This window comes from Candoia aspera, chromosome 2, assembly GCF_035149785.1.
Source record: "Candoia aspera isolate rCanAsp1 chromosome 2, rCanAsp1.hap2, whole genome shotgun sequence".
In the NCBI taxonomy this organism is placed as follows: domain Eukaryota; kingdom Metazoa; phylum Chordata; class Lepidosauria; order Squamata; family Boidae; genus Candoia; species Candoia aspera.
The window spans coordinates 213,342,131-213,486,309 of record NC_086154.1 but is presented as its reverse complement, the minus strand read 5'-3'; the positions used below and the strand labels follow the sequence as shown (position 1 = coordinate 213,486,309).

General features: G+C 38.4%; 1 protein-coding gene across 1 annotated transcript; it reads right to left on the bottom strand.

Moving 5' to 3' along the window:
• Positions 1 to 45,589: 45,589 nt before the first annotated feature.
• DTWD2 (DTW domain containing 2) lies at positions 45,590 to 143,758 on the bottom strand. Its single transcript, XM_063295309.1, has 6 exons — positions 143,378 to 143,758; positions 96,908 to 96,998; positions 88,841 to 88,935; positions 78,292 to 78,481; positions 54,898 to 55,026; positions 45,590 to 46,807 (listed from the first exon to the last, which is right to left on the bottom strand). Exons 1-6 carry the CDS (start codon positions 143,545 to 143,547, stop codon positions 46,637 to 46,639), a joined length of 846 nt encoding a protein of 281 aa, XP_063151379.1. The 5' UTR covers positions 143,548 to 143,758; the 3' UTR covers positions 45,590 to 46,636.
• Between the last annotated feature and the right edge of the window lie 421 nt (positions 143,759 to 144,179).

Here is a 144,179-nt window from a genome sequence, read left to right as displayed (position 1 = left end):
ACGGGCACTCCCACTCCAAAATAGCTTGAATTTTTGCAGGGTCCATTTCAATGCCCTTGTCGGAAATTCTGTACCCCAAATAGTCAAGCTGAGTCTTATGAAATTCACACTTAGATAGTTTAGCATAAAGCTCAGCCTTTCTCAGTTTGCTAAGCACCTGTTTCACCAAACGCTCATGTTCCTCCATCATTTCAGTATAAATCAAAACATCATCCAAATAGACCAGTACCCCCTTTGAACAAATGTTCATGTAACACTTCATTGATCAATTGCATAAACACCCCAGGTGCCCCCGCCAAACCAAACGGCAAAACCTTGTACTGGAAAGAACCCAGAGGACAATTGAAAGCAGTCTTCCACTCATCCCCCTCCCATATACGGATACGGAAATATGCTTCCCTCAAATCCAGCTTAGAGAAGATTTTCCCCTTGGCCAGATGTGCTAACATGTCCTTTATTATTGGCAGAGGATATTTGTTCAATATTGATACCGCATTTAATCCACGGTAATCTGTACAAAGTCTCAATGTCCCATCCTTCTTCACTCGGAACAAAACGGGGGCACCCACTGGTGAATTCGCTGGTTCAATAAAACCCCTGGCCAAGTTTTTGTCCACAAACTCCCGCAGCCCACCAGTTCCTTTTGTGTCATGGCATAGATTTTTGGCTTGGGTAGTTGTGCATCTGGGACCAACTCTATGGCACAGTCAGTTTTCTGATGAGGTGGGAGTTGGTCCGCCTCCTTCTCACTAAACACATCTGCAAAACTCTGGTATTGCTCCGGCAAGCCTTCCAGTGGGCTGGCAGCGAAATGCGGGGTTGCTGCCGCCGCCCTCCCCACTGCAGCCTGCGGAGCGTCATCCTCTCCAGGGGCTTGATAGAAACCATCCCCAAAAGTCAAAGTCCTGTGCACCCAATTTATATATGGGTTTTGCTGGACCAACCAAGGAATCCCCAGAATGACCAAAGGACCCCCCACAGGCGCCACTACAAATGGCAGCCCCTCACGGTGGCTGCCCATTTGCAACGCCACCATGCCCGTGGAATGGGTGACTGGCTTCCCCCCCGCCGTAGAACCATCCAGCTGGGTAAAAATCATGGGATGTTTTAATGGAAACCTGGGTAACTCCAAAGCAGCCACCACGTCAGGATGCATCAAGCAACGTGAACACCCTGAATTGATCAAAGCCCACACTTCAACAGTTCTTGTGCGGGAGCCTAGCTTCACTTTCACCCTCAGTGTGGGATAGTTGCCACTCACCAAAATGTGGTCACGCCCTTCCTCTACCACCTGCCCAGTGGCGCCCTTTAAAGCAGGTGGCTGGCGTTTCCCGCCGGCTGGAGCAGATCGGGCTCCCCCTCGTCCCCGAAATAAGAGACTTCCTCTGCCTCGGTCTCAGCCAAAGCCACCTTCATCTTCCTGGGTAAAGAGGGAGATTTCCCTGACGACTTTCCCGGACGTTCCTCGGTCTTTCCTTTTGGGTACGCCGCGGCTCGGTGACCTTCCTTCCCACATCGGAGGCATTGTCCCTTCGCGTAGCGGCGCTCTCTCTCCTCTTCCCATGCACGTTGCCCGGACTTTCCAGTGGGTGCAGCGGTGCGGGAACCCTTGCTGAGCTTAGCATATTTCGTCACCCTTCAGTGAGCAAAAGTTTCTTGGGCATGCTCAGCCTTCCCTGCCAGCTGTATCCACTCATCTCGCCCAAGTGACCACCTTAGGACCTCTGTATTCAGACCGTCCTTAAAAAGTTCTATTAAGGTGGATTGGGACCAATCCTCAACTTTCCCAGCCAAAGCCTTAAATTCCAGAGCGTAGTCTGCCACCGATTGTGGCCCCTGGCACAGCTCCTTCAATGCCTGTTTTGCTCTTTCCTTAGCTAACGTGTCTTCAAAGTGTAGTTTTAACGCCCACAAGGATTCTTCAAACTCCTCTAACTCAGGGGCCTCCGATTGACACAACTGCACGTACCAATCGGCCGCCCGCCCCTTGAGCTTAGTGGCAATGGCATTAATCTTGGCCCTTTCTGAACAGAAGCACTGTTCCCAGTCGTCCATATAACTTCTTGCATTGGTAAGGAAGAACGACAGCTTGGTTGGATCTCCATCAAACGTAACGGTAAAGTCCTTTATCCCCGCTCCGGGCGGCCCCCTCGTCACAGCTGGACGATTGGGCTTCCTCGTAGCCCCCAAGGATCTCTGCTCTCAGGGAGGGGACCTTGAAATTCTCACCCTCGGCGCTCTTACTTCCTCTCGGTGTTGGGTCCTACTCCATTCCTCTGGGGAAGGTGGGGGCGAAGAAGGAGTTGAATACCTATGACTGGACTCCTCTCTCCTCCTCTCTCGCGGACCCCAGTCCATGGACATTTTTTGGAACATAAATTCTAAGGACTCCAATTTAGCCTCCAGCAGTTTTATACGATCAGGGGTTTGGGATCCCTCCTGTCTCTCTTGCCTCACCATGGTTGGGGACAACGGGTACTGCTGCTTCCAAGACGTTCTTGACGTCCTGGGTAGGGGTCCCTGTGTCTCATCCCAGGTGATCAACTCGCCTGGTGACTCGCCGGTCGGTTCAGGGGCTCCCTTGGGTCCAGCCTGCTCGTCCCCTAGGCTGAAGCTCGACCCCTCCCGAACTTCTGAAGTCTCTCTAAGGGGGACTCTCTCCATCCTTACCACTGTAGAATCGGGTTCCCCCTCACTCAACTCCTCGCTTTCCATGGCTTGTGGATTTGGTTTGCTCATCGTTAGCACTTCCCCTCACAAAATAAATCTGGAAAGGGGCTAATGGAAAAAGTTTTTAGATTCTCAGCTTTATGTAATGATTACCTATCCTAACAGAGTCAGACTAACAAGCAGGTACTTAATGATATCTGATTTATTGTAAGAATAGTATGCAAATACAGAGAAAGCTGAGAATGAGTAAAAGCGCGCCAAATACAAACTAAAAACCCTTGGCTCAAAACGTAATCCCTCCCCTCGCCCGGCCGTAGCAAACTCCCCCCCCCCCCAGGTGCTGGTAACCGTTTTCTACTGATCCTGGGAAAGTAACCTTGAACACAATGAGATAACCCAAACACATTCCAAACAGCAGCCAACAGATAACGATTCCCCGAGATGGAATCCTCCTCCCTTCCCAGATCAAACACATATCAGGTAAATGATATGCGAAACGTTACGATGTACCAGGAACATTGGAACGATGAGCATGACAAGGAAGGACAAGAGACCTCTTCCAGAAAATTAGAAACATTGGAGGTAAATTCCAGGCAAAAATGGGTATGATCAAAAACAAAGATGGCAAGGACCTAACAGAAGAAGAAGAGATCAAGAAAAGGTGGCAAGAATATACAGAAGACCTGTATAGGAAGGATAACAATATCGGGGATAGCTTTGACGGTGTGGTCAGTGAGCTAGAGCCAGACATCCTGAAGAGTGAGGTTGAGTGGGCCTTAAGAAGCGTTGCTAATAAAAAGGCAGCAGGAGATGACGGCATCCCAGCTGAACTGTTCAAAATCTTGCGAGATGATGCTGTCAAGGTAATGCATGCTATATGCCAGCAAATTTGGAAAACACAAGAATGGCCATCAGATTGGAAATAATCAATTTATATCCCCATACCAAAAAAGGGAAACACTAAAGAATGTTCAAACTATCGAACAGTGGCACTCCTTTCACATGCCAGTAAGGTAATGCTCAAGATCCTGCAAGGTAGACTTCAGCAATTCATGGAGCGAGAATTGCCAGATGTACAAGCTGGGTTTAGAAAAGGCAGAGGAACTAGGGACCAAATTGCCAATATCCGCTGGATAATGGAAAAAGCCAGGGAGTTTCAGAAAAACATCCATTTCTGTTTTCTTGACTATGCTAAAGCCTTTGACTGTGTGGACCATAACAAATTGTGGCAAGTTCTTAGTGGTATGGGGATACCAAGTCATCTTGTATGCCTCCTGAAGAATCTGTATAACGACCAAGTAGCAACAGTAAGAGCAGACCACGGAACAACAGACTGGTTTAAGATTGGGAAAGGAGTACGGCAGGGCTGTATACTCTCACCCTACCTATTCAACTTGTATGCAGAACACATCATGCGACAAGCTGGCCTTGAGGAATCCAAGGCTGGAGTTAAAATCGCTGGAAGAAACATTGACAATCTCAGATACGCAGATGATACCACTTTGATGGCTGAAAGCGAAGAGGAACTGAGGAGCCTTATGATGAAGGTGAAAGAAGAAAGTGCAAAAGCTGGCTTGCAGCTAAACCTCAAAAAAACCAAGATTATGGCAACCAGCTTGATTGATAACTGGCAAATAGAGGGAGAAAATGTAGAGGCAGTGAAAGACTTTGTATTTCTAGGTGCAAAGATTACTGCAGATGCTGACTGCAGTCAGGAAATCAGAAGACGCTTAATCCTTGGGAGAAGAGCAATGACAAATCTCAATAAAATAGTTAAGAGCAGAGACATCACACTGACAACAAAGGTCTGCATAGTTAAAGCAATGGTGTTCCCCGTAGTAACATATGGCTGTGAGAGCTGGACCATAAGGAAGGCTGAGAGAAGGAAGACAGATGCTTTGGAACTGTGGTGTTGGAGGAAAATCCTGAGAGTGCCTTGGACTGCAAGAAGATCAAACCAGTCCATCCTCCAGGAAATAAAGCCAGACTGCTCACTTGAGGGAATGATATTAAAGGCAAAACTGAAATACTTTGGCCACATAATGAGAAGACAGGACACCCTGGAGAAGATGCTGATGCTAGGGAGAGTGGAGGGCAAAAGGAAGAGGAGCCGACCAAGGGCAAGGTGGATGGATGATATTCTAGATGTGACAGACTCGTCCCTGGGGGAGCTGGGGGTGCTGATGACCAACAGGAAGCTCTGGCATGGGCTGGTCCATGAGGTCACAAAGAGTCGGAAGCGACTAAACGGATAAACAACAAAGTCTTCATTTAGTGACCAGAATTGGAAACAGCAACTCAGTTGTTAAGCGAGGCAGTTGCTAAGTGGAACTGCAACTGTGCTTATGATCTTACTTCAGCTTTCCTTTGCTTTACAGAACTGCAAAGGTCATAAATGCAAGGATTGGTCATAAAGTTACTTTTTCATCACTGTTGTAACTATGAATGGTTGCTAAATGAGGCAGTCACTAAATGAGGACTACCTGTATGACATTCCAGAAGAGCTGCAATATAATTAAAGAAGTAGGAAGCTCTTTAATGTGCTTCATAAGTTCTTGTTAATGTACTTCATACACTAACATACCGTACAATGCTACAAATGTATGAAGAATAACAATGAAATATGCATTAAATATGAAGTCAAATTTAAAAGAAAATATTATTCATTTTTATGAGAATTACAGATTACAGAACCTAAATCCATTTTAGTTATCAGTTAAGGAAGCAAGTTAATCATGTGCAGTTTTATAAAGGAGGAAGTCACATGCTGAGACCTTTTATGACTACCTAGGAGTTTTCTGGTGGAACTCCAAGTTGTTTTTATGAATGAAACAAAACAAGACTCTGTTGATATGAAAGGAGAACCACTAGCAAACAGATCAACTGCAAATCTGTTGGCATAGACAATATTTTTTGAAGCAGATGTCACTTGTTCCTTTTCTTTTTGAAGCTATTTGAACTTCACCTGTCCCAGTTTTAAAATAGCATGAAATTGTCCTTCTTTTTCAGACAAAGGCCCATCTGGTAGCAACTGTTCCCAAAGCCAGCCAAACTTCTTAGAGGCCTTCAGTGTGTCATTCATTGTTGAACAGATGTCCTGCTATTGCTGATCAAATGAGCAGAAGCTTCTACATGAACTAAGAGTTGTTTCTTGTTTTATTTCTTCTGATTAATTGGCATTCCTAAGATGGTGCCTATCTTTAAGTAACATTTCATTTCCATCACCATCACTGTCACCAAGCACTTACACTTTTTACTTAAAAACATACACATGGAGGAATGCCTCTTTACATCTCAAAAGCTAAACAAAGTATATTATAAACATCTATTGAGCTCAAAAAAGGCATAGTTTTACTGGAGGTAGAGAAATATAACAATTGAGGTAGATACATTTTTCCACCTCAGTAATTAATAATGAATCCATGTGGGAGTTTTAAAACTGTTTCTGACAAGAACTGAAGTTCCAAATAGATTCTCAATTGCATGGCAACATCACTAAATTTCATTTTAAAAGAAAATAAATTTATTTTTTTTAAAAGTAAAATATGGTCTCTAAAATTTTAGGTTAGATTTATTTTTATATATGGTCCCAGAACCAACAAAACACAAATATAGAATTTAAAATACAGAAATATCAATAAAACACAAATATAAAATTTAAAATGCATGGGGGGAAAAACTAAACCTGAAACAAGTAATAACAAGAAGATACCACCCATCTTCTGCAGACCATAGGCTATTGCAAGAGATGTGGCGATCTTTGTAATCGTTGTCCAAGTTAGGTCTTGTAGAAGAAAGATTGCAATTGCTTGATCATAAAGATAAAGTTCCTGATAATCAGGTTAGGGTAAGTGTAGCAATAAGAGGATGACTGATTCTACCTCTGTATCTGAGCAGAAACACATATGATTTTTGTGCAGGAGATTAGTATATTTGCCTATAGTCTCCACAATAGTTAGTGCACCAATCTGAGCCAAAGTAATGCATTTCCTGTGAGAAATATTCAGGATGTTATAAAGGTAGCTAGGAATCATCCATGAAAACCTGCAATTGCAACATGATAAAGATGGATGATTTTCACCCTCTCATTTTGTGAATCTAAATCCCAAATCCTTGGTTTCAGTTCAATTAAGGCTTTGTCTAGCCCAAGAGACAATATTGCCTGGAGTGAAATGCCACAAGATGCTACATTAAAATCAATTTGCCTCCTCAGGGATGAGGAAAACCTATCCAGTAGGGTGAAGTGAACCATATACACACCCCACAGGATTTGTTTCAGCCAAAGCTTGAGACAGCTATAGGCTGAAATTACCATAGCCTTGGCTTGAACACAATCATTATCGAGGTTTAGAGAGCTTTTTAGAATGATAATGGGTCGTCCTGTGGAGTTTCAAGAAATTGGACTGTAGCAGCTAACATTTTGCTAGACCATACTGGCCAAAGGTATCTGTGATGGTTGCCCTTATTCCAATAAAACCACAGACTCACTAGCCAGGGCTAAGGATTTCTGGTTTATTAGGAATACAATGCATACACTGAGAAAGACGGGAATGAGCACATGGCATGCGAGGTAGCCAGTAAATACCCGCGGTGCGGACCTGATCCTTCCCCACCCCCCATTGTCCCGAGTCCTGCCCGATGGTGAACCCGGAGTCTCGATGGGAGATCAGGGGGTGATTCCGGAGTCTCGATGGGCGATCAGGGGGCGATTCCGGAGTCTCGATGGGAGATCAGGGGGTGATTCCGGAGTCTCGATGGGCGATCAGGGGGCGATTCCGGAGTCTCGATGGGAGATCAGGGGGCGATTCCGGAGTCTCGATGGGAGATCAGGGGGCGATTCCGGAGTCTCGATGGGAGATCAGGGGGCGATTCCGGAGTCTCGATGGGCGATCAGGGGGCGATTCCGGAGTCTTGATGGGAGATCAGGGGGTGATCCCGGAGTCTCGATGGGAGATCAGGGGGCGATTCCGGAGTCTCGATGGGCGATCAGGGGGTGATTCCGGAGTCTCGATGGGCGATCAGGGGGCGATTCCGGAGACTCGATGGGCAATCAGGGGGATTAGCGCTGATTGCCTCTGTCCTCTTCCTGTGTCCGAAGCAGGTGTGTCCCCCGTGGTAATGCAGAGATGTCAGGGAGATAGGATGATGGCTTCCCGGGTCAGGGCAAAGGTATGTTCCTTTGTCCTTTATTTGTTTTTGTCTTTCAGTGCTTATAGGATTAGCACTGATTCCTTCCTTCCCCTTCCCCTTCATCGGAAAGGCATGTTCCCCGTTGTGATGTATGTATACATCACAACGGGGGACATGACAGTATCTATCAGATAAAAGATCAACCTTAATCTGGGGAGGTGGACTTCGCTTGGTAGAGTTGAATGAAAAGGAACCTACTAATGGTAAGTGATCACTGTCAAGGTGGAAGCTAATACTAAAATTTAAATAATTTTAGGGATTAGGGTTTTCTAATTTATAAGTTTTTCCTGAAAAAGCATCAGAGAGGTTTAAAATACGTTTAATGACAGTAGATGTGGGAAAAGCAAGTTTACATGATGAAAATGGGTCAAAGACACATATTTTTACCTTCCTCATTAAATAGTGACTCTAGCCACAAGCCAGTATTATGGGTTTTGTTTCATTTCATTTTGTTTTGTTTTGTTTTGTTTTGTGTTTTGCTTTGTTTTGTTTTGTTTTGTTTTGTTTTGTTTTACTTGAAAACAAACTTTGTTTTAAAGTTCCCTCTGTGGTTTATGTCAGCTCATGAGAAACCGTCCAAAGTTAGATTACTTCTTGTTTTGTTCACACAAATATATACTATAATTTAAACAATCTCAATGACCCAGGGCAGTCTGTCAAGTGGAGACCTTCTGCATGAATACCTGAAGCTGCATGTGCCCCATACTGCAACTAGCTGGAAATGAAGCCTGCTTAAGAAAGCTGAGTCTGGATTTCAGTCAATTCCTCTACTACAGCAGTGATGCCAGCCAGGCATTCTGTCCAGACAGCAGTCACAATTGTTAGAGTCCCCTGCCTGTGCACCCCTCCCACCAGTACTGGGGAGGCAAGTATCAATTGCTTTCCTATTTGTGGGTAGGTGATTTTTCCCAGATGTGTGCAAAAACTTTTAAAAATTCATTTTCCCTGTGCTACCTCCACTCCCGCCACCCAGGGAAAGAACCTTGGAATAGCAGTTTCCTTTAAACAGCAACAACACCCCCGCACCCCCAAATTCTTCCAAGAAATTATAGCTCAGCTTTTGTTTGCATAAGAAAAAGAATTGTAATAAGTTTTGATACTATGTCTTACAACTTTTCAATCAGCAGAGCAGTTTAAACATTATTATCGTAATCCTAGCCACTCACATAAAGAGAAGTCGAGATGACTCCTACCAAGTTTCACAAACATTGCTCTCCATAATCTTACATAGGACTGCACTCTATTTTGGGTCAGAAGAATCAAATTCAAAGTTGTGTTATCTTAGTGTAGAATCTTAAGTAAGGTCAGTCTAGTAAAATTGCTTTAAAGTGCCTGTTTTAGATTGTAAACTGATTTTTAAGTTGTTGAGGTGTCCAAATAATATTCTTGCTAGACACAACATTTTAAAAAGGCAGCCACACCAATCCCTGAAAAGCTTCGTTATACCTGGGCTTTGTTCCCCGCAGTTCCACCCTCTGAGAGATGACACAGCAGCCATTGCAGAGCTGGCAGCCCCACAGTTGCTCTGGATCATCCTCCATTGCCAGAGTGATTCTTCCACCATTTCACTGGTGGCCAGCCAGCAGTTCAACTGGTCAGGCACAAGACAAGGAAAAGATCTCCCTGGCAACAGAGAATGTCCTGGAACAACCACAGATCCACTAGTTGTTGAAGTGGCGGCTGCTGCTCCTCTCCTTTCAAGCCAGCTGTTGTGGCTTGCTCTGCCATTCATAAAACCTAGCCATATTTGAGGAGAGAGGATGATAATTCTATCATGCGACAGTCAGGTTTTTATTTTTATTATATTTTTCCACCAAAATACAGTTAACAGAGGAAATAATAATGCAATGATAATACAATAAAAAGAAATTAATATGTAATAATGATTAAAATATACTAATATTAAAGAGAAAAAAATCTATATCATTTTATTTTTTATGAAAAACTCTGGCTCTATTGACCATGTGCTTTGGCTAAGCGACTAATTTTACATAGATAGAAAGGAATTTATATCTCTAATGTTAAAGAGTGACTTAAGGGATATGTTCCTTATCACGTTTTGAACTACATATTGTAAAAAAAAATGGAGCAATATTTTTCTATTATATTATATATCTAATTCAATATAGTATTGTTAAATACCATAGATTTAATAATAGATTAAAGGAATGAGCTAGTTCACTTAATATTATAGAGCACCCTGTTTCTTCTTCCTTTCTTTTTCTTCAGTTTCAGTTCATTTTAATTACTATTACGTATTAATGTCTTTGTCACCTATATTACCACTGTTGTTTTAGCTTTTCTCCTATTATATTTTGGTTGCTATATTTCACAAATGTGTGTGTGTGTGTGTGTATAGATAGATAGTGTTTACTAAAATCTCTGGAATGGAGCAAAACCCATGTTTAACACTGTAGCCTTATGTACATTTATTTGGATATGGAATGGATAGCCATTTTAGGAAAGTCAGTGTGGCATAGTGGTTAGGATGTTAGTCTTGGAACCAGTGAGACCCAAGTTCAAATCCACACTTGGTAGTGGAAGGCCAATAGATGACTCTGGGCCAGCCACTCTCCCTCACCTCAACCTACCTCTTAGGACTGATTGGATAACACTGCTCCAAAGCCTTGGCAGGTTGTATGTAAATGAACCTTGAACAACATGCAGTAAGAATCTGCTGAAGTTCATTATAGAAATGCATGGTTTGACATACCCTGCTGCTGTGGCTACAGTTCTACTCTATAAGACTGAAAGAAAAAAACAACTGGATTACACTAAAGCCCTACCTATTCAATCCAATGCATCTGGAAAGTTCATAAGCCCAATACAAGGACAGTAGCCTGCTTCTGTAGTTGCCTCCGTTTACCTTTGTATTCTTTATTTATTTTGTGACCCACATTGTTTGACAATTATATTAAATTAATCACATTAAAATAAAATTGAGATAATGGCCAGATGTTGTTGGCAAGACCACTAATAAAACACAGCCTGTATAATGAGTTCCATGCCTAGTTCACTGGGAAATAATTATTATAACATTAGCTTTACACTGTTTAAACAACCATTTCATTATATTTCTTTCCTACACTGATCACATTTTCCCAGACTTTATAATGCATCATTACATCTCTTTTTTGAATGGATACTGCACAACATAACTATTTATTTAAAATGTTCAGCAATCATTCACCATTTTAATCATTCTAATTCTACAATTGCATAATATCTTCAAAAGCACATGTGGCCCTTTTATTAGTACAGAGGTCTGAGCCCCTCCTAAGACAAAAACTCTTGTTATCTTGTGCTCCCCTGGGAATGGAGGTGTGTGCTGCGGATAATTAAATGAAAATATTTGCTATAAGCACTTGTATGCAAAATCCTCGCATTCCACTCTAATAAGAACACTTGGCAAGAACTAAAACCATCTGGTTTCCAATTGTTAGGTTAACCTGCCCAGTTCAAGGAAAGGGGAAGGTACCTTGGGTCCAATTAGCATGATTAGACATCCTCAAGCACATGTTGGATATTTAGAAAATATGTTCTAAGTGGTTGGACAGTACCTAAAGACCAGAGGTTTCTGGGCAATTCCTTCTCAGACTACTGTACGTATATATTTGCTGAAGAACGAGACAAATAAAAGGAGGTTAAATAAACAGCAGCAAATCATGCTTCAGTGGGGAATGATCTTTTTGAGTACTCCCCTGTAGTGTTTTTAGGGAAATAAAAAATCTTCCTGCTCATAATATGCTGGGCTCCAAGTTTTCCTGATGACCTGTTAGGCTTTGTTTTGTTTGTTTTTTGGTTTCTTTACTTGAAGTAATATTCTATACAAGGAAAGTTTTAAGCCTGGACAACCAGATCTGTGCTTCAAAAATCCAGACAATTCGTAATTATCATCCTGATAGTAACAGCCCAGGTCTGGTAGCCCTACTTAAATGTATGTTCCCCATATGACTTTTAAGTGGTACCATGGCTGGTAAATGGAGAGCATCTTGAGACAGGGACTGTACCTTGCCTTCCAAGAGACAATGGGATCCAGCCAAAAATTGGCTAACACCTGCTGCCTTACTTTGTGCCTTACTTATCATGATGCTCATATGCGTTGGGTCCAAGCCAGGACCCACTGGCAAAAATGCTGATGTTACTGCAGCAGAAGCAGGGAGCATACACACTCGTGCAAAAAATTATTTCCAAAATAAGAGGGGCTATCACAGAATTAGGAGGAACCTACCAAAATATTCTTTGGAAAGGCTTCCTTATGCCTGAACTAGCTTGAGGAATGCATTCTGCATTTCTACCTCAGAATTCTTGCAACTCACATCATTGGATATTTCAACAAAGTTTTATTCCACTGCCCAGAGTGTTATAGTTTAATCACAAATTTCCTTTTGCTTTTGCATTATTGTGTTTTCCTTGTGTTTCTTGGTGGTTATATGGATGTCCTATGGAAGCTGATATTAATTGAATAAGATGGGTATTGACAAAGCTTACTAGGAATAATTCTATGGTGAGTATTCCTTATTTGTGACTGCCTGAATAGGGTTCCCTTATCTTAAAATAGCAAGGATACATCAGTGGTTGCTGAAGTACAGCTGCTGGCCTTCCCAAACAACCTGATCAATGCTGAAAGTTGTTGGAAGTTGTAGATTAGATCTGGAGGAACACAGCTTCCCCCGCTCCTGTTTTCAAACAATACAGTGGGATCATGTCCCTAAGTTTGCCATCAATCCCACTGAAATTTATTTTGGGTGGGTTTTTTTGCAGTTGTTGCATTACAAACTTCCCAGGGTCTGAGAAATTAGATAATGATTGCAAAGCATAGCTAGCCTGGCATATGTATACATTTCTCAACTTTCAGAAAAATGGTCAGTCACCTCCCCATCCATCAAATGGTAGTTAGCAAGAGACTTACAGGTTCCTGCCCTTCTGAATTTAGAATAAATCTGAGTGCTAAAGTTTTCTTAAAACTGTTGGCCTTGATGAAAATCCACCTAGTGCTTCCTGTGGTATCTTGAACACCCTCCACACTTGCCTATTCCAGACACAGAAGAAGATATTAGAATACTTGATTACTGGAAAAGGTATCCTGACTCTTACAGGTTTTGAAAAGCTGCAGTTGATATTCATTCACTCTGGTTTCTCCACTGATTTTATTTACAATATCTTCTTAAGCTTAAAACTTCACCTATGAACTTATTTGACTCAGAGGGGGAAAGAGATGAAGTAGAACTCAAAGAGAATTAATTATCTGTTATCCCATTCTCTCCTCCACTCCACTGTGCAGCTCTGGAACTTGATTCTGAAGCCATTAGTGGACAGCTAGGACCACTGAATGGAGCAGAGTTTAACACAGCAGAGAAGCTGTGCACAGAAAAAGAATATTATCTTAGATAGCTTTAATGAGCATGTCAGAGAAACACAGGTTATTGATCTTACACACTCAGCCCTCCCAAGCATAAAGAATTACATGCTTAGACATAGCAGGTTTAAAAGTAAAGTAAAAAGAGTCTTACTGACTTTTATTCTTGGTTCTGTTACATCCATCTCTGGTGGAAAATGAATTTCCTCGTATCTTCTGTTCTTTATAAACTTAATTCACCCTAAACTCTCAGCCCTATAGCTGCCAAGAGCTGCATGGAAGAAAAGTGGGAATTCCAGGCCCATCGCATGGTGCCCAGAGAGATGGAGCAGTACACAGTAGTGTGCTTCACTCCCGGTGAAGAAGAAAGCAAGAGAAAGAGGAAGTGGGAGTGGCAACAAAGAGCTTCCTCAATAGCATGGAAAAGTTGCATCCTGGGACAAACTCAATTTACATGCTAAAGAGGCATCCTGGATTTGCCAGGACTTCCAACAGATTCTGCTCAGAAGGACCTTCATCGCCCCCTCTTCTCTCCCTTTGGCTCTTCACTTCTCTTCTCCCAGGGAAGCTTCCACCTGACATCTTCACCCTCTTCTCGCTCTGGAGCGAGGAACTGGTAACTATACAATCCAACACCTCAACACACTCACAGTCATCATCTTTCCACACAGTCCCTCCAAAAGAACTGTCTGCCTTGATGCCTCAGAGCAGCACAGGCTCAAACATGGCAACAGGTCTGTCTGTCTTCTCTCTCTCCTTTTATGCTTCAAACCAGCAGCATTTCCTCCAACAACTGAGAGGGTGTGTTCCCCCAGGGCTTTAGACTTGGATGTTCCTCTTTGGATCCCTGCAGTTTCCTGGAACTGTCAGGTGACCAAACAACATGTTAAGAAAGGCCAGAGAAGAAGCTTCAACACTACAAAGAGCCCACCAATACTCTGAGAATGTGAGACCTCTTAAATGGTAAAGGAAGAGATTGTTTAGCCACTTCATACATTTTTAAAGTACAACTCCACCACTCCCCAGGTGTGACTTGTCAATTTTTAAAATAGATGTTTAATTAAAAATTGGCTGGAGGAGAAAACTGCCCCCCAAGGTTGACATTTTGTTGGAACAGATTTGCTAACCCTTATTCCTGACCACTGTTCTCTCAATTGCATCATCAGGCTACATCACCCCAAGGCTGGAATCTTAAGTAGGGTATTTGTGGAAGGATCCAGGTAAGTCAGAGGCAAAGTCTTCTGATGGTGAAGTTTTTTTTTGGGGGGGGGGCATTGAAATTCCACATACATTTTTTCCACGAAGCCTCTTTCTTAAGCTGGTATTCCACATCTCCAGAGAAATGAAAAGGAGCTACGGGAATCTATTGTTGCTTGCCTCTATTCTCTAGTTAACCTTAGCCTTTTTCTTTCCTGCCTGCCCATCTCTGCAGTGCTGAAATACAGATAGATGCATTTCCTCTTTAGCTAAGCTTAGCTGATGCATTTTTCAGCAAATTTAGAAAGTGGTTCTGTCTGCCCCTTTCTCTCCTGCCGTCTCTCATATAAAAGATATAAATTACAGAAAAACAAAATCTAGGGCAGGCACAGCTGTGCTTGCTTGCAGCAAGGATATTCATTTCTTTCTGAAGGATAAGTGTAATCTTTCAAGATCTCCTCACAAGGGCATATGTGTCGTCCCTGTACTTTCTTGTATTTAAGTGGAAAGGATCAGAGGGAGATTTGTAGAGGCCTACAAGCTAGCCGTGACTTCTCTATTTTAGTTTTCATGAGAATAATAATAAAAGAAAAAGTTTAACAAGCTTTAGAGACAAAAAGAGAAAGAAAAAACAGTCTGCAGATTAAAAAAAAAGAACCTTGAAACTTGGCAAGAGATGTTTGTAGCTCTAAGGCATAGATGCACCCTTTGTGCAGGGACAGTGAAGAAGGCAGAATTATATAGATGTATATAATGAGGTATATTCACAATTATACATTTTTGTGGATGTAAATAAGGCAACAAAAACAGAAAGCAGCAGAGATAACTAGTAGTTATAAGAGTGCTTTAAGTTTAAAGTTATTTAAAGTTAGACATTCCAAGTAATCTTATATTGCTTGTAAATGGTAAAAGATACTCTCCACACATCTTGAAGTCCACACATCTTAAAGCTGCCTAAGCTGAGAAACTCTGATGTAGAGAACAGTGATGTAACCTAACCTAGATTCCACTAGGTTAGGCTACATTTCCACCAGGAAGGAATTCTTGCAGCCTTATATACTGTCATTTATTGTATATTGGATGCTTACTTCTTCAGTTCATTTTAATCACCTGAGGACACCAGTCCAAAAGGTCATGAATCACACAGTCTTAATCTCCCCTTTCCTGTCAGTCAACAGAGACCACAGTTTTGTAACAAATGATTGCAGTCTTGTTAGCTAGGAGGAAGGAACTAGTGGTAGCCCATGACAGATAACCAATCCTGCTACAGATTATCAACTGCAGATAAATGAGTATGCTAATGTAATGAACCTTAGGAAGATTTCTTGTAAGAATGTCTTTATAGTATGTCTCTCTTATGCATGAGCATTCCATAGACACAAGTGTACGTGGAGAGAAATTCACTGTGAAATAGTCTCTATGTAAATGAATGAAAACCGGGCAATCTGTAGCTGTTTATATGTTCCTGATCTTCAGTTCCCAGAACTCCCAACCAGCAGCATGCCCTACAGCGAGGGACTCTAAAATAAGGATTTTCAAAGGTTTTCAGGTTGCAGAACCAGTTAAGTTAAAAAAAAAATTCTAGAAGCCCTGATGAAAACACAAAGCTTTAGTGTAAAGAAAAATGGCTGGATATAAGTTAAATTTCTTTTGTTTTTTGCCCTTAGTCTCCCACAGAACCCTATCAAATTCTTATGGATTCCATAGAACACTTTTGGAAAAATCCTGTTCTAGGAGATGAAAATCAGCACATCTGAAGGATCATAAAGTGAACACTGTGAATTTTATAATGATAAGATTGCGCTATTGTGAAAAATGCATTTTACATCTACAAACAACCCAAATTTCACTGACTGACTTTCACATGATAATTGATGCACATGATCATATTAGAGGGGGGGGAAAACAAGTCTTTATATTTATCCATTTATTAATATCAAGTGGCTTTAGTACATTCCTCTAGTAGGACGTAAGCAGCAGAGGACCAGCCATTTGTGGAAGTAAGCCCCTGGAAATGTACTGAGGTTCAGTAGCACTCAGTTGTTCAAACTGATTAGGTGCTAAATTTACATCAATCCAGTTAACTGGTTGCTAGAACTTTAATTACCTGACAGTCTTAATTATAAGATAAGAATACAGAGAGAAAGAGAAAGAAAAGGAGAATTCTCAGAAGTATTCTATTATGTGTGGAACTCCATATGGAAATGTCAGCTAACTTCATAAAAGTGCAAGTGATACAGTGCCATAGGGTTCCAGAGAAGGGGGGCAAATCTTTGCAAATCTCTTAATAGCTATGAACTATCCATATGGCACTTTCAGAGACAGTGAAATATATGTGAGTAAATGTTCACATGTGGCCATGGAGCAGGGAAAAGCGACACTGCAAGCCAGTGCATTCCATCTTTCCTTTTTATTCGAAGAACTTTGTTTATGAAATGCAAAACTGTTACTCTTGGCAAAGCATTCAGGAGATCCCTAAGAGACTCATTTTGATCAAGTTGATGTGTTGCCTATAGAGTTACAATGGTTCATTCTTCTGACAAAGCCTATGTTGTGTGTGTATGTATGTATGTATGTATGTATGTGTGTGTGTGTGTGTATATATATATATATATATATATATATATATATATAAAATATATATATATATTTTCATTCACATAGCACACATTCCTGGGGAAACAAAAGAAAAGAAAGGAATCATCTAGTGCAAAAGAATTAATTCAGGTTGATTAATTAATTATACTCACTAATATTTCTGAATCCAGTTTTTGGTTTAGAATACATCCAAACACATACATCCAAAGACAATGCCTTCAGAAAAATTAGTTTATTCAATCTTAATCTTAATCTTAATCTTATTAATTACTTAAAACACATTATTAATTGTATTATTAATTATTAATTATTTTATTGTATAAGTAATTGTTAGAGGTAAAGGCCAAGTTAGCTAAATGAAAATGGTAAAGTATTTTAGTATCCAAATGTTACTAACAGTGTGAAGGGTGGCAAACTGAAACACATACCAGATATTAAACTGGCACTTGACCCAAGTCAACTAACCACATCTTTATGAGAGGGCCAAGTATATATACACGAAAAAGGAGAAATAATACATGACATAAAATGATAGGTATCTGAATAGTTGCAATAGACTATTGCAAAAGGATAAAGGCATTACATTATCCCATTGATTTTGTTGCATTCTCTTTTTATTACAGATAATTTTGATATTCCATGTGACTGAGGCTATCATTGGTGTAGAGGTAAGATATATTCACTCCTTGAGGGAAAACATATGCTCTTGAATTTGTGTCAATCAGCACATCTCTTCTTGGGCAAAGTGGTTACAGATGTTAGATGGGAAAAAAGTTTAGACATTTTTAAAGATAACAGCTGGAACACATTATAATTCACTAATATTTTATACAACACTTTATTATATATAACAATAACAAAATGTTATTTAAAATAATAAAATAAAATATTTTGGTTTAGCTTAGTACATATTTGGATCTAATTCTAAATCCCTGATATAAGCAGTATCATGGATATTTCTTCCTGCACATCAAAAAATATAAATGTCTGTGCTGGGCAAGTGTATTCAGAAAGGTATTTCTGAATGGAAGGATGCTATATTTATAAAGTTATTCCCTGTAGAAGATTCTGGGGGCATCCTTGGCACGTAAACCTGTTCTGCTGAAGTTTGTGGAACGCTTGCTGTTGTTACCTTCAGCTTCACTATTCCAAGGTAAGAACATAGACCAGGTTGTGATCAATCTATTCCTGAGGATTCAGAGAGAAATCCTTGCATTGGTTTGCTGGTAAATGATGTTTTTGTGACTGCCTAGGTCAATATTGGTAAACAATGTTCAGCTGTTTTGATAATCTGTAAGCTTTAATGGTAGTTTTTTAAAATTATTATTATTCAAGTAGAATCATAGAATCATGGAAGGAGCCACTGGGACAATTAAGTCAAACTCCTTGCTCAGTGAATAAATCCAAATAAAAGCATCCTGATAGATAACTGTCTAGCCTCTGCTTGAACACATCTAATGGAGCATGATCTATCAGTGGTTCTTCACGCATTACTTACTCTACTGGGCTAAATTTTCAGTAATAATTGCAAAACTATTCTCAAGTTGGAGACAACTTTTTTTACCCAGAATGTTGAAGAGTATATAATGAGAGTATAATTGGATGAGGTATTGAGGCTCATCCCATTATTCTAATTTATATAGGTTTTTCTAATACTTCAAAATGAGAAATATAGGATTCTGCACTTAGGCAGGAAAAATCAGATGTACATGTACAAGATAGGTGGAACTTCACTCAGCAATTGCACTTGTGAGAAGGTCTAGGTTTCCTGGTAGATCATCAATTAAGCATGTGCCTTCATTGTGGGTAGGTCATCAGCTGGTCTTGGTTTAAAGGACAGAGTTTCCACTGTCAGGAGTTCAGAGCATAAATGGACAGTTTCTGGCACACAAAGTTCCTAATGAGGGATTGCTTGCAGTTGCTGGCTCTAAAATAAAACCTCCACTGGGTGCAAGCACTCAAAAGTGGGATTGCCTTGCCTCATGAGGAGCCAAGCATCTCTCTTCTGTTCTGCCCTTCACTCAGTTCCTTCCATGAGGTCATCTGAAGCAGCCTCCTCCTCAAATTTCTTGGAGTTGGAGCTGGCCCTGACCCAAAGAGGGTGAAGGGCTTGGAAGCTAAATCCCATGAAGAAGTTAAAAGAACTGGGTATGTCTGACTTAAAGATATTCCAATACTTGAGAGGCTGTCACAGGGAAGAGGGTGTGAATTTATTCTCCATAACTCCTGAATGTAGGAGAATAAGCACTGGGTAGAAACTTTACAGAAAGAGATTCAAACTCAAAATAAGGAGGAATTTACTGAGTGTGAGAGCTATTAAACAGTGGAACAGCCTGCCTTGTGAGTGCTGGAGGTTTTCCAATGAAGGCTAGGCAGCTATTTGTCTGGAATGGTCTGAGGATTCCTACTCTTGGCAGGGGGTTAGACTAGAAATCCTGCAAGTACCCTTCCAACTTTATGAGTCTGTGATTCTAAAATTGTGACTATAAGAGGCAATGGGATAAAAAGAAATGAACACATACACTATTAGGAAACCATGTCTGAATTATTCAAGGGTGGGGATGCTGTTTCTCTATCATCAACATCATCAGCAGTTGACTGATGGTGATCTTGTCATTGCTGAAGGTGTTCAAGTGGTGCTCCAGATGTTTTGGAATTGCACCCAAGACACCTATTACTATTGGTATGATTGGGATGATGATGATGATGATGATGATGATGATGATGATGATGATGATGATGATTAAAACTTGTATGCTGCTGGATTCTTAGTTAATAGTTGGGTGTATATAACACTTCAGTCTACAGCCTTAGAACACTTATTTGGACATAGTGGGACCAACCGAAGCTGGTAGGGCTCCATGATATTATAAGATGTCATGACTGTTTTTTGTTCTTTATACTGTATAAAGTATAATCAATCTTTTATGTATCTTTTATCTACAGCTTGTTTCTGGGCACAACCCCCACACAGCATTAGGTTTTTTAATTGTTTAACTGATCCAAAATGAGTGTATGTTGTGGGGGAGAGTTCAATCAATGAAGAAAAGAGTGACCATCTATATAGCAAATCCCATTTAAATCCACAGAGGATGTCCATAATAGTAAACACATCTAGAAAAAGAAATGATGGGATTTCAGCTTGCTTTGAAGGACAAAGGGAGTGAAATATTTGCTTTGGCAGCACTGATTGGGAAACTGTAAGGGTTGTGTGGAATTGCAACCAGAATTTTAAAAGAATTGGCTCACGCATCAAAAGGAGATTACTTTAAACAGGAAGCAACCCAGGAAGCAAAGCTTGCTTTATTAACTTCCTTTTGTGGCTTTCCACTCAGTCACACAGATCATTAAAGGATAAGTAGAATCAGAGCAGTACAGGGAAGTCATGATAAACTGCCTTGGTAGGGCAGGGGGCAAACAGACAACTTCCACAGAAATAGAATCTCCAGTGATAAATCTTCAAAAACAAATAGAATTAATCCTGCGTAAATGGCTACAACACAGTGTCCAAATGATGGAAGAGCATTCTGGGTGTCACATCGCTCATGGGGGGTGGGGGCGGGGTGGAGAGTCTCTTCTATCACAGCCTGTAGGAGTTTGGCAGAAAAGGAGCTTAACCTGGTGCATAGGGAGAGCTTGTTTTACGTGAGTCAGTTTGAATTATATTTGGAAGATAAATTAGTCTGAAATTATGCAGATCAGAATAATTGGCCAACCTAAAACTGGCACACAAGAGCATATCAGTACATCAAGACCAAAGTTTTCAGAATTTCATGATGCAGTTCCTGTGTATATTTAGGGAAAGGTAAGACAAAAAAGATAGATGCTTTCGAACTGTGGTGTTGGAGGAAAATTCTGAGAGTGCCTTGGACTGCAAGAAGATCAAACCAGTCCATCCTCCAGGAAATAAAGCCAGACTGCTCACTTGAGGGAACGATATTAAAGGCAAAACTGAAGTACTTTGGCCACATAATGAGAAGACAGGTCACCTGGAGAAGGTGCTGATGCTAGGGAGAGTGGAAGGCAAAAGGAAGAGGGGCCGACCAAGGGCAAGGTGGATGGATGATATTCTAGAGGTGACGGACTCGTCCCTGGGGGAGCTGGGGGTGCTGATGACCGACAGGAAGCTCTGGCGTGGGCTGGTCCATGAAGTCATGAAGAGTGGGAAGTGACTAAACGAATAAACAACAACAAGACAAAAAAGGCAAGAAATGAAGGAGAAAAATAGCTCTAAGGCCTTATCTGCTACCAGATGGCAGTTAAATCTAATGCCAGGCCTGGGTATAAGGCTTGGGTATAAGCTCAAATGTGTCTATGTGTGTGTCTATGTGTGTGTTTGTGAGGTGGGGAAGGAAGAGAGATTTCTTTTCATCAGCTGCATGAATTTTAGAAGTGGAAAGCTACCGTCCAAGATGTATATTACTTGTATCACATCTCTCTCTCTCTCTCTCTCTTCCCCCCTCTTTTTTTTTTAAGGTACAAGGTGCTAGAACTGCACATAAGAAGTAATAAATCACACTTAAGCACTTGGTCAGAAAGTGAATTGCCAGTGTTTGCATTACCTTAACTGATGCTCCAGTGGAAAAAAAGCGAACCATTTAAACTAATTAAAAAGAGAGGGAGAGGACAAGCCTGGAAGAATGAAGAAACTGTCTACAGGTGTCCATCTTTTCTATATTCTCTAATAAATACTGTAAATTTTGTGTTTTAAATGACAGTGAGTCTATGAACTTATCTGCACTGCCCTGTCACCAGAACAGTGGGCGACTGTTTTTGGAGGGCAGAAATGGATGATATTGCCCTTTATTAATCTCCACCTCACCTTCCAAGCAAACCAAGGGCACTCTTTTTTCCTGCTGCTTTCCCTGTTAGGTCATGTCAAGTGCCCCAAGCTGTTCTTGACAGAGCGCTTTAGCTGGTTTCAGGCTGACCTTGCAATTCATTGGCTATATCAACTGAACCAGCGCTTGCTGTGCACCACTAAATAGCAAGGCTATTTGGAGCTCGGGGTGAATCCTTTCTCCCTCAGGTGACTGGAAAAATGGAGAAATGATGTTCTCTAGACAGTTTTTATAACAAATAAAACCCAGAAAGAAAACTAGATACTCAGAAAAAGAACATTTGTAATAATTAAAAAGACCACACAGTTTTGCTGGGTTTTGACCAATATCCTCCTCCCCTATGCTGTCTGCTAAGCAAAAGGAATATTCAGCTCTGCTGAAAAATGGGAGGCATAGAGCCTATTAGCATGGAACAGGGTGAAAAAAGATTTTTTTTTCTTTTACATCTGCTTGTTGTGCCTGCATATTTAGGCCTGTTGATGTTTCAAACCTTGTATATACCAATTTCACTTCACTTTGTATATATGTATACAAAGATACACCTACTATATAAAATTGTGCATGTCCAGGAAGACCTGCCCACAAAAAGGAACATGTTTGGCTATTGCTTTCCTGGAGCAGAAAGGTGGGAGGACCCAGCAGCAGGGAATTGTCCAATCAGTGGACAATCGCCTGCAGTCTGAAGATTTTTCAAGCTGTGGCCAAAGATTCTGAGTCTACACAGGATTTTCTTAACTGCCAAACCAGCATAAGCATGGGGCAGGAGCAGCTTGAATGATATAACCTATGTTTGCTTTCGCCAGAGATAGAAAGACCAATATGATTTGCACAGGTTTTATAACATTAAATCAACGATGTAGCTCAATGAATAAATAAATGTTCCTTTCCAGACTAGATGCAGTCTCAGTTGTCATCTGCTCTGCTAATGTATGACTCTGGGAATATTTTGAATGTTCTTAGCATAAAGCATTGTCTGACAACATACCTGTGTATTTCATTGCAGGACAAACCATGTTGCTGTTATAAAGATGAATTTGTGTAGTTAAATAGCAAACAGTATTTATAATGTTGTTTTCTTCTTCTTTTCAGCTTTATCTCTTTCCTGGACTATGAGAATCCAACAATCAGTAATGTTTCCCAATGAAAGTAGATAAAACAGGAGATTAAAAACATAACCAAAGAACTACATGATGTATTTTCTCTCTACACCTTTTTCCTTAATAAAAAGGCATATTAGGGAAATATATTCTGGATGGATTCTTCCTTTTCATCCATGATGGTTGGCAACTTCTCTACCAAAATTATGAATCCCAAAGAAAGAGATCCCTGCATTTAAGATGACCCTTTTCTCCACAAAGGAAGATTAGTCGGGGGGGGGGGGGGACAAGACACCTCCCTCCATTACCATTCTTACTGAAGGACCCACCCATTTTAAAGGTGTATTATTTAGGAAACATCTGATGTTCCTTTCAGGAAGATACACTGTGTGCTTATTTGCTGTCACCAAGAATAAATGGAAACTGCATTGACATCGAACAAAAGCAGCTCATAAAGAAATACTGTAGCCAGTAACCCCAGTAGGCTCTCAAAAGACAAAGCTGAATATTTGGGCTTAATAAATAAACTGCATGGTTAAAAAAAATGAAGCAAAAAAAGATAAATGTGGCAGCAGGTATGCTCTTCCCCAAGATATTGTAACCGTTATTCTTCAGAGCCTTAAGAGAAAGCAGCTATAAAGCAGGCACCACATTTCAAACAAGGGAAACTGGCCCACCTTTAAATTAATTATGGATAGCATAACCGCATTATAGGGCCAGATGTTTCTAGTTGCTTGAGTAAAAGCGTGACTCCATTAAGTCATATACTCTCAGCCACTTAACAAGACATCACATTTTCACTTCTGTTAACAAGTCAGAAATGAGAAAAAGCTGCAGCAGAGGTAATAGTTGCAGGTTTTTCTGATGCCGTAGAATTTGCTTTAATCAGGAATGGATATGTGCAGATCCATCTAAATCTAGCCTGCATCATTTTTGCATGTTTCACATATTGTTCCAGTTGGAATTATGGGTGTTGTAGTAAAAAAAATATGCAACTCAGTTTAATCAGAAAATCAAGCCCAAATCACACAGCAGGTGCTTAATTATTATAAAAGGTTTCTATGCTTCAAATTAAAATATACAGGGAGGCTACAATATTTAGAAATGTTAGAGTGAAATACAGGATTATGAGATTGGATTGAGATTTACCCCTCCTTTCCTTCACTCTGCAATGTCCACTTCCCAAAATCATCTCTTTAGGATCCTCCAATCTTCAGAAAAGATTTTAGAAAAGGGAGATCCAAGACAAGGGTAAATAACTTTACCTCCATACTCATAATTAATCTCACACACTCTTCTCACCCAGCTGAAAACAACAGGATGGTTGGTTTCATTTAATATCCTTATAATATGGAAATTGTACCGGGAGTTTCAGAATATTACTGTAGCTTTTCAAATAGACATACAATTATCATTCTAAACTCACTTTGAACTAAAAGTTCTCCGTCTTGCTGGCCTCAGCCAGTTTTTCATTCTATTAGCTGCTTGTGCTGGGCCTTCACTATCATAGGTGGCAACCATGAATTGCTTTATCATTTTAGACTTATTAGTTACAGCTTACAGATCTGGGTTGTAGCCTTGATAAGAAAAGGTGGAAAAAGGTTCAGGAATAAAATGTAACAACACAGTTGGAAGGTTATATATGGATACCTATTTAAGTATCTTTCCTGGCTCCATCTTTCAATTAAGACTTTTGGGAATTTATCTCTCATCACCTGGAAGAATTCAATTTCAGGCAGCATCAAAGTTCTGAAGCTGAAAGGATATCTTCACAAATGCAGTTCCTGAACTTGAAAATTTATCTGACCGAAGTTCACTACTCATCAAAATGCACAGGGGGGAAAAAATCCACAAACTTTCCAGTTTTCCATGTTTTTTGAAGATTTCCATTTTGTTATTTTTGCCTACCAAGGTCAAGGCAGAGGATGAATTAGGTTATATACTATAATTAAGTAGCATTCCACTGGAATTTATGTATCAAGGGGGAAACTGTTTTTGTTCATTAATTCCATATAGCATCTCTTCTTAAATTACCATAGGTAGGGCAAATGAAAAGATGGGATTAGTAAGATTTTTTTCCTCTTCAACATATTTTTAGAATAATACCAATGTACTTTCCCCCCCCCCCTTTTAATGAGATAGTACAAATTATAGAATTAATCCTTTATTTCCATTAACATTCTGAAAAAAGAACTACCTGAAGTATTAATTAAATGTGGTGATGCTGCATTAAAAGATAAAAATGTCTTCAAGTTGAGAACCTCTCCTGCAATTTTCTTGGCAATGTTATGGAAGTACCATGATATTATCTTTTTCTGGAATGTTTACATATGTTTATAAAGTAGAGAAAAGGGGGAAAATTCTATGCTTCAAAAAGACAAAAAGTATTAGGATACCACAGGAAAAGCTGTTACCAGTAATCCATCTTTGATTATGGTTATCATGAGAACAGTGGAATGCAGCTGTAAAATGTGTAAAAATGTCACTTTCAAAACTTGAATTTAAAATATTTATAAAATTGTCAGGCTTCCATGCATTAAATGTAGAAGCAGCAAACAAAAAGTGATCAAGCTCACTCTGTATTTGCTGAATGGAAACCCAGTTATTTAAATGGCATATTTGCATTTAGTTCGCTTAGCTAATAAAATTGCAAACCCTTTTATTATAACAGAACTCCACCAAAAAGAGATCACCCAGGAAAGATCCAATTATCCTAGTACCTCTAGTTTGTAGTTCTGCTATTTGAGGAAAGCCTGATAGGGAAATGCAAACTCTTCCCATCTCCTGAAATCAGCATAGCACACAAAATAATTTCTGCTGGAATGTTATCCCTTCAATCCACTTAATATCCACTTAAGAGTGAGCAGCTTTGGATGGTGCAAGAAGAAGGCAGAGGTGCTTGCCCCCTTCCATCATTTCACTGCTTTATATCCACAGCCTCTTAGTTCTTGGCTTTTATCCCACAAGGGCCTTCCTTTCCAAATGACAGAACAGGTATAATTAACCTCAAATCCTACAATTTTTCTTGCCATGACCGTAGCGGGTGAGTGAGTACAGCGTTGGTCCTTTGGGTCTTCAGTTAACAAATTCTCTAAAACCAAAGCCAGAAAAGATATTTAAGACTATAGAGAATTCTTTTCCAACTGGATCTATTTACATAAAGGCATGCTAGCTTACTTAAGTCCAATTAAAATAATTCAGGGGAAGGGCAAACACACATCTTCTTATCAGGGTAATTAATAAGGATGTCTCCTATTTCTTGCCTCGGCCTATTTGCTCTTATTTGCAGGACATAAACAAGCCTTTCTACTCCTTGATTAGGATTACCTTGCCTGGCAGTGTAATATGGATGCAGGAGGTCCTACAAAATGACCTTGCTCCAAGCTATTTACATTATAGTTAGGAAACCAGGGATTCACAAGAAGTTGCTAACAAGGCTAGTTGGGTCTACTGATAGTTGTGCGGAAATACAGGTTCTCCATACCAAGTCTATGTCAGCCAAATTATCAAACAGCATGTAGTAGCTTCATATGAGATTATGTGTGTTTGAAAGACATACAAAACAAAAAAAGAAAAGTATGATAAATGTATGCACATGCCACTTGTTTTTTTCCTCCTGTACACTTATGTATCTTAGGCTTGCAGGTTTTTTTTTAATCTGAAATGTTCACCAGGATTTGTAAATAAACCTTATCATAAATTTAAACTCCAAAAGATTATATTTCTGGATTCAAACAATGCAGTAAGTTTAAGAGTCAGACATGAACAGGAGTAAAATGAAGACATGGCCCTTCAGGAAGGCAATTGGAGGTGAATGCCAAACATGCAATCCCAAAATAGTGATGAATCAGGTAGACTGAATTTATCATTCATGGTTCTGTTTTTAAACCTCTCATACTGATAAGCTGCTTGGAGTCTTTGAAAAGGTAGCAGTGTGTAAGTTGAAACAATGAGGATCATCATCTTGTTAATAAAGCTTTATTATCCTGAAAACACAGCCCTTAGTGGTCGTGCAATATTAACTCTAAGACAGCACTTTCTTATTGTTCACCACTTCTCTATTATTTATATAGGAAATTTATTTTATTTTTTAATGTGTTTGGTCTGGAGGTTTAAGAAACCGATAGAGGATTGGCAATCAAGACTATTAGAAACATGTTCATTTGAGCTACACATTTCTAAACAGCCTAAAAACAAAAACTTATTCGGATATTATGAGAAGCAATCTTCTGGAACAAGGAAACCAGTAAATCAATTGCAGCTAATTCGTTCTGTAGAGCACTTTTGCAGCTCAGTACTTTTGGTCTGAATTCTAGTATCTGTTATATTTTTTCTAAAATAATGATGTTCCTTGGCTAGAAATGGTAGGTTATAAAAGTTTTGAAAACAAAAACAAGGTCTTTGACTTTCTTCTGAATTTTGTAATTTGAATTGGCTCTTGTAATTAGTACACAGGAAAAAAAATCACCAGGAATTGCTTCTGCATGAACTCAGCTGTTACATGTGCCCATTTTGGAAACTACATACAATAAAAGTTACAGCATGTCTCACACCAGCCTGGCATGTGCCTTCCATCTTGTGAATACACTATAAACATTATGTCATGTTCACTGATTCAATGTAGTTTATACATCGTAACGTTTCACATGCCATGGCGCTGACGCGCGTTTTTGTTTGGGAGGGAGCTGCTGTGAGACCTTGTACCAAGCTCTGTATGTGAAATCAGTACAATGGAATGTGTTTGGGTTATGTTCTCTGCTCAAGGACTTTTCCCGCAGACTATCAGAAACCGTTAGGAGCACCTGGGATTGTGGACTTGAGAAAATTCTATGGGGGGAGGGATTACATTTGTACTGAGGGTTTTTAGTTTGAATTTGGTGCGCTTTCATCATTCTCAGCTTTCTCTGTGATCCTGCATACTATTCTTTAATAAATCAGATATCTTTGAATTCCTACTTATGAGTCTGATGGTGTTTTAGAATAGGCAACCGTTACATAAAGCTGAGAATCCCCAAAGTTGTACCGTTAGCTCCTACCAAGATCAGTTTCTTGTGAGGGAAAATAGTTAACGATGGCTGAGTTGAAATCCACAACCGGGGGACTCGAGGAGACGGCTAGCTTGATGCCCGAGTCGACGGTCAAGAGCGGAGAACTGAACCTCACCACAGAACCTTCAGAATCCCGAGACCTGTCAAGGGATGAACCGAATTCCAATTCTGATTCAGAGGAAGAGCCAAAGCAACTGGCACCCAGCGAATTGCTCACAGAGTTGATCACCTTGGATGAAGTGGGGGAACCCCAACCAGGGATGTCGGGGACGTCCTGGAAGTATCGGTTCCCACTAACCCCAGACAAAGAATCTACTATGGTATCAACTGAGAGGAAACTGGGCACGCAAAGGAGAGGGGATTCTTGAACCCCTGAGAGACTAAGAGTGGTGGAAGCCAAAATAGAATCGATGGAGTACATGTTGAAAAACCTGTCTTTGTCACTGGAGGGGCAGGAGAGACGTGGAGGAGGTCCCAGCTTCCCGCAACCATCCCCCATCCTCCCATCTAGACCGCCGGCGGAACAGGGCCAGAGACGGCTCCGGGACGAATCTCCACCCCACAGAGCCCAGCCATCAGTATCCCCACCCCGTAAAGGGAAAGCTACTGTAACCTGGGGCCAAACCACTCAAGCGCATGCTGGTTCCACTCCAACCGGAGGCCGAGTGAGAGACTTTTCTGTCAAATTTGATGGGGATCCAACAAAGTTATCTTTCTTTTTAACTAATGCTAAGAGTTATATGAGACAGTTTGGGGCATGCTTCCCTTCCAAAGAGGCTAAAATAACTGCCATTGCCACCAAGTTGAAGGGTCGAGCAGCTGACCCTTCAAGGTATGTTCAATTAAGTGATGCTGACTCCCCTGCACTTGATTATTTCGATGATTTCATCTGGGCATTAAAGCTGCATTTTGAAGATCCTCTGGCCAAGGCAAGAGCTAAGAAGGCGCTGAAGGATCTTACCCAGGGCCAAATGTCAGTAGCTGATTACGCCCTAGAGTTTAAAGCTCTGGCTGGGAAAATCACTGACTGGTCTCAGTCAACTCTAATAGAGCGTTTTAAAGAGGGATTCAACCGAGACATCCTGTATTGGGCGTTGTGTAGAGATGACCCCGTGTCATTGTACAACTGGATCTGTCTGGCAGGCAAGGCTGAGCATGCTCAGCATACCTTCATGCAAACTAGAAAACCTGAAAAACCACCCGCCACCATGAGAGGACCCCGAAGTGCTGCGACTGCTGCCGAGCCAAGCTATAGAGCCTTGGATGAGGAGAGAGATTGGCGCTACGCGAGGGGTCAGTGTCTCCGATGTGGAAAGGAGGGCCATCAAGCAGCTGAATGCCCAAAAGCCAAGACCAGAGATCGAGCGGGGAAGCCGCCGGCCAAATCGCCCCCCCCCCCTTGCGGCGAATGACAGCAGCCAAAGGAACGGCCAACACTGAAGAAGTAATCTACTTCTTGGGAGAGGGGGAAGACGACTGTAAGGAGCCCGCAGGAAACGCCAGCCACCTTCCATGAAGGGCGCCAGTGGGCAGGTGAAAGAGGATGGGCGCAAAGATGCTATGGTGAGTGCTGACTGTCCCACTTTAGCAGTAAAAGTGAAATTGGGTTCCCGCACAAAATCTACAGAGGTATGGGCTTTAGTTGACTCTGGGTGTTCCAGGTGTTTAATTCACCCTGATCTGGTTGCTGCTTTGGAACTGCCTAGTTTGCCCCTCCAGCAGCCTTTGATCTTCACACAGTTGGATGGTTCAACAGCGGGGGTGGGGGGTGGCAACCCATTTCACTGGATTGGTGGCAATGCAAATGGGCAGCCACTGTGAGACTTTGAAATTCATTGTAGCACCTGTTGGCAATCCCTTGGTAATTCTGGGGATCCCATGGCTGACCTATCAAAGCCCCTATATAAACTGGGAGCACAGAACTGTGACTTTTAAAGATGGATTTTACCAAGCTCCTACAGCGGAGATAGTTGCATGTGCGGGGGTTGGAAGGGCAGCGATTGCCACGCTGTGCCCTGACTTGCCACATTTAGAAGGCTTGCCTGCTCAATACCAAGAATTTGCAGATGTATTTGGGGAGATGGAAGCAGATCAGTTACCCCACCACCGGAAAACTGACTGTGCAATAGAGTTGGTCGCCAATGCTCAATTGCCCAAGCCAAAAATTTATCCGATGACTCAGAAGGAGCTCGAGGCATTACGGGACTTCATTGACAAAAATCTGTCAAGGGGGTTTATTGAACCTGCTAATTCCCCAGTTGGAGCTCCTGTGTTATTCCGGGAAAAGAAAGATGGCACGCTTCGACTCTGTATGGACTATTGGGGGTTAAATTCCATCTCTATTGTCAACAAGGACCCTCTGCCCCTCATGAAGGACATGTTAGCTCACTTGTCTAAGGGCAAGATTTTCTCCAAGCTCGATCTTTGTGAAGCCTATTTCCGCATCTGCACACAAGCTGGAGATGAGTGGAAAACCGCTTTTAATTGCCCACTGGGTTCATTTCAGTACAAAGTCCTCCCTTTTGGGTTGGCAGGGGCGCCCAGAGTCTTCATGCAATTGATTAATGAAGTATTAAATGATCATTTGTTTAAAGGGGTCCTGGTTTATTTAGATGATGTTCTCATTTACACTGAAACCAAGGAGGAACACGAACGCCTCCTCAGACAGGTGTTACGGAAACTTAGAGATGCCAAACTCTATGCCAAACCTTCCAAATGTGAGTTTCACAAAATCCAACTTGACTATCTGGGCTATCAAGTGTCTGACCAGGGTACAGAAATGGACCCTGCAAAAATTCAGGCAATTCTAAGTTGGGAACGTCCTCGCACCTGGAGGCAATTACAAAGTTTTCTAGGTTTCAGTAATTTCTATCGGCAATTTATCCAGAGTTTCACTGAGATTGCTTTGCCCCTTACTGATTTACTCCATACCAAGGGTTTGGGGGAGACACGCAAAGTAAAAAACCCTGGGGCAGTGCTGAATTGGACACCTGAATGCCAGGCAGCATTTGAGAAATTAAAAACCCTTTTCACTGCTGAGCCTATTCTACAGCACCCTGATCCTGAACGCTCCTTTGTGGTCCAAGTTGATGCTTCTGACTCCTCTACTGGGGCTATTTTTTTACAAAGGGATTCAGAAGATCATTTAAAACCCTGCGCTTATCTATCCAGGAAATTTTCTGAAACAGAAAGCCGTTGGCATGTTTGGGAAAAGGAGGCGTTTGCTGTAAAAGCAGCTTTAGAAACCTGGTACCATCTCCTTGAAAGCGCTAAATGCCCTTTCGAGGTTTGGACCGATCACAGGAATTTGGAAGCCCTCCGCACCCCATGATGTCTCAGCCCTAAACAGATTCGCTGGGCTCAGTTTTTCGGTCACTTTAACTTCCAGTTAAACTTTATTCCAGGAAAGAAAAACTTTCTGGCCGATGCTTTGTCACAGTTACCTCAGGACCTTGACCAGGTGGCAGATGTGGTTGGAACTGTTCTCACTGAACCACAACTGGGCTTGGTTGCTGTCACTCGGAGCCAGACCCATGTGCAGGCACCCCCGCCCCCAGCACAGTCTGGGAAGCGGAAAATGCAAGTTCCTTGTCAGTTACAGAAGGACTTTCTCCAGGTACTGAAATCTGACACTTGGTTGCTAGCTAATAGAGACAATGTTTCTTTTGAAAACAGTCTTGCTTGGGTGGAACACCGCCTTTATGTGCCTGAATTTTTAAGAGCTGATGTTTTGCAGCATTCCCATGATGATAAACTTGCTGGACACTTTGGTTTTGTTAAAACCTTGCATTTGGTTCACCGTCAATTTTGGTGGCCAACCTTAAGACGTGATGTAAAAGACTATGTTACTTCCTGTCCTGTTTGTGCCATGTCAAAACGAAAAGGGGGGAAACCACAGGGGCTTCTACAGCCAGTGGCCAGCCCATCCCGCCCCTGGGACGAGATTTCTATGGATTTCATTGTGGACCTACCTCCCAGTCAGAAGAAAACTGTCATGTGGGTTGTAAAGGACTTTTTCTCTAAGCAAACTCATTTCATTCCATGTGCATCCATCCCATCAGCCCCACAATTAGCATGCCTATTTCTCCACCACATCTACTGCCTCTGCGGTAGCCTCTCCCACTTAATTTCTGACCTCGGCACACAGCTTACTTCCCAATTTTGGAAATCATTTTTAAAATTGGCACTAAACAAGCACTGTCCACATCATCCCATCCACAGACTGACAGTTCTACTCACATTTTAAATGCCACTCTTGAACAGTTCCTTAGAGCATACATTAACTACCATCAGGACGATTGGGTGGAGTTGTTACCTTTTGCTGAAGTTGCTTACAACAATGCTGTGCATCAAAGTACCAGACAAACCCCTTTTCGCATGGTTTCTGGTCACAACTTTGTTCCCATCCCTGAACTGCCACAGCCCCCTTCCCAAACATGTTCTGCGTCTGACTGGGCTGTTAAACTGTCTGATTCCTGGCCAGTAATTCAACAAGCTTTGGCTGATGCCCAGGCTGCTTACAAGTCTCAAGCTGATAAGCATCATTCTTTACAACATGACTTCAAAATTGGGGATCAGGTGTATCTACTAAGTTTATCAAATCACCTCAACCCTCTAAAAAACTTGCTCCCAAATTCATTGGTCCTTTTCCTGTTGTTCATATTGTCAATCCAGTTACTGTTAAATTGGAACTGCCTCACTATTTGAAGCGCTTGAACCCTGTTTTCCATTGCAGCTTGCTTAAGCCTGTGCACCACTCGCCGCGTTGGCACCTTCAACCTCCTCCTCCTGCTCCAATTATGATTGACGGCCAACAACACTTTGAAGTCAAGGACATCATTGATTCTTGCAAGCTTCGAGGCACCCTGCAGTATCTGGTCCGATGGAAACACTTTCCTCATCCTGAATGGGTGTCTGCCCACCATGTTAACACTCCTGATTTAGTTAACCATTTCCACCTTGCTTATCCTTTGAAGCCTGCTGCTTAATGTATTCTTCATTTTGGGGGGGCAGTATGTCATGTTCACTGATTCAATGTAGTTTATACATCGTAATGTTTCACATGCCATGGTGTTGACACATGTTTCTGTTTGGGAGGGAGCTGCTGTGAGACCTTGTACCAAGCTCTGTATGTGAAATCAGTACAATGGAAATCAGTACAATAAGTCTATGTGCCTAAAATGGTAAAGTGCAATAATGGCTTTAATCAGTAATTCTAACTATGTTCACTATTTAATTTAGCCAGTGACAGAGGCAATTAAAGTTCTCCTCTGACCCTAGTAACATGGACATTTAGCTAAAAACAAAAAATCCTCTGTATACAGCCCAAGATAAGAAATGACAGGCAATACAGTAAATTAATGAGGGTCAATAGAGCAGATGGCAGCAATTAAGCAATTACAAGAATTCAGCTAAACTTCTGCTAAAGTAACTAGTCCTGTTTTTTCTCAGTGTAATCAACTGAGCCTAGTAGTCTAATAACATTGATTGGATGAGGTTTTATTTTATTTTTGCCCAACTGATTGATGCTTGGATTTCCACAAACTTGAGGTGCTTCGGAATTTTAAACTTAATATCTTTCCACCAAAAGACAAGCATCTAATTAACTTGTCTCCAAACCTAATGGATATTCAGGAAAGTGAAATTCCATCCAGCCATTACACACCTTCTTGCTTTGAAGAAGGGATTTACAAGGTTTTGCAGTAACTCTGATGGGTGTGAGAAAGCCATGGAGGAGAAGCTTTCCATTTGTGAGCAAGAAGAACTAAATTACAGTATAATCCCAGAAGACTTCATTATTTATGACTCACCTTCTTCTCTCCTCCCCGATAAAAAAATAAACTCCTGGAAATTTTAATTTTTATCCTGTAGCAGGAAGATATTTCTTACTAAAGGATCTTTTAGAAGTTATTCTCTTTTTAAAAATGGAATAGAAAAATGCTCCCCATTAGTCTTTAATAGACAGTATAGGTAGGTAATTGGAGACCACAAGCATTATTCTCATTAATACTCTGCTTTAAGGCCATTTGATAGGATGAGAAGAATGCTAAAGGAAACTATATGCACTATATAGGTATGCTAAAATGTTGAAAAGGGATAATATTAAATGAGAAAAAGGCACACAATATCCTATTCCTCTAACTGGTTGTACAGTAAGCCATGTACTTGTCTGTGATTACTGTTTAGATTATTTTATTTAGTTATATTTTGAATTTCGTCACTGCCCATCTCACTCAAAGAGGGACTCTGGGCGGTTAATATACAGATATTATGATTAAATATAATAATCCCAGCTATAATGAAAAATTATACTAGTTACGACCTTTTTTAAGATTAAATGGGCTAATCAGAAAGAAAGAGAGAGAGAGAGAAGGTAAGATCATGCAACAGATACAAGATTTGTTTTTCACCACATTAGTGAGTTGAAAAGAAACTGGTTTGAAGAGCCCTCATTCAACTCTGGGCTCAACTATCAACCTTATCTTGAAAATCTTCCACTGTATCTTCCACTAACTGTAATTGGAAATCAATAAAGGGCTTTACTTTTTTTTCATTGTTTAATCATAGAATATACTATTTTTAGAAACAGCAGCTAGAGGGGGATTGAATGTATCAGATTTGAGCAAAAATATAATCAGACGTTCTTTTGTTAGGTTTCTTTATATTTAGGATTTTTTAAAAAAAGAATAGAAATTGCAGATGTTTTATTTAAACAAGAATTTTGCGACGATCAAACCTACTTGGTTTCATATGAATAGATGCAGTTTTTTTGTGTGCAAGACCTGCTTTCTAGAGGAATCTTATTTTTTCTTGTATTCTTAAAATACTTATTTCTTGTATTTTGAGGTGCAGTTGTTATAGACATGAATTGTAACACAGAAGTAGGCTTAATTAAAACAAAACAATTCTGTTAGAATTCTAGATCTAATGGTACAGTATGTTTTGTGAAGGGCAAATTGTTTCCATTTCCCCAGTTGTTGTTTATTGTCTTTCTCCACAATTTTCTCCTCCCCCTCACAGCATTTTGAAATGAATTGCATTGACACATCAGCCTCCCCAGAGTGTAGCATGTTGTCAAGTTGAGGAACCCATTAATACTGGAGACTCAGAAAGGAAAGAGATAGTGAATGACACAAAGAACAATCAGTTCCTCCAAAAGGAAAACAAAATGAATTGATTAACTAGTTAAACTCCTCCCTACTTTCCTGCACTTTATATCTTTGCATGTAAATGGGTAGAAAACCTAAGCCATTCCAGCAATTGCTGAACTAAAGCTATCAACATCCCTCGTCACTGGCTTTCCTGGCTCAGGTTCCTCTTCAGCAATATTGGAAGGGCCACAGGTTCTCCATCCCAGATATAAGCTCTGAGACCTTAGCCTGGATTCCAGAACTTACTTAAAAACAGACATGTGAACCCAAGCCAGATAAAGGACTGGTAGAGTTCACTGTTAATGTAAGTATTCTCCATTGCTATTTATTTTCGTGCATCAGTTGTAAATTATATTGGTTCTTATTTTCAATATTTATTGAACTAAACATGATTAACAATACAGTAAAATACAAAGAATAAAAGCTTTGAGTTGTTCCTTCCAAAATGGAAAATGGAGAGAAACTGAACAGTGCAACATAAGCCATAAAACAGATTCCTTGTAGCAATTGTGATAATCATTATTTTTAATATGAAGAGCTTAGGCAGATATGCTACGAAGACAAAATATGTGTTTGTAGCTGAATTTCATGATATAATTGCCATCTTTTCAAAATATATACACCTAGGATTATATTATGTGAAGCTTCTCTTCTAACCTGGAAACCGTTCAGCATTTGAAAAGCTAGCTCCCTCCAGCTTTTACCCAAGTCATTAAAGAAAAAACTGCAGCTAAATCTTCAAACAGCATTTACCTCTCAGGTGCAATTTCCCTCTTCTTCCTGGGGCATCCAATAAGAAAAAAATACTCAGTCTCTAGTTTTGAACCAACAAAAACAACTTTATTACTTGTGTTAGAAAAACAACAGACATGCAAATATACAGAAAGTATCACACGCAAGAAAATCTTAAATGACAGTAAACTATTGAACTCAAAGAAATGACTCTCCCTGCAACCTGAAGAGAAACTTGCTGAAAGCAAATACATTGTGCACAACAGACTAAGCAGTCTCAAGATACAATATATTTCAAAAGCAAAGTACATATTTAAATGAACCATTCCCCCACCCCATCCCAGCATCTCTTGCACAATGCAACAGCTGTTTTGGTAAAAGTTGCATGGAGTAGTTTATCTAACGCTCTTTCTGGCTGCTTGATCTCTCTTTCTGGACTGGATATCCTCCATCTTGGCCAGTCTGAATCCAGTTCTCTCTTGGTACTTCAAGTGACCTTCCCTCAGTCACCCCACTTCTTCAGGGATGAAACTTGCCAGCCTGTTTCTCTCTCTCCACTTTGGCTGAGCTGCCAACCATACTCCTGCACCCTCCAATCCTCTCCTCCTACTAGCTGTATGGTGGACTCCCAGCTGGGCAAAGTGCTGCAAGGAGAAAAGCCTCCTACTTTCTTCCTTGTGCCTCTCTCTTACTCACAAGTAGTCTTTCTGCCTTTCATCATTTTGCCTGTAGCACTATAAACCAAAAATGATTAATCCAAATGAACAAAGATTTTATTACAATCCAAGACCAGATCATAAAAGTTAGAACAATTAAATACAGTGTGGTTAATCCAAAGAAGAAGACTATCAGGGATCTGATTAAGGTTTATTAGGAAGAGGAGTAAAGTAACAACACAAAAATTTCAGGGAGTATTCTACTTTCAAATGAGAAACATATATAGGCAAATTAAAGGGGCAAGATTCTGGTTCTTTTATTTGTGCTTTTTCAGTGTAAAGGTAAGGAAGCTACTCTCTTTTATGTCTGTACCTAGTGATTGTTTCGGAAATGATTACAGGTTGTCCTCACTTACTGACTGCCTCATTTTACGACAGTTTGAAGTTACAACTGTATGAAGAAAATAGCTGTGTGGCCAAGCCTTGCATTTACAACCATTGCAACATCCTGCAGTCATGTGATCGCCATTGGGTGCTTCACAACCGGTGCACTTTACAACTGTTTCAGCATCCCGCAGTTACCATTTGTGGGCTTTGCAATTGGCTTGCGACAAGCAGAGTTAATAGAGAAAGTGGAAGTAAAATAATAAATCGTGGTCATGTGATGTTTTGCCTAATGACCAAAGGGGAAGTGAGGTTGTAAGCCCTTTGCAGTCACCCGATGTTTTGCTTAGCAACCTCAGCATTTAGCGACAGAGTTGCCATCTCAATTGTGGTTGCTAAGTAAGGCCTACCTCTATTAGATTTATCAATCTGAAAACAGTTTCACACCTTTCTTACATTAAAGCTTTGTCTCTTTTTCCATTTATCTCTTAGGCTGCCTCTGCTTAGACTTCAGTTTTTCCTTTTCTCCTAGCTATTGTTCTCCATGCTAAACTTGCCCTCTGGTATGTGTCTTGCACTTCCAGCTCCACAGCATTGTACGTCTTTCTAACTTTTGAGCTTCATTTTTTGCCTCTCTACTATTTGGGACAGACCCCCTCCCTTGCCTCAGGTCTCCTAATTGCACTTTCCTTCAGTGACTCCAAGCTAACAAGAATCTCCTTATTACTTCATTTAATCTCTGTCTCTAATTAGCTTAGCATCTCTGAGGATCTTATTTCCTCTGTGCTGACTTCTTCCATCACAGACCTATGAAACCAAATCCTTAGCATGCAAGTTAACTATCCTACTTTTCCCCGGTAAACTCCTGTCAGTCTGTACTAACTTCAATGTCTGTACTTATTTCTCAGCTAACTGGGTTACATATGTAATGTTTCTTCTGGACAAGGCAGCTGTGGTTAACTAATGAAGACATCTTCCTGGAATTGAAGGGATTAATAATGCATTTGAGAGTCATACATTGGAAATCATTACTATTAAGAACAGGTTTCAACATCATCAGGAACTTTCAGAAAGAGTTTGCATTCTCTATTTTTGTCAACAGAAAGCTAGATGGGATTATAGTTATAATTGATAGACTTGGAGCTATGTTGTGTAGTACATAATAAAAGAGCGATGGAAGGGATAAATAGCATGGTTGTAATTACACCATAAATCACAGGCCTTGGTTTCTACTGATTCTGACTGGACCCATTTTGTCTCATAATTCAGCATCAGATGACTCTGGGTTTTAAGGGGAAAGGAAAATATCACTGTCTGCACATATATGATTTTATATATTTCAGTGATGTTATCTACTCCTTCTAAAAGTCAGATTATGGCCTTTCTCCTGAAGGAGTTGCTTTGGCCCCTGAATTACTCTAGATACTTTTTTGTACACCTTTGAAAGGTCCTTTATCTGCTGGCTGAGAAAGATTTTTTCCCAAAGATTCTCAAGACAGTTTTTTTTTTCCATTTAAGCCTACAGGCCTGTACTATGGAAAAGTCAAGCAACCCCTTAGTGCTCACCTTTCTGGCTCTTCTTTCCTACTTTTCCATTTGGCCAGCCCAAAACTATACTTGTCCTAATATAGGTAATCTATAACTACTCCTCACTATTATTTCATTGCCTGAAAATCATTTATGACCCTTCAGACTTCTGGTCAGGATGGCACTGTACAAGAGATTCAAGCATTTCTTGCAGATTTATTTATTTATTTATTTCCCGCCTGTATTATTTTTATAAATAACTCAAGACAGTAAACATACCTAATACTCCTTCCTCCTCCTATTTTCCCCACAACAGCAACCCTGTGAGGTGAGTTGGGCTGAGAAGACTGGCCAGCCCAAGGTCACCCAGCTGGCTTTCATGCCTAAGGCAGGACTAGAATGCTCAGTCTCCTGGTTTCTAGCCCCAAAATTGCTACCTGTTGCTCAGTTGCTATTACTGGAACATGGAAAAGATGACTACCTTGTCCTTGGCTATTATAGGGGGTTTGTTTGTTGATTGTTTGGATCGTAGTTAAGAAAGAATCCTACTCTCTCAACAACAAAAGTAACAGCATAGCAGAAACAAAGAAATGTCTGTTTCTCTGGAGATGAGGTGGAAGTGAAAGCCATCAAAACCACTTTGAATACTGTAAGTGTCAGATTTCTTGCAGATGAGAAGAAAATATCTCACTTGAAGGATTGTGGAAGTCAGTTGATACCTCTGTAATCAATTTAACCACTAAAGATGCTTCAGGACACAGTAATACTGGGGAAAATCTGTCTCAAGAATCTAATTTCTTGACTGAAATTCCAAAACAAATGGAAAATGACCAGCTATTCTCTTTATGGAAACACTAATACATGAAATACTAGCTTTGACAAAACTATCAAGCAGATATTGAGAAAGTTCATTGTATTACAGCCTCTCTTTTATGTATCTTATATGCCTCTGCCATTTATCGTGAAGTTTCTCAGATTTGCTGTGAAAAGTGCTTTATTGGAGAAAGTAGGCTCTATCCCTTTAATTGAACAATGGAAATGAAAAGTCTCACATTATGTTCTTTTTAGTTTACACTGCAGAAGTCCAACATTTCAGGAGTGTCTTCAGTAGCAAGAGGTATGGCCCATGAGATAAACCTTCAATATTTTATTGAATCCTTGTTTGCAGATTGGCAGACAGCATACAGATTCTTTTGTATACCTATCAAAGCTGTTTTTTTTACTGCTTCAAGTTTTAGCTAAAGACAACTAAAATGTTCATTTTTTTTGTAGCTCCTAATTATGTATTTACTTTTTGTGTTTAGTAAGTTAATTAGAACTACAATGTAAAAATTAATGAACTATAGGTTATTTTTAAATGCTATACTTTTTTCACCCTCCCTCCCTTTTTCCTTCTACAGCTGGCTTAATTTAAGATAAATTTATTGGTCAATCACATTAAAACCAATCTTACTTTCAGTCAGGAGCTGAAACATTGATCCATGTGGTCTTGTCTTGTCCTATTATTGCTATCGGGTTATTAATGTAGCTTTAGACCACTTATTGCTGGGTAAGGGTACATATGTTTGCTTGGTTATAGTATTTTGAACTTACTAAGGTTTGTGGAGGTTATACATATGGATAAGATAATTATTATAAGAAGTGAAATGATAAATCAACACCTAGGTTGTTGCAGTAGATTACTTTTGCACCCTTTAGCAAAAAACAACAATCAAATTAGAGCAATTTATTCAAATGTCTGGAGATATTTTCAAGGCATTTTAAACAAATCATGACCACTGCCACAAAAGACATTAACATTGTCATACATATGTGCATTATATACATATATTTGATGGTTATAGTAATAAGATGAACGATTAGGTGCCAGCCAGCCTAGGATTAGGTACCTCAGAAGAGTCTTTAAGGTGTACATGCAGTGGAATGGGATCAAAGCAGTCTAACATTTTCTTAAAGATTAAATTTAAGAGATGCCTCGCTGTACTGAAACATTTTTAATGATTACTACATTTCTCTTATCACCTTGAGGTTAGAATCCTTATTTCACTGTGGTATGTGGCTTACATTGATTATGTGCCATCAAGTCGGTGTCGACTCTTAGTGACCATATAGATTGGTTTTCTCCATGGATGCAAATTGATGGGGCTACAAATTATGGTAAAAGACCAAGAAAGTTACTGTTATTGGCTTGGCCTCTTCAGACTCAGCCTGCTTTCTCTTCATTCTTCTCCACAGCTCTTCACAGTAAAGCTTTGTTTGCTTCAGGCACAAAAATAGAATAGTTGTAATGTGCCTTGTTTTTGGTCTTACATGGTTTGTGAATCAAACCATTGTTTCATTAACAGTGATTAAATTATGGTTTATAGTACATAAAGGTAGGAACGAGTTTGTAAAGTACTTAAATACCTATTTTGTTACAATGTTTTATGTATTCCTAATGCACTTTAACTGCCCCAAATACTTTCCTAGTGACATCATTGCAGCCCTAAGAGGCCAAAACAGCAAAGTAGAGGTCCTTGACAGCAAAAATGTAGACTGGCCCTGGATATTTTTTAAAAAGGAAACTTAATATTTGTCAAAATTATATATAATTTCTTCCTAGTGTTTTTCCCACAGGGGCAGGATCCACTTTTTTTCCCGCGGATCAATCAAATGTTGATCCATTGGTTGCAACATTAAGCAACCTGCTTGTCATCTGAGCCTGATGTCATGGGCTGAGAGTGACTGGCCCAAAGTCACCCAGCCAGCTTTCATACCTAAAGCAGAACTAGAACTCACAAGTCTCTTGGTTTCTAGCCTGGTTGCCTTAACTGCTAGACCATACTGGCTCTCCATTTGTCAAAAATGATATATAGTTTGAAATATATGTAACAGTTATCTGTACACAAAGGGCATCATATCATATAAACTACATTATATGAACTACATTAAAAAAATTCATAAAATATGCAGGTGCCTTGCATTTAGCCTCTGGCATGATGCTGTGATTAATTTGTATAGTGCAAATGTGAGACAAATAGTCGCTAAATTTTGGATTGAGCAGAGCTGGGGTTTGATATGACCCCGTTAAATTTCCAGCTTTGTGCTGATAAAATGTAAGATGTTTTAATGAACTAAAAAGATAAGTTTCTTTGATCTGAACTCCCATATATTTATTTAATGCCAGCTTTTGACAGGCATTATATAATAGCCTGTTAAAGTCAATGGACAGAGTTTCTTCTTAAATACTCCTAAGTCCAATCATGCATCTGCATGCAGTGGTCAGAAGGCTAAGCCATTGAGGTTACAGGGTTGCTAAGGACAGGAACATTCACACATACATTTTCAGAAGACACAGGGATCAATTATCATTTTAAGGACTTTTTTTTTTCAACTGCAAACAGAATTTTGACTCCCTAATTCACAACAGGGACAATATAATCAAGTCAAAGACATATTGATGGTTCAATATGGACTAGATGTTTGGTTGCTTCCAAAGGTGCTTTCATCTCTAATGGAGTCAATGTCCAAAATTAAACCCATGTCATAACTGTTTGTCAAACTGATTTCTTTGGATTTTAAGACTAAAATTGATTCATCAAAATATTCTATTTCAAGGCTACTTGACACCCCAAAGAATGTATTTGAAATACTAGATGTCAGATTTTTGTTGTTGGGGATATAAAAAGTTTGGGGGTCATTGACTCATATGATTTGGTCTTGTGAATCATTGACATGTTTCTGAAATAGTATTTTAACATATAAAAACAGATCTACGTATGTGAATATCCTTAATGTTAAAGAAGTTACGTTAAATTATGTCCCAACATTTTAGAATCTGTTTTTGAGGAATTACAGCTATACCCGGCATGGGGTTTTGCTACGAGAATTATTTTGACAGATACCAAAAGTATTGACAAATAGCAAATACAAATACAAAGAAGTATTTGTATTCATGATATTAAGGATTGGATTCAAGAGATGTGTAATTTCTATTTTTGAAAAGGCCATTTTATCCACTAATAAAAACTCATGCAATACATTTCCCTCTGGCACAGATTTTATTACATTTTACAACAACAGAATATTATTTTTTTTAGAAACTTTAACTTATTAATATTTAATGGATACATGATATCTGTAGTTTCTAATCCACAAAGATTACAAAGAACTCTTTGTTTAGTTTATTATTGTTTTTACTTGGGATTTTTGTAAGTTTTTAAAATTTTTCATTTTTATGTACTTTTTTTTAAAAATAAAACTTGTGTATGTATGCGTGTGTGTTTTTGTGTATGTGTATGCACAGAGAGAGAGAGAGAGAGAGAGAGAAAGGGACATAGTGATCAAATAGAATGTCGGAATTTAGAGTATGTGTAACATCTTAATTTAAGGAAGCACATTAAAGATAGATGTTTCTCAAAACAGCAACTATCAAGTTGTCTTTATAGACTGGATTTTTAAAAGGCCATTGGGGGGGCAGGTACCAGTTTATTCTTTTCCCACCAAAGCATGCGGCAGGGATGGCATCAGACAGGGCAGGACTGACATTTTCATTCTTTTCTTTTATTCCAGGTTTTGGTATGTTTAGAAAGGTTGATCATCAGTGATAGATATAAACTTCCAGCCCTACTTGGATATACCAGAGACTGGACTGGTCATGTTTCTCATTCAAGCTTCTGTTCTACTATGATTGTTCCCCATAGCAAAACCATCAAATCAAATCCGTATATCTGGAGAAATAAAGAAGTAATTGGATATTTCAAGCATGAGGTAAAGAGGTTTTTCTTAAATAACACCACTGACTGCCAAATGTGAAAATCATCCTTAACTCTATAAATTAAGATTTACTTTGTTCCTCTACTCAAGTCACCACTTGCTACCACTACATGTTAAGTAAGTGCACTCCCCTTAATTCCCTTTTAGAGCAAGTTACTTAAAATAGCTCTAATAAATAGCATGCCAAAATGCTTTTTGAGAATGTACACTAACTGTACCACTGCTTGTCTTTTGAGACCAAACCAATTAAAATTTAAAATTGAGCATTAGATCTTATCATGCATTTTGCATAGTTGTTTTGGTTCCAACATAATTTTACCTTTGGAATCCCTGGGTCATTCAGCATTTGCTTCTGCCTTCTCTGAATAATGCATTAGATATTTTCATGTAAAAATCAGCAATGTTAACAAGAATTACTCTGCAGAAAAATTCTACAAACATATTTTTGTCTCTGCAAACATATTTTGTCTCCTGAACTCCTTAATCAAGCATACTTGTTCAAGGAAATGACAATTTTCTTCACTTTAAAACACACAGCCACACATATCACGGAAAAGACATTTATTTATATCCAATTGTTATTTGCCACAAATCAGAAAGGGCAGTCTCAATCAATGTGCAGAATTGTTTCTTCTTCTAAAATGCTTGACAAAACTTCTGCTAGAATGATATGCCAGTATTTTTATATGGCTCTTATTAGAAAAGTGCTTTGAACTTGATGCTTAATATTTTGAACTCTAATTCTTGTCATCCTATGTGCTTGGGGAATGCTGGAGCAGGGATTTAATAAAACAGACTGGCATGCAAGACCAGTTTTATTACAGGAAAGGTGCAAAAGATTCTTTTGAACCCTTGTAGATAAACCTCTTCACCAAATTCCTCAAACTATACAATCATTCCTTAAAATACACATAAACACATCCACATACATATATTTTAAATATTTTTCTTGAATGGGATTTAGTGTCACACATGATGATTTATCTGGATAGGGATAATATTAGTAACATCACCTCAAACTATTTTGGGCTTTAAAAGATTGAAAACAAAATGTTACACCAAGCCTAGAAATAACAAAATAACTAGTGCGATTTGTACACTTTTATCTCTACCAACATATATTCTGAATTTGCTTTTAGTGGCAGCTCAGTATAGAAAGTATCACAGCATGGTCTTCCATGTATTAACAGTATGCTACAAATACATACCTTCAATTAAAGCAGATGTATAATCTATTCTGATTAAGAATTTATTAAAAGGATCCAATAGCACTCTTTAAGAAAATCAGCCTAACTATTTTTCTGTTTCATATTGGCTTACATGAACCAAAACCTTCAGACAAAATGCATGCTTAATTACTTTTTATTTTTTTGTTATAGCTACGTTAATTAGATAAAGAGTAATTATGTTACTGATTGTTCTGTAATCATTAAACATTACAGGATTGCTTTTATATACATGAAAGCATAACAGTGCTATATCTGTTAAATTGTTTGTGACATGCTTCTAGGTCTACTGCATTCGCTCAAATCTTAGAAAAGCTAATTGACTTCAGTGAATGCATTTAAATCCTCTATTCACTTATTCTAGAAATATTAAAAGGTATGCTCAGTATCATTGGTCAGTTCCTATAGTATTAGGGCTCCTAACCTTTTGGGGCCAGGGGATACATTTGAACTTCTGAAACCATTCCATGGTTACTCTCACAAAATGGCTTGTTATACTGTAAAACATGTATCTAGCAGACAGCAAACTGGTGAGGTCATTCCATGCCATGCCCACTTTCTCCAAAAGATGCTTTCAGCATGCCTTTGCCTTTTTTTCAGGGGAGATGAGCAAATGTCCACGCACTGGACTGCGGGCATCACCATTTTTAATTTCTTGAAATGCCTACAAATCATTTATTGGACCCAGCAATATTCTTGGAAATAAAGTTGAAGCTGCAGATCAGTGCTTTGTAGCAGGTTATCTTCCCATTTAATTTTTTATGTTAAAAAAGTGTAGAACAAAACCAAGTGAAGTTAGGGCTTGACAGGTGCCAGTGGAGGTGTCTGTGAGTATGGGCACCACATTGGTAGCGTAGAGTTTCAACTCCAGAAATATCTAATAAGGCCCTGTATTTTCTGCAAGTATAAGGAATGCCTTTCCTAACCGCTTGGAGGTCTATTGTTGGTGTCAATCATTCATCTACTTTGAGAATGCTTGGGATTGGGCCTCGCAAGTCAGAAGAAGAATGTTCGCTGGCTGGAACTGACAAAGCTCTGAAGTTCCAAGATGCTTGTCTGCTGGTTCATATTTAAGGTACATTTTACTTTCTTTTTCAGAACTTAAAGATCCTTACATTAAAAAAGTAGTCTTTATGATAATGAAGATAAATGTCAGAATAAAATAACAGAATTATGCTTTACTGAGTTTGAAATAAGCAAAAAATGGCATCATTCTCATCAATACAAACAAAGCCTAATTGCTAGTAACTTCCCAAGTATAAATGTTTCATCTAGGTCTATCTACAATAGCAATATTCTCTCTCAAAATTAGCAGTTTTTACTTGCAATTTATAATCTCAGAAGTATTGATTTCATTTCTATCTAGACAAACTACATGGTTAGATATATAATATTGACTCAAGGTGTTATTTTTCATCTCTTAATATTTAATTTATAACAGTCCTCAACTTCAATAAAAATGTACTATCTATATAAAAATATAATCTTCTGACATAAACAAAACAATGCCACCAAGAAAAAATAGAATGTAATCACCATGATCTAGCAAGCTATATCTACAAAAAGTTTGTGCTTTCATGTATTCAGTTGCCATGGCCACGATGTTCACAATCTCATAGAAACACAGAATGTCCCATATTCTTTTTTTGCTTGCCGTTTTAAGATTGGAATGTCTATTTTTTGCCAGGCTTTAATGATATAGGAAAACATAGGCCCCAAAATACACTTATCTCAAAACACGTTTGTTAACTGTTATTTAAGTTAAGAAAGCAGGTATTTTGGATTCTTGTGTCTACTAGGGCTTCCAGGTACCAATATACATGGTACCAATACACAGTACCAATATACACCTGCCATATCCATATTTATATTACATATGTCCGCTTTAATAAGAAATTAAGGGGAAAACATTCAAATTATGATTTAATTATTACTCTTTAAAGTCAAAACAAAACACTTAAGAAATGTTAATGTTAAAGATTTCTTGCTGCATCTTTATCATTATTATTGTCTTGAAAAAAAGCAGGCAGAAATTCCAAAAGCTTCGCAGGCATTTTGCTTTTGTATCACACTTGAACTCTGCGCAGGGAGCCACGTGAATTTGTTTCATTTTAGGAGATGGTTATTTGGATGAAATCCATAATCAACTCTGCTTCATTAGCTAAAAGGAATAAAATATTTTAATACTAAATCTATATGGGACTCCTAAATTTTAACATTATTCACTAAAAGTTCCATTCTCCTGAGTTTGCGTTTATTTTTTGGCATTGGTTTGTCATATAAACCATTTTTAAGAAGATGCTCTTTGCTGTGATGGACTTGGGCACCATGCTGGATCTGGAAAGCACAAAGAGCTTGAAGAGGACGGAGTACAGTCTGGGAAGAAAGAAAGGAAAAAAGAAAAGTTACAGATAGGCTTAAGTTACATAGGTCTATGGTTGCATAAAGTGAGATAAATACTTTGCTTCTGAGCATATTTACTTGGAAGTTATATTAATCTCATAAATAAATTTGCTTGAGACTGTGGAATATATTCCTGGCTTTAAAAGGTCAGTGAGCAAATTTCAAGCATGATTTTAAAAGCAGGTGCAATCTCAGACTTGCATTCTTCTGTCTTGGTCTACACATTGAACTGCTTAGTAGTATGTCTAAGAATAAGCCTAGCTCAGCCTATTATTTCTTGCTAAATAAACTAGAAATAGTAAATTGAGAGAAAATATTTAAATTAGAAGTTGCTTGGGCAAAGAATGCATTATATGCAAAATGTATTCCATTACTACAAGTCCATTTTGCATAATGCTAATTATAGGAAGGACATCATTTTTTCTATTGCATATGCCATAATTATAAATCCTGAAAATACAAAAATGCCTCTGTGAAGAGTATAAGAAGAGATAAAAGAGTAAAGATTCCCTTGAGTTGAACTCGATTCCTGCTGGCACACTGTCACATCATGTAGTTTCCCTGGTAATAATATGGAAGTTATTTGCCACTGCATTTTTTTTTTTTTAAGATCAACCAAGATCACTTTGTACTCCTGTCTGCAGTGTCGTCTTTTGGCTGTGTGGTTATTAACGTGATTACCCATTTCTTTACCAAAAAATTATTGACCGACATCATTACTGAACAATGATTATAAAATATTTACTATGATTTTAGCTGAAAGGATGAAAACTGTCCTGCAGGATTTTATACATGAAGACCAGTGTAGTTTCTTACCTAAAAGAATATCAGAAATATTCTTAATATATTAGAAAACTTGGAACAACATAATGAAACACAAGCTGTGTTGATCTTTCTTGATGTGGAGAAAGCATTTGACAGTTTGAACTACACTTTTCTGTTCAATATTTTGGAAAATAAGGAATTTGGAGAAAATGCTGTTAAATGGGTGAGATCAATACTATACAAATGGCACAAATTATAGTTAATGGTGAATTGACTAAATCCTGTGACATACAAAAAAGGACAAGACAAGGCTGTTCACTTTCACCACTGCTGTTTATTTTAGTTCTTGAAGTTCTTAACAGAGACATAAGACAAGATGAAAGAATAGTTGGGATGAAGGTGAAAAAAGAGGTGTACAAATTAAGGGCATTTGCAGATGATTCAGTTTTAATTATGAATAGCCTTTGGAAGGAATAGATTAATGGAAAAACTAAATGAATTTGGTGCATTAGCTGGATTTAAAGTTATCAAGGAGAAAATGAAAAGGTTAATAAAGAATATAAAGATGGAAGATCAAAAAGAGTTGATAGTAAAAACTGGTTTCCAGATAGAGAAAAAAGTCAAATATCTGTGTATTACCATGACTAATATGAATTGTATGTTATTTCAAAATAATTATGTCAAGGTATGGAATGAAATTAAGACAGACTTGTTAAGATGGGAAAAGTTACAATTATAATTGTTTGGAAGAATTTCTGCGGTGAAAACGATGCTTTTATTTCAACATTTTATTTTATTTATATCAGCACAGGAAGCATTTTATAGAAAAGAAACAGTGGGCAAAGAGAAATGGTTAACATATCAAGATTTGTCAGTATAGGAAGATGGAGAAATTAAGATGAAGCCAAGGGAACAATTGAATGAAGAGGGATTAAGTGTTCAGTGTTTTTCATATGCACATTTAAGAGAAAGATTTAATATACTGTAGATAAAACGGTAACTGGAATTGAACATAAGATGAATTTGAAACTGAATTATGTATGAACACGTGAACGTATAAACTTTTGCTAAGATTTGAAAGGAAAAGGAACAGGTTAAGGATTGCATAATGAAATGGGCCATGAATTTTGGTTATAATATACAGATGGACAATTGGGAGAGAGTGTGGCTAAATGGGATGAAATTCACACTGTGTTACAATGTAAGAGAGAATTTTTATAAAATGGTGTACCATTGGTATGTAACTCCAAAAAAATTATCAAAGTTGTATAAAGGTGCTTCGAATCAGTGTTGGAAATGTGAAAAACAGGAAGGGACATTTTACCATGCATGGTGGACTTGTGAAAATGCTAAAGAAATCTGGATACAAATACATAGAATGATACAAAGAATTTTTAAGATTAATATTGAGAAAAAGCCAGAACTTTTTATTAGGACTTATGGATAGCCAATTAGAAAAGACTCATGGAAGATTGATTTTATATATGGTGACTGCATCAAAATTATTGTATGCACAATGATGAATACTGAAACATCCGCAATGGAGGAATGAATTGTGAAATGACAGAAATGGCAAAACTGACCTGTTTGGTCAGGGACAAAACAGTAAGTACTTCTATAAAAGACTAGAAACCCTTTACAGTCTTTTTGCTGAAAATGGAAAAAAGTAAAATAATGATTTCTGGATTTGATGATTGGAAAAGAATTGAATAAGGGGCTGAAGGGATTTTTGAGGGAGGAGGAACAATGAGTTTGTTTATAACTGTTGAAAAGAATTTACTTCCTTTTTCTGATTCCTGTTTCTTCAGTCGGTTTTTCTTTCTCTGCTTTGGTCTTCACAAAATTTTTCTTTTTTCTCTTTCTCTTTTTCTTATTCCTTTTCTCTTTTCTTTATATTCTTTCTTTACATTTATCTTTTATATACATAAAAACTTTTGATAAAAATTATTAAAAACACGATCACCCACTTTTGTTTTTATTTATTAGACTTATTAAAAAAATGAACAAAAACCCCAGATTCCATTGTCAAAATTTGTTTCCATTATAAAATATTTGTTTTTAAGCAAGAGTAACATTGAAGATTGCATACAACTTAACTGAACTTTAACTATTAATTGAGAGACCAGTGTTGTATTGTATACTGATTGAGGTATTGGACTAGAAAGGGAGACCCAGGTTCTAGTGCACACACAGCCATAGAATTTCACTGGGTGATTTTAGGCCTGAGAGAAAAATAGAAGGATGGAACACTATGTACACTGCCTTTACCACCTCAATGAAAAGCAGGATATCAATTTAATGAATAATTAAAAAATAAACTGGTATAGTGTGGGGATAAGGTATAGGACTGGATTAATTCTCATTTCTGCAAACTTTCTAGATTGTCATAAGTAAGCAAGCAAATTCTTCAAACCTTTTTTAAGCATCTGCAATATGGAAACCAAGTTACTTATTACCACTCTAGATAAGGCACTAGAAATAAAGCATTTGAATACATGAAGGTACTATACTGCTTTTTGCAGTAATATAGCAGTCGTAGAAGAAGACATTACAAATTTGGGAAAGAGCAGATCTTACTGTTGGGACTAGCTTTTAACAGTGTTAGGATCAATACCTGTATCAGTGTTATTTTTAATTCTGGCAGAATATTTTACATTATACTTACTTTTCTTTTAAAAGGAACAAGCAAAAGGCAGGAGGTTTAATTTAAAAAGTAATATGCTGAAGCATCAAATATAACTTTTCCAGTTTCATTATGATATGACAGAAATATCTTCAAAAATTCAAAGATAGCCATAGTATTTTTTGCTACAAACAACAAACCTATGTTTTTCAGCATATTCCCTAGATTCCAATATATTTAAAGGATTTTATAAAGCTTTTTAAGCCTATTTAGTCTAAAAGTTTGCAATAAGGAATAAGTTTTATATTAAAATATTTTGGGGATTTCTGGAAAAGGTAACAGCCATTTCAAGTGATAAATCCAAAAGGCAAAGTATATGGAAGGCATTTTAGTATTTTGGCAGAGTCTTCCATCACAAAGCAGTGGGATCTCTCACAAAACAAAGGTTAATGTCTTATTATTGTTCTTTGGCCTAATAGAATAAGCTTAACCTCTAGGGATGTCGTGTGCCAAATTCTTGTAATGGCATTTGACAATTTTAGGCTGTTTAGTAGATTGAAATATCCCCTTCGGTCAAAGTTTGAGACAAAATGTATACATTAAGTAATTGGGGGTGGGTTTAGAGATACATTTTAATCTTCAAGCTGATTACCAGGTTTGCTTAGATCATTTTGAAAAATAACTTATGAAGGAATGATTTTGCATGTAGAACTATTAATCACTTAATTGAAATAAGGTATGAGTGTTTTACAATATTTCAGAGCTTGGTAGTGATGCCACTGCATTGTTTAATGTATTCGTAACAATTTAGTATTATATATTTTATGTGTATAAACATGCATTCACACACACAATGAAAGATAATTACTAGATTATTTATTAAGTAAATAAATAGGTTACAATATATGAGAAAAACACTTATCCAACTGTAAAGGAGGGGAGGCAGAAGACATACTTTCTGTGTTTTATAATGTTACATATTAATTCCATTTTGTAAACAGACCTTGACAAAGGAATAAAGGCCTAATTTGAAGCAATGGCTATCTTCATAATTCATTTTAAACAATGGCAGCAAGTGCAAATTTGGCTAACAGGATAAACTGAAAAATGGTTGATTACTACAATGATAGATCCAGAGGTAGCAAGAGGTAAAAGTAGGAAGAACTGTCAATAACTCCAAATTATACACATGGCAAAAGAACCCACTCCTCACATTTTATATCCTCTAAAGCAGCCTTTCTCAACCTTTTCACCCTAGAGGAACCCTTGAAATAATTTTCAGGCCTTGGGGAACCTAGGCTCAAATATAGGCCAAAAGTTACAAAATTATTATATTCATTTCATGCGTAGGTCTGTACTTATGCATTAACAGTGTTCTTAAACTAAAAATAAAGAATGAAACTTACCTCTTTAATGTGAAGTTGCCCAGATTTGAAATAATTTTTTAAATAAATTCTGATCTCCCAGGAAATTCCTAGTGCCCTCTTGTGAAACCTTAGGGTTCCACGGAACCTTGGTTGAGAAACCTTACTCTAAAGTATTTCATTTTTCATATACTTTTTTTCATGATCATGTTTGGTATGTGGATTTTCATCACACTATATTTGAAATCAATTTGAAGGTAGAGTAACAAGATTTGACCATTGTCAATTGCCTCAGCAATAATGAGACGACCAATTTAATCATTACAGAGAGTGAGGTGTCATCAGGAAGGCAATATATAATAAGATTTGAGATCCATTTTTCAACTTAAGATTAATTAGCTGATATTGGAAAGGTGGTAGTAGGAGATAGAATTGTTCAGCACCTTCCCATCCTAGCAATCACCTACTCTTTCCACCTTCTTTCCCTTCTTGATCACAAACATGAGCTATTACCTGAGCTATAAAAAGTTTGTTATACTTTTGTCCTTGCATTTTATACCAAATGTCTTCCTCAAATCAAGAATCCTCTACTGTTCTTTGACAAGGAGGCTATAGCCGTTCAAGTCAGTCAATTTTGCCTTTACATACCCTCAAATCAGAGTGTAGCTGTATGAAGGAACAAATATCCCAAGCGGGATGTATGTTGCAATTCCAGCAAATATCCTTTACAAAGCTCACATAATGATTTTCTTATCTCATGGTAAAGGCAGGCTATATTATTAGTTTTTCTTTTCTTTTTTTTATTTCCCCTCACAGACACTTCTTGCACATACATTATGAGAGGACTAGTTTCTAGGTCTTGTCAAAATTGTTGGTTAAGCAGCAGTTGCACAAGGAACTGCAGTCAAAGCTGTGAGACAGGAGAGGGATCAAAGACACTAAAATAGCAGAGAGAAGGAAAAGAGATGAAAGAAAGGGGTGGTTAATTGGAAAAGCAAGGAGACAGAGAAGGACACTGCAATTTCAAATACAATTTTTTGGAAGGCTTGGTAAGTGAGAGGGACTTATTTCTGGGTAAAGAAACAAAATTAGGCTATTGCAAGATAGTTGCAAATATTGTACCTGCTTCCTTTCTCTCCTTCCTCTTATACACTGGAGATTCAGCTGCAGAAATCTGTCAACCTTAAGCTAATGCTGTACATGGAGAAAAAAAATGCACTTATGCTAAACTGGACCCGGTAATGTTGCATGGATATATGGCCAAATGACAGCTATGCAATGTATTCAATGAAGCAATAGCTTATTTTTAACACATCCTCTCTGTTAATTCAAACCTGCACATCCACATTATACGGACTAGGTGAACATTCAACATATACAGGTAGTCCTCAAGTTATGATGGCAAGAGTCACTTGTTGAGATGGGCGGCTATAGAAATTAATTAAATAAATAACTAAATTGGGACCAGAATTTCCATCGATAAGCCATGCAATTATAAAGTGTGATGTCACATGACCACATTGCTTAGTAACAGCAATCCCTGCAGTTGCTGTTGTTAAGCAAGGATTGTAGGTCATTAAGTGAGCACCTCCTTGCAACTTCCTGCTGGCTTCCCACAAGCAAAGTCAGTGGAGAAGCTGGCAGGAAGTTGCAAGTCCCGGCTCGCAAGCAGGCTGGCAGGCAGGAAAGTGGCTGCTGCCAGATGGGAAGGGAGCGAGGTAGTGTGCAGGTGGGCGGGGAGGCATGGTGCGAGCGTGATGGAGATTGGTGTGGCTACTGCCAGGTGGGAGAGGGTGAGCGAGTGGCCAGGGAGGGTGTGCAAGTTGCCGGGAAGGCATGGAGCGAGCCCAGAGGAACTGGGGAAGGATGCTCGGGTGGAGGAGACTTACCTGAGCAACTTGCGACCTTCCTTGCTAGCTTCCCAATTGACTTTGCTTGTGGGAAGCCAGCAGGGAAGGTCGCAAATTGTGATCAAGTGACCATGGGACGCTGCAACTGTCATAAGTGCAAGCCGGTTGCCAAGTGCCCAGATCGTGGTCACATGACTGTGGGGGTGCTGGGATGGCCAGAACTTCAAGGACTGATCATAACCACCACTCATTCAGTGCCATCATAACTTTGAATGGTCACTGAACAAGTGGTCATTAACCAAGGACTACCTGTATAATGCAACTGTGGAATACATGTAGTCCTTGGGTTACAATGGCAATTGGAACCAGGATTGCCATCATTAAGCAATGTGATTGTAAAGTGTGACATCACATGATGCATCACTTAGTGATGGCAATCCTAATTGCCATCACAACCCCAAGACACATGGGGTGTTAAGGCGGAAGCGGTGGGAGTCCCAGCTAAGGAGGGTGGAGGTGCCATGGGTGGGGGAGGCCCTGGGAGGGCCAGCACAGGCTGCGTATGAGCTGGCAGGCAGGGAAGGCACAGCATAGGCCACACATGAATCAAGGGAGGGTGGGGAGGCCCAGCGTAGTGGGAAAGAGCGACTTACCGGAGTGACTTGCAACCTTCCCTGCTGGCTTCCTCATTGACTTAGCTTGTGAGAAGCTGGCAGGGAAGGTCACAAATAGCGATCATGTGGCTGCGGCTCCCTGTGACATTTTAATCGTGAGCTGGGCACCCAAGCACCCGGATTGCAATTGCATGACTACAGGGGTGCTGCAATGGCTGGAACTTCAGGGACTAGTTGTATGTCCATTTTTCAGCATGCTGTAACTTTGAACAGTCACTGAACGAATGGATGTAAGCCAAGGACTACCCTAATGACAAGTTATGCAACAAAAGCCAATTAATCAAAAGCATCTTGTTAATATGAAGATATTAATATCATATGCTTGGTATAAAGACATATCGCAGATGCTTTCTTTAAAATATTTCCAAAGTCTCCTTTATTACTTTCCGCCCCCCCTGCCCGCCCTTATTTAGCTAACTAAGTTACCAGTAAAAACTAAGTAAATTGATTTTACATGCTTTGTGCCATACTGGAACAACAGTACTGTACATAATGTTGAAAGAGAAGCTTTCTGAAGCTCTGTCATAGGAATGGGATGAAGCATATGAAAAGGACTGGCAAGATTAATTATATGTAACAGTAGGTAGGGTAAAGAAACTTAGGAGAGTTCTATTTCTTCCTGCCACATTTTCTAAAAGATTTTCTAATACAACTCTTAATTAGGAAGTTTTAAAAAAAGATGGAGTGAAAAAAATTGAACTCTGGCCAATAAAACAGATCTTTTTTTAAAGCATTGCTTGCATTTGGTTATTCCATTAGCAGAGTACATGACTTTAAAATTACCTACCTCTTTAATAACATCATTTTTTTCCATGATGGCAAGGGCAATAGCTGCACATTCAAGTGTGGACAGGCATGCATTTGTGGGCTGGGTACGAATTACGTACTGACTTGAAAAGCTGGTTTTCAGTTGTACCTGAAAACAGTAGTTTCAGATTAAAGAAATATATCATTAAAATACAGTGTGCTCTCTGTTTCTAAAAAATTTCCTTTAATTATATAGGATTGTAATTTTTAGTAATAATCATTAGCATATGCTGTAATGACACATGTTGTATTTAATACACGGATTTGCAATATATTAATATTTTGTATATTTATTAAAAATAAGGAAAACAAGCTCTAAAATAATCTTTTTTTTAACCACTAAAGCAAAATCCTAAAATAGGATTGCACTAGTGTAATAATGTCTGTATTAATAGATATATAAAGAGAGTGTAGTTCAAACTGCTACATGATTATTGAACTGGATCAAGCACTGGTGGAATGAAACTGAACAGATTGGAGAGCAGAGAAGGGAAGGTGATTTCTGCTAATTGCCTTCCTATAAAAATGTTTTGATGAACTTTGGAGTGCTCCAGAACAGTGTACAAAGTAGTACCAGCAATGCAAGGGGAAAGAAGGAAATAGTGGAAAGTATTGCTTGAAGTAGGCAGCCAGGAGGAGAGTATCTGGATCCAATCCACAGATTGAATTATGATTTATAACTTGTCTTTCTAGGAGGAACTAAACTGAAGAAAACTGTTGTAAGTTATACATTTTGTATGCAAAGCTTCCCAGGTTCAGAATCCCAACATCTCCATTAGAAAAGATCCATAATTTCATGGAAGAACATGGATTTGTATTCAGTTAGATCCAAACAGTATTGGATTTAAAGTATTTTTTTTAAACTAAGCAATCCCAAATTATAGAAGAGATACAAACAACAGAATTGTATTTAATCTACTTCAAAATGATGTATTCCATTGGGTTACAATTTCATTAAAAAATTAAAAAGTACTTGATTTAGAAACTTGAATATAAAAAGTTAAATAAAATATGTGTTAAAGAATCATGTCAGCTACTGGAGTTTGAGTTAGCCTCTCTTCGCAAACTTACATACATTTGAAATTGATTAATTAGTTCTGCCTAAAATGATAAACACTTTGCCCTATCACACATGTTAAACATGTATCAAAGAAGGCAGTACCACTCAACCTTTTGGCTATGAGTTTTAACAGCTTTAAGTCTTTTATTGTATTTATAAACAGCTACTAGAAAGTAACCCAGTGGTCTCTGAAACAATGTTTAGGCATTTTTCATTAAGTCTCTACAGCTTCAGGCAGAATCTGAATAGAACTGAATGGCTTTGAGTCTCTGTGAAATAGTACATCTTCCTAACATTTATATCCTAGGAAATAAGAAATAAAACATAAATAACTGAAGTATCAGAACATGCAAACATCTTTAAAATTGAACATATTCCCTGTAGTACCTTTTAGAGGGATTTTGCAGCTTACAACTGTTTCTTTAATATGTTGAATATACCTAAATAAGAACTACTACCAAGCAAGAATCAACTCATTTAACAGCAAAGCTAACCACTTTGTATGTGGGACTCTGGATGTGATCTCTTTGTTTCAATGCCATCCCATTATATTCCTGGTCAATTTTATTATGAGAAAATGGGAAGGGCATTCCTTGAGGATTTTGTCAATAGGTTTTGAAATATTACATTTATTAATTTAATTTCTATGATACAAAAGTAACATTTTTCAGAGATTACATATTTCACTTTGGCTGGACTTTAAAACATGATTTTATAAAAAAAAATATTAATTCCTTCTTCAAGCTACTTTATATGTCTAAGTGTAGTTAACATGAGGAAAACAGGGAAAATAAAATTTAGCTTTATTTTCCTTTAATAAACAATTTTGAATGATATATTTGAATAACAGCCTTGTCAGATTGTTTGAATCAAACAAACTTTGATCAGGCAAACAAAGTCAATGACTGTATCTATGAAAATAATTACAGAAACAAGTGATAAAAAATGTATTCAAAGTAGAATGAGTATTTAGTAAAAAGAAACAGCAGAAACGTCATGACTTCATGAAGTGCCCAGTGTTCATAATGTATAAAGCATTGTTTATAAATCATTATGGCTTGCCTCACACAAGGCAAACTGGAACCAAACAAACATTCTAGCTTCATAAATTGTGCAAATTGTATGGAATCTGGAGCCAAAGAGAAGCAAAACAGATTACCTATGTTTAGTCAAATTTCAAGAATAGATCAACAAGAATAATAATAGTGGGGGGGGGGTTGTAGAGGGTCCTGAGGAAAATCAATTGAAATGGGTATTATTACTGAACTATTAAAAGGTGAAAGGTGAAAGGTCCCCTGTGCAAGCAGCGAGTCATGCCTGACCCTTTGGGGGGACGCCACTTTCATGGCAGACTATAGTGGGATGGTTTGCCATTGCCTTCTGTAGTTGTCACTTCCCCAGCAAGCTGGGTACTCATTTTACCGACCTTGGAAGGATGGAAGGCTGAGTCAACCTGAGCCAGGTACCCAAGAATCCAGCTTCCGCTGGGATCGAACTTGGGTCATGGGGAGAGTTTCGGTTGCAATACTGCCACCTACCACTCTGTGCCACATGAACACATTAAAAGGATTTACAAAGATATGCCTTGGTTTTAATATATTTTATAGTATGCAGAGGGGGAAAAAAAGTAATATTTCTTGGTGTAAATTTTGCCATTAAATTCTTACTTAATCATCAACTTAAATTATAAACTGCTACTCAGCACATTTTTGCAAATGGACCATCAGAGCGTGTAACTAATGTTCATTTTGCTCACATTACAATTTTACAGTTAGGTAGTAAGATATATAAAAGTAACTGATTATCTAGAGACAAAATACTTTATTTTTGCAAAATCTGGAACAGAGTGTCAATCTTCATACTAAATCTATCTTACAAAGGAGCTTGTTGCCTAATGATTCATTAAACATTACATCTGCTATTATATTATGCTCAGTAGTTCATTGTACTGTATTAAATACGTCTGCACAATGACAGCTATGTGTGAAAGACATTTTTAGAAGTTAATTACTTATATAGGGAGAAATGCAGTCCCTCCTTAATCATGTTTGAATACTGGGTTTCAATTACAACCAAAGTTTTTACATTCCACATTTGAATAGGACTTCCTTATGAAGTTTTCGCTAACATCAAAGGAACTTCACAAGTGATATGTAAGTGGCAGAATCTAATCCTTAACTATTATTCATAAAGAAACATATTTGAATGTTAATGAAAATCATAACCACAATATCAATCTTTTATAGTCTTCTATACTCATACTATGACCAGCATACTCTCAGTCTCTTCCCTATAAATAGTATTTACGTGGAGTATACAAGTCAAAATTCAGAGTAGACAGACACCACACTTCTCAAGCATACAGTACTTATTCTAAGGTTTGAATGTAGTAACTCTTAATTCTGTACAATATTATTACAATCAGATTTTTTAAACATGACAAATAAAATTTCAGATGTTTACCTAATCTTAACTATCTATAACTTTATTTTAAGGTTATATTCACAGAGTTTAGAAGGAGGCTGTTTTAACCACCTATTTTCTTACTATCAGATGAATCCAAGATCAGTATTAGGTTTTTATGGATTTGCATTTCTAGTCCATAAAATCTTAAAGTCTAACAGCAAAATACTCAAACTGAAAAGACAAAAGCAGAAAATAAAACTCTAAAGTGATATAAAACCATAAATTACTCCTAAATTATTTTCAAGTTTTATCTATACATGCAATGATAATCAAACATTAACAAGAAAAAAATACAAGAGAAGAAAATAGACTGGCAAAAACCAAGCAAATATTCTCTACATAGTTTGGGAGTATATTTTACTATTTTATTTAAATTACATGAACTACTTATTTTTAAGAGATACAAAATCATACACATCCATATTTATATTTCTATTAAAAAGATGTTTCTATACATGAAAACAATCCATTAGGATATGTTTTTATATTGTATGTGTGTGTATATATATATATATATATATATATATATATATATATATTTGGTTTGAATTGTTGTAAACTGTCCGGAGTCATGTATTTGAGATGGGTGGCTATATAAATTGAAATAATAAATAAATTACTCTGTAGACAGCAAATCTGAGTGAAATAAACCTTAGTGAAAGTTATTCAAGACTCTGCTGTTATGCTACTTGTTCAGCTAATCTAGTTTTTCTATTTAATGACCCAAAGAAAGGTTTGTGTTTGAGTTATGACCACTCATTCAGTGATTGTTCAAAGTTAAGATGACACTGAAAGAGTCGTACTTACAACTGGTCCTCGAAGTTGTGGCTGTCACAGCACCCCTGCGGTTACATGATGCGACTTGGGTACTTGGCAACTTATGACAGTTGCTACATCCTGCAGTCATGTGATCAACATTTGCGACCTTCCCTACTGGCCTCCCACAAGCAAAGTCAATGGGGAAGCTGGCAGGGAAGGTTTAAGTCACTCCCTTAAGTTGCTCCTGCCACTTTTTCTCATATGGATTATGAAAACCCAGGGATCTCGTACTCCGTAGCATCCCCCACTGGCCTGCATTCCACAGTACCCCCCACCTGCCACAGCACCCATGCACCCCGCCCTGTGTTTGTTGCCTGGGACTTCTGCCTCTTCCTGCTTAAAGACCAGCCCAGTGTTGCGGTTATGATGGCAACTGAGACTGCTGTCACTAAGCAATGGGGTAATATGACATCATGTTTTATGACATCATTTAGTGCTGGAAATTCCAATCACAACTGCTGTTGTAACCTGAGAACTACCTGTACCTTAGTTTTCTAGTGGTTTGCTATAGCAAATTTGGGAATTAACCCACAAAATGAATTAACTTTATGTTGAACTATTCCTGGGAAAAATGGCCACCAAAGCTACAACAGCATGAAGTAAGAATGTTGTATAATATTTTCAATTTCCTAAAAGCCTCAAACCTAAATTAGTAACTAACTGACATTGCCACCAGTTCAGGATAACACTCCCATATGATATCCTTGGTTCTTAACAATAAGTACCACTCATTCTTCTCTAATGGGAAGTGAACAAAAGGAAGGAGAATTACAATTGCTTTTCTTCTTCCAACTCACAATATAGATGAACAATCTTATTGACAAATTAGTAGAATTGTGGTCAATAAATATATAAATAAATGTTGATGCACTCTGAATGTCTTTGTCTTATTTTTAAATTTTATTTTCTTCATGGGCCTCTACATTCATTCTTTCATCACAATAGAGTCATGCAATATTTCCTGTTGAACTTCTAATATTTTTTTTAAATTAGCAATAAAATAAAAATAAAATGAATGGCATATTTGCAACCCTGAAATGGAGTGCAAAAATAGAGAAAAGAAAAGAATCCAAGATTGTACACAAAAGATTTTGCAGTTTTCTTGACCAATATGAAATAACGAACTCGTACGCCTATGCTACATGTAGTCTAAATCATTAAGAAAAAGCTATGCGTAGCAAAAATATCCACTTGCTGCTGAATGAAGTCCCATCAGTTACTTCTTTAATGGAAAAAGAAATGCACAGCTAAACTGAGTGTCAGCCCACTTTTGAAAATTACATCAAGAATATAAATAAATTAGCCACTTGAAACATACTGGCTTTAATTTAAAGTGACATTTTAAGAGCTTCAGGTTTTCATATTCTACAGGGAATAGCTGCTATGCAACTGAAGGGAACAGATAGCCAGAAAAAGTAAACTGATGTCAGAAAACTTTTGTTCTTTATGTTCTAAGGCTTCTATATGGCTATGTAATCTTGCTACCACTGCATGATATATTTACAGAAATGTTAGAGTGCATTTCAATGACCACAAAAAAGCTTTTATTAAAATTTCCATTTTCACTTTGGTCATAAATACATTTTCTCATATTTTATGGCTGCTGTTATCAAAGTAAAGAATCTCATTTTTTCTTTTCTTATTAAATGTACAGCTAGATGCTGGCAGGTAGAGAAAGTGCTGGATTAGAGCTGGGTACACTGCATAAGAAGACCAAGGATAAGCATTTTGCTTCAAAATTATGTGACTGGAAGTCCCTGGAAAACAGAATGTTGTATTCCTATATGTACATACACACACACACACCATGGCTATCCACAAACATATGTATGTGGTACATATATATGAACATGCACTGTTATATAAATTTGGGCTTTGTAATGGTTTACAAAGGCAAAATGGTATTTAAGGGTGTAAACATGGCACTTGTCTACAATTCCTTTTTAAATATAATTTTTATTTAAAAATTTAATTACAATAGTAAAAACTAATAGAAGAGAATGGAAAGAAAGAATAAAAAGTGCAGGAAAAAAGAAAAAGGAAAAGAAAAGAAATAGGTAAAGAAATGACTTCCAACCTTCATCACAAGTATAAACAAATTTAATAACTTTTCATCCCTATAAGGTTAAACAGGTATCTCTTCATCCCATATCCTATCCCTTATCTATAAGCAAATCCATAAAACATCAACTTTTCAATCCTGGTGTCAGCAAAAAATCCATAAAGGGTTGCCAGAACATTGCAAATAAAAAAAAGTCTTAACTTAGATCAAATAAACCAACTTTATATTTCTTCCTTTTACTTCTAAGTTTATCCACCGAAGCAGATACTATTACTGATAGTGCTGATATTGTAGTTACTAATTTCTGGCTCCGTTCTTCAAAGATCTCCTTTAATATTTACAATGTTATAACATTTTATGTCATTTTGTAAGTCTCAGTATTAACTGACATCAAGAACAAGCTTGTATTTTTTTTCTTCTGCTTAAAATATTTAGTCCCCTCTAATGCCCAGTTTCTAAAATCATCACTTATCTTTTGTTATGACTTGCAATAACTAGGATAAGCAAAATAAGTCTGTTTCCCATGAGGAGCTGTTTATTTTTTAGTTAATTCCAAAATCTTATAGTAAAAGTCAATATTCCAAATTTATCTGGACCTTTAATCCGTTTATAAGATTTAGATCAAAATCTTATTTAGCTTTTTGCTGTTTATTTCAAATTGTTTAAGTACTTAAAGTTATAAGTAATTTTTCTTTTGTTCAGAGTTGAAGATAAATTCACTGGATGAAGACTTTTCAAACTTATCATTCCAAAGATCTCTAATAGCTTTAAGATGGTTAATAGGCAATTTCTGAAAGTGATTAGAAAATGCAGTTTGCGAACTTAGTGTCCTTTAAAAGTCTCTGCCGTGGTTGCTAGCAAGATGGCCGATCCTGTCATCTCCAGCACTCAAACCAGTGGAAAACCACTGTCCTGCAGTCTCCTCACGAGGAGCAGCTGTCTGGAGTACATGTAGGCAATATCCTGTCCTCTCTTTATCTGGAGAGTTACCAAGGAACTGGTCTACTCATTGGTTCCTTGGACTTTGCCACAGTCGTTGGCTCCGCTTTCACAGAGCCTCTTCAGTTCACCATACCTCCCCTGGAAGTCTTGTCTACAACTCTTTAAGGCAGCTTTGAGTTTTCCTAGAATTGTGTGGGAGCTTTAACAAGTGGCAGACATGCGTTCATGTCCCTGCACACTCTGAAGCACTGCACAGCTCTAGTTATTGTCAGAAGCTATTGTTCAAAAGAGGACAGGACAGGCCCGGCACAATGCAAACACATAAAAACAATAATTAAAATTGCTTATATTCTGTTAGTGATTTACATCTACATATACCAGACATTCTCTCTCACCTATACAAATCACTCTCATGCAGAAAACACAGCATAAATACTTTCCCTTCCCTGCTTCCAGGAGAATCAGCACAGGAGAAAGAGAGAATGAACAAACACAGGATAGTGAGGGAGTGAGCAGAAGGTTAGCTGCACTGGAAAGAGAAAAAGAAAGAAAGGAACAAAATTGGAGTGGGATGAAAGAAGAAAGAGGCAACTGACAAAGAAGGAAAGAAAAAAGAGAGAACCCTGTTTAGGTATTAAAAAAAGTTTAAATTCTCAAAGCAAACAGCTCCTCCAAACCAAGGACTGGTGTTCAGGTGATCTTCACAGGCATCCGTGTTTTGCAGCAGTAATGCCTGTACCCATGGTTCCTTCCTTTGTTTTCAATAGCTTTGTCTATTCTTGTAAAATAAAAGGGATCCAACTATCCACAGATAGTTATTTGGGTGGGGGGTGTACAAACCTCACTCCTACTCATTAAAAATAATCGTTGGCTAGAACTAAAGCCTAATAGAGCAGAAAATATGGGCTGGGATATGCTGTGGACCTGTTTTAACTTAACAGTAGACTGCTTCATTGGAAATTCTTAATTTTCAAAGACAGCAGCAGACTCAAAAGAGCAACTGCAGAAACAGTCGCTAATGTAACAACTCTTACAAACATTTCCCACTTCCTTCATATTCTGTAGTCACCCATTGTAGTCCCATATGGCCCTACACTGCAAAACAAAAGGAATATATCTTCTACACAAAAGAAGCCTATGATGCAGTCAGAAAAAGATCCTTGTGCTTCTGTTGCTAAATTACCATGGAACTGCAGACTGGAGCATATAATGCTAGTGTTATAGGGTTGTTATAGCAGCTTTCCCCTACCCTGTGCTTTTTGCACATACAAGAGTAAGGGCATGCTAGGTAAGATTGATGGGGACTGTTGACCAAGGCATCTGGAGGGCACCCCAGGAAAAAAGTTGGGTTAAACTATAAGAAAAATGTTTTCACACGTTCAAGTTCTATAACACCAGGTATAGTCAATTTGTACTGCTAACTGTGATCTAAAATAATATTTTACTGACAGTGAATATAACTACAACGAATAGTGGAAACCACAATACTGTAAAATGTGGCATCAGCATTACTATGATCCATTACCTCTGTTTGACAGGATAATGCAACAGAAAACTACATAAATTAGTTCAAATTTTACCCTAAAAAACACACAGATAATTTCTACAATGCAAAGTCCACATTCTGCTACACTCTACAGTGAAGAAAATCGAACGTTGTTAAGGAACAGTGATGGAGAAATAGAGAGCCATAAGATTTGCATATAACTTGCAAAGAAAACAATACCCTGAACAAAGTGATATCAACAGATAGATAAATGATAGGCTCTCCAAAGCCTTTGAGGGTCAAGCCCAACACTCTTACACACGCTATAATAAATATGTTTATTTTATGATTTCCTTATACAGGCCCTCATTTAGCAACTGACTCATTTAGCAACTGTCCAGTTACAACAGTGGTGAAAAGGTAACTTTACAGCCAATCCTCACAGTTATCACCTTCGCAGATCTATAAAGCAAAGGAAAACTGAAGTAAGATCATAAGCTCAGTTCCGGTTTCACTTAGTGACCCCTTTGTTTAATAACCGAGCTGCCGGTCCCAATTATGGTCACTAAACAGGGACTGTGAAGTGAAAGGTTCCCTGTGCAAGCAACAAGTCATGTCTGACCCTTTGAGAGGATGCTGCTTTCGTGATGTTTTCGTGGCAGACTATAGCGGGGTGGCTTGCCATTGCCTTCTGCAGTCGTCACAAACAAGGACTACCTGCATTTATTTCTAAAGTACACTATCATTGTACTTTAATTTAGCATTTAAGATACAAAAATATAAGAACTTTGGTATAGCATAACAAAGTCCAATTTAATCTAGCATTTTATTCATACAGAGGTCAATCAGAAGCTTACAGAAGAATGTAACCAAGATAAGATTCAGTCTATAATATTTTTCTTTCATACAGTCCCAATTCCATTGCCTATTATTTGCTTCTGCACATAGGAAACAATTCAGTCTTTATATATAATTACACAATTTAGGATTAGACAACATGTATAATATAAACAAAAACATGACAGAGCTTTACATTATTTATTTTTCAATTAAGACAATTAATTTGTGATTAGAATTTAAACAAAGTTAGGTGAGAACAATTAAGTTAGCATCAGAACTTCTACCTGTTAGCACCATACCATTCTTCCTAAAATTAAAAAGATTTGTTACCAAAGATGTTTTCTCCCTTTTAAAATTTACACTATAGCACATGTTAAGAATGGCCTCTTTTTTCTTTTTTATTTGGCCTTACAACTTCTTGCCTAAGCTATTAGAAATTATGCAAACATTAACATTATTATAATAGATGAAAGAGAACCTAAGATACTTCTTTACGATCATATATTTTTAACTATAGATGAAACTGGGAAATGGGGAAAAAAAAGGAAGACAATGGCAAACCACTCCTATATTGTTGCCAAGAAAACAAACATTTGATGTCTCTGTAGTCACCAAGAACTGAGTTTGAATCAAGGGAGATTTTATTTTAAAGATTATTATGCTGTATGATTTTCCCTCTAGGTCTGGCTGTACTTTCTAGAGTAGGCTATTTAGATCCTGCAACTGTATTAGCTATATAAAATGAGAAAGAGAACACTATTCTCACAACTGCCATGTGGATAGCTAGACTCTATTATTCTGTCAATAATTTAGTCTGCATATTTGTGGGACACCAACTGCCATTCAAACTGTCTCATTTTAAGAAATTAGCATATTTTAACTTGTAAAATGCTGATTTTAATAAGAAATATTACTATTGGAAAAGAATTAAGCTGAATAGCTGTTGTACTTGTGAATGCTGATCTACTATGACAGTAAAATAAAATTAACATTGTAAGTCTCTGTTCATACACTACAAAAACAGGGGAGAGAACTCTTGAAAAGACTGGTATTACCTTTTTGCTCTGTGTATAGTTCTGAAATGAATGTCAGGCAACTGATCAATATTTTATGCAGTGCTATTCTTTTAATAATTAATGGAAAAGAAAAGTGCTGCAAGGAAATGCGGGCACTGAGCAGAATAAGGATCTCAAGACTGGGTCATGAAGTGAAGAAAGAAAATGTAATTATATATATTGCAAAAGCTGTTTAATTAACTGTAAATATCAGAAACACTCTAAGACAAAAGCAATATCTCTTCACTGAAGTGTTTGGAAGGCTACTAATTCTCTACATTTCCATTTCTTTTATTTATTTGTTAATGGTACTGGATATTTCCTGAACTATGAGAGAAACATAAAACATCATGCATAAACACATACCCACATCCTGTAAAACCAACCAATAAAACTTTGAAAGGCTCAGAGTACCAATTAATAATGTAACTACATATTTTAATTTAAATAAATCAATCTAAAAAGAAAAAAAAGTCATTTAACAAAGCTTGAGTTAAGAAAGTTGATCATAATACATTCTGAGACTGAAGGAAACAACTTGGTGATGGCAATGGTGAAATCCAGGTAGTGGAACAGGCCATGGGTTACTGGTATTAAAAATACCTACAAAAATAATGAGAGTGGTTGTATCAACAAAGTGGACCTGCTATAACATGAACACATGACCTGGATAACATAAACATAAGATAAATATGTTTAATAAATATAAAGATAAATATAAAGGAACACATTTAGTATGTTTAAATTATGAGAAAATGAACTTGAGCTATAAGAGATGAGATGCTGTGAAAACCAATGTGGAAAAATATTCTCATATAATTACTTATTTAATGATATCCATAGACTGTTGACTCCATACAGATTCACAACAACTTATAACATATAGGATACAGAAAACAGAAAACGCTAAAAATCATACAATCCTTGGTGTTAGTGATTCCCACATTTTTCAAACATCAAGTACCCTATGAAAGAATTCTGTCTGAATCACCCTATAAAAACTGTATGGGAGGGTTCCATACAAATCTTCAGAAGAAGATTCAGAAGTAAGTGTTTCACAAGAGAGGTGCACAACTTGAAAAACAATGTGATCTCATGCTCATTTGATCTCATTTGGAAGAATGTCAAAGAGAAAAAGATAGTAGCTTTTAATCAAAGGTATGATATGATAAGCAGGAAAAGAGTGGATGAAAGCCTTAGGCAACAAGAAGGATGTATGATGACTGAATACAAACTTTCAACATCAAAAAAGGATGAGAAAAAAATGTGTCAACAAACAAATAAAGGAAAATGAGAGCTTTTCAAATAAGATGAAAGAAATTACAAGTTACGTTACAGCCAATGTGAGAATATTTAAGAGTAACCATAGAATAGATCTGATGGAGGCAAAGAAAGTTAAAGAAAGATGAAAAGATTATACTGAATCCTTTGAATGACAAATGTTTGTTGAGACAGGGTAGATTCAGGAACTTATTCCCCAAGGAAGTTAGGTACAATAGGCAATAGACTATCTTTCATACAGGAAAACACCAGGCACAGACGATACTCAGACTGAACTATATAAAGCTTCAGAGGAAATAGTTAAAGTGTTAACAACTCTTAGGTCATAAATTATGGAATAAAATTGTCTGGAAAAGATTGATGTATATACCAGTTCTGGAGAAGAGAAATAAAAGAGAATGCACAAATTAACAATCCTTGCACTAATTCCTTATGCAAGTAAAGTTTACTTACAAACCTTAGAGCTATGCTAAATGAACAGGAAGATTTCAAAAAAGACTGCTGGACATGAGACTTATATAGGTAATATAAAATGGGTAAGAGAACGAGCAAGAAAATTTAAAAGGGAGGGGTGGGTTGCTTTTGCATTATTGACTACAGCAAGGCCTTTCTTTATGTAGATTGTGCTGAAATTTAGAATATTTTAAGGCTAATGGGCTGGCACAATACCTAACGATTCACTTTAGAATCTTTACAATGAAAAAAAAGCTACAGTAAGAACTGGATTTGGAGAAACAGAGTGGTTCAGAATATGGAAGGTGACAAAAATGCATATTGTCTCTATCATCTGTTTAATTTATATAGCAAATGTATTATGAGAATGGCAGTGTTAGAAGAGATGGCAGCAGGAAACAAAACAGGTTAAAAACAAAGGCATTCAGAAGACTAAATTCCAAGTGATTGCTAAATATTAAGAAGAAAATGGCAATGTCAACCTGCATGCTCCAGTTATATTACTGTTGACTGAGAAGATGTAAAAGTGCTATGCTGTTTTGTTTCCTTGGGCTGAAGAACAGATAAAGATGGAGCATATGTTGGAGAAATAAAGATGAAATTAATCCTACAGATGACTCTAATGACATACTTAGAAAAACTGTGGAGATAAGGACAGTTCATTCACAACAATAATCAGAATTATTAAAGTAATTGTCTTTCCAATGGCAATGTATGTTATGAAACCCGGACTTTGAAAAAAGTCAGGGAAGGAAGATTGATATCTTTGAATTATGAATCTGGAGACAGTTACTAAAAATAACCTAGATTACCGGAAGTGTCCTAACAACCAGGAAACACACTGAGACAAGGAACTGGTCTCTAATATTTATTGCTAGTACTTAACAGGAATCTTAACAAACTGAAGAAGCGTGGGAAAACCCAGACATATAACCCCCAAGGGTTAAGGCAGTCCCGATCTGTGTCTCTTTGAATGGCTGAACAATTCATCAGTGCTACGCATGCGCTTGACAGTCTGGATGGGAGCTCCCTGCTCGCCATCCTTACTCATGACAGGAAGAATCAATCAATGAGTCCAGGGCAAATAAAATCTGATTACTCCCTTTAGTAGCAAGTAGATAGGTAAAGAGAACTCACACTAGAAAATAATTATCAAGCTTGACAAAGTTGAGGGAAGTACAGCAAGAAGACAATATATAAAAGGACAGAATCCATAAGATTATTAGAATGTCCCTGGAAGAGCTGAGATATTACTGTGATCAGGTGAAGATGGTAAGCATTTGACCATGCAGTGGTCAAGTGTCAAACTGAGCCACATGACTGTAATTGAAGGCTACATTAAAAGGAACCAGTAATCCAAGGCCTCTCCAGATTTTCTGACTACAACTCCTATAAAACTCATACAGCACTGGCAATGTCCAGTGTTTATGGAAGTTGTTATCCAAATGATTTGGAAGACTCCAGCTTGGTTACCTCTGAAATAGGATCTCTGATCAATGTAGTGGAAACCTAGTATGTGATTGGTGACATAAGCAAACTTCTGATATTCAGTTCAGTTTATGAAAGGCAAGGCAGTACTTGGGCTTACTGGATTAGTTTATTGTTGACTGATGTTATATTAGCCATCAGCACCTCCAAGTATATTCAACTAATAGCCAGCAGAACAACAATTTGTAGCTGGTCTCAGAAAACCAGTTTGGTATTGTGAAGGAAAAATTAATTCAGTCACAGCATGAAGAGATAAAATCTTTTCCAAGAGAGAGAGAAAAAAAGGTAAAAAAATAAATAAAGCTGATAAAACTTGACACTTGCAAGTGAAGATGTTTCAGATTTTCCAAGTATTTATGGCAGTGTTAGTAATGAATGGAAAAGACTGAGAACAGCCACATTCAGGCAAATATATCTGGAGCCTTTGAATTTATATAGAAATCTTTCCATATAAACAATTTTGCAGAGACCATATGAATATGAATGAAACAGAGGGAAACAATAATAAAGAAATAGGCTCTCTAATCCTACTGCATTTAACACTACAGCAAAGGGATTTTTGGATTCCTGAAAAAGACTATGGTACTGTTGATAGGCTATACATACAGAATCTAATTATAGCCAACTTAACATCAGATAGTATAGACTTGATGCAAAAATAGAAAAGCCCAAGAGATAATATACTGTACATAGCTTTGTGCATAGCCCTCTTGTACTGTTGCCTGTCCTTGTAAGTTAGGCTTTCAATCTCAATAGCAAGATGAAGCTCTTCTGGGAAGAAAACAAAAACACTATTCCTTCTGAATACTAACAGTTTGAGTAAAGACAAGGATGGCTGGGGAGAGTATACCAACACAGTAAACTGCTACAGTAAAACATCTGGATTAGAGAGTTCCCCAAGCCTTGACTTTATAAGCCAGCATAAGGGACTACATAGCTTTCTTACTTCCAAAATCAGATATTTTCTTGAGTTTGATTTGGGGCTAGATGGAATGGTAAATGTGGCTGGTTACTGGAAAGTGATTTCACTTTGTGTATGTATTTATGCTGCTGCTCTTATATTAAGTTTATTCTATAAGGTCAACTCTAGCTAAAACCTAATTTAGGGCTATCATATCTTGGCTGCATAAATCCAGATGATCACTAGTTGGGAGCAAAGATACTATGCTCTCATTTAATGATCATCTGGCTTTTTGCTTCCCAGATGTAGGAGCCCTAGTTGAACTGCTACTATATTATTAAAATTACTCTAGGCAATCAGCAAGCTATTGGTTGTTATGATAAACCTATTATGTAACTTAGTTTTACAGTTAACTTACATATTAAACAGGAGAATTTAGGTGTGTCAACTTGCATAATAGATGAGATACAAAATATATAGCTGAAATAAGCCATTTACTAATTGGCTGATTATGATAATCTAACTGGCTGCCTAAATACTTAGCTAATTGAAGACTGTTGCTCAGAATGTCCTGACTGAAACACAGCATCTTCTGGGCTGTACAAATGATAGATAACTACTTAATTATGTTGCCCAGTCATCTGGTTTAGTGTAAACAACCTGAACTGGTATCTGGAAGTGCTGACTACCTAGTTGATTAGTCATACACTGAAATTAAATCTGGACAAGATATTGTATACTGCTGGAACTCAGAAAATTTTCAAGCTTTGATAATGAAATAGGCTCTGAGGATTTGGGGAGGAGATATTGCAAAGCAGGTGATAGGATGGAGGATCCTTAAAGAGGAGAGATGATACAATTGTGTCCTATAAAATGATGAAGAGAAAAACAATGGTAGGTGATGATTCTCTAATATGAAGAACTAAAACAAATATATGTCAACCAGATCCTACAGCTTGGGAAATATGCTGTCTACCAAAAGCAAGGCTCATGGACATGTAAGAACTATTTCCAATGTTTAAATTTTAATGTCTAATAATTTGAAGAGAGAGCCAATTTGGTATATTGGTTAAGGCAATGGGCTAGTAACCAAGAGACTGTGAGTTCTAGTCCCGCCCTAGGCATGAAAGGGGTAACCTTGAGCCAGTTATTATTTTCAGCCCTAGGAACAAGGCAATGGTAAACCATTTCAGAAAATCTTGCCAAGAAAACTGTGGGGGCTTGTCCAGGAAGTCACCAGGAGTCAATACTGACTCAAAGGAAGAGGCAGTGGGTAGTGGTCCATAATGGTCACACTGTTCAGAAGCATATAGTCATGAACAACCATCAAAGAATTATCTTTTTTTTGGACATGAAAAATGTGGGTACAGATGCTAGAGATTTGGAAGGGCAAATAAATCCTTCCTTTCAAACTGTCATCCAGAAATTCCCTCAAGCTGGAAGTAGAGAGTAGACACAGGATACAGCCTCTCAGCTGGAATTTGGACTCCTGGCTTCAGGTTGATGATATAATCATATATCTCATGAGGAGGCAACACAGTTGCTTCTTCCTCCCCAAACATATCTTCAAAGTCTAAGTATTTTTCTGGCAAGACAGAAGAGTCAATGAGCTGAGCAGGCATGGAGGAACAATGACAGTGAAAGGCTTGCAAATAGTGCTGTTGACATTTTGGGACTGGAAACTTGTTCTTTGTTTCCAGTGCACATCTAGATTTTGCATTTGCAGTCAATTAATCCTCTGCACAATGGTGACATGCAAATAAGAAGTAACATACAGTGCTAAGAATGCTATGTAATTCTTAGTGTTGGTTGCAAAGATGAGTACATTGTAATATAGGACCAGCTTGCAGCACTTGCTCATAAATAGTTTCCACAAGCATTATTTTCTAGAACCCATGTGGGTATATTTAACTTTTGTATTGTGCTATTATCTATAAAATTGGTGGTGGCCCCTGAGTGTATAAGGGCTGAGAGTTATATCTCCAAGACTGAGTTTAAATGAAGAATAACAGGAATGTATTGTTGGTTGTCTGAGGTCTCCTTAATGGTCTGAGAGACCCACTATCATGTTTTTGGGGGCAGAGCCTGTGAAGTTTCCCAAAACCAGAGCCTTGGAGTAGGTCAAGCACTTCCCTGCTGTGGATCCACAGCTTCTGCATTTTGCAGCTGATTCAGACACATGAACTTTAGCAGTGCAACATCTGGCTAGATGTCTAAGGGCTTGACAGCAGAAAGCTAAACACAAACCATTTCTCTGCTGGATACAGGAATCTCTTTACTGCTTCATTTTCATGGATTCTCTAGCACTATATTCCAGGGTGGCCACAGGGAAGGAGGCTGGGGTGAAGAAAGGCTGTAAAACCGCATGCCCTTGCCATTCTTCCATGCCTCAACTCTTCAAAATGGCCACCAATTAGCTCACAATGCTGAAAAAACTCCTTCAAATTCTCTGTGTTACCTTGCCTTGCCAACTCATCTCTCAGCTTGTCAAGTCCTTCTTAAAACTGGTCAGAGCCAAATCATTCTACCCCATATCCCTGGCAAATAATTGTAAATCAAGTATATATGCATGAATTCTACAATGACCCTGGTTTAGCCTGTGATCCTCTTGATTTCCTATTGCTCTTCTGGTTAGATCATGAAAAGCACCTGCAAATCTTTGCATGAAATTCTGGCAATTGTCCAGTACGGAATTATTGCCTTTAATGGCAATGCTTTTGAAGGCATTTTGGAAATGCAACAATGCAAACAATGCAAACTGCAGTATCTTCTATAGCATTACTGCAGAAAACTATGGTAATGGTGGAGGAATCAATGGTATGCCCAATTTTCATCTGTGCTTTCACGAATAAAACAGCCTCTCTTCTGTATTCCTGAACACGGTATAGTTTATTAAGGCCTTAGATTTCTAGAGCAAGCCTCTGGGCTTTCCTTCATCCTTCTTCCTGCCAACTTTTCCTTTTAGTTAGGTATTTTATCATTTCCAGATGCAGCCCAGCTCAAGAGTGTTATCTCTTTCCTTTAGAAATGTTTTGTCAGCTTCAGGGTCAGCCACCTATAGCAGAAAGTTTGATGTACGAGCTACTATTGTTTAATATAAACTTTTGGTGATAAGAAGTATAAACAATAAATGTGCTTAATTAGAAATATGAATAACTGCAATTGTATACAATACAATAATTGGAAGCCTACTCTGGGATAAGCTTCAGCATAGACCTGATTCCTGGAAAAAGAGCTGCACACATATCAGGGGAATATTCACTGTCACCTTTGGCAAGGAGAGGTTCCTGACAGCTACAAGTACAAGCAATTTGGTTCTGTATGCACATTGCTCAGTTGAACATTATTTCTTGTCTTGTTGCTTTATGAATATTTCCTGTCTACATTATATTTTGCATTTAAATGCTGTTACTCATTTGTTTTGCTTTGTTCAATCAATTACTTCAGCCTTTTCTCCATTTCTGTGTTCATTGCTTTCAAATTCATGAAGCTACTGCCCACACTTTGCTATAGCAAAATACCTTTTAAAAGGCACAAAGTGATGGTGAACTTTAATTATCCTGAGATCTGTTTGGAGTCAAACTCTTTCAAGCCTCATCCTTTCAGGAAATTCCTGATTTTCTTCCTGACAATTTTCTCTTTCAAAAGATGAAAGAAGACACAAGAGAATCAGCCATCCTTGACTTGATATTAATCAACAGGGAAGACTTGCTTGAGGAAATGGAAATGCAGGAGCATTGTGGGAAAGCAATAGTGTAATACAAGAGTTCTTGATTTTAAAAGAAAGTAAAACTGAGTATACTCACACAGGTATCTTGATTTTTAATAAAGTGGATTTTAATAAACTTAGAGCCATGCCAAATAGGATCCAATGACAGGAGAAGCTAATGGGAAAAGGAGCTCAAAACAGGTGGAAATTCCTAACAATATATTGAGGGCATATTGCTCCAAAATTGATTGCCACAATAGATAACTCATTTTGTAAAAACGATTGGAAAGACAATAATCAGGTTGGATCATTCTTTCACATTTAGTAGCAATGTTGGGAAGCCCAACAATTCTGGAAGATGATTTATTGAAACAAATTTTAAAGGTTGGATTCTCATTCTTGTTGTTTTTCTGTTAAGGATCACTAAACCTTATATTCCTACAAAGAACACCAAGTTGGCTTTATATATGATAAAAGCTTCTAGGACACTTTATGCTTTTTGCTGGAAAACATTCATAATTCTCTCTATAGCAGAATGGCAAACCAAGCTGTGGGAGGCCGCCTCAATGTCTAGCATAAGAGAGGGAAGTTGCCTCCTTATTGGGGCAGGGGCAAGATTGCCCAAGAATTACAACTCGTGCTACCCAGTTCCTCAACCTCTACTTGCTTCCACTGTTATTGCTTTGATTGTGGCACTGAAGAGGATTCTTTAGCAATCAGGGCTTTCTATGCCTCTTTTGTGCCATCTGTGGCTTGCTCTAGGGCATCTGGTGTTCATACCACCTTCCTCCTCTTCTGCTCAGTCACAGAGGTCCATGTAGCCTCCTTGCAGCACTAGCTATCTTCTTTGGAGTGACTTTCTTGACTGGTGATGGGGTGAGTTGCCCTATCATGTGACTCATGCTGTCTGTTCTGCTGCATGTGTCTCTTTCATGAGCTTGGTTGTGCTATTAGTGTTCCTATAAATTCAACTTCTTTTCTTTTTTTGTTTTTCTCTCCCTCTTTTGTTTCTCAGCCCCGAAAGAAGAGCCAAAACAACAATCCTGGTTACTTGTAGAAGGCAAAACTAAAGACTGAAGCAGAGAGCTTTCCTTGATAAGATACAAATAAATAAAGCCCTACCTTCTAAAAGATGTGGTATTAACCCTACAGGAAGATCGTGGTTATCAAGATCAAGGTTGCTTTCTGAATTCAAAGATGGCTCTGAACACGCTGAGGAGAAATCGTGAGGCTGTAGAGAGGAACGGTTGTCTCCAACAATTGGCTTTGGCTTCTGGCGCTCTTTATATCTTCAGCTTTCCCGCCTTTTTTACGTAGGATCCAATCGGGCTTCTCATTGCTCGGCCCTCCTTGCTGCACACCGCACTCGAGTGCTGATTGGTGGTGGCGAACCCGATTCACTTCCTGGCTCCTTCAGCTGTTCTGCTTCTTCCCACTCTAGGCTTTTCTTTAATTGTAAGTCTCTGACTCAGTTTCTATTCTAACAGATTCTTTAAAACAGTAATATTAATGGAAATTATGTGTATAAACTTACTAACTAATCAGTTTATGACTTATTTAAAACTTTTATTTCTGGCCTATCTTCCACTGCATAGCAAACAACAGATAAAAGCATTATATTAAAACACGTACATAAAATACAAAGTAACAGCACATAGAATCATAGACACAGATATTATGAAAAGATACTTTTCAGATTATTGCTACTTTTAGCAATGACTATTGATAAGATTAAATAAATTTCTACAAATGTTTGCAGATCAAACGTGCCTTTTCATTCCAGTGTTCTTGTCACTCGTGTGATTTGTGGCAATGACCCAAGATTTTATATAATAATTGTTTATTAACACAAATTATTTGAGAAAGAGAGAACTTGCTTCAATTACTTCAATATATACCTGTTGGCAGAAAATGAGGACTTATTTTGAAAACAGATAATTCCCTAGAGAAAACAAGAAGTATTGCCAATTGTAAGGAACATTATTATTATTCTATTCTATTCTATTCTATTCTATTCTATTCTATTCTATTCTATTCTATTCTATTCTATTCTATTCTATTCTATTACTATACTATACTATACTATACTATACTATACTATACTATACTATACTATACTATACTATACAGTTATAGTGTGTGTGTGTATATATATACAATCATATAAATATTATTATAGTGCAATAATATAAATTTTGTGTTAAAAGAAACAAGACATGGAAGATACTCTTTAAATCTGCTTGACCTTTCAGGCTATAAAAGTAACTGTGTTTAACGCACCAATAATTTTTATTAACAGCAGAATGTTCCTTTTCATAAATAAATTGTATTTTAAAAATATCATTATTAAGAATTCTGAAAACCATATTTCTCTGTTTTCATTTTTTAATGTAGTTTCTAAGATTTCATCTTCAAAGTGATTAAAGGAATTTACAGAAAAAGTAATATGGTATATGTTTGATAGTCTATGTCTTACTATCAATTGCAGTGGCTAAATTGGTACTAATATAGATTAAGAGAGGTTGAAATAATCACGAAATAGCCTCCTTGTCAATCAGCCAATGGCACAAGATTCTGGACAGTTCAGATCCTTTCTGGACAGTTTTTCAGTAGCATTAAAATTTCAGATTTCAGCCTGAAGTGCAATAAAGCAATCTGTTAGTTTCCTGTATGCCAGTTTTTGCAATGGTTGCCACAGTCTCAGCAAACCAGTTTAGTTGAATTAGTGGGTTACTGAATAAAAATTCAAGTAAGTATGATCCAACCTCATTGTTGAAGCTACTGCTCCTTACTACTTCTCTCTTTCTTTCAAGCACTTAAGGCACTCACTCTCTTTATCCAACTTTCTCCATAATAACTCTGTAGAGTAGTTTGGGCTGAGTGAGACTGACTAGGCCAAATCATCCAATGGACCTTATATTGAGGATGGAAACTGAAGTTGAGTCATCCAAGCTTGAGTCCAAAACTTGAACTACCAGTCCAAAGTGATTCTCTTATGGCCAGCAACAAGGAATGTGATTCAGTAACTAACATATCACGGCTCTAAATTTTGCTTTATTTACATGGAAGTTTCCTTTCCTGAAGCATTCTGGCATAGCACCTGTATTTCTAACATTTAAAACCCACCCGCACTGATTCTGGCATGGAAGAGGAATTAATGTTTTCAAATATATATATATATATATTATATCAACCTTTTAAAAAAGAACTTAATTCTTTCTTCTTCTGTCTTAACCTTATAGAAACTAATTCTTCTGGACCACTGATTGATTCTTTCAAACAGACCAGCTGTGTAAAGTTTTGAAGGGGATTTCACTTTGATGATGCTTCAAGTGAGCGCACCTGTCTTCAAAGCTGTGCTGTAAAGTACACAGCTTTGTCCACATTTCTGAAAGCGAAATGGATCCAATTCTTTGCCTTATCTCACTCCTGGAGTCTCCTCTGGATATTCCACTAGCTGAAAGAACTTATTCATTAGCTATCTGTTGCCTTCTCTGACCATGATCACTTTGTTGATCTCCCTTTATAATATTGTACTGGTATTACAATAATTTCTAAGACTAATTAATTTAGTCTTAATTAATTTTCCCTTTCGTATGTTCCTAATAGAAGATAAGCATACAGGCAAATATGTATCCTGAACTAGAAGGCTTACCTGTAACTTGGATAATGATCTGGTCTTACTTAAGACTATATGAATTAGAATTCTTGAAGGGTCCAAATATGACTGAAGTGAAGTTACTTCATGATCTTTAAAGTAATGACAATTCTTCATCTTATGACGCACATTAATTTGATGAACATAATGAAAATCTAACATTGCCACATGTATCCACCAGTGAAATTAGCAGCTAGTTAATGAAAGTAAAATGTAATACCACAAAAATACACAATCTGGTACAACATTATTTAAAAAGTCAAAATTAATCCTGTCAAGCAATATCATTCCAATAAAGGCTTTATGTGGACGACATTGAATTGTTATTAGGAAATCAGTAGGACCTACTGTCTACATTTCAATCATGAAACACATTTACAAAAGGGCAAATTATGCTCTTTTCTAAAAGAGCAATTCAAATAGCAAAAATTCTAGCAGCTTCATCTGCCATCAAGTACAAAATGTGCACAGCTAAACTTATAATGATCAAGACCATGACCTTCCTTTGCCATGTAAATAAATTAGCTGGTTATCTTTTCCTTCAGTTAACTGTCACCACTTTTTGTGAGTTTTTTTCCTTTGCTAGAGATATGCTAATAAGAAAACATAAAATAACAAAACATCAATGAAACTTATGCTAATTCACATAAGCCAATTCAGATAATGCTTTATTGCTATCTCAGAGTGAAAGAGTGCATGATCAGGCCTATGATCATATATTTATGCCTACGGTATCTACATATCATGCACACCTTAAGCTCATCATGGATACAGAAACTGGTCTATACATAAAATCAGTCCTTATCCAATAAAAAGAAATTGGGTAACTGAGACAGAGACAGGTCATCTACTTGAAGAATGGGCAGATCTACCAAACAAATATTTAAACGAAAGCTATATTCCTTTTTTTTTAATTAAAGGCAACAGCATATTTAAACTGTTACAAGCTTTTAAAATGTTATAAGGATTTGATTTAAAGCAAAAGATTTTCAAAGGATAGATATAAAGCCTCTGCATGTATATATGGAAGAGGGAGGCACATTAAAATTAAGAAAACGTATGCATGAATGTAGAATTACAAGTATTTTAAATACTACAAAGAACTGACCCAAACACAGAACTTTAACTATAATCATAAGAACTTTAAATCTTACCTGCTTAGGCATTTGAAAAATGGAGTTCTTTAAAAATATATCTTTTGCTTGATTCCATGTTCCATCGATGATTATGATCACATAAGAATTAGTGGAATTCAAATCCATTTCTTCCAAATTCGTTGCTCCAGCTCCAGGATACAATATTAAGGTATTTGAACTTCTGCATACAGATGCTAATTCAGGGTACCTATATGCATTATTTTTTTTAAAAAAAAATGACTTTAATTATTTTCTGGTAAGTAAAAAATACTTAACATCTATCTTTTCCAGTCTTAGCTGTCCCACCAACCAAAATGTCTATCTTCTAAACATGGCATATTATGCCAGTTAGGAAAAGCCTTTTAAAAATTAAAAGTAAAGATATCCACAATTTAAGCTTGACTCTTGGTGACTACATGGATTCATTCATGCAGTTTCCTTGGCAATCATATGGAAATAAATTGCCATTATTTTCTTTATCTTCCTAGTCTAGTCTATATACATGAACAATATGCCCTTCACACTATTCCTTTTTAAGGTAAACAATGTTACGGAAAGCACAGAAAAGAAAGAAATACTAAGTAAGAAATAAAGACATGAGGTAAGAAAAATAGCTAAAACTAGTTCATAGAACGTCATTTGATGTATTTCTCCATATCATTTTTTTTTCTTTGTTTCCACTGTATGCATCAGCCATTTCATTCCTGGCCTTTTTCTTTATACTTCTCACCAATCTCCCTCATGACACTATGTAACATAATTCTTTTCACTCTGTCCAAGCAGCTTCCACACATATTCACTTTCCATTTATTCTGTTATGAGATTAATCTGTATTCTAATACTTTTTCATACAGGACTCACATGTTCTTTTCCTGCAGTCATTCTATTTTCATTTGTTTCCTTTTCTTCCATGTCCGTTTTCTCCCAAGATCCATTCTTGGCACCACCCAACTAATGGTTTCTCCCAGATTCAAAATCTCTCATCCCCTTTGAAACCATCAAATCAGTCATAATTGTTAAGTCATTTCTTTTCATGTGTTCAAATGAATCAATTTATGGTTAAACCCATTTATTTGAGATAGACCTTCTTCAAAGTAGGTGTTCACCAAAGTCACCATTCTCATTCATTCTTGAGCTTCTGAGAGGTCTAATCATTTTTTCTATACTCTCTTGTCTTGTTCCCACCAATCTATTCATCCAAGTACAGAACAGGTCTGATCCTGCTTACAAGGCCACCAGCTGAGAACAATATTTGCTTAGGAACTTTAGGAATCTTCATTTGTATTCTCTATTCAATTAAATGGAACTACTTATCTACAATCTTCCATTATCTTCCAAAATATTTTTTGTACTTTTTATCAAGTATTAAATCTCAAGAACGTTACTATTATGGATTACACAGAGCAAAGAGGCCATAAGCACAAAGTAATGTGATAACTTTTCAGGGAAGTGTGGAGTTGCTGTAAACGGAATGTGACAATATGTACCACAGCAACGTTAACTGTTGGATGTAAGAACAGTAGACTTCACTATGATAGTTATTACAGATATGGGCTTCTGGTGGGAATGGTGGACTGAACAGCTGTGCTCGCTGGCTCGGCAGGTGGAGTGGACAACATGGCAACATTTTTAAGGGTCAGGAAGGCTTTCCTGAAGCCCAGAAATGTTGTCTGGATTAAGGAGAATATTTGGAATTATCCCATTTCTCCTCCAAAATGGCAGCTTGCAGCCAGAGGATCGCATTTTGCTTTTGACTGGTAAGCCTACCCGGGAGGCGGGGACGTCACCATTTCCAAGCCATGCTGTAGCCTTAAAGAGACACTAAATCTGGCCACCCCATTTCTAAATCACCAATTTGTGTTTTTTTTTAAGTATATGTACCCCAAGAGAGGCTTTTTACAGTGAGAAGCTGTTCCTCTTGGTGCTTAATGTTATTTTTGGGATCACTTTAAAAAAATTTTTTTTAAGTTTTGGATTTCATTTTCATTCCAAAGGAAATTTCAAAGATTGAGTAAATAATTGTCTTCCTGTTATTATTTTTGTATTAAATTTGAAGATATTAGCATTTTCCTACACATTGAATCAGCTGATTTGAATTTTCAGCCTTCTGTCTTCACTTTCCCTTGAGAACAGTCTGCTATTCACTCTCCCTTTGTGTAAGCAACTTTCATACTTTCCCGTGTCTTTGACTTTCGCTGATTAAGTTCCTAGGGGACGACATAATCTACTGTGTGAGATGTGGAGATGTCAAACAGATCCTTTCTGACCTTCAACAGGACTTCAAACAAGTATTTTCTGACTTTTAGCAAACCTTTATGCAAGATATCCAGGACATTATGGAAAATATGAGAGCTAAAATGTGCCATCAAGTTGGGGATCTGCTGGATGAAACTGAGGAATTTAAGAGCAATGGAAAGGTTTCTTTTAAGACTAAGCTTGGGATTTCTGTCAAGATGCTGGATGAAGATTGGATAATGGAGTTGGAGAAATCTAGGGGAGAAAGTGATCTGCAAGCCATAAATAGGGTCGATCTCCTGGTGGAATGCAATGAAAAGAACCTAGAATTCTGCAGGGGGGCAGCTGGTGTATATGTATATATTTACACACACACACACAAACATATACATATACATACATACATACTGTGTGTGTGTGTGTATAATATGAATATATATATGAGATATATGAGATACATATATATATTATATATTATATATATATATATATATATATATATCATATGATGAGTACATGACAAGAGAAAGGCAAATATATACATACAGTCCACACAATTATATACAGAACCTCTGAAGGGATACAGTAGTAGCCTCATAACTGGATGTCCATTCAGCTATCCAGGTGATCGCTTCTGGTGTTGCTTAGTGCAGATTTTCTAAGAAGCCAGGGAATGCACGTCATGGGCAGTCTTGCACAATATGTTTAATAGTTTGCATATCAGCACCATAGTCGCAACAAGGAGAATCTTTTCAGCCCCATAGATACAGAGCAGAGGCACTCCTTCCAGTATCACATCTGATTCTATTCAATTTTGTCCAGACAGAGCGCAGCAGGTTAAAGCCAGCTGGGCTGTTTGATTTTCTTTGAAAAAAAGCTCTGTGCATATTTATTTATTTTATTTTTATTTATCTAATTTATCCCCGCCCATCTCCTCCCGTCCGAGGCCTCTGGGCAGTTTACAACAAGTGATTAAAACCATCAGAATGATACAAAAAATAAAATACTATAAAAATACTATAAATAGAAGTGAAAATAAAGAATAAAAAATCCAAGCGATGAAACATCTAAAACAGTCCAAGTGTGGGAGGAGTGGTCTATAACAACCATCCCCATGTAACTCTATTCCCCTCTCCACCCCAAGCGAGCCAGAAGGCCAGGAGCAATGGGGCCAATCTCACCTCCGGCCAATCTCACCTCCAGGGGCAGCATGTCCCACAGGGCAGGAGCTACTGTGGAGAAAGCCCGCTTCCTGGACCCAGCCAGATGAAATTCTTTTACAGACGGGGTCCGTAGCATGCCCTCTCTGCACGATCGGATGGGACGGGTTGATGAAACGGGAAAGAGGCGGTCCCTCAGGTAACCTGGTCCCATGCCATATAGGGCTTTAAAGGTGATAACCAACACCTTGAATTGGACCTGGAAGCAAAATGGTACCCAATGCAGCTCGCGCAGCAGTGGTGTTACATGTGCCCTTCTGGGGGCACCAAAAACAGCTCATGCAGCTGCATTCTGGACCAGCTGAAGCTTCCAGATACTTTTCAAGGGTAGCCCCATGTAGAGCGCATTGCAATAGTCTATCTGAGAGATAACAAGGGTGTCAGTGACTGTTTGAAGGGCCTCCTGGTCCAGGAAGGGGCATAACTGGTGCAGAGCACGTAGCTGCACAAAGGCTCTCCTGGTCACGGCTGCCACCTGCTCTTCGAGCAGGAGCCGTGAGTCCAGGAGGACCCCCAAGTTACACACCAGGTCTGTCTGGGGCAGTGCAACCCCATCCAGAACCAGAGATCTTAATGTCCCGGATACAGAAGAACCATTAACCCACAGCCACTCAGTCTTACCAGGGTTCAGTTGAAGCCTGTTGTTCCCCATCCAGGCCCCCACAGCCCCCAGACAGTCGGAGAGGGTGGTCACGGCATCACTTATTTCACCCGGGATGGAGATATACAATTGAGTATCATCAGCATACTGATGATACCTCATCCCATGGTGACAGATGATCTCACCCAGTGGTTTCATGTAGATGTTAAAAAGGAGAGGGGAGAGTACCGATCCCTGTGGCACCCCACAAAGAAGGGACCACGGGGCCGATCTCTCCTCCCCTATCAACACCGACTGGGATCGGCCCTGGAGGAAGGAGGTGAACCAGCGTAAGACTACGCCGCCCACCCCCAACTCCCTGAGCCCCCCCAAAAGGATACCATGGTCGATGGTATCAAAAGCCGCTGAGAGATCAAGGAGAGTGAGGATGGATGCACTGCCTCGATCCCGCTCCCGCTCCTGCCAGAGATCATCCATAAGTGTGACCAATGCCGTTTCCATCCCATAACCGGGCCCGAAACCTGACTGAAAGGGGTCTAGATAATCCGTTTCCTCCAGGACCCTCTGGAGCTGCAAAGCCACCACTTTCTCAACCTCCTTCCCCAGAAAGGGGAGGTGGGAGACTGGACGAAAATTGTCTAGAACAGTAGGGTCCAGTGATGGCTTCTTGAGGAGGGGGTGTACCAATACCTCTTTAAAGGCCGCTGGAAACACCCCCTCTCCCAAGGATGTATTAACCATCACATGGACCCAACCACATGTGACCTCCCGGCCTGCTTTTACTAGCCAGGAGGGACACGGGTCTAGATGGCATGTGGTGGCATTTACTGTCCGTAGGATCCTGTCCACTTCCTCAGGTCCAACAGGATCAAACTGCTCCCAGATAACTGGGTAAGCCTGTTCCCCTGGTATCTCTCCAGACCACGCCTCATGCCTGGAGTCCAACTTGGAGTGGATCCAAGCGATTTTGTCCTGCAGATGCTCAGCAAATTCTTCTGCACGGCCCTGTAGGTGGGTTGCTGAACCCACCTTCCCCAAAAGGATTGAGTGATCTTAAACAGGGCCGTCGGGCAGCATTCTGCAGATGCAATAAGAGCGGAGAAATATTGACATTTCGCCGCTTTTATCGCCACAAGGTAGGCGATATCTTGGGAACATGTAACTGCTCTGGTTTATTTTGAAGAATGTTTATTTAGTTTGCTTTAAGGATTTGACTGATGTTATTTGCCTTTAAAGATTTGGATTTACTGTTTTGAATTGGCTTTGTTTTTTGTGTTTAAGATTTTGGATTTATTAAGACTGGGATTATTAAAATTGCTATACCATTAAGTATAATAGCTGATAACTTATGTGCCTTTCGATTTGATTTTTATTATAGTAGACAGAAATGTATAGAATAGTGGTAGGAAGGGAATAATTAAATATGTTTTATCTTTGGAGGGGAGAAAGATGTTTAGGAGTGTTATATGACTTTTTTTTTATTTTAGTATAAGGGGAAGGAGTAACTGTACTTAATTATTTTTATTTTGTGTTAAAAGGGAATGATTTATAGAAATAATGTGGTGTTTTGGTTTAATAAAGAATAAGAGATTGATTATGGAAACTTTGTATATCCTTGCTGTTAATAGTCAGAAGTCACATCTTGTAAATTTTATTTTTTTTTCTTTTCTTGTGTTTCTGCACTTCCTTAGTTTTTTCTTTTTTTTATTGTAGTTTTTATTCTTTCTTTGAAACTTAATAAAATTTACTATAAAAAAGATAATTATTACAGATACATGCAAAGTTGAATTGTTAGATGAATATGCTTGGCTATATATCCCCATGAGAGTCAATTACTGCATACAAGCACTACACACTTTATAAGCATGTCTATTCAGCAATGAATTGGAAAGGAGGAAGAAAAAATAAATTGGTAGCCAAAATGTAACCTTCATAAGGACTTTTAAAAAGAGGAGTTATAGGCAGGGGGTGAATAAGAAAGTAATAACAAAAGAAAGTGCCAGAAAAGGAACCATGAGGATACAACAGACCAGACACAGAAGCATGAGAAGGGTTTTGTTCTAATACAAAAGTGTGGTACAGTGAGAACTGATTTTAATGGACCAGGTGGGAGAGGAGGTATCTATTATTCCCAAAGGACCGTTAAATATGAAAGCATGTCATAGCAGCAATTTATATCATTTGAGTAATGATACTGTTACACAAATGATGTACATTGTCACAGATGTAAACTAATACATACGTACATATATACATACATACATACAACTACCTCATCCAGACTACTTAGAAGTTATCTGGATGGAAATTCAGTCCATTGTATCCTAAGTCCACTAAATAAGGCTCTGTTAAATCAAAATTTCATTGTGCTCTGGTTTTTTTTTTCTTTTTGCACCTTCTATTCCTGATATCACTGAACTTTGTAAGAGATGTGAACTCTATTCTTGCTCATTCTCTGTATACCACCCGTTCTAAAACGAGTGATGATTTTGTATGATGTTAATTTCTTATCTATGCACGATTTTTTTTTTAGTGTTGAGACACTGGTATCTGTTAGAAAGATTCAAAGTTTTGGAAAATAGAAGCTTAGGTCTGGACTAAGAAAAATTAAGAAAGTACATTTTTAAAGTGAGCAATATTTTTATGCTAAGCACAATAGTAATTTTTGTCTGAATTATCCCAATTTAACATGCCAGTTACTCCAAACAACACAATTTATATCTTATTCTATGTATTTATGTGGAAGTAATTCTGTAAATGCTACTAAGTTCTAAATAACTGTAAAAAAAACTCTAATAGTATCTGTCATTTCAATCAAGCAGTAACCTCTTCTTATCTTTCAAAACTCAAGTAATCAAGACTCCTTTTAAAAAATTCCTCTTAACAATCAACCGTTGCTCCTGTCTCAAGATCAGAACCATAGTTTTAAAGAACTTACATCATGGTGTCAATCATGAAAAAACTGAAGTTTCACTCTACATACAAATATAATTTTACCATGAAGAACCTTCTTTCTTCTGATCATTTAAGCTGCTTCAAAGTGGCTAAAAAACAAAACAACTGGCAGCTGCTTCAATGCAAAGGGAGGGTGAAATGAATGCTCCCAAGTGAAGTTAGGTCCTTCTTTTGAAGGCTCCTAAGGATTTAGCATTACTAAAAGTAAGCAGAAGTGATTTCTGTGCTCTTTCATATTCCCTAATATAAACACTTTTCCTCAGGGAAGAGGTGCATACATAGTCTATACGTACAAGCACCTACTTCTATTCTCTGCACTCTCCAGCAAAATTCTTCTCATGCTAAAGAATTTTTTACAAAATGTGTTAGTGATAACAAGCACTGTTCCTCTAAGTATGAAGGCATCCACATCCTTTGGAAGGCTTGCAGCAGTTGCTACAAAGGCTTTCCCTGGTTGCTTTCACAAGTATCTACAAGTACAGGCATTTCCACTGAGATTGCCAGTGAAGCAGCTATGCATGTACATACGTTGACAACTGGCCCAAAAGCAAAATTGCCATTGCATTTCTTGGAGTTAATCAGCACTATAAATGAAATATTGGTTTTACCAACAAGATTGTTAGGTACCCAGCTTCTAAGATAGCTTACTGGGGAAAACCATGAAAATTCAATCATGTGTTTAAGAGATCAGCCAGAGGTTAAGCTTCAGTGTGAGTGAACAGACTGGATATGTTACAAGCAAGTGATATGAAAAATGTCCATTATACTGGCGTTTTTATTTTCAAGCAGTCATTAGTTTCTCACATATATAAATACATTTTGATGTATTTCAGTCAGTCAGTGACCTACAACTGTATTAAAGGTAGTCCTCACTTAATGATGGAAATTGGGACTGGAGTGTCCATTGCTAAGTGATATGATCATAAAGCTTGACATAATGTGACTGTGCCACTTAGTGATGGCAGTTCCGGCACTTCTGGTTGCTGTCATTAAGCAAATCCTGCACTGTTAAGCGTGATGTCATGTGGTTGCCATTTGAGACCTTGTGCCAGCTTCCCCACTGACTTTGCTTGTTGGAAGCTGGCAGTGAAGGTCACAAATGTCGACTACACGTAAGTACGAGGACTGGTTTTAAGTATCATTTGTCCAGTGCCATCATAAGTTCGAACAGTCACTGGATGAGTGATGGTTAAGCAAGGACCACCTGTATAAGTTCCCCTTCATCTGGAATAGAGCCCTCTAGATATTTGAATGGCTCCCTCCTTTCAGACTTTCAGAAACTCTATAAAGACTTTGTTGTGGTGACTATTCCTCTAAATGGTAAGTTGATTCTTTGGCTTGCAGTGTTAGATACCTGGTTTATGTTTAGTTGTATTATGATTTATGGTTGTCATTTTCACTTTTGATTATGTTATTTATATTTATCTTGTCTATTTTCAATGTATAGATTTGGGAATTATATACCATTCACAGTTGCTTTCATTAAAGCTACTTATAAATCCTGTAAATATTAAATAGATAATTTCTCAAATTATACTTTTTAAAAAGTATATTTGTATTGTCTAGAGGAGTGCGTGTATTCTCTTAATCTCAAGTCACACTTTTTACTATATTAAGCATGAGGTTTCTGTTTTCTGTAAATATTTACATAAATATCCAATATATTTTATTTTAATGCTTATTAAAACTTTATGCTAATTTGTCTATCTTTCAAAAAGAGTCACCAAGGAAGAAATACAAAAAAAAAACCAGTAGAAGAAAGGACTGATGACAAAAATAGCCCCATATTATTAGCATAATTTGAACAACAGAAAATTATGATAGTATTAATACCAATTTCAAAGCATTAACTCAATTCAAAAGATTGCTCAAGCAAAAGCATTTTAGAATCTCCAGAAAGATAATTTATGGCTTACAAAATGACTCTTTTTTTCATTTGTTGATAGTATTTATTTTAAAATAAGTATTAGATCATCTTCTCTTCAACTGAAATAGTAATTATAATGGAAGTTTGGGTTGCAAAAATAATTATAAATCTAAAAGAACATAAATTCCCAAATAGGGGCTTTCATCATTTGATACAGTGTTCAAAATAAATAATAGAACAAGCACTTACTTGTTGGTTATTAAATAAAGTATTATATATTACAAGTCATAGCTTCATTTATTTATGGCACACATTAAATTAAGTATGACAGTACATAGATAATATAGAAAGAAACATAGCAGTTTATGAATTTAGTAATATTTCCTTGAATAGATTTCTGCCAAATGATTATACTCAGCAATAGCATACAGGTTATGAAGCATGAAATCTGAACTCTGGGTACATTTTATGCTGCCTTACTACCACATGGGGCTGAGGTACATTTTATTTCATTTTCTTGGTACTTATAAAAACACCTCATCTTATTTTTCTAGTGGCATCACTGTTATTATCTCCATCCCATGCACAAACATATCTTGTACTTAAACCTGTTATAATTCAGGATGACAGAAAGTCAGAACTGCCAGAAATGGCAATTCTATCCTTAGTAATTGACTAGGAAGTAGGAGTAACTGAATAAAAGTAGGATAAACTGAGCTAGAGTTTCACTGCAGTTAGAAAGTCTGCAAATGAAAGAAAATAAATGAAAAGTCCAGACTATGTTGAACATGACTTTGCTGACTGGGCAGAGAACCAAACGGCCATAAATGAAGCTTAGTGTATGCTGACCAAAGGCTTGAATATCCTGGGCTATGAAAAGTCCAGTGGAAAAAACAGTAAAACATTAGAAAAATATATAGTGAGAGTAACTGCTAGTTACTTGTGATGTGAGCTGCTTAAGATAAGTCCTGCTTGATCAGGACACATTCCAATCTGGTCTTGCATTTAATTAATTTGGTGGCCAACCTGAGACCCAGGAGTGTCCAAAGTAGGACATGAGTAAAATACCACCTTCAAACACAGTCTCCAGCAGCTGATGTAGAAAGGCATACTGCCTGTTATAAGAAGAAACAAAAAGTAATCATAATTAGAGGAGCCACTGTCAGTTAAAAGAGTATGAGATACTCTGGAGGAATGACTAATGCCAATTACTATTTACTTATCCTCAACTATGTGCACCAAACTTTTAGAAAGAAGAAACAAGTTTCTTCAGTCCTACATAGAAGGCTTTGAGAGTACAGAACACAGTGAAGAATAAAGGAGAAATATGATATAAAATGTAACAATTAGAATCAGATGAGACTAGCTTGAATTTATTGGAAATGAATTAACTAAAAGCCAGCCTAAAATAATTTAGTCAGTCTAAAATAATTCATAATGTACAGATAATTAGGATGTGGAAAAATATGAAAGGTGGATTTTGGAGATACAGAAAACTATCATTTATAATTTGCTTGGTATTATAACATTTTTGTTGTTGTTTAAGCATTTTGGGACATTAATGGATTTAAGGTTCATTGGAAACATGTGCACTATAAAATATTGAATTAGGAACCTAAAATATATTGCTTTAATGACTACTGTTTTCAAAGAAAAGATAAGAAAACTTATTTTAACAGTGCTATTTACCTGTCTTCATTGAAGCGTCGGCCAATCAAGACTTTACATTTGTCTTCAGGAAGACAAGCAGTTAGAAGAGGCACTGTTCGTAGCACTCTACTTTCCTGTGGTTAAAATTGAATATAAAAACATGATTTTAATGTTATAATTGTTTTACATTTGATTACAGGTTCTTACTTTTAGAAACAAAGCACAAAAGAATGCCCTGATAAAACATACACATATACCAAGCACTGGTTGTGAATGAACAATATACTGTAGTTATATACTGAAATAGAGGTACATTGTACATTTTGTTCTATTTAAATTAATATCACCCACCACTAAATAATTGGAGAATTCTGGACAAGGCTCTGTAAAGAAGTTAAAAAATAAAAGACACTGTTATAAACTGAAAGTCCACAACAAAACAGTAATATACCTAAGTGTAAATTGTTCTACTCAACCTGTGACTAAGCAAATGCGTATTTAAACTTAAAAATGTATGAACGGAAAAGAAAATGATGAAACAGAAGTGCTATCATTAACACAGAAAAAATATATATTTGTCAGTTAGGACACATTATAAATGAAAATAAAAACAGTGATAAGTTCAAATACACAGACAACAGCTGAATATTTTATCATAATGTGCATGAACAGGGCTTCTGAAAGTGAAATGGAGTTTCTGAATCTAACCCAGAAATCAACCTGCAATCTTTCTTATACAGGTAGTCCTCACTTACAGACCACAATTGGGATCAGCAACTCTGTTGCTAAGCGATGCAGTCGTAAAGTGAAAATCATGTGACTGCACCTGTCTTACGACATCAGTTCCAGCTGTGGCTGTTAAGTGAATCACCACAGGTCATTAAGCATGATGTCATGTGACCACAACTTGAGACTTCCAGCCAGCTTCCCCATTGACTTTGCTTGTCAGAAGCTAGCTGTGAAGGTTGCAAATTGCAATCACATGATCGTGGGATGCTGCGACCGTTGTAAATGCATACCAGTTGCCAAGTGCCCGAATCATGATCATGTGACCACAGGGAGGCTGCAACAGCCGCAACCTGAAGAACTGGTCGTTAAGTCTCCTTTTTCAGTGCCGTCATAATTCAAATGGTTGCTGAACAGTGGTTAGTACACGAGGATTACCTGTATGTGTCAAAACCGCTTAGGAAACTTGTAGCATGGCTTCTTTGCATACAAATTAACTTCTAAAAACTGTTACACATGGTATGTATCTACATGACTGAGTTTTTCCTTACATAATCCATTTTTAATTTTATTTATTAATCAAATTTATAAGGCCACCTATCTATCCAGTGAAACTCTTGGCAGTGAACAAAAAATAGATAAATAAACAATCATAAAACATAGAAGATCCAAGTCAAGGATCCCCTCCTTAAAAATCTCAATGACATTCAGTACATCTATGCCAGAGCTCCAGTAACTAACAGCCTAGCCCTGAGGCCTGGATACACAGAAGCAACAGAGCATGAGCTTCTCTAGTGCCTGCACTACATTCGTACTAGCCTCATCTCACCATTGCTGCATAAATACCCAGGGCACACAGGACAATTTTGTACCACAAATGTGTTGCTAGGTTCTTGCAGCAGTGCTAAAAAATCATTGGATAATGACCTGTGCTATAAACTAGATTTAATAAGCACTTAGTTTGCCATATTAGAGTACTCTGTAACTTGATACAGTTTTCCACATACTAACCTTTTATGCTCCCCTATACCCATCTAATGCTCCTACCCCTTCTTTCAGAGTCTCGCTTTTTATATATACTTTTAGTTTTTAATAGATATATCTTTTATATCTTCTAGATTTTCATAATTTTTTTTAGATTTAGATTTTTATTTTTACTCTTGCGGTATCCTTTATGTTTTTTAATGACTGTATCCAGCTTCCTTGTGACCATAATAAAGATTTGATTTATTTTTTGCCCTATTTTTATTACCATCCATCTCCCCCACTCGGGGATATTGATCATATTATGATCAATGGAACTGAAAATTACTAAAAGATCAAGAAAGCTATGGGTCACCCACAAGTGCAACCAATGCTATCTCTATATTCCAACCTTAATTCTGACTGCAATGGCTCCAGATAATCTGCTTCTTCCAGAGCCCCTTGAAGCTGCAGGCCTACTATCTTCTCAACAACTTTCCATTAAAAAGTTGTTGAAATTATTGAAGCAAGCTATGTTGTCGGCTTACTTTTCTCCATGCCACTTGGCATGGAAAAAAGGAATGTTCCTCAGAGGGATGAGTGAAGAATGCCAGGAGTGTATGCCAAGTGTATATAATCCCAGGAGGGTCAGAGAAGTGTGAAGATCATCCAAACAAGCCAGCACCTATATTGGGCAACAGTGATATAGGTGGATGCTGGAGGTAGAAAACTATTTTAGTAACAATGGCAAAAGTATTTCATAAAGTGCAGGAGAAGGCAATCGTATACCATTCCTTTATTTTACTAAGAAAACTACACGGATAGAAAATATAAAATAACTGATGATATAGTGCAATATGATGGACCCCCTCAGGGCAGATAGCACTCAACATGCTATTGAGGATCAACTGAAGATCTTTCAGAGTACCAATGGTGTTTATAACATGGCTAGATTAAAGCCTTCAAGATATCTAGTTGCTGATATTGCCATGCAGGAAAATAAAATCTGAATCAGTGAAGACAGAATTACCATGGGAACATGGAACTAAGAAGCATGAACACGGGCAAGCTCAATACAGTGAAAGTTGGCATGAACTGACTACATATTGACATCTCAGGGATCAGTGAATTGAGATGAATTGGAACTGGACACTTTCAGCCACACTGCTTCAACAGTTAAGAAGGGTATAGAAAGAACAGTACTTAACTATCAATGACCGAATAATAGCAATTACTCTTTGTGGAAAATCCTTTTAATATGATTATCCAAGTTCATGCTCCAGCCACTGATTCAGAAAAGGAGGTTGATGAGTTTTATGGTCATGTTCAATTTGAAATTGATTGAACATGCAAACAACATGTGCTGTTTGTTGCTGGAGATGGAATGTTAAGTTTGGAAATATTAAGGAGGAAAGTATATTTGGACTATATGGCCTAGGAAACCGAAAAGAAGCAGGAGATTAATTTACCAAGTTCTGTCAATCCAATTATTTCTTCATTGCTAACACAGTCTTCCAACAACCAACATGACACTTATATACACGGACATCACCAGATGGAATACACAGATATCAAATTGGATATAATATTGGTAGAATGAGGGGGAAGAGCTCAGATGTAACAGCAAAGACATGGCTAGGGGCTTACTATGGAACAGATCATGAACTGCTCATGTGCAAGTTCCAAGTTAAGCTAAAGGTCTTTGCTTGTATTAATCATGTACAGTAATCAGCTTTAGAACCTACAATTAAGATACTGAAGTGGAGGATAGCTTCTGCCTTTTAGGATCAACTTTTAATAGTAAAGGAACCAACAGTCAAATATAGTCAAGTAGAATCTTCTCCCCCCTGAGCTAAGGTTGCCTCATCATTTCTGAGCATCCAATGATCCCTCAAGACTTGGTTATGCCAGTAGGCCTAGGGAACCCGGGGAATGGCTGAATTAGTGAGGTGGCTCTGTTATTATTAACATCCCTTCATCTACTCTTTTTGTTTGTTTTTAGCTCTGTTTTATAGTAGTGTTTTTAATAATTATAATACAATGGTTTTAGGTATTTATTGATTGTTTTAGCTCTGTTGTACACTGCCCAGAGTCATTTGTTTTGTGAGATGAGTGGCTATATAAATCCGATAGATAGATAGATAGATAGATAGATAGATAGATAGATAGATAGATAGATAGATAGATAGATAGATAGATAGCCTGCAGACTAGCACTTGGTATAGTAGCAATGAAGGCCTTGAAAAAAATATTAGGATGCCAGATGTGTCTATACCTACAAAGATCAAAACTTTGCAGGCAATGGTTTTCCTTATGATATTCTGTGGAAACAAAAGTTGGGCTTTGAAGAAGCAGAATAAAAAGAATATTGACATTTTTGAACTTTGGTGTTGGAGAAGACTCCTGAGAATACCATGGATAGCCAAGAAAACAAACAAGTGAATCACTGAGCAAATCAACCCAGAGTTTTCACTCAAGGCACAAATTATCAGGCTCAAATTATCATGCTATGGACACATTATGCAAAAACCTAGCTCTTGGAGAAGTCTATAATGCTGAAGAAGGAAGGGACGGAGGGAGGGAGGGAGGGAGAACTAATGGCATGGTGGATGCATTCAATTATAGTGGCAATGGGTGCACTGATAGAAGATCTGAAGGACCAGGTTGGGTATAGATCCTCCTGCAAAAAACCTATCTATGTAGTGGTAAGAGTTGACACTAACTTGATGGATACCATTTGATTATGACATAATCATAAATAAATAGCATCCAATTTTTGGTAAAGCTGGGTATGAAAATGGTAGTTTGATATCTACATTTTTGTGTTTTTTTTTTAAATTTACCAAATAATGCAGAATTTTAATGGAATATATCTGATACTGACACAGACCAGATGTAGAGAGGTCAGTAAATCCAGTTTTCAAAGTGAGGCAAAGTAAGCTGATTCTGTCTCTTTTGATATAATATCGTTCTTAGTGTAACAGCCTCCCTTTCTCTATGCATCTTATTGATATCATTACCAGCATGTGTATCTAAGGTGCTTAAAAGCAAAACCTGAATGCTGGCTTGGGTTCTAGTTTTTTAAATAGTTATAAAAGAGGAACAACTAATCTCAGCAATTTTGATAAAATGAACACCTGTGCTGTTAAAAGAAAAACAAAACTATTTAAAACTGCTAAAAAACCCAGAATTCTCAAAAACAACTCCACAGATATTTGGGACTCTTCCAGAAAAAGAACTTTTCCATTTCAACTATGAGCTAATTAGCACTTGTCATTTCCAACTAATAGTTAAAGACAGGGAACTGTCAGCCAGTCAGTACTCAGCCAGTCATTCAGTACTCTCGAGTCTATGGTTGGACACACACCTCTTCCTACTCATATCTATTTGTTAGCATCTCCCTCTTCCACTGCCATGTTTCTGTCCTCATCAAAGTGGCAAATGTCTGCTACCATCCATACACCTAATGGTATGTGTTGGCAATGCTGCATTTGGCTTTCTTTTTCTAATTATGCCAATTTGCTGCTAGGAGCTGGGAGCTGGGCAAGCCAAAAATCCTTTCCAATAAGAGATCCGATTGTCCTTTCAAGCACAGGCAACTATATGTCATTATTTCTGAAGCATCTTTCAGTGCTTTGAAAGCATTTCCTGCAATTCCAAGCCTGCATTAGGATGTCATTTGATCAACAGGGGCTGTTCTCATCCCATTATTGGGACAATACCTTTGGCTCAAAGTGTCCCAACAGCTGCTTCAGTAAGTTAGAAAAGGTTTGCTTACAAAAACTTAGCACACTAATCTAGCTTGTTTAGGCTGCCAGGGTTGCAACAGACATCCATCTAGGATATACATGACTAATATAGACAATTTCTAATAATTCTAATAATAATAAATTATTCTAATAATTTTAAATAAATAAATAAAATTTCTTGTTGAGAACTGTATCAAGAATCATTAATAGCAAGCAAGCAAGCAAGCAAGCAAGCAAGCAAGCCACATCATCCTTAATTTTCTTCTACTTGCTACATTTGTTGACACATTCATTCCAGAATTCTTCAGGGTGGTTATCCAAATTGGGTTGTGTGCATGATGAAGAACTACTACTACTACTACTACTTATTATTATTATTATTATTATTATAAATTTATTGGCTGCCTAACTCCAGTGGACTCTAAATGAATGAGTGGAATCTGCAACCAGTCACTGGGAAGTCTGAGTAAATGGGTAACAGGTAGTTATTGATATTAAAACAGTCAACATATACATACTTTATACATGCATTTTAAACTTACATTTGGTGCAACCATGTCATGTCTATGCTTTTCTTTGAAATTGCTTTTATAAAAAAAACCTTACATGATAGCAAAATAATCAAAAACAGAAATTCACTGTACAGTCTAAGTTGGATGCTTCTGTCACACAAAACTCCAGATTAATTAGATAAAATAAATAATCTCTTTTACTCAAATCCCTAAATATGAGTGAAATATTTTCAGACAGAAAGAGCAAAAGATACAAATTACTCCTGCTACCATGAAAAGTACATTAGTTGGCCAAGCAGTTCTATGGCTGCAGCCTAGCAGTTTTTCAACATTAATAACAAGTGAAAATAGAGCTGAACTGATAGGAATGACAGCTCCACCAATGGTCAGCTCCCAATTTACACTGGCAATGCTCGATCAGAATTTATAGTCTTCCCGGCAGAGAAGATAAAATGAAGCATGTCAAGGAATGTAGTATACCACATTACAGGCTCCATAGTTTCCATGAGATGGAAACAAATATGGTAGAACTTTATGCCAGAAAAATCCAGAACTAATTCCTTTCCCGTTGAACTCAAAGAAAGGGGACAAAATAAAAATGCTGCTGCTGCTGCTGCTGCATAATTTCTCATGAACCCACTCTGCAATTACAGAGTTTGAGATGTGAAGCAAGTTAATATTAAAACTGCAGTCCTGCAGGATCATCTTGGTTTGTTTTTCACAATAGCCAACCACATGCCTCTGGAGTGTTTGGAACCAGGAGATGGACACACTGCTCTCCCACTGTTATTCCCCTTCAACTGAGATTTGGAGGCAACTTCTCCTGATCCTGGAGGAGAGATTGAGTAATCAAGAGCCTTATAGCTCACCTCATGCAGTATATAAACTCCATGCATGCAAAATGTAAGTCAAGGTGAGCAAACAGGCAAATAGCCTATATCTCTCTAGCCTCATGTGATAAGTATGCCTAGTGTTCATCTGGAGCTTGCCAGTGAATTGGGCAGAGAGGGGGGCTGCAGGCTTATAGGAAATAACACTACCTATGTTGTAGTTCTCATCAATTTTGTAGGAGTGGAAAAATAAAGACAATATACCATTTTATTATTTGCAATACACAAAAGCAGACTATATTTTTGCTGACTAGATAAAGTATGTTTTTGGTTACAAGTCCCAGTCCTTTGGATGTACAAAATATATCAATTTTGCCATTTCTGCATAGAAGTGTATGACATATCTCTCTGCAGTAAAGTCTGTTAGCAAATTTCGCTCTAGTTTTTTGCCCTCCTGCATCGTAACAATTTCAGTTGCATTGGAGAGCTACGACACGTCACAAGATTCATCATCCCCTTCAAACATTTTTCACCATGTATGAGAGGGTGATGTGGCTGCACATGCTGATGTGTTATACGAAAATGATACTAGGTTATGTCAGAGAAAACGTAAAAGTAATAATAAGCTGAGTGCCATGGCAATAAGAGACTAAGAAGTGTGGGTGATAAAACAAGAAGAGATAGGTGTTGAATGCAAAAGTGAGTGACCAGTATGAGTGAAATATGGTCATACAGAATGAATGAGGATCAAAAGAAACACATGAAGGAGGAATGAATAGGCTGAAAGAATTAATGGGAAGACTGAGAAAGGTAAGGTTCGTAGAAGTTGACAAGATTCTCAGACAGAAGTGAGAAGTTTGAAGAACCAAAGCAATATATAAAGCTATTTACGGATATGGTAGAACCAAGGATGATTCACAAGAGTAGAAAGATATAGAAAGTGAATGACACTAGTATAAAGTAATCTTAACTATATTTTCTTTCTTAAAAAATATATTTTTCCTCTAATTGTTTTTGCTAATTATTTCTTACTTCTTTTCTGAGTTTTGCACACTATTGTTAATTCCCATGATAGGTATGTGCTTTTTTTAATTGACAAGATGCCTTCAAGTCTGTGTCCGGTATGTGTATATGTATCATTAATTCAGTAGGTTACAGGAAACAATTTTTAAAAATTAAAAGGAGACCAGTTAGCTTTACTGTATCACACTAGGTAGACACTAAGCTTGATAAAATTTCTCATGCTTTAGTTTTCACTTGTACCTTCCCTGTTGCTGATAAACAATTGGCTAGTTGAATTTGTTGCTTCCCATTAACATTACTCACCTCTGCTGGATGCTGGATAATATATAAACAAGTGGAGACTTTCAAAGGATGAACTGGCAAGAATGGACAGAGGCACACCTTTTGAGGACGACTATAGATAAGGAAGGAAGAAATAAAAACAATATAGCAGTTAATAATGTATTATGCAATTTTATTATGTAACATTCACATTTTTGCCTGAATCACAGAATATTTGCTTAGGAAATGATGAGGTAAACATTCATTTTTATGTAAACATTCATTATTATGTAAACAAGATTAAATAACAAAATCGGAAATATAGGAGTTGAATTGTACTGTAGTATTCCATACTCTGTGTAACACAGAAATAACATAATCAGTTGCAATGGTATACTAATGGGTATTTAATTGCTTATCTGCTAAAATAGTATGTTTTAAATATATAAAGGTAGTCCTCGCTTCCCGACCACTCATTCAACAACCATTCAAAGTCACAATGACGCTAAACGAGTAATACTTACAACCAGACCTCGAAGTTCTGGCCATTGCAGTGCCCCCGTGGTTACAATTTGGGTGCCTGGCAACTGGCCTGAACTTAACAACAGTGGCAGCCTCCCATGGTCACGTGATTGCCATTTGTGACCTTCCCTGCCAGCTTCCCACAAACAAAGTCAATGGGGAAGCTGGCAGGAAAGGTTGCATGTCGCTCTGGTAAGTCCCCTTGGCCTTCCTGCACTCACACTGCACTGTCCATCCTCCAGCCCTCCTGCGCTTGAGCCCTGCAACAACATCCATCCATCGACTTTCCTGAGCTTGCATCATGCATCCAACCTCAGCCTTCCTGCACTTGCGTCATGCCATCCAACCCCCAGCCTTCCTGTGTTCACCCGCTGCCTGCACCAGGCCTCCCAAGGCCTCCCCCAACTCATGCGTGATCTAATATTTTTCCCCAGCTTGTCAGACTGTTAGCTAGTCTGAGTAGAGAGGAACAGAGTTTCTGGATCACAGAGGCTCACAGTTTTGGGTGCACAAAGTCCAGGTAGGTCTGTCAGCTGTTTCCAGCCAGGATACTGTGGCTTATGGTGGCTCTTAAGTAGAACCTATGTCAGTGGAGCCCATTAAGACTAAGAATGCCCTTGCCAGGCAAGGAGACATGCAAAGCATCTTTGTTGTGCCCACTGCAACACATGGTATGTGGGCGGACTGAGCAGAAGCCCCAGCTCCTGTTCCTTGTCCTCTGTGATTGCAGCTGCTCCTGATTATTGCCAGCTGGATCAGCCTCAAGTGCTTGAGTGCCTATGACTTCCTCAGGCTGAAGTCCATCCAGCACTCCCAGAACAGGCTCCCATTATGTCAGAATCCTCTGAGTCAGAGCTTTAGAGACTCTGCTATCTGGTAATAAAATCATTGTTGGGTTCTTGGTGCTCTCTGAGCTCAGTTGTTTTCTTGCAGATGTTTCATTACCAAGCTAGGAAACACCATCAGTGCATGGGAGAGTGAGGTTTATTGGCCATTTACATATATATAGTAGTTTGCCCTGCTGCTTTTGGTCTTCCTCCTTGATGGTTCCTTGATTAGGGTACTATTTTTCCCTGATGGTTTATCTGGTGCTGCTTCCTGCTTATCTGGGTGTTGGCTGCTGGAGAAGATGTGTTCTAGGCTATCTGTTTCTTTCCTAGGCAGCCAACACCCAGATAAGCAGGAAACAGCACCAGATAAACCATCAGTTGATCGTAAAGTAGGCAAAGTGCATGAGTTACACACACACACAGATGTGGAATGGGAGAAAAAAGAGACAATTTCCTACCCCCCCCCAAAAAAAATTCATGGGCAAAACTGGCATCAAGAGGGAGGAAGGAAAGAAGGACCCAGAAGCACAATAGCACTGAGAGCCCTCTGCCTCAGCTCAGCTTTGCATTCCAAATCAGCCCTTCACTCAGGAATTGGTATATTGACCTTCTATTTCTCTGACAGGAGATTACTAGATCATCCGAATTAATTCATTTGGCATCAGACGGTTCAGTATTATAAAAATTCCAACCTGCAGCGATCTGAACAAACTCTTAAAGGCAGTCTCTATAAAACTGCTTATTAGTCCTGTCAAAAGAAACATACAAAATAAAACAAATTATTAATACAAATTATTATTATTACAAATTATTAGAGCCAGTTTGGTCTAGTGGTTAAGGCGCTCGGCTAGAAACCGGGAGACTGAGAGTTCTAGTCCTGCCTTAGGCATGAAAGCCGGCTGGGTGACCTTGGGCCAGTCACTCTCTCTCAGCCTAACTCATCTCACAGGGTTGTTTTTGTGGAGAAAATAGGAGGAGGAAGGAGCATTAGGTAAGTTTGCCACCTTGAGTTACTTATAAAAATAATAAAGGCAGGGTAGTAAGTAAGTAAGTAAGTAAGTAAGTAAGTAAGTAAATAAATAAATAAATAAGGCTTGAACTTCCAACCTTACTTCAGCACAGGTTCAGGAGAATGAATAGGAGTTGGTTTTCCTTTCAATAGGTGACACTGGGAGGGAGGGGAAAGAAAAGCAGGATATCTAGCAATTACTGTCCTGAAACAGCCTTGCATTAAATTGTGTGAGGGCAGCAACAATTTCTGGCCTTACTGCTGAGGCATGATAAAGATATGCTGCAGGGGCAGCACAATTTATGTCACTGTACTTTCCTTCTAATTCAAAGATGGAAGGAAAACACATTAACATGAAAGTGATTTGCTTTTAAACAGCACCCCCCCAAATGATAATGCTCACTTTTACTGCAAATTCTCCCTTGTTGACACCCAGCCTGACATCACTAATTCACTTTATATGACTTTATATGTCTCCAAAACAGCTATCACACTGTAATGTTTCTCAATCCCAACAAGAATCTGAATGCATGGAACAAAATAACTGAATAATGCAAATTTTAGGGTTTCACTGAAGATCGGAAGAAATGGGCAAAGGAACACGTTCATTTATAAGGGATCTAAAACAGTGGTATTTCTGGACAAGCTGATATTCACACTCGACTTTTAAAATACAAAAGCCACTTACTGAAGATTTGGAAAATGGAGGAAAGGGAAATTTTTTATTGCTTGAGCTACTACATTAATTACATCACATAATGTTACAGACTCCTCTGATTGTAAGGCTGGAGGGGAGAACCTAGCAGTCTCCAAGTCTGCAGTCCAAGAAGCAACAGACTATCAGACACCTGTAAGTGCTGAGTCTGACTCAGTGGCCAATGATTCTGAAAGTAAGGTGTCAGGGCCTGTTCTTGGAAGAGAGTCAAGCCCTAAATTATACTACCATAAGGAGAAATTGGCACAGCTCCTCAAGAGTGTGATGACTGCAACACTCTATTACCATTAAATCCAATTCATACTAAAATACAGTAGAAATCTTTTTAATGGAAGAAGCATACAGAATGGCAAAAAAGTTGCAAATGAAAGTTCCAGCATTTTTTCTAACTTAAACAGCCCAATGAGCACATGATTCCCCCTTCCTCGCTCTGGTACGCAGCCCCACTTTCCCTCAGTTTGTGCCAGTCTCTTGCAGGTGTCTCCAACGGCTCAGCCAGTTGACCCTGGGTATGAGAGATAGTCCAAACATGACGTCTTCTTACTCCTGAATGTTCCCCCTCCCATCTACTGACTTGCAAGCCTTGACACGTGTTGACTTCATTCATGCATGTGAGTCCAATCAGATGTTCTGGGAACATTTGATCAGGGAGCATGACAAAGAGAAGGAAGTGTTCACTCTTCTAATTAAACAAAGCCAAGAATTCTGATTACCTAACAGCATGCTCCATCCCTACCTGCCAAATTGGAAATAATTCTGCTGATTCCTGATCTGTGATCCTACGACAGCCTACTTTAAGTTCCCCCTGGTTTTTGCCCTGCAAATGGATCTTCAGCTTGGACTGGCTTCTGTGAATTTTTTGGTGCTTGACCTAAGGACAATCCTGGACTTTTCTCAGCATTTCTGCCTCCAAACTTTTCAGGCCAGTAGCTTGCAGCAGTGGCATTATTTATGAGGGCAAGCAACCTCTCTCTGAACAGTCTTTGCTACTTTCTGTCTAAACTGCTGCCCTTTAGCTCTGACTCAATTATTGGTAGAAGATTTACAGCATGCTAAAAAAAGTTCTCAGACTTGTAATTCCTTTGCTTTCCGTTTGTACCAGTCTTCGGCTTTTGTAGGACATGTAGGGAGTACTACTGTAGCCAGAAATGTATTGAATAAAGCAAATACCCTTGAACTTGTGGCAAAACCACTAGAAACAGTGCTTGGGACTAATTCTGGGAACCTCGCTGTGACTATTCACCCAATTTCATCACTGTAGAGTAGTGTTTCTCAACACTGGCAATTTTAAGATGTATGGGCTTCAACTCTCAGAAGTTATGGCTGGCTTGGGAATTCTGGGAGTTGAAGCCCACACATCTTAAAATTGCCAAGGTTGAGAAACACTGCTATAAAGTAACCCCTAATATTGACACACTTAGAGAGGCGTGGAAACTGAAGCCAAGCTAATTCTATGCTACTACGGGATATATATTCATGAATATTAGATAAACATTTCCAAAAATAAGTATTTATATTGTTAACAAATAAATGAAAGATTTTCTCTTTCAAATCAGAAGGATAAAGAGGGTATTGGTGTTATCTGTTATCTTTGGATAAATATCCTATAGTTTGTAGCAAGGAAACCCTCCATAAGTGAATTCTTTTTACTAAGGAAGGCAGAAGAAAAATAATTTAGAACCATTTTAAATTAAAGATACATTATATATCCTCTTTGAAAATGTGAACACACACACATAAATGGTTCATTTTGAATCATAAAGAAAGAGATGGACTGTCATCTGGAATGATCACATTTTACTATGAAAGTTGAGCCACAGAGCTGAAAACCATACCTGTTTCCTAGCTCAGGAAATGCCACAAATAGACTGCCATTGTGGACTGGAAGTTGCTTCAGATTGGCTCTGGTCTACAACTTAATTCCCAGTCTAGGTATGAGGCTGTGCTGGCTAGGAATTCTGGGATTTCAGTACTTATGGTGTTGTTGGGTTGGGTAAAGACTTGATTAGTCCTTCACAAGATTTTAAGGAAAAAAATTAAGACATGCTAGATGCCAAGCCTATTAAACTTATCAGTTACTAAGCCAATTCTTCCATGCCAAAAGCTGCCTTTGTTTTGTAAAGACTTGATTTTTCAAAAATCCTGTTTCTGCCCCTGGAGATCCAGCAAATTAAGCTAACAAGAAAAATCAGAGGATTTATTTTGAGTGCAGTCTTTATCTTTGGAAGGGGACTCTTCTCTCCTCCCTGTTTTGCTGCCAAATCCCAGGGAAAGCATGAAGAGAATCCTAATCAGCTGTTTACAATTCCTGCCAATAGTGTCTTAAGGGAAAACACCCTGGAAACAGCTCTACTTGCATGCAATCCTATTCATATTTACTTAAAATAAGTCCAAAGGAGTTCAATGGGACTTATTCCCAAATCAAAATACTTAAAGCCTTACTTTTACAAAAGCCTTACTTTTAAAAATAGCAGTTATTTATTTATTCAAAAATATATACATTAGAGTAGTACTAATTTGACCAATAGTTGTTTTATATTTGCAGTTAGTATATGAATTAAACAAACTCCTGTGCTATCACCATGATTTTCTGTGTTCACTGAAATGAACAGTTCCCCTATTTTATCCTTCACAGATTTACTTTCCTACTTTTTAACACCGCAATTTCACTTCTGTTTCTAAAATGAAAGAGTCGTATTTCTACCAAAATTACAACTGCCTTATTTTATTTATGTTTACATAAGTGGACAGGTTAGTTTGAGAATAAGGAGGCAAGATACTTTGGATACACTTCTATTGTCCTTAGGAGAAAGACACGGGGATTCAGGTACTCTTTGTTCTGTTTGAGAAAAATGATTAGGTCTATTGCTGGAAGCTCCTCTGTGTGGAAGACCTATTTTTGATTCTTTACGGCCAGAACTTGGATAGTAGAGAATATAAAATGGTAAATTCCAGAGATGCTTTGGAGGAGACCTCAGATCTGTTCACAAGAAAGAACACTATGCAAGCCTGAAAGAGGAATAATTCCTTCCCATGGGAAAATAACAATATGGTAGAAAAGGGCTTTGATTATACAACTTGGGCTATGGGTGAGTGGAGGCATGAAAATGCAACAGTTATGGCAGCTTGCCTTTGTCCCTCCACACTCAAGGGCACACAAGGGCAGACCTGCTCATAGGGTAACAGAGCTCTGTGTTAGCCAATGAGTAGATAGGGCTGATAGGGTATGGGGGGTGTGAGTGGGTGGGTTTTGTAAGAACTAAATCTGGTGCACTGGCAGTCAGAAGTTTCATGGTTAGAGAAAGCTATTACATAAACATGACAGAAGCCCTAACCTCTGGCTGTTGCACCTTAATGCCAGATCTGGCTGTAATAAGTTTCTCCTCATTCATGATCTAATTGTGGATGAAAAGCAGACCTGGCCTGTACCACCAGCCTCTGGATGGGCAAAGGAAGAGGTGGTTCCCCTCTGTGAAATTGGCCCATGTGAGTTTCAGGTGTGGAATCACTCACCAGCTCAGGGCAGGGAAAGTGGTTATTGTCATATGAAAGACTTGGTGGCAACTAGAGGTACTGTTCCACAGATAGCCAGGCATGAGGCCTTATTCATGAAATTGGGTGCTAAGGACAAGTGGAGACTTCCGCTGCTATACCATCTCCCATGATGTACAGCAGCCTCCCTCCTCAAGCATCTCAACCTTGTAACTGCGGTAGTGGAGTTATCCCATAAGCCAGTCCAGAAGGATTCAATGATTAATGTTATTAAAGACTAACAAAAGATCAAGGAGGGAGAGGATTGATATACTATCCACACCCTTGGTCAAAGAGGTCATCAACAAGTACAATCAAATACAGCCCTATAACCTGGCTTGAAATCCAACTGAAAAGAGTCTAGATCAGTGTTTTTCAAACTTGGCAACTTTAAGATGTGTGGACTTCAACTCCCAGAATTCCCTAGCCAGCATGCTGGCTCAGGGGAATTCTGGGAGTTGAAGTCCACACATCTTAAAGTTGCCAAGTTTGAAAAACACTGGTCAAGATATTCTGCTTCCTCCAGGGTCCTTTGGAACTACAAGCCTATCACCTTCTTAACAACCTTCCCCACAAAAGAAGGTTGTACAGTCTGTTGGATCCAGCAATGGCTTCTTGAGGATGATAGGCAGAACCATCTCCTCCCTCAAAGCAGCATTCACCACTGCATGAATCCAAACTGCATGTCATCTCTGGTGAGGCCCTAATCTACCAGGAAAGACGTGGACTTAAAATACAGGTACTGAATACAGGTACCACACAGGGCTAACATCAATCTTGCAAGACTGAAAGTCTTCAAGCTGTCCCCATCCCTGCTGTGAGATCAGGGGCTAAAAGAGAAGCAGTACTGAAGACCCTATCCAATTCCTCAAGACTAACAGGCTCAAATTCTTCCCAGTTGACTTTGTCTTAGTCAACTCCAGGGGACCTGCATAGCCAGAATCCAACTCTGAATGTATTTGAGTGACTTTATTTGAGGGATGCTGTAAGGATACGTGGGAATGACCTTGGGAGACAGGAGGGAGAGCTGCAGACTGGACAACCAGCGTGTAAAGGATATCTCAGTCCACAGAAGGGAAGGAGGTGTCATGGGAAGCATTTCAGGAGAGACACACACACACAGACACACACACACCGTTTTTGGGAGAGTAAAAGGAAAGGAGGGGAAAAATACTTTGTCTTGCAAGATTCTGTTAATGTAACCTTACACTAAATATAAACCTAGTACTCCTAGTTGTACTTCTTGTCTGGACTACCACACAGGGCTAACATCAATCTTGCAAGACTGAAAGTCTTCAAGCTGTCCCCATCCCTGCTGTGAGATCAGGGGCTAAAAGAGAAGCAGTAATTTTTAGCCTTTAAAATTCTATAAACAGGCCTAATACAAGCTTTTAAAAGCTTACGTATCTTTAATCTCCATGTCTTTTTGCTTTCAATATAGAACATCTTTAATTTATTTTTTATCTCACCTTTATTATTTTTATAAATCAAGGCGGCAAACATACCTAATACTCCTTCTTCCTGCTCTTTTCCCCACAACAACAAACTTGTGAGGTGGGCTGGGCTGAGAGAGAGTGACTGGCCCAAGATCACCCAGCCAGCTTTCATGCCTAAGGTGGGACTAGAATGCTCAGTCTCCCAGTTTCTAGCCCAGCACCTTAACCACTAGACTAAACTGGCTCTCTCAGTCTTTACATACTGGATTACATTCATATACTTTCAAGAAATGGCTATGGGTACTTCCATACCACCACCTTGTTAGTCCTTATTCCCTCCAAAACAGCTTAAAATTTATTTATTTATTGATTGATTGAATACAGCTGCCCATCTCAGACCAGTGACTCTGGGCGGCCAACAATAATAATAATAATTACAAAAAAAAACAGTCAAACAGTTAAAACTATACAGAAACTTAAATATAAATACAACCAAGAGATATTAAAATCCGTCAGTGTCAGCACTATTTAAAATTGATCTGCAATTGTCATCACTGCCACCAGGGGACTTACTGAGAACACAGTGATGCAAGCTGTCCTCCCTCCAGCTGATGTCATGTTCATCGTTTCAATGTTACACGTACGTTTCGCATGTCATTTTGCTGATGCGTGTTTCAGTTAGGAGGGGAGGAGGATTCTGTCTCCTGGGATGTTATCTGTATTCAGCTGGATTGGAATGTGTTTGGGTTATTTCCTGTGTTCAAGGTTTTCTTCCCAGGACATCAGCAGAAATTGTTACCAGCACCTGCAGTGGGGAATTTGAAACAGTTTGGGCAAGGGGAGGGATTATGTTCGCATCGAGGGTTTTTAGTTTGTATTTGGTGTGCTTTTGCTCATTCTCAGCTTTCTCTGTATTTGCATACTTTAATAAATCAGATATCATTAAGTCCCTACTTGTGAGTCTGGTTCTGTTAGGGTAGGCAATCATTACATAAAGCTGAGAATCTTAAAAGTTTACTGTTAGCCCCTTTCCAGATTTATCTTGTGAGGGAGTAGCGCTAGTGATGACTGAACCAAAACCCCAAACCGGGGAAAGCAAGGACACGAGCGATGGGGAACCCGACTCCACAGTGAGGAGAACGGAGAGGGTCCCTACTCGGGAACTATCTGAGGTTCAGGAGATTTCAAGTTCCAGCCTGGAGGAAGAGGAGGTTGGAGGAAAAGGAGCCCCTGAACCTACCGGAGAGTCGCCTGGCGAGCTGATCACTTGGGATGAAGCACAGGGACCCCTATCAGGGACGTCCAAGACGTCCTGGAAGCAGCGGTACCCGATGTCCCCAATCGTTGTGAGGCAGGACGGGGGAAGGAAAGAGGATTCCCAAACCCCTGAAAGGATAAGACTATTGGAGGCCAAATTTGAGTCGATGGAATATATGCTAAAGAAACTGTCAATAGACTGGGGGCCCCGGGAGAGGAGGAGAGGAGAATCAAGCACCAGGTATTCGTCCCCTTCTCCCCCTCCCCGCTCGGTAGAAAGAGGCAGGAAACGGCACAGGGCTGAGCCAAAATCTCACAGCACCAGGTATTCGTCCCCTTCTCCCCCTCCTCGATTGGTGGAAAGAGGCAGGAGACGGCACAGGGCTGAGCCAAAATCTCACAGAGTGAGAATTTCCAGGTCCCCTCCTCGAGAGCGGAGATCCCCAGTATCCAAAAGAAAGACCGACTGCCCAGATGTGGCGAGGGGCCCGCCTGGAGAGGGGGTTAAAGACTTTGCAGTCAAATTTGACGGGGATCCAACTAAGTTGTCATTTTTTCTTACCAATGCAAGGAGTTATATGGACGAATTTGGACCGTATTTCCGTTCCGAAAGGGCCAAGATAAATGCCATTGCCACCAAACTAAAGGGGCGGGCTGCTGACTGGTTTGTCCAGTTAAACGAGGCAGACGCTCCTGAGCTTGAGGATTTCGAAGAATTCCTGTGGGCATTAAAGCTACACTTTGTAGACCCATTAGCCAAAGAAAGGGCGAAGAGGGCTTTAAAAGAACTCAGCCAGGGGCAAAGATCCATAGCAGACTACGCTTTGGAATTTAAGTCATTGGCTGGGAAGGTTGAGGACTGGTCCCAGGCTACCTTAATAGAGCTATTTAAGGACGGTCTGAACATGGAGGTCCTGCGGTGGTCGTTGGGCAGAGACGACCCAGATACCTTGTATGAATGGATACAGTTGGCAGGGAAGGCTGAACATGCCCATAAGACTTTCACACACAGTAGGAGGGCGTTGAGACACGTGGCGCTCAGCAAGGGATCCCGATCCACTGCCACGATTGGGAAATCCGGGCAACGTGCCTGGGAGGAGGAGAAGGAGCGCCTTTATGCCAAAGGGCAGTGCCTCCGGTGCGGGAAAGAGAGCCACAGGGCGGCTGCTTGCCCAAAACCCAGGGCAGAAGATCAGTCGGGAAAAGCGGCAGGCAAATCACCCTCACTGCCCAGGAAAATGAAGGCAGCCAAGGCGGAAACCGAAGTGGAGGAGGTTCCTTACTTTGGGGGAGAGGAGGAAAACGATCTAAAAGAGGCAGCGGGAAACGCCAGCCACCTGCTCTGAAAAACGCCTGTGGGCAGGTGGTGGATGACGGACGCGAAGATGTTTTGGTGAGTGCAAATTGTCCCACACTGAATGTGAAAGTGAAGTTAGGCTCCCGCACTAAGACCGTTGAGGTTTGGGCGTTAATCGACTCGGGGTGTTCGCGATGCTTAATGCACCCCAACGTGGTGGCTGCTTTGGACTTACCCAGCTTCCCACTGCAGCAGCCCATGATTTTCACCCAGCTGGATGGGTGAACAGCGGGAGGGAGACCGGTGACTCATTTCACGGGAACGGTGGCGTTGCAATTGGGCAGCCACCGTGAGGGGTTACAGTTTGTGGTAGCACCTGTGGGTCATCCCCTCATCATCTTGGGGATTCCCTGGCTGGTCCAACAAAACCCATATATAAATTCGGAACACAGGACTTTGACTTTTTCCGATGGCTTTTACCAAGCCCCTGCAGCGGAATGAGTACCGTGTGCTGCAGTGGGGAGGGCTGCAGCAGCAACCCCGCATTTCGATGTGACACCACTGGAGGGCTTGCCGGAGAAATACCAGGACTTTGCAGATGTGTTTGGTGAGATGGAAGCGGACCAACTCCCGCCCCATCGAAAAACTGACTGTGCAATAGAGTTGGTCCCCAATGCTCAACTGCCCAAGCTGAAGATTTACGCCATGACTCAGAAGGAGCTTGCGGCATTGAGGGATTTTGTGGATAAAAACTTGGCCAGGGGATTTATCGAACCAGCAAATCCGCCGGTTGGCGCCCCCGTACTGTTCCGGGGTAAGAAGGATGGAGAATGCACTATTATTATTATTCTGTTGTTGCTGCTGTTGCTGTCATTGCTCAGCTGCTTAATTGTCTCAAGCCCAAGCCTTTAAAACAAATTAAAGCAAAACAAACAAAAAAAACCTTCTCCATTACTGCATGTAAAATAGGAAATAAGCTGCTACTGCTAAGCCACGGTGTTATTATGGGAAGTTATGTGAGAGATAAGTTTGTAAGGAAAAGGGGAAAAAAGGTGAAGCTGCCTTGTCACATTCATTACACTGCATATAAAAACATTTGAAGGGGTAATAATAGCTTATCAGACATTTTGCCAGTAGGTGTTTTTCCCAGCATCTCTAACCATGGCTGCATGCTTTACTGTCTGGGGTGGAAGAGATACATCTTAAACTGTGCAGACAGACACCAGGAATTCTACTTTAAAACACAGCCAGGGTTGATCATTATATGTTTCAACTGTTTGCAAATCCCTGCAGTTCTTCCATCTGCGGTAAAACTGAGCAGAATTCTCTACTCTTTGGCAAGGAATCAGTTATTATGCAAAGCTATTTCCCCACCCCACCCCCACCCTCCACCAGGCACTTTGGAAAAGAATGCTCATTGGGGAGCAGAAACTAGGAAATGGAGAGAGGTTAGGTAACGGACTGCCCACAAGCTCCAGAATTGTGAATGAAAACTTGTTTAAGTTCCAAATAAATCAGCGAAGAGCCAGGAAAAAACATAGCTCAGCTCTTAAAATGTGTCAATGCCATATGATCAGACAGGTTGAGAGACGATCATTGCTCTGGTGGAGGCACCTTAAGTTCAATGGAACTGACTCTGAGCAAACATACACTGAAGGATTTGAAAGAGAATAAGCAATCACTGAAGCAAGAAAACCTTTATCTGTCCTATCAGTGATATTCCCAAATGAGTTCCTTGTGTCACTGTTCAGTCAAGGAAAAGTAAAGAAACACACTTTAGGCTCCAGTAAAGGCAAAACTATCCTCCAATCCCAACCCATGGGTTGAGAGTGCAATACAAATAATATATACTAGGCTCTTTGCAATATGGAAGCTCTCCTCCATGAATACTACACCATTTGTCATAACGATAGGTTATTGCTTTAATATAATATTCTTAATTATCTTTATATTTAAGCAATCAAAAACTGAAAATGCACATATGTTAAAATCAGGAAAAAAGAAATGCACAGTCCATTTGAAATCTGCTACACACCTGATAAATTACAAACATTGTGCTGTGAGCACTAATATAGTTTGGGTTATCAGATCTGGGCTGCAAAAATCCAGATCATCACTTTTTTGTTGTTTATTCGTTTAGTCGCTTCCGACTCTTCGTGACTTCATGGACCAGCCCACGCCAGAGCTTCCTGTCGGTCGTCAACACCCCCAGCTCCCCCAGGGACGAGTCCGTCACCTCTAGAATATCATCCATCCATCTTGCCCTTGGTCGGCCCCTCTTCCTTTTGCCTTCCACTCTCCCTAGCATCAGCATCTTCTCCAGGGTGTCCTGTCTTCTCATTATGTGGCCAAAGTATTTCAGTTTTGCCTTTAATACCATTCCCTCAAGTGAGCAGTCTGGCTTTATTTCCTGGAGGATGGACTGGTTTGATCTTCTTGCAGTCCAAGGCACTCTCAGAATTTTCCTCCAACACCACAGTTCAAAAGCATCGATCTTCCTTCGCTCAGCCTTCCTTATGGTCCAGCTCTCGCAGCCATATGTTACTACTACAGGGAACACCATTGCTTTAACTATGCGGGCCTTTGTTGTCAGTGTGATGTCTCTGCTCTTAACTATTTTATCAAGATTGGTCATTGCTCTTCTTCCAAGGATTAAGCGTCTTCGGATTTCCTGACTGCAGTCAGCATCTGCAGTAATCTTTGCACCTAGGAATACAAAGTCTTTCACTGCTTCTACATTTTCTCCCTCTATTTGCCAGTTATCAATCAAGCTGGTTGCCATAATCTTGGTTTTTTTGAGGTTTAGCTGCAAACCAGCTTTTGCACTTTCTTCTTTCATCTTCATCATAAGGCTCCTCAGTTCCTCTTCACTTTCAGCCATCAAAGTGGTATCATCTGCATATCTGAGATTGTTAATGTTTCTTCCAGAGATTTTAACTCCAGCCTTGGATTCCTCAAGGCCAGCTTGTCGCATGATGTGTTCTGCATACAAGTTGAATAGGTAGGGTGAGAGTATACAGCCCTGCCGTACTCCTTTCCCAATCTTAAACCAGTCTGTTGTTCCGTGGTCTGTTCTTACTGTTGCTACTTGGTCGTTATACAGATTCTTCAGGAGGCATACAAGATGACTTGGTATCCCCATACCACTAATAACTTGCCACAATTTGTTAGGGTCCACACAGTCAAAGGCTTTAGAATAGTCAATAAAACAGAAATAGATGTTTTTCTGAAACTCCCTGGCTTTTTCCATTATCCAGCGGATATTGGCAATTTGGTCTCTAGTTCCTCTGCCTTTTCTAAACCCAGCTTGTACATCCGGCAATTCCCGCTCCATGAACTGCTGAAGTCTACCTTGCAGGATCTTGAGCATTACCTTACTGGCATGTGAAATGAGTGCCACTGTTCGATAGTTTGAACATTCTTTAGTGTTTCCCTTTTTTGGTATGGGGATATAAGTTGATTTTTTCCAGTCTGATGGCCATTCTTGTGTTTTCCAAATTTGCTGGCATATAGCATGCATTACCTTGACAGCATCATCTTGCAAGATTTTGAACAGTTCAGCTGGGATGCCATCGTCTCCTGTTGCCTTGTTATTAGCAATGCTTCTTAAGGCCCACTCAACCTCACTCTTCAGGATGTCTGGCTCTAGCTCACCGACCACACTGTCAAAGCTATCCCCGATATTGTTATGCTTCCTATACAGGTCTTCTGTATATTCTTGCCACCTTTTCTTGATCTCTTCTCCTTCTGTTAGGTCCTTGCCATCTTTGTTTTTGATCATACCCATTTTGGCCTGGAATTTACCTCCGATGTTTCTAATTTTCTGGAAGAGGTCTCTTGTCCTTCCTATTCTATTGTCTTCTTCCACTTCCGCGCATTGCTTGTTTAAAAATAATTCCTTATCTCTTCTGGCTAACCTCTGGAATTTTGCATTCAATTGGGCATATCTCCCCCTATCACTGTTGCATTTTGCTTTCCTTCTTTCTTGGGCTACTTCTAGTGTCTCAGCAGACAGCCATTTTGCCTTCTTGGTTTTCTTTCTTTGGGATGTATTTTGTTGCCGCCTCCTGAACAATGCTGCCAACTTCTGTCCAGAGTTCTTCCGGGACCCTATCTACTAAGTCCAGTCCCTTAAATCGATTCTTCACCTCCACTGGATATTCCTTAGGAATATTAGTGAGCTCATATCTAGCTGATCTGTGGGTCTTCCCTAATCTCTTTAGTCTGATCCTAAATTGTGCAAGAAGAAGTTTGTGATCTGAACTACAGTCAGGTCCAGGCCTTGTTTTTACCAACTGTACAGATGTCCGCCACCTTTGGCTGCAAAGGATGTAATCAATCTGATTTCGGTGTTGTCCATCTGGTGAAGTCCATGTATAAAGCCGTCTCTTAGGTTGTTGGAAGAGAGTGTTTGTTATGCAGAGTGAATTGTCTTGGCAAAATTCTATCAGCCTATGTCCTGCTTCATTTTGTTCTCCCAGGCCATACTTACCTGTAATTTGAGGTGTCATTTGACTGCCCACCTTAGCATTCCAGTCTCCTGTGATGAAAATAACATCTCTTTTAGGCGTGTTGTCCAGTAGGTGCTGCAGATCCTCATAGAACTGCTCTACTTCAGCTTCTTCAACATTTGTGGTTGGGGCGTATATTTGGATCACTGTGATGTTAGATGGCTTGCCCTGAATTCGAATTGAGATCATTCTGTCGTTTTTTGGGTTGTATCCAAGCACTGCTTTAGCCACTTTACTATTAATTATGAAGGCTACTCCATTTCTTCTGTGGTCCTCTTGTCCGCAGTAGTAGATCTGGTGGTCATTTGATGTGAAGTGGCCCATTCCAGTCCATTTCAGTTCACTGACGCCCAGAATGTCTATCTTTAATCTTGACATCTCACCAATAACCACATCCAATTTGCCCTGGCTCATAGATCTTACATTCCAGCTTCCAATGGTGTGTTGATCCTTAGAACATCGGATTCGCCGTTCACCACCAGCACCGTCGGCCGCTAGCCGTCCTTTCGGCTTTGAGCTAGCTGCGTCATCATGTCTGGGGCTAGTTGAGCTCATCCTCTGTTCCTCCCCAGTAGCATTTTGACCATCTTCCGACCTGGGGGTCTCATCTTCTGATGGTATACCGACATATCTCTGGTTGTACTGATCCATTTAGTTTTCACAGCAAGAATACTGAGGTGGGTTGCCATTACCTTCCCCAGGGATCGCATTTAGTCTGACCTCTCTGTCATGACCTTCCCGTCTTGGGTGGCCCTTCACGGTTTAGCTCATGGCATCATTGAGGTGCTCAAGCTCCAGCACCACGACAAGGTAACGATCCTTTGCTGAAGAGATCATCACTACATGGCAGCAAAGAATTATTATGGTCATCTGGATTTTTACAGCTGAGATCTGGTAGTCCTACTATAGTTTGCTTGGTTAGAGGTTTAATATATTATGCAAAACTAGTTTGTATGAACCATGCTTGTATGAACCCATGTAAGTGTGGCTTATGAAAGCCAATATGGTGTAGTGGTTAAGGTATCAGGCTAGAAACCGGGAGACCATGAGTTCCCATCCCACTTTAGGCACAAAGCCAGCTGGATGACTTTGGGCCAGTCACTCTCTCTCAGCCCTAGGAAGGTGACAATGGCAAACCACTTCCAAAAAACACATTGTCAATAAAACTGCAGGGACTTATCCAAGCAGTCTCCTAGAATTGGACAAGATGGAATAGATTAAAAAAAAACACACACACAGTGTGGCTTACTCATTATGTTCGAACAAACTACAGTTTAATACAATGCCTGAATCTGGATTCTCAGTGAAATGGAAATTATAACAGAAATCATTTTAGATATGTACTATCCTACAACTTCTGTTCATGTACTTATGAAATGAAGAATGGGTCTGAACTGCGTTTGTCCCAATTAAATTGACAGAATATTTCTTAATCACTTAATTTCTACGACATGCACTCTAAGCTTCAGTCAAGTTTGTTAATTCCTGCAATTCATAAACCAGCAATTTCAGTAGCTGCTGTATTTCCTTCTCACTTAGATTATATAATATGGGAAGCTGCACCAACATTTCTTCTATTTCTTCTTACAAAGGCACAGAAGAGGCTGAAGTGAAGCAGAGCTTCTTAAAAGAGCATTATAGTGTTTTTGCTGTGTTTTGGCTGGATAGGAAAGGTTTTCTCATATATTTTTTTGGGGTGGGGAGGAAGGTTTTAGGACCTTCATTACAATGCCCCACTTTATGATTCGTAACTGCCATTAATTGATGACACAGACTTAAGACAAAAAGTTTGCTGGGTTTTACTATTAAAAAAGAGAATTTTAAAAGTTAGAGAAACTATCTGAGAATATGGTACATTTAAATTGTGTTGCTTTCCTCCATTATTTATTACATTAGATTTAGATGCTGCCCAACTTCAAAGCAACTCTAATTCACCCCAATCCTTTATAACAATGTGTGTTATCAATTCTAATTTACAGAAGAATCTATAATTTCTGTATATTCCAGAATGAGGCTTGAAATTAGGCAATTCATAAAACATGATACAGAAAGCATTAATACATTTTAGTGTAGTGTTTGTGTGTATGAATGAATGAATGAATGAATGAAGGGCTGAGCAAATCCTTTAAAAGAGGTGCTTCAGAATTTATTTATTGAAACAATATTTGTTCAATTTCTTCAGTATTTATATTGCTTCAACTGGGCAACTCTAAGTAGCTTATAAGTATAATAAAATATGTAACAAAATACAATCTACAAAATTTACTCCAATTAACTACATAAAATCATAATGAATAATGCTGCCATATATGTCCTAGATATTTAATGATTATGATACTAATTCCCAAATGCCTGTTTGAATAACCAGGTTTTTAAAAGATTTCTAAATACTAATAGCAAGGACGCAATTCTACTACCAAGTAGTTAATTCTACAGGAATGGAGCCCTGGCAGGAAATACTTGTCTCTAGGACTTCTCCTGCTGCACCTTTTAAAGGGGTGTGGACTTTGAATGTACCAGCACACATCATCTAGACAGATTCTACTGAAAACAAGCAGTCTCATATATATAAAAGTCCTAAGCCATTTAAGGGTTAAAAGCCATTTAAAGGTTAGGGTAACTTATAGTTATTACCAACACCTTGTTGGTAAAGATGTTAAATGGTAGTATCAACACACTCCTGTTAATACATGGGCTGCATTCTGCACTGGCTTCAATTTCCCAAAGGTATTCAGGAATAGTCCTGTACAAAGCAAATTACAGCAGTCCAATTGTGAGGTAACAGGGGCATGAATAACTGTTGCCAATGCTTTCTCCTCCAGAAATGGTCATAACTGAAACAGCAGCTGAAACTTGCTACAGTCTCCATCTACTGATCTGCAGATCCTGAAAGAACCCGATTATGAACCAGCTCCTTTTGGGGAAATATAACACCATCCCAAGCTAATGTTCAAATAGTCCCAGAATTACTTGGCTCCTCTAACTTCAACCCATTCCTCCCTATCTAAAACCTTACAGTCTCTAGATGCTATTTCCCAATCAATCTGGGATAGAGTTATACTGTATAATTGGATGTAAATTGAATACTGATGAAGTAGATTGATGATACCATACCCCAAACTAATGGAAGGCCTCTCACTTGTTTCATTTGGTGTTAAATAAGATAGGGGAGACAGTTGAGCCCCAGAGCACCCCATAATGGAGTATCTGAAGGCTTAATATCTCTCCTCCTCCCATATACACCAAATGCCCACTCAGGAAGGAATGGAACCACTCCAAACTGGTGTTTCCAATCCCTAACCTCTGCAAGTAGTCTAGAAGGACACCATGATCAGTGGAATCAAAGGCCATGCAAATATCCAGGATTACCAAAAGGTTGGGTTCTTCTAAGTCCCACCATAGTTTATACAGGACAGTGATCAATGCAGATGTTCAGGTCTGAATCCCAGATGCAAAGAAATGTTGTGAGCATCATGTTTGAATATTAAAGTCCCTATATCTTTTTCCAGGCTTCTATGACTGCTTCAGAAGCTGATCCTGGTTGTCTCTGCAAGTATGTGCACACATAGCTATTTTGCTTCATTTTTTTCACCCAGCATGTGCCTGTAGAAACAGAAGAAAGCAGCTTTTCAACAGAAGTCTAAACTTAGAAAAAGACTGTGGCTGCTTTAATGAACCAAAAAAGGATGCTTCATAGGGACTTTTTTTGAAGGATTTGCTGCTCCATGCATAGAACAGCCCTGGGAAAATGAGGGGGATGGGACAGATTTGTGAGACATATGGTATGGTGCTGGGACATTAATGGCAGTGGCTGAAGGGAAATAGAATGGAGGGAAGGAAAGATGCTAGGAAAATCTGGAGCAGCAGACTATTAGGATATGTGACACTAAGAGTTATTGAGAAGAGGAGGGAAGAGAGAGAGTGAGCCATGTCAGCCTTGCCTTTCTTGCCTCATAAAATCACTCTGGGATTCTTCCAGATTTTGTTGTGGCTCAATCCCTAAAACATTCCATGTTTTCTTTCTGCCAAACTGCAGCCATTCTGAAACAGTTTATGTTAGCCCACTAGGTAGGCCAGACAAGGAAATCAACTCCGCAGGGAGGCTAAAACTACTTCTGTTGAGATTGACTGTAGTAACAGAATCTTGCAAATCTGATTGTGATGTACTTCTTCCTCTTTCTTATAGTTCAGTGAATTAGGGAGGCATTTCCCTGAGCCACTTCTGAACATTATCTCATTGTTTTAGACTTAAAAAAATCTTCCAGGTCCTTTTGCCTAGGTAATGGTTCCTGCATATTTTCATCAAGGCCATGTTCCTTATTCTCTATAGCTTAGCAGAAATTACAGTGCATGGTTTGTTCAGTTTTTGACACATTTCATGTACCACATTCAGCACTTATTTTGTGCACAACTCTGCACAGAATCCTGTTTGAAAATATTCTCATTTTTTTAAAAAAAGTATATAAAGTTCTATGTTTGGTTTTTATTCTGACTCAGTATTTTCTATTGGTTTATACAACACAGAATATATAAATTGCAGATCTACTGAATACATCAGTTGTGACAACTATAAAGTAAATTAAAAAGAAAAGCATTAAGAATTTTTGTATAATGTACAAATGAAAGGAAACAGAATAAAGTCTCAGTAAAATTTCAAAGCAGAAAAAACATATGCATTAGAGAAATGCACCACTGCCCTCTGCAGTTCAGTCTAAAACTCCATGCTCAATTTTTATATGGGTTAGTATCTTCAAAAGATATTTATAGGCTTTAACAAAAAAACAAAAGTTTAAATCACACAGTACAAAGCAATAATTAAACTAAAATTCATATTAATTTTGTGGTACAAACATGTGGTAGAAACCAATCACAGAGAGAAAGGCAGACAGACCAGGGGGAAGACAATGACCCAGCTCCCTTACATTGTCAATGTAGGCTTGCAATATTCCAACTGAAATAAATTCTAGAGATTTATTACCCAAGGCTACAAAAATCTGAACAGCCACTATTTTTGCCCCCACCAAGTGCTAATGTGGGTATCTTCAGCCTAAATTTGGTAACCCTATTTTCTCCCCTTGTATACGTATCTGTATATATGCATGTGTGAAGGAGGCGGGGGGGGGGACTATTTAAAGAAAGTTCAGCTTTGATTTCTGTTGTGGTGAGCAGATAAACCCTTATGGATATTTACTTTGTAGTGAGTCCCACTAAGTTTAATGACTCTTAATCACAGGCAAGTATCCTTAGGCTTCTGTCCTATTTAGACATTATAAAATCCTGTGATATTCACTGCTATTCAAGAGGGAACGGGATAAAAACTGACTAGCACTCTCTCTCCTTTTATTTATTTATTTGATTTCTAGACCTCCCATAATAAGTCTATAGCTGATGAAATAAGGCAGGAAGGGAGGAAAAACCACCACTTCTGTATCACTGAAAGTGAGGACACCAGAAAAATGTGTGGATTCTATGGATTAAGATAATTCTGACTATGCTTCTCACAGAGTACAATTATGTTCCTTGACTGGATTTTTGTTTTCCTGTTTCCCACTACTGAGTACAGATATTATGAACCATGAGTAGCTGAAAATAACACTGAAGAATGCCAAACAGTCTTCCTGGCATTCATCAATTTCACACTAAGGAAAAAAATCAGGGCATATTCAGCGATAGTCATTTGCTCTGAAGACTTGTAGCATCAGAGTCATTAGGAACCTTAAAGTAATCCAGTCCTGTACAGACAGAGAAAATCAGCTGTTACTGCTCCCAGACTGGTTGCTTATTCACAGCCATGAGAAAGAATTTCATACTGTTTAATGTATGTCTATTTTCTTGTAATGTGAATTTATATTGTTTCAAGAACTATCCTTTGGGACAAGAAACAAATTTGCTCCATCACCTTCACCTACTGTATTTTTTGCTAGACTAAATATACCCAGTTTCTTCTACCCTTCCTCACCGGCATTGCCTTTAGAAGGCTCAATCCTGAGAACCTGAGTTTTAAGTAGATTGCTAAAATTCACATACAGACAAAATCCTTTAAGCACAAAAGGCACTTCTGGTTTTAAACATATAGCTGCTGTTATCACCCTATAAAAAACTGAGTTACCTAACTATATAATTAACCTGCTGTTCTGTTAAAGAAGCTAATAAGACAGTTCATTTTTTAAAGATGTACTCATTATGAATCCAACTTAAGAAATGTAAACAGCACTAAAATATGTGTGCACCAATTAAACTTTCATTGAAACATGAAATAGTTTGATAACCATATTTGCAAAAAGCAGCTTATTACAAAGCAACTTATTCAATGTAATTTTTGGTTCCTTGATGATAGAACAATCTAGTCAATATTACATCATTTTTGCCAGAGATGAGAATGCTTCACAGACAAAAGCTTGAGGTTTCGGCTTTTTGTGCAGATAAAGAGGTAAGACTATTGCACTATCAATACATTTTATAATTAAAAATTTCTGTTTGGTGCCTCATTAATACATCAGACGACCTTGGGACAAAACTTGAAAAGCCACAATTCTGTCTTCTTAATCTTCTCTTCTTTTCATGGTACTGATCTGCCATGTACCTCAATAAAGGAGAACTTCATTAAGCTGCCTTGCTCCAAATGTGTTGCTCAAAAACCTCAAGTAATTTTCAAACGTATGAACAGGAACTGTAGCTTTTCTTGTCTGCATAATACATACCGGCATTTGTTGATCAGTTTGAATAATCAAAATCCTGCCAACAATTAGCACATAATGTTTGCAGGTTGTGTCAATTTCAGATGGAACTTGAGCACTGAATTCATCAACTTTCTAAATCAGTGGTTGAGGCATAAACTTGAATAACCGTTAAAGGATTGTTCATGAAATCTAAATGATATTATTTCGTCACTGACAACATTGTACCTAAGTATCATCTGTGCTATATTCTATTTGACTATGAAAGCAACATCATTCCTTCTTTTTGTATGTATCCTGAGTAGTAAACAGTAACTGAAAGTGTTTAATTCCAGTCCAGATCAATTTGCTGATACTGAAGATGTTCACATTCAGCCAATTCATTTCTCCTTTCACTCTGTTGAATTTTCTCACATTCATGCTTTTGACATTCCATGTTCCAATGGTAATTCTGTCTTTGTAGCTTTGAATTTTCTTTTCCTGCATGGTAACATAAGCACCTAGACATCCCAAAGGTTTTAATCTATGTTATAAATACCAATAGTACTCTGAAAGCTCCTCAGCTGTTCCTCAATAGTAGTGTTGAATGCTCTATCACCTGACGGGCCCATCATCTGGTACTTTATCATCAATGACTTTATCTTGTCTATCCATGTTCTTTTCTTGGTAAAATACAAAATAATGTATAATGTAGTATATTATACAATATACAATATATACATACATACATATATACATACAATATACAATATCAAAATATTGTATAATGTAGCATATGAGTAAATAATTCATTTTTAAATGACTGGGATGTCTTATGAGATTATACCATGCCTCGTTATCAAAAATATATTTTCTAATGGGTGGAAAAATTGCTTCAGTGGGAACTTCTGCCAAATTCTGTTCAGAACATTTTTCAGAACATTTTCAAATTCCTCATCTGACTAGTAAAACTTTGTTATGTCCTGTTTTTCCATTGCTCCAGATATATTAAGGTCAATTACTTGGAGTTTCTTGTTGCAATATGTATTTCAAACAGTATGTCATGCCACAATTCTAATATGTAAAGAGATTTAAAGCTATGTATGCTTCTTATGATTCAATTTCCTTCTGCCACTCTTCTACCACAAACAAATCCTGACAAAACATATTTTGCATAACAGTAACTATGTCATCTTCCCAATTTGGTGTTTCATAGGCTTTATTGCCTCCACTTGATTTTCCATTGTGTTTTATAACGGACAGTCCATTGTGTGGCATTGCCTTTCTGTGTCACAAAGGATGTTCTTAGCTTCAAAATTTGTCATCAATGAGATAATTTGGAGAAAAACATACAAATGCTGATGCAGCATTACTGACCATCAAGTTCTGTGAATGACACCTGCATAGGATCAAAAAAGTATGATGATTTAACTCTCAGATCTGTCTACACTCCTGTTTTTTTCTTTCATATTGGTAACACTTATTCTAGTCCAGAGTTCTTATGTTGGCTATCACAATGCCAGTTCAACTTTTTAAGAAGCACTTTTGTCATACCTGCTCCCATAGCATTGTTAGTGACAATACATTCTAGAAAATGCTGTCCGGCAGTCATTACTGCCCAAAATTTTCTATTGTTCTGTTGAGTTGCGAAACAAGCTATTAAAGTTATTCCACATGGCTACATTACCTTGCTAACTCCAGACCTGCCACAATCTTTATTTGACTTTTGCTGCCAGTAACTGTAACCATTAGGAACTGCTTTTTCAAAGACTTGTGTTTGTGTGTGTGTGTGTTTCTTGGGTAGTAACTCTTCTTCAATGCTCCTAGAACACATTATCAAATTCAGCTATCAGCGGTACAATTTCAAGGAAGTTTCCACTATTTGGAACATACAGTAGAACTGGCCTGAAGTGCCACACATTGCTAGGCTTGGGACAGTTAAGAATGTTGATAATGCCAGTGAACTTTTTCAGTAACTTTCACCCAGTAAAGAGACTCCAACCATATTTTGTAATACAGATTTTCATTGTCTTTGGGGAACATGCAATTTTTCACTTGTGGTGGCCCATGCAGTACTATGAAATCTCTCAGGTTACTGCTCAAGTGGATCTGCAATTCTGGATCATTTAGACTTAGGAAAATAAACTCAGGGGCAGCTGTTTTTTATACCTTCAAGAATATGTGTGATTACATCCATTTTAAATGTAAATATGGTTGCTGTAGTAGCTGCTGGGTCACCTGCACTCTGTTTGGGAGATCAAGCAGCTTCTCATCACTTACATCCTCACTGAGCCCAAAAGCCTCACTGTGAACCTTTGTATCCATGTATCTCAGAGAGCTCCTTCTTATTTACATACAAGGGCTTCCTTTGCTTGCTTGCTTTTTCTGAATGCTGTCCCAAAGGTTTGATTTCTTCTTTTACTCATGAATCATGACTATTGTTTTATGCCAGCTATAGTTACTCTCATAGAAACACTATTTCTATTAAATAAAGAATTTCAGGGTTTTCAAGAGTTAAACACAAACATGTGATTGCAATGATGCTAATTCCAGCAGTGACAAATCACTAATTATATTAATTATCTAGCAGTTGACCTTTTGTTGTTTCCTTACTCTCAGGTAAATATGTGGCTCTCAATTTAAATGGGAACCACTATGAGAAGGGAAGAACTAAGCCTGCAATCCATTTTCCATCTGCAGCTAGAGATAACATGGAATCTGAAACTGGACCTTTCAGGCCTCAAGGCTTCTTTCACACCTCAATCTAATGATATAATCGGAGAGTCTTAAAAGATGTTCTAAATATATCTCCTCCTGCATACAACAAGAAAACTTTTTAAAATATAAAATTGTTCATATACGTAAAAAGATGAGAAAATAGCAGGCTTTGGTCCACCAGTCTATATTTAGACTTTAGGACTTGTCAGAATACTCAAAAAGAGTAATGGGATTGATTTGTAAATCAATGAAAAAACCTTTCTGTAATCTTACTTTTGCATTTGTTATTTCAAAGTGCAAATCTCGAGAATGATTTACCATTTTCAACTTTAATTAATATACTTCATTTATAAATATTTTTTCAGTAACTGAAAAGCTGGCATTCATTATAGCACATATATTGAAAAGCAAAAAGTTAATGGTTCATTTTTCTAAATTAGGTCATCCTTCAAATTAGTATTTTCTATTGTTAATATGGATTCTGATAGTCTTCTACAATATCAATCTATACTGAAATGTCCCTCTTTTCTTAATCCCACATAAGATACATGCCTTGAAGCAAGAGTGCAGTTAATATAATTACAGAAGACAAAGTTGAACCAAAGGGTAGTAACATTAATTAAAAAGATTTGTCACTAATGCACTCAAAGGCTCTTATTCTCATCAGCCAACAGACTTGGTTATCCATTGTTTTATAATGCCAAAAGGGGTAGCCACCAAAGTTAACAGGCATAGCATGAATGTCCTGAAAAGATCACATTCATCATGTAATAATGATAATGGCTTAAAAGTGGGACAACATGCTACTTCATTAAAAACCAGGTATAAAATATGCTCCTGATGATTCCTGAAAGTCACAATGAAGCTACAATACAAATAATAACAGTTCAAAGTTCTCCGGAAGGTAGCTGAGGTAAGAGAAAACACAAGTAACGCTCTAGGTTTTAGATTTTGATAATCAAAGAGATATTCATAAATTGGTAACGCTCCTAATTATTAAGTATGCTTAAAAATCCACTAATGTCTGAAATCTACTTCTATTAAAATTGACGTATAAAGCTTTCTCTCGGTATTTCCTTCATATTCCCCCAGTGCTTCGTACCAGTAGCGTGTTCCAGGCCTCTGCACTCAGAACCAGGCCTGGACAGCAGAGCCATGGAGGCCCTGGCTTTTGGCTGCTGCTTCTTAATGCCAGGTTGGTTAACAACAAGGCCCCCCTTGTATGTGAGTTGATCATCGAGGAGGGGGCAGACCTGGCATGTATTACCGAGTCCTGGCTGGGCCCTGAAGGGGGGGGGGCTTTTGGAAATGTGCCTGGCTGGGTTTACAGTATGGCACCAGCCAAGACCCCAGGGTGGGGGAGGAGGGGTAGCTGTTGTCATCCAGGAATCGCTACTTGCCTTCAGGGGCACTGCTCCACAAGTGGCCGGTTGTGAGACCCTGATCCTGAAGTTGGGCTCCTGAGAACAGTTGGGATTGTTGCTACTGTACCAGCTTCCCTGCCGTGTAGCAACCTCCCTGCCTGAGCTGCTAGAGGCTGTCTCGGGGTTGGCGGTTGAGTTCCCCAGGCTTATGGCTCTGGGGGACTTTAACCTACCATCCCTGGGGTGTGCCTCAGAGGCTGCTCAGGAATTCATGGCCACCATGGCAGCCATGGGTCTGTCCCAGATTATTCAGGATCCAACTCGGGACAGTGATCTCATTCCAGACTTGGTTTTCTTGTCAGAGCAGTGGCAATGTGATCTGAAGGGAGAGTTACATCTGTCCCCTCTGTCATGGTCAGATTATGCCTTGGTGACCTTGAGATTCTCCTATGCCGCCCACTTCTGCAGGGTGGCAGGGCCCATTCGATTGATCCGTCCCCAGCAACTGATTAACCCAACAGGGTTTCAGAGGGAGCTGGGGGTTATACCCAAGTCTCTCCTGCATGGTCCAGCGGAGGCCCTAGCTGCTGTCTGGAATAAGGAGGCAGCAGGGGCCTTGGACAGGATCGTGCCTGTGCAACTTATCTTTTCCCTTCAAACCGGACACTCACCATGGTTTATGGAGGAATAGAGGGTTCTGAAGAGGATTAAGAGACATCTAGAGCACCGCTGGGGAAAACAAGGACCAAACCTGACTGAACACAAGCTAGATGTCAGGAAAATGGGCAAGAACCATGCTGAGCCGCAGTTGCTCTCTAGTTTCTTTATTAATCCTACCCTATACAGAATCTTGCCAAACCAAAGGTACACCAACTGATCTCAGTGGAATGTGCTCCCTCTCCCCTCAGCTCCAAGATCCATCACATCACCCCCTTCCTCAGGGAGACATTCCATCACATCAGAGCCGCTATTAAGGCCTACCTTGTGGAGGTAAGAGCGGCAAAATGTCAATATTTCTCCACTCTTATTGCATCCACAGAATGTCATCTGATGGCCCTGTTTAAGATCCCCCGATCCCTTCTGGGGAAGGTGGGCCCAGTAACTCACCTACAGGGCCATGCAGAGGAGTTTTCTGGGCATCTAGAGGATAAAATCATTCTGATCCATTCAAAGTTGGATGCCAAGCATGTCGTATGGTCTGTGGAGATGCCTGGGGAGCATACTTACCTGGTTATTTGGGAACAGTTTGATCCTGTTGGGCCTGAGGAAGTGGACAGGGTATTCTGGACTGTAAATGCGACCACTTGTCAATTAGATCCTTGTCCCTCCTGGCTGGTGAAGGCAGCTTGGGAGGTGATGTGTGGGTGGGCCCAGGCGATGGTGAACCATCCTTGGGGGAGGGAGTGTTTACAGCTGCCTTTAAAGAGGCACTGTTACACCCCTTCCTCAAGAAACCATCACTGGACCCTACTGTACCGGACAATTTTTGCCCAGTCTCCCACCTCCCCTTTTTGGGGAAAGCGGTTGAGAAAGTGGTGGTGTTACAGCTCCAGAAGGTTCTGGATAAAATGGATTATCTAGACCCCTTTCAGTCAGGTTTCAGGCCCAGATACGGGACGGAAAAGGCATTGGTCGCACTTATGGATGATCTCTGATGGGAGCGGGATGGTGGCAGTGCATCCATCCTTGCTCTTGACCTCTCAGTGGCTTTCGATACCATCGACTATGGTATCCTTATGGGACGGCTCAGGGACTTGGGGGTGGGTGGCGTGGTTTTGCGCTGGCTCACCTCCTTCCTCCAGGGCCGCTCCCAATTGGTGGTGATAGGGAGTGAGAAATCCAGCCTGCGGCCCCTCCTTTGTGGGGTGCCACAGGGTTTGGTACTCTCTCCACTCCTTTTTAACATCTACATGAAACCACTGGATGAGATCATCCGTCATCATGGGATGAGGTATCATCAATATGCTGATGATACTCAATTGCGCATCTCCATCCCACGTGATCTAAGTGATACTGTGACCACCCTCTCTTGGTGCCTGGAGACTATAGGGTTCTGGATGGGAAACAACAGGCTTCAGCTGAACCCTGGTAAAGATGGAGTGGCTGGGGGTTAGGGGCTTCTCGGTATCCAGGAACTTATCATCTTTGGTTCTGGATGGGGTTGCCCTGCCCCAGACAGATCCGGTGCGAAACCTGGGAGTTCTCCTGGACTCATGACTCCTGCTCAAAGAGCAGGTGGCAGCCGTGGCCAGGGGGCCTTTGCCCAACTTCATGTTGTGCTCCAGTTATGCTCCTTCCTGGATCAGAAAGCCCTCCTCCCCTTCCTGGATCAGATGCCCTAGTCATCTCCCATACAGGCTACTGCAATGCGCTCTACACGCAGCTACCCCTGAAGAGCATCCGGAAGCTACAGCTGGTTCAGAATGCGGCCGTGCAAGCAGTTTTAGGAGCCCCAAATGTGGCGCATATAACACCTTTGTTGCGCGAGCTGCATTAGGTGCCAGTTTGCTTCCGGGTCCAATTCAAGCACCTTTAAAGCTCTACATAGCATGCGTCCAGGTTACCTGAGGGACCGCCTTACCCACATTACATCGACCCATCCCACCCTGTCAGGCAGAGAGGACATGATACGGACCCTGTCCATGGGAGACTGTCGATTGACAGGGTCCAAGAAGAGGGCCTTCTCTGCCGTGGCCCCCACCCTGTGGAATAAGTTACCCCCAGAGGTGAGGCAGGCCCCCATGCTCCCGGCCTTCCAAAAGGGAGTCAAGATTTGGCTATGCCACCTCGCTTGGGTTGGGAGGGAGATAGTCATCATCGGGGTGGTTGGTACCTTGATGAGGCCCTGGGAAATTTTATTGAGACTGTTGTTTCACCATCTTTGATTTTATATATTTTATATTGATACTGATATTTTATAATGAATGTTTTTATATTTTAATCTTTCATTATCTTAATTTAATTTTAAACCACCCAGAGTTGCTTGCTGAGATGGGCAGTGAAGAAATATGAGAAATAAATAAATAAATATAAACCATACTGTTGGACATTTTCCTTGCACATAATATTCATAGTCACATATGTGATGAAGAAAGTACAGGAAAATCAAAACTGAAAATGTGAATGTTAAGGTTAGGAAATCAGAAAGGCACAGTTCACTGGAAATTAGTTACACGCCTTTAATGGGTTCACATTTTATCCTAAGCCATACTATAGTTTGTTCAATTAGTGGCTTAAAGTTCTGTGCAACTACAACTACTGTGGTTTATCAATTATGGTCAATAGATTAACATGTTGTATGAATCCAGCCAAGTGTGTTTTATACATTAACTCATAATTGAACAAATCATTAACACCAAGCGTAAACTACAGTTGTAATCGAAATTATTCAACCCCCATTGCAAATCAGATTGATTGTCAAAATGTACAGACTTTCAGCTATTTGCAATGAACAAATCAAACAAAAGCAGTTGAAAAGTTGTATTTTCAGTTGAATTTGGGGACACCACTTGAAGCATTCATTGTGTTGAGCTATTTCAATTGTTTGATTTTGTTTGATTTGTTCATTGCAAACAGCTGAAAGTCTGTACATGTTTACAACCTGATTTGCCATTGGGGTTGAATAATTTCGATTACAACTGTAAGTCCTGGGTGACGTGGAAATTATAAAACCAATCAATTTATATCTGCCCTATCCTGCAACTCTTGTTCATGAAATTATGAAATGAAAAATGGGTCTAGACTGCAGCTCTTCCAATTAATTCAATGGCAAATTTCTTACTGATCTGAATATCTAAAACTCCCAAAATACTAATTTTGTTAATTTTTCCAATTTACAGACCAGATTTATCTTTAGAAAGATTCAGTACTCACATACATCAATATTCAGTTGTAATTCTTTACTATTCAGTTCTAATGATTGGCACTCCTTAAATAAACAATGGCTAGCAGGTGGCATATTGCTGCCTGGTGATTATCAGTGGGGTATCCTAGTGCATCTGGACGCCATTGTGTTGGGATAAGCTGCCATAGCAGAAATGTTAGTGAAACAGCAGCTGAAGGAGGCATCCCATTCTATTTTTCCAAGTACCTCCTGGAGGAGCCCTACAGATCTCAAACTTCATTTGCATTTTTGTGCATCCTTCAGAAGCGAACTTATTGGTCCTCAAAACAACTGTACATCTTCCCACTGCTAAAAGCTCCATAAAAGTGACAAGCTAAATCTCATTGTTACTGATTACAGCCTTACTTTTATTCTATTCAAAGGTGAAAACCTAGATTAAAAGAATCGGATAGGGATTTTTCTATTAAAACTAACAGACTTCAGCTACTGTTAAATTCCAAGCACAGCAGCAAATCATAAGTACATTACTTTGTGCATGGATCTCCATACACTTGCCAATCACTGTATGAACTGAATCTGGAGGCAAGATGGTGACAGAGTGACAGCATTATTAATTTGTTCTTTGTCATTTAACAGTTATTTTCCTCTCCAAAAAGGTTAGTCTCTGTGTCTTTGCTGTAGGAGAAATTTGGATAAATGATTTTTAATGAAAGAATGTATCTTCCATAACTCATTTAAAGAAATAAATCCATGAACTCTTTACATGACAAGTACATTCAGTAAGCTTGCTCAGAAAACTGAATGAAAATCGATAAATTAAGGTAACAGTCAAAATGCTTTTATTGATTTAAATAATTTTAATAGTGATTTAGCTAACAAAATTCCAGATTATAGTTTAAATCTGTCTCCAAAAGGACTTTTCTCAGCAATCTGATTTAGATTTAGTGGCTAACCATTGTCTCCTTCAGGCCCATATGATGGATGCAATTTATACCAATTCTTGATAGCTATTAACAAAATTGATGAGGTTTTTTTAATAAGAATTTTATTAAATTTAAGCAAAGTTAAAAACTACAGGAGAACCAAAAACAACTACAAAGAGAAAAAAAGAGAAAAAAGTGAGAAGACAAAAAATATTTTGAAAGATTACCATGTTAGGATGACTTCCAACTTTCAACAATATACAGCAATTTCCATAATTAATCCCTTAGGCTATATCTAACCAAAATCACAGTATTTCTATAAATCAATCCATTAACACACTGTAAAACTAAAAAACAATTGCTCTTTACCCATATATATATATATGAAGAGAGATAAATATATAAACCTCCAAGTCCACTTCCCCTCCAAAAAAAGAACCCATTTAATATTTCCTTCCTACCTCTATTCTATACTTCTAACCACTGTAATAAAAATCAAATTATATTTAAATTTTATATTTGATAATGCTTTTATACTTAATACTATAACAATCTTAACCCTATTTAACCTATAACCAAAATATATCTTTAAAAAAATCAAATAAACTTTAAAAACAACAGGATACTTCTTAATCCAAATCATTTAAGAAAAATAGAATCATACAAGCCTTACTATCAATCCACATATATATTCTTCATTTCTTATCCCACCTCAAAATAAACCAGAACCTTTACTTGTCTCCATATTATACATAAGGCAATTTTTATATAGAAATCAAACAAGCCAATTGCCCTCCTAAAAAAATCAAATTCTCAAGCTAGAAACCTCCCAAAAAAAAGGAACTGCTTCGTTCTCAAAACAATCTTTCAGGAAAACAAAACCAACAGTATCTTGCATGTCGAGCTGTCTTAATTCCTTCCACATCAAAATATATTCATCTCCTGGCATTTCCTCGAAGTCACTGTCAGTAAAAGCATCTTGCTCTTGATTGAACTTTTTTTCCTCCAAGGCATCCTCAACCCGTTGACACATTTTAAAACTGGTATTTTCTGCAATATCTCGAATATTTTGCAGAATAGTTTGGCAGGTAACATGGAGGAGCTGTTTGAACTCACGATGACGTTCAGAACGAAGCTGAGAGTATGTATGTATGTATGTATTTGAATGTTTAGCACCGCCCATCTCCCCCACACGGGGGACCCTGGGTGGTTCACAATAAAAACATTTCTTTAAGGTCATCCATTTTTCAGGCAGTAAGTTAAGGTGCCCCCTGAATACCTGTCTAGCACAGATAGGAGCTAATGGGTTAGTAAAAAGCAACCCAAAGAAAGTGGATAGAAAAACTAAAATCTCAAAAACAGCAAAATCAACACGTAGGCAAATGTTAAGTCCTTCAACTTAATTACAAAAATAGTAACGGGGAGATGATTATTTATTCTCAGTCCTTAAAATTTAAATAGGAAGTAAGCCAGCAGTTAAAAGGAAGTTTTAAGGTTAATCCAGAAAATAACGATGAGCACCAAGGGAGTTCGTTTCTTCTTGCTATAGAAAGCCTCTCTTAGGGTAGAAGAATTTAAAAATATATACATTGGGTGATTTAGCAACGGGAAAGGCTCAACCTAATGTCCCTTTGGCCTGCAGCATGGTCTGGAAAATGATGACGTCCCCGACTCCTGTCTCCTCTTACCAGATTGACGCAATGCTGATTGCTGCCTCAGGCTACAAGGTGACGTTCCAGAGTACAAATGGGAAGATTCTGAGCATTTTCTGTCCATGGAAATGCTCTAAGACACCCAGAAAAGTCTGTCTGCACCGGAAGACCAGAAGCCATCAACAAAACTGATGAATTTAAAATCCTTTAATCCAGAACCAGGAAAGGAAGCAGAGAAGCAGGCAAAGGAGGACTGAACAGAGAGAAATTCTGTGAACCTGGAAATTATGGAAAATATTCTCCAATGACCTGCAGGAAGCCAATAGCCACAAAAAAATTATTAAAAAGGGGTTAAAAAATTAAATGCAAAACAATTATCCTCTCTTAAACAGAGCACAGATGTCATCCTTGGCAGGCTAGAACTCCTCTGCAACTTCCCAGGAAAGAACATCACACAGCTTGAACAGAATCTTTATTACAGCATCAGAATCAAAGACCCATAAGAGTTTATTGCTTCCAACAGTTAAGGCACTCCTTATGTCCTCTTGGGTTTAATTCTGCTGTTTTCTCTTCCCATAGTTTGATGGCATAATAGTGTTTCTAATAGTCAGTTCTAAGTGACATTCCTGTCCTAGGAAACTCCAGCTCTTAATGTATGTCTAACAGTGGCAATGATACTGTCAGCCAAAGGCACTATGGTTATCTTCAACCAAAAAGAATGATATTGCAAATGGTGAAGAAGTAATAAAAAAGAAATGGCAAAAAAGAACAGCAATTATTAAATCTTTATCCCAATTTATGCAGTCCGAAATTTTATCTTCTATTCTGGAGGAAAACATCTGGATGCCTAACTAGAATGGATGTAAGAGACCACCATTATCCTTTAATCAGCCTATAATTTCTCATATTATCAGTAAGATAATTCATCTTAAAAATATTACAAACCTTTCCAGTTAGTGTATTTAACATGAACATTAACATGCACAAACTTGTTCTCTCTTCACAGGGATTAAATGCAAAATCTGTGCAGATTTCCGTTATCAGGTCAGACATCTCAGGAACAGGTGGAAAATTGAGAGAACATTTTTTTCTTTCCCTGTCAGTTGCCTCTTTCTTCTTTCATCCCACTCAAGTTTTGTTCCTCTCTCTCTTTTTCTCTTTCCAGTGCAGCTAACCCTCTGCTTACTCCATCATCATCCTGTGTTCGTTCATTTTCTCTCTTTCTCCTGTGCTGATTCTCCTGGAAGCAGGGAAGGGAAAGGATTTATACTGTTTCCTGAATGAGAGTGATTTGTACAGATGAGAGAGGATGTCTGTTAGTAGATATAAATCACTAACAGAATATAAGCAATTTTAATTATTGTTTTTGTGTGTGTGCTTTGCAGAGTCTGTTCTATCCTCTTTTGAACAATAGCTTCTGGCAATAACTAGAGCTGTGCAGTGCTTCAGAGTGTGCAGGGGCAAGAACACCTGCCCACCACTTGTTAAAGCTCCCACGTGATTCCAGGAAAACAAAAAAGCTGCCTTAAAGAGTTGTAGACAAGACTTCCTGGGGACATATGGTGAACTGAAGATAGCTCTGTGAAAGCAGAGCCGACGACTGTGGACATGACCAAGGAAGTGGTGAGTAGACTAGTTCCAGATAAGGAAAGGACGGGAGATCATCCACATGTACTCCAGATGGCTGCTCCTCACAAGGACACCACAAGTCAGCAGTTTTCCATGTGTTTGAGCACCAAGAGAAAATGGGATTAGTCATCTTGCTCGCAACTGTGAAGACTTTTAAAGGATACTCACAAACCTTACTTTCTAATCACTTTCAGAAATTGCTCATTAACTACATTTAAGCTATTAGAAACCTTCAGAACGACAAGTTGGAAGATGCTGAGTGAGTGTGCTTTCAATCCTGAACAAAAGAAAAAAATTAATCATAAGCTTAAGTGTTTAAAGAATCTGAAATAAACAGCAAAAAGCTAAATAAGATTTTGATCTCAGAAAGTTATAAACAAACTAAGAGTCCAGATAAAATTGGAATATTGAAACATTTACAGTAAGATTTTGGAATTAATTACTGTCCTAACAGCCAGGAAACACGCTGAGACAAGGAACTGGTCTCTAATGTTTATTGCTTATACATAACAGGAATCCTAACAAACTGAAGAAGCGTGGGAAAAACCCAGACATATAAACCCCAAAGGTTAAGGCGGTCCCGATCTGTGTCTCTTTGAATGGCTGACCAATTCCTCAGAAATCAAATCCTACAACAATATTTGAATGAACTAAAGATTAAGGCTCTTAGAAGTAAAAGGGAGGAATATAAAGTTGGTTTATTTGATCAAGGTTAAAGCAAGATATGTTGTTACTTCTGGCAACCCCTTATGGACTTTCTGCTGACACCAGGACTGAAAAGATGATGTTTTATGGATTTGTTTATAGAAAAGAGATGGGATATGGGATGAAGAGATAAATATTTGTAACCTATGAGGGGGTGAAGAGTCACTAAATTTATGTATACTTGTTGTGATGAAGGTTGGAAGTCACTTTTTTATATATTTCTCTTCTCTTTATTATATTTTTACTTGTCTCTTCTTTTTCTTGCACTTTTTACTCCTTTCTATTCTTTTTTAAGTTTAGTTTGTATTAGATTTTACTGTTGTAATCAAAATTCTGAATGAATGAATGAATGAATGAATGAACGAACATACATACATACATAGGTAAAGGTAAAGGTTTCCCTCGACGTAAAGTCCAGTCGAATCTGACTCTAGGGGGCGGTGCTCATCTCCGTTTCTAAGCCTTGGAGCCGGCGTTGTCATAGACACTTCCGGGTCATGTGGCCAGCATGACAACTCGGAACGCCGTTACCTTCCCGCTGAAGCGGTACCTATTGATCTACTCACATTTGCATGTTTTCGAACTGCTAGGTGAGCAGGAGCTGGGACGAGCAACGGGAGCTCACCCCGCCGCGCGGTTTCGAACCGCCGACCTTCCGATCGGCAGCTCAACGGTTTAACCCGCAGCGCCACCGCGTCCCTACATACATACATACATACATATATATGAATGAGAGAGAGAGAATACTTTTGACCAGCAGATTTAATGTTGCTTTCTCCACTAAGGTCAAATGACAGAGAGCAGAAAGATTGGAAGACTGGAAGATTGACTAAGAGTACTCACACACAGTGTTTATTGTGTGAAGCATTTTTGAAGCACTGAGGGAGCTGAGTATAGATAGTTACCATCCAAGTTTGAATAATACCTTCCCTGGTGAAAAAAGGGGCAGGATAGTGTAGGACTGTTGATTTCTACTGATCTTCAGGAAGAGATTATTAATATGTTGTTTCATGCTCACTGAGCATTGGTGGAACTTCTGAAGCATGAATACTCTATTTTACTACTCATTTATTTATATCTGTCCCCACAATGCCTGTATTTACAGATCAAATAATTTATGGAGTAAATTAAAGTTATACATTGCCAGCTACAGTATATAGAATTATATTTATTTGCATATGGAATTACAAGGGGTGATCTAAATTCCAGAATGGCGATCAATGATTTAGTGCCACATGCTTATCAAAGCTGTCTCCACCCTTCCTAGATAATAAGGCCACTCCAGGATAATAATGTGTTCCTTTAGATACTAAAAGTAATCTGGCCAGTTACTGTCTCACAGAGTTGTCAAATTGGCTAACTTATAAATGATGCTATGAAAAGAAGTCATTGGGTACCGTATAGTTACATTCTGGTATGGATCCAAACTCCTGATCTTCAACTCCTGATTTCTCATAGTCTGATCACCTGTCAATCAATTGCCTTTATTATGTAACTGACCAGAATTTTGCTCAGTTTCATGACAAGAATTACAAGGCACAAAGTAAAATGCTTTTCAACTACTAAAATAAATTCTACAAATTAAGAAGAACATAACAATATAGCTGCAAGTACTGAAATATTTCTACACATACATACACACACATTAAATATACTAAAATACTTAAAATCTAAATTACTCAGTTACTTAAGTCAATAAAATGCTAAAAAAACTAAGCTACTAAAACATTAAATTAATAAAATTCTGAAATATAAAAATACTAAAATACCACTTATTTCTCAATCAATCTATCGGTTATGGTACAATCATGGATTGAAGATTAAAAATGTCATGTGATTAAAAGAAAATCCAATAATGGAAAAGACTATTAATTTTTTCTCTCTAAATTTTCTTTTCCTTTTACAACATAAAGTATCAACCATGTTCCCCAATCATACTATTTGCCATGTAATTTTAAAGTGGTATATGTAAAACCTGTGGTTTTTTATATTAGGGAGGCTATCATGAATTTTCAGACATCAGTATAAAAGAGGCAGTACAAAAGAATATGGGCCATTGTTATTAATATACTTTACACATGGAAAAAGTCTATCAGGGAGTGGATTACATTTACATCTATTCTTAAAAACTGCTGCAGGAAGGGTGTAAAATGTTAACTTACTCTTTCAAAGTATGACAAAGCATTCACCCTTACTTCATAGTATTATGATTACTTCTTATGATTAGTTATAACACCTGTAGTAATAATCATCTAAGCTATTTTGTGATAGTTCCAAATATTGTCAAATTCAGTATGATCCTAGCAGGGCTAGCTGTATCCCCCATATTTCTCAGGGTTAGCCTGGTTAACTATGTCATATGCTTCAATGCTAAGGTCTGTTTTGATACAGACCGTTTTGTCAATGTCTCAAAGGCTACATTTAGGCAGAGCCACTTTGCCAGTTATAATTAATAATTATAACACCCTCGCTCAGAGCAGACAGAAATCTGTTATTAGAAAGTATGACATGGCCAGCTTTTCAGGCAATTCCATTTTAAGAATTCGTTTGATTATATACTTACTGAAGTAAGAGAGAGAGAGATCTTACTAAGATCTTAAAGATCCAAATAACTAACTCCTCAAACACCATTCAAGTGTTGACAGATATGGGGAAGGGATGGGAGGAAATCCTAATCTCTCTTGAAGGACAGAAAGAAGGCTGCTGTTCAGAACTTATGGAGGCAGTTTCTTCAATAAAGTGAAGGGAAACAGCCAGGTTTTGATGAATTAATCCAGGTCAGGTCTGCTTACCTCAGACATGTCTTGAATGGCTTGTGGTATCTCTATAACAGTCTGGGAAGCTTATTTTCAGACATTATGTCATGAGCATGGGAACATTACCCCATCACATATGATTTTATTGCTGACTGGCCTACAGTTTCAACCTCTAAAATTTTTTTTTTAAAAAAAGTTGACTAAGAAGGGCAAAGCCCTGGGTTACAATTATATCCAAAAAAAATTAGTTAAGAGGGACATTGATTCTTTTTAATAGTAAATTTTATTAAGTTTCAAGAAATGAATAAAAACTATAAAAAAAAATCTACAAAGAAAGGGAAAAAAAAACTTAAAAAGTGCAGAAACACAAAGAAAAAAAATTAAATTTACAGAAAGATGTGGCTTCCGACCTTTAACACCAAGGATATACAAAAATTTTCCATAATCAATCTCTTACTCTATATTAAACCAAAACACCACATTATTTCTATAAGTCATTCCACTTTAACACATAATAAAAATCACTAAGTACAGTTACTCCTCCCCCTTATATTAATATAAAGAAAAAAATTATAGACCTCCTAAACATCTTTCTCCTCTCCAAAAGATAAAACTTATTTAATTATTCCCTGCCTACCACTATTCTATACATTTCTGTCTACTGTAAGAATCAAATTAAAAAGCACATAAGTTGTCTGCTCTTAATCATACGATTTTAATAATCCCAATCTTAATAAACCCAAAAAACAAAGACAATTCAAAAGAGTAATTCCATATCTTTAAAAGAGAATAACATCAATCAACTCCTTAAAGCAAATCAGATAAACATTCTTTAACCCTAACACAACAATTTTAGTAATTTTAATCTAAATGCCCCCCCACACACAAAACAAAGCCAATTCAAAACAGTAAATCCAAATCTTTAAAGGCAAAGAGCATCGGTCAAATCCTTAAAGCAAACCAGATGAACATTCGTCAACCTTTATCCCACTTCAAAATAAACCAGAGCAGTTACATATCCCCATAATGTGCACAGAGCTTTCCTCTTGAAAAAGATCAGACAGCCCACCCGCCCCCCTCAAAGATTTCAGGTTCTTTTCATGGCATTCCACCAGGAGATCGATTTTACTTATGGCTTGCAGATCGCTCTCTCCCTTAGATTTCTCCAACTCCATTATCCAATCTTCATCCAGCATCTCGATAAAAAACCCAATCTGTCTTAAAAAAAACCTTTCTATCGCTCTTAAATTCCTCAATTTCATCCACCACATCCCCAAACTGATGGCATATTTTATATCTCATATTTTCCACAATGTCCTGGATATCTTGCATAATAGTTTGATAAAATTCAGAAGAAATCTGTTTAAAATCCTGGTGAAGGTCAGAAAAAAAATCTGTTTAAAATCCTCCATGTCTCACACAGTAGACTGGCACCCCTAGGAGCTTAATCAGCAAAAGTCAAAGATATGGACGAGTTCCAAAGCATGTTTAGGTAAAGTAAGAGTGAAATAGCAGACTGTTCTCAAGGGAAAGTGAGAACAGAAAGCTGACGGTTCAAATCAGCCAATTTCAATGTGTAGGAAAATGCTAATATCTTCAAATTTAATACAAAAATAGTAACAGGAAGACAATTGTTTACTCTCAATCTTTGGAAGGAAAACAAAATCCAAAACTTAAAAGTTTTTTTTTAAAGTAATCCCAAAAATAACATTAAGCACCAAGAGAACCAGCTTCTCCTCACTGTACAAAGCCTCTCTTGGGGTACATATACTTAAAAAAAAATACAAATTGGTGATTTAGAAATGGGGTGGCCGGACTTAGTGTCCCTTTAAGGCTCCAGCATGGCTTGGAAATGGTGACGTCCCAGCCTCCTGGTTGCTCTTACCAGTCGAGCGTGATGCGATCTTCTGGTGCAAGCAGCAGTCTGGAGGACAGATGGGGTGATTCCAGGTATTCTCCTTAATCTGGAGAATGTTTCTGGGCTTCAGGAAAACCTGCCAGAGCTCAAAAAAGTTACCACATTGTCAGTTCCACCTGCTGAACCAGCGGGCACAGCCTTTCAGTCCGCCATTCCCACCGGAAGCCGAGGAACATTGATTCTTTGGGAACTATCCTGGCATCCCTTCCTATATATTTTTGCAAAATTGCCCACTTACCTAGAGACTAGGGCACAATTATTATGTCCATTTTTACAAGGTAACAGGACTGACTTTGCTAACTATAGGCCCATTAATCTTCTGAATATAATTTGTTAGCTATATGCTAAACTCTTGTTGGAAATTTCAGGACTGGCTATACCAGAAGAATATACATGAGGAAGTACAAGATCGATTTAATGACATCAGCCTATTATTGGCCTGAGATTTGTTTTGCAGCATTAAAGAGAAGAGACATCACACTGACTATAATGGTACATATTGTTAACCATCATTTTCCAAGTTGCAACATCCATCTAAGAAAGCTGAGCTATTAGAAAAACTGAATGAAATAAAACTGATGCCTTTGCATTGTACTGCTGGAAAAATTGCTGAGAATACTTTGGACCCTAAGCAAAAAAGGAAAAAAAAATCAGGAGTTCAACTTTTTTGCCATTATACCTCCCTAAAAATCCAAACACCAAAATGAACACAAATAAACAATGAAAACAATACAATGAAAGTTTGGGAAAGGTAGACTTATTGTAACAATGTACAACTAAAAGGTTCTTCACACCTCCCCTGGACTCGGTGTGCACCTCCCCAAGAGAGGTACACCTTACACTTTAGGAAACACCGTTCTACATGGTAGTTGGGAAAGCCTGCAAACCATTATTATAGATTTACCTATCATCTGCAAGTAGGTTGCATATTCTGTACTTGCACTTTAAGTATTTTACATATTGGTAATTATGTTGCTGGTCTGGGACTGCAATAAAATTACTTATTTACTATACAAACCTGCATTACAGAGAATCAGAATTCAATCTCTCTCTAGGAAGTTTGAAAGATAAAATCCAAGCACGGTCTTATAGTTTCTTGCCACAATTACCTGGAAAGTATTTTGCTTCAAGTCAAATTTGTTCTGGGTAGAAGTCTACTTGCTTTATTCCACTGAACATCTTACAATACTGAGAATAAAGCTCTACTTCATCTCTTGATTCAGTTTGTTAACACTAGATTGTACTGGTTAGAATATGGTAGTACTCAGGATCTGGTACGTGTTATTTCCTTTTTCAACTGCTACTTTGTTCTGTTTTTATCTTAAAACCGTGCAATCTCTGAGAAAAAAACAGTACTAATTTCCCCAAATTTTACAGGGGAGAGGGCGATTCAGGTTGTAAGGAATGAACTTGGCAAGACAAGAACCAGTGACTCCCAGGCCAGACAGAACTGTTATGACAACAGAGATCAGGTGCTTTCCACGGCTGCAAAGAGAATGGCCAACTGTCTGTTAACTCAGAAATGTGGGAGGAAAAAGCCTAAAATTTAAAGCCTGGAGAACAGACATTTATAAAGGTTTAACTTCAGCATACTAAAGTGGGGTAATCTTCTGTGTATATATAGATTCATTACTGCCTGCAATTTAAAAAACAACAACAGCACTAATTTATCTGAGTAGTGTTTTCTAGTTATAAGTAAGAAAGCCAATCCCTGAATAAGGAGTTAAGTGTCTAGGCAGAGGGTATTGACAACTGAGCCTGATGCATGTGGCCTAAAAGGGGGCGGGGGGGGGAGGAATTAAATAGCTGCATTTTCACAAATGCTTTTTTGCAACCTGTTTCATTTGGTCTTTTTAAAAAAATGTAGGTTAAGAAATCTCAATCTGCATTCAAGAAAGCAAGAAAAATACTGTCTAAAGTTATTTATGTACTAATAAATTTGTCAATCCAAAAAGCCAGTGCTATTTGTGCAGACCAGGTGAAGGATTCACATGAATTCACAAAGCGATGATTTCCATGTAATTGCTTTGTGCCCAGTAGCTATGAAATGAGTGAAGTATGAAGTTTAATACATCAGAAGGATATAAAATCGTACACCACAATCCCTTCACGACCCATACTAATTGTATCAATGCTTCCTTTCTGCTTCAGATATATATGCTAGCCTTGCTATTTTTAACTAATGTCAGTCATGACTATCACTACCAACAGGGATTTATTAAATTTAACTTTTAAGATTGTTATTTCAAAGACTTTTCCTTTCTTGAGTAACTCATTCATAATTCATAAAGTAAAACTGCCTTGGCTTTGACTGAGGAAAAATTAATGAACTGCATATTAAGAGACATATTTTGGCCCAGGCTTATCTGGCATGATGCTAGATAAATCTCTGCTAGAGATCATGCTAGAAATTATCATATCTGAAAGGTGCTAGGTTAGGAAAGGCCAATTTAGCCCTGCAAGTATATTTCAAACCACCCACACTTTTCAGAGGACAATGGCCCTTTTTTGTCAGTTTTGGGTGACAGCATAGAATTAGTCATCTATGTTGAATAAACACTAGGACTATGCAGTGCTTCTGATTCAAAGGCAAAAAGATGCTTTGGAGTATGTAGGGGTGCCAACCTAGACCTTGTTGGCAACTCCTTAAAGAAGGTATATCTTTCTTGGGGATTGAACAAGCTCAGGAGAAGATGCATTCCGTTTAAGGAGTTGCTAACAGCTGTTACGTTCAAGCCCCCTGCACTCTGTTTTGTCTTTGGACCCAAAGCACAGCATAGCCCTAATAAATAGTGCATTAGGCACTCCTTTTGTGAGAAGTTTCCTAATTAAACAATCTGCTGGTCTATGACCGAATAAAAATTTATTTGATTTGATTCCTAATTAAACAGATTTGTCTAAGTAATTTCTTGTTCTGTGAAACTCTGTTACTATAAAGAGCTATTTCAATATATATATATATATTGTAATTCCCAGTAGGAAGACTTCCTTGAGATATCACACTGTCCTCCTGGTAAATATACTTCCATGTTTGTCTAGTGATATTATCCTATTTGTACACATATTTTCAAGCCTGATATCAATACTGTAAATAATCCGTATGCTTAAACCAAAGAACGTATTACCCAGTTTACCAAGCTGAGTCCTGAATTGGATTCCCCAACCTAATCATTCTTGTTAATTGCTGATACTTGGGCTTATATATTATTTAAAACTTCCTGCCAATCCTCCACAAAGTTCCAGGTGTTTCATAATAGTAAAAAATAAAAATAAAAACATTACAGCATAAACAATATGGTGATGGAAATTTGAAATATAAATAAATAAATATCAATAATAAAACAGCAGGAGAAGGAAGGATAACACATAACAACAATACAATGTTGAATAATATGTATAAAAACTCAAGGTCTTCCTGGGGGGAAAAAAAGATAACTTTTTTATGGGAAGGGCTTCCTTTAGAAAGGAATTCTAGTTATTTGGCTTAGTTTCCAGAAAGTATTGTTCTAGTCCCAACTAAAAGAATATCAGAGGCTATGGAGATATATAGGAGAGCTTCTGATGATCTCAATAGATGGGTGGCTTTGTCTGAAAAAAGGGAATCTTTAAAGTACTGTGGCCCTCAATCATTCAAGGCTTTAAAATTCAATACAGTGCTCTAAATTATGCTGGAAAATGAATGGCTGTGCAGTTGTTTCAGCATACTCTGTTCCCTAAGTACAGGCTATGAACAAATACAAAACTGGGGTTTCTGAATATGTTTTAAAGGTAGTTCTAACCTTCTGTCTCTGAAATCTTAGCCTATAGCAGGGTTTCTCAACCAGGGTTCCATGGAAACCTATGGTTCTGCAAGAGGTCACTAGGGGTTCCCTGGGAGATCACAATTTATTTAAAAATTATTTCAAATTCAGGCAACTTCACATAGAAGAGGTAAGTTTCATTCTTTATTTTTAGTCTAAGAACACTGTTAATGCATACATACAGGCCTACACGTGAAACGAATATAATAATTTTGTAATAATTCTGGCCTATATTTGAGCCTGAATGTGCAGGGGTTCCCCAAGGCATGAAAAAAATATTTCAAGGGTTCCTCCAGGGTCAAAAGGTTGAGAATGGCTGACCTATAGGCATCTGTTACAACGAACACAACTCAAAGACCTGATTATGATATATAAAGCCCTACATGATTTAGGACTAGATGATTTGAAATACTGTTTTTTCCCATAAGAGGTTCCCCCCTTTATACTTTCTTTCACTTTGAATGTTATTGTAGTTGCATTACTGTACTACTATTAGAGTTGACAAGCACATTTGCTGAGGCATTCTATGAATAAGCAGATTAGAGACAGGCCCAATTTGATTTGGTATGCATCTGTATTCCTTAGTATGAGCCATATACAAATTTTACAGTGTTCACAATACTGAAAAAAGTATATTAAAACTTTCTCCCAGTATTTAAATGAATGTAATGAACACTCTTGAATTATGATATTCCAAATGTTCACTTGTTAAAACTAGTAATATGTATAGGCAAAAGGGAGAAAAGTATAATACAGTTTTTTGTATAAGTATACAACTGTTCACTAGATGGCATCATAGGATCATCAAGGCATACCAAATACAGTAGCTAGGCATGCCTTTCAATCTGTATCACATTGTGGCTTGAGTTAAATGCAACCTTCTGTTAAACTGAAATGTACCTAGGAAAAGCACCATTGTCAAGCTATGTAACACTAACACAGTTGTTACAAATAAGAACTCAACTATTGTTAGAATATTAAAAGTTGTTTTAATTATCTGTGCAATTATTAAAGTTCTAAAATACACAAGAGCAATCTCCTTCAGCACCAGAGAAAGACAAATAAGACAAACATTGTTAACAGTCAGTAGTCAGAAATAATTTCATATACATGCTTTTCACTTTGACTAAAGTGAAGTGTGAAGTCTATATGTGAAGTGTCACATATGATGATTCCACAGGTATGCATCATTTTGCACATATTCATACTCAGAAGTCATGTAATCTGCCAGTCCACTTTCCCTTAAGCTCTCAGAGCAGACAGACAATGTTACATCATGTCATGCCCCTCTGTAATGTGGTTTTGTGTGACTTCCATATCCCTTCCTAAGGTCCAGGACCTGAATAATTCCTAAAGCTAATGCACTGTATATAACCATCTAAAATGTAAAAGTCCTTGAGTGCTTGAATCTCACAGAATAACATCTGGCTACTTACATCTGACAAGTCCTAAATAGAACAAAACCAGACACATAGTGCCTGCCTTGTAGCAGCCAATGTATCAGAAGTCATGTTAACTTAAATGTTACTGACTGAATTAATCAAATTGCCTGAGTTTACACAATATGCTGAGCCACAAATGAGCCAAAAAAGCTAACCACACTTAAATTATATTGTGTTATAGTAACCCAAGCACTATATACTATTCATACTTCAGGATAGGTATGATCCCTTAACTAGAGATATTTGTGTTTATCTGCATGAAATGGAAGTGCTTTCTGCAGAGGCAAATGGCAGTTCTTTAATCAGCCCTATGAACAAAACTGTAAAAACTTTTACAAGGTATTTTCTTCTTTTCTTATTTTTTATGCAGATTGCTTTATATAAGATTCCTATCTGGATTATTTTCTCTACAGTAAAAAGTTACGTGATAGTAGCAAAAAAGTAGCCTAAAATATCTGTGTGTTCATCCTCACTGTCTAGGCAGGCTAGGGAGAAGACTGGACTTTTTGGATCCATTTCCCAGCCTGAGAAGTGTCTGAGTATACAGATGAAGAAGTAAGTGTGTAGCTGAAGCAGCATTTCCTTGTTACCTGTAACTGCTCCCTATAACCCCACCTTCCCATCCTGGCACCTTCCATGTAAGTTCAGTGTAAAGTCACTTAATTCCAAACAAATGTGGAGATAGTAGGTTGAAGCAAACCATAGTTTGCTTTTAAGATGCAAATACAGTCATGCTTAAAATCATGTGGCATAGCATAATGTGAGAATATTTTCACATTATGCTACACCATATGATTTTAAGCATGACTGTGTTTACATCTTAAAACGATCTATGGCTTACAATGCATAATGAATGGGTTTATACTAAACCAAAATCAGAGATCACATTGCAGTCTAGTTAGAATAATGTATAGCTCTAGGCAATCATGGTGGGAGCTGAAATTGCACGGAGTCCAAGTAATGAGAGAGAGCTCAATCTTCCCTGCTACACACACACACACAGAGATGGACAAAATAAATCAGGAAAATAAATTAACTGATCCGTTCTCCCTTTCTGTACAATCAAATGTTTTCTTAGCTAGAAAGCATGATCTGGCTGTATTTACATAACAAAATAAACAGCAAATGAGATAAATATAAAACCTCCTTTAACTTGAGCTCATCCTCTGGTGACTTCACAAACACATCCAAATAGTTTCCCACTGCCTTCCTCCAGTTGTTGGTTGTTGTTATTTTGACATCACAATGTAGCCTACTTATATGGGATTTCCTGACACTCACATGATCTGATACCACTTAGCTTTTCGGTATCAGCCAAGGTTGGCTAGATGCTGTCATCTGCCTGAACAAGCCACAATCTATTCAATTTTAGCCTAGATGTAGCCTGTGTTGTTAGTTTAGGGTTTAGCGCACCCTACAAACTCACTTTAGCTCAGGGTTCCTCAACCTTGGCAACTCTAAGCTGTGCGGACTTCAACTCCCAGAATTCCCCAGCCAGCAAAGCTTTGAAGTCCGCACAGCTTAGAGTTGCCAAGGTTGAGGAACCGTCGAAACTCCACAGTTTTTCAGAGAGGAAGAGTCCAAGCAAATACTAGGAGGTGAAGACAGTCAGCTGCCATTCCTTGGTTCTGTTCAAGCAAGGGGAGGTGCCAAAGTCCCCCTGGCAGGGCGCTGCGCAGTGGGGAGGGGATGCTGTACTTTGGAGTGACCACAACCCGTGCGATTAAGCTACTGTTCAGGATGGAGTGTGACCAACGTTAGGTTACTTGGGGGACCATGGCTAGCTTAAACATGGATACACCTGTCGTGAGAACAAAGCCCTGAGAAATAGCCTGAAAGAAGAGGGCGAAAGCGTTTTTGCAGAAGTAAAAAATGAGCGGATGCCGGCCGGGAACAGGTGCACCGCGTCCTCTTGGCCAGCAGAGGGCGCGAAATACCGGGACCACTCAGAGACACGTGACCCTTCAGAGAGCAGGCGGCCCAGCTCGTCCACTCACCCGCAGCGGTCACACTCCGGTCTCCGCGCGCTGAGCTCCACGGGCAGCTCCCAGAGGCCTCCACAGTTCTCTTCGCATTCCTCAGGCTCATTCTCAGGAACAGGAGTTGCAAACTGCTGCTGCTTCTCCCCGTTTCCCGCTGCTTCCATTGATGATAGCCCCTTCTCCATGGCTGCCGCGAAGGGTAACTCCACCTCAGGGGAGAGCTCAATGCTTTGCGTACAGAACGGGCCAGCCGCAATTCCTGGGGTCTGCAGGCAGCGCTGGGGAAGACTGCCTGAAATCCTGAGCAGCCAAACCAGCAACCTGGCCAACCTTTACTTCCTAATGTGTCTCTAGGAACACGTGAAGGAGGTCGCACTAGGACCGCTTCTGAACCCGCTAAACTCCGAAAGGCAAAGCTTGAACATGTGATTAAGAATGTCCCGCCTCCCTTTCCTGGCATCCTCAACCAATGAAAAGGCGGTTTCCCATTGGCCGCAAGGGGGTCCAGTTGGAAAGCATTTTAGTTTTGCGTGTTGCGAGGAGCAGGGGTGCGGTATGTTTAGTATCAAAAGTTTATTTGCAAAGGCGTCACCTAGTTAGAAGGGTTTAATTCCAGGGAAGTACGTTTAGAAATAAGAGTCTTGTAATCTGTCCCAACACAGCAGCCCCATTAATCTAATCTTCCCAATTAACTTTCAAATCTGTATGCTCAGAAGATGGTTTACCTGTGGTTATCCTTCATTACCCAAAACCGCTTATCAGATAGAGTTTTACCTACATTGGGTAAAAAGGACTAAGTTTAATGGGTTTGTGTCTC

What these genes read in the sequence shown, in the direction of transcription:
- DTWD2 (XM_063295309.1), bottom strand. Translation starts at nt 143,547, where the DNA reads ATGGAGAAGGGGCTATCATCAATGGAAGCAGCGGGAAACGGGGAGAAG. An exon ending in TTATCCAGCATCCAGCAGAG is followed by an intron (nt 88,936 to 96,907) that starts GTGAGTAATGTT and finishes TTTTAACCACAG; the next exon opens with GAAAGTAGAGTGCTACGAAC. An exon ending in AAAATGATGTTATTAAAGAG is followed by an intron (nt 46,808 to 54,897) that starts GTAGGTAATTTT and finishes CTTTCTTCCCAG; the next exon opens with ACTGTACTCCGTCCTCTTCA.